Raw genomic sequence first — 117,954 nt, forward strand, 5'->3', positions numbered from 1 at the left:
GCAGTGGAACTAACTTACACATTTTAAAATAGGGATTTCTTTGAACAGCTTTCATTTTTTTTAATACAGTAAAAAAAAATAAATAAATAAATAAATTAGAATGATTTAACAAGAGAAGTATTCTTTAAGTTTAAAGATCACCAAAAGCCGATGAAGTCTGCTAATGTGAAGAGTGTTATCCAAAACAAACAGTATAAAGACCTGTCCAATGTCTAGATAATATAAAATAGCTACACATTCAAAGACTGTTGGCTTCAAGTATTTTAATATTGAATGCACAACTTTTAAAAACAAACTAGAAGCAACATAATAGATACAAAATATGAAGAGAAACAAAAGTATAACACAGATTGGTGTCTAACATTGACTGACACATTCAATGAGTGTAATAATAATTCTGTGCAATATGTCATCATTTATAGTTATAGCAAATTGTGTTTACATTACCGTCTTCAAGTCTTAATTGGTTGTAAGGGCCTATAACTCTCAGCTACAAGATGGCTGATTATTACCTGCTCTTGCTATCCTCAGAGACAACTGTGGTACATCAATAGACAATTTTATTTTGGATAATTGAGCAGTCACTTTATGGAATCAAGGTTCTAAATAAAAATATGGCGATCGTGTGACAAAGTGGAGACAAGCAACCTGTACACAAGTAGGCATCTAATCAAGCCTAGAGATAGCCACCAGAAGCTTCGGTTTCTTGATTGGATCTTCACAAAGCTTAGAAAATGAGTGCAGTGAGTGATTCAAAAGACTTTGCAAGCGCCCAAAAACTTCTAGTCAAAAGAGCAAAAAAACAATGAAATGGATGTTATGAAACCAAGTAGAAAACTTATGTCTTGGTGTCAACATGACCTCCTGACAGACATGAAGACAAAAACATACAGCCAGTGTAATGTCCCGGAATGTATCTCCATGGTTACATATCTAACAGTCCTTTTACTACAGGTAATCATGATGCCTAGTAGCATGGATCAAATTTTACGTCGTCTGTCTTGTCGCTCAAATCTTGACATTTCTTTCATTTATCAGTTATAAATACATTGACAATTATTGAAATTTAATTTAATATAAAAAAAAAAAAGCTGATAAGTAAAAATGTGTACAACAGTAAATAATGACTGACTTGTTAATATAAAAATCACTTAGTCTTAATAACTTTAACTTAAGAAATGTATAGCAAGCAAGAAGATAACTGTCTTAGTAAGACTATATTTCAGAACTAACATCCTGTCAAAATAGATTTTTCAGACTGTATCTTTCAAATTATAAAATACTATAAAATTAATCCAACATAATATCAAACGTCAAAATGCAAATAATTATAATAAAAAAATTTTTAAAAAGGGGGGTTTCTGTCTTTTTTTCCTCTAAGGTATACTCTGCAGGCAGGTTTTTATAAATTCTGGAGGATCGTTTATCTCATCCAACATACCTGCATAATATAAAAAAAAGAATATTACTAGATATACTCTACTCTGTTATGTTACAAACTAGATATACTCTACTATGTCATGTTACAAACTAGATATACTCTACTATGTCATGTTACAAACTAGATATACTCTACTATGTCATGTTACAAACAAGATATACTCTACTATGTTATGTTACAAACAAGATATACTCTACTATGTTATGTTACAAACTAGATATACTCTACTATGTCATGTTACAAACAAGATATACTCTACTATGTTATGTTACAAACTAGATATACTCTACTATGTCATGTTACAAACTAGATATACTCTACTCTGTTTTTATTGATACATTGACCAAATATTGCCATATTGACTTGTAGGTTTACAAACTTTCTCTATACCTTAAAACAGTCATCATTAGTTTTTGTCTAAACATAACTACTTTTAGGTTCTAAATTACAAAATAACAAATACATAAATTTATACCCTATTTCTACTAGCAATGTACCCTGACATTTTCCATAAATCTGTATCGTACTCCCACTAGCAATATACCCTGACATTTTCCATAAATCTGTATCCCTCTGCTACTAGCAATGTATTCTGACATTTGACATAAGAATAATTATTCAGTTCTAGAAATGCAGGTCTACACTAAGATAATGCAATCAACTTTCATTAACACCTGTACCAGATCAAAATGCACTTACCAATGACATCAATAAACTCTGCCAATGACTCACAGGTCAACAATTCCTCCTGGTAGACCCTTAGGACCTGGTCACAAAGATCCAAAATCTGCTTGTCATTGTGCCTGATAAACTCAAACAAAGCTTTGGTCCACAACACATTCTCTCCCTGCTGTACTTTCTGGAGGGCACAAAAGACATTTCATCATTTAAGCACATTGTATGCACAAATCAGAACTTCATTTTCAATTCTGATTAAAATCTCCCTATGACTAAAAATTCTTAGGGCAAGGGGATAGTTTAAAAGCAACAATATCAAAAGAAAACTTTATTTTTAAGCATATTGGAAAATCTGATCTATGGCTGATAATTATAAATATGTCAGGGTATATATTATGGTGTGAAAAGTTCGTAAACGCTGCTTGTGTATTTAAAAAATGTAAACAAATGTTGGTCCACTTTTTCCCAATGTAAAATCTAATTTCAAAACTTTTTTAAAAAATAGTATCACAAAGTAATTCAAGGTGGGATTCAACTCCAACATAGTTATGTTAGCTGGGCACCCAAATCAGCACAAACACCTTCTCCCACATACCCCCTCCTCCCAAAGAGATTGAATCAGAGTGCACTAAGCATGCTATAAATAAACATGCTGTTCCAATGCAATTTTCAATTATTTAGTTGGCAACAGGGATATTTCACTATGGCAGCCTTGCAATTGTTTAGTCTGTCTATTTAGTTCAAAATCATTCCAAATTTTTTTTTACCATTCTCACATTTCTTTATAACATTATTTCCTTTTTTTTTTATCATGTTACTGTATATTATTCAATTAAAGATTGTAAACCAATCTGAAGGATCAAAATGTAAACAAAGAGGAGATAACTGTGTTTAAAATGTATTGTGAAAATGCCAAATGTCATAATTGTTTTAGTTAAGTGAAATTAATGTTTATAAAGTCACCAGCTACTCTACTTCAGAAAAACATCACTGAGCTCATTTATGTATTCCACACAAAAACTCAGCAAGTTAGGATTTGTCTTTTTCAAGAACTATACACTCTTTTATATTGCTATCCATTCCTGAACTCATACCACTGGATGTCATGACTAGATGGACTGTGCATTGGACAGGAATTGTTAAGTCAATGTGCAAAAAATTGGTGACCAGTGTTTACAACTAAAACATTTTTTAGTCAATTTGCAGAATAGTCAACAATTATCATCCAAATAATGTGGTCTCAGCCAAATTGTATCACTTACAAAAGCCCAAAGTAGGAGGTGGCTGAGTGGGGTCATGGGTTTGAATCCTGGGATTTTAAATTTTGCTATCTTTAGGGCGCCTCTGAGTCCACCCAGCTCTAATGGGTACCTGACATTAGTTGGGGAAAAGTAAAGGCCCGGTTGGTCATTGTAAACCATGGACCACAGAAACAGATGACCTTTGCATCATCCACCCTATAGATCATTAGGTCTTAAGTGCATCAGCAGTTACCTCATTTGGATATTGGCTAAAATCTCCAGCTAAAAAAATGATAAAAAAGGTTTTACAGTTAGCCATATTAAGCTGTGACTAAAATTATGGCCTTGGTGGTCATTACTGGCTCATTCATTTTCAATGGAATTATTCTAAAGAAAAATATAAACAAGAGAGGTTAAACTGAAGAAAAGTCACACCAGTAGTTCAGCTAATATCTTTAAAACATGCGCACATATATACACCAAAAAAATACAACAAAACTTTGAGCCTACCACAAAAACTTTGTCAAAGAATGCATTGGCCAGACCAAAGTAGATGAGCAGCACTTTGTATGTGGAATAAGCTTGGACAGTTCTGTCAGTCAGTGGCGGGATGCTACATCACAGAACAGTTTGAAATAAATGTTACAAAGTTTGTTAACATAAACAACAAAAAAAAAGGTTCTATTAAAGCCTCAAGCTAATACAAGGATGATTTTTTTTTAATCTAAAGTGGAATTAACAACAAAGTACTGATAAAAAGAACATTTTCTTTTGGTTAACTCTTTCACTCCTAACTGACAATACCAATGTTGATTTGACCCGATTAAATTAAACTTTGGTTTTATAAACTTAAATTTGTGTTATATAAAAAGAGCTTGCATTCTTCTATAATTATATACGTTATATAACATTTTCTGATTGCATACAAAAAAGTTAATGAAGTTTAATCATAACAAGGTAGTGAACACACAAATGAGCAAAATGAATAATTCCATTGGAATGTGGAAACTAATTACGGAGAGAAAGAGTTAATATTGTATCCACATGGCTTTCCCTTACTTCTGCTGGGCATCTAATGGACACAGGGCCCTAATGTGACCAGTTATCAGGATCCTTTCCAAAATTTTCTTCCTGATTTCCTTCCATTTAGTTGGTGCCAGGATGTGCATGGAGAGAGCTGTGCTGTAGAGAACACCTTCCGCCTGATCAAAGATAAATGACATTATTTTTAAAAAATGGTTTACAAGCAAGTTGCATTTACAAGACACATATCTCACGCTGTCATGTGAACTATGTCTATATTGATACATTTGAACTTGTAACTCTATAAACTGCAGATATTATATTGTCCTTACATCTAACAGCAAGGTTTTAGATATCTACATGTGCACAATCTTTCCATAAATAAATGACACCCCCCCACTTATGATACATTTTCCTGTCTACATTGACTAAAAGTTGCCAAATAAACTTGACAGTTTACCTCTCCAGAATTTTCCACCCATTTTTGTGCAGGCATTTCTAGGAAGCTGGTCAAATTTTTCTCTTCTCTACTGGAGGCTCTTGTTCTATGTGAAAAGAAATAAAGACATTTAACAACAGAACTACTTTCTAGATTATTTGTTTTTAATTTTGATTTACAAAACAAGCCAGAAATCAGAAATCTTTTAGTCATCAGACCTAACCTAAATTTGTTTTTTGACTGAAATATTAACTATAATGAGAAAGATTACCACTAAAACAGATTTTAAAATCTATTTTACTTTTCATTTTCTTTCCTATAGCAAATTACATTTAAAAAAAAAACATGAATTTAAAAAAAAAAAATTATTAAATAAAGAAAAACAGTTACAAAAAGTACTAAAGAAAGACAACTAGTGGGTGGACCTACGTGTTGATAGCATACAGGACATTGTGCATGATGAAGGGTACAAGGTACATGTTGGACTGAGGTCCTCCACCACCACTGTCCTCACTGAAAGACTTTTCCTGGGCAAACCTCAGCAGCAGCAGCTTCAAATCATGAATGTTGTAGCTGTAATTCAAGTCTCTGATTCCTGTACACTCCTGGAGGTAGTTGTTGTGCCTGTCGGACAGTGAATGTTACTTTTGATTATCAACAGCACAAACAATTAAGTTGTTCAAAATGATAATGTCAACATTTTATAAAATATAGGAAATTAGGCCATTGTTTAAGCAACTTCTAACAGTCATCTACAGTAGGAACATGATGGTTTTGTTTGGGTATTAGGGTTAGTTTTTTTTTTTTTTATGTTTTAGATCATCATCAAACTCCATTTAAGTTACGAAATGAGAGGCTCAAATCCTCTCTCACAAAAGCTTTGGACAAAGGAAAAATGTTACAGCTGTCAGAATATGTATAAAATACCATATGGACCAAGAGCAAAAAGTTTCCCAGACCTGTTGAAAGTCTGGGATGGTCACAAAGAAAATGAGACATTGTTTCTTCTTCCTCCCTGCATTGGGTGAACCCTGTGTCAAAGTCTGGTCTAAACCATTGTAAGATAGAGGGGTCATTGAAATGAAAGTTGAGGACATGATTCTGTCATTTAGTAAAAACATAACATAAAGTATCAGAGAGCACTTATCACCAATGTGAGGACTTACCTGGCTAGACAACTAGCGAATGCACTTTCCTGTACCTGAGGTCCCCATAGTGGCAGCAAACCATTACATCTGGTATTGGCATTTTGTAGAGCAGCACTCTCCCATTCTTCTCTCCCTCTGGCATGTCTAACAACAAAACAAAACAGTTTTTAGGTTTATACTGTGTGGTTAAACTTTACAATGCTTTCTTCTGCCACATTTAAAAAGTGCTTTAGAATGAAACTTTCTTTTGGTAGTGAAATCTAGACAGACATTGATTGATTGTTAAAATGATATTGGACAATAATGCCAACTTTCACTTGACATTAAAACAATTAAAAGAATAATAATAAAAAGTGACTATCTATCAGACCAAATCAAGCCATTCTTATCAGGCCAAATCAAACAATTCTAACCTGACCGCAGCTGTGTGACAGTCCACATGAATGACATTAAAATGAGTGACTGTGGAGTAGCCCACAGATTTCCTGGCCTTGCTCTCATAGTCCTCCATATTGCTGCGTCTAGAAAAGGTGTAGATGGCCAGTACCTACAACATTACATCAAGAGTTTATTGTAGAGCATCATTTCGTATTCATCAATGGGATGTAATACAAAATAGAAACAAGAAAAAACATAATATATACTTTAAAAAACAAAGCCTACACTAAGTTTAATTGTATCAATCAATTTGGATCAGTCTTTAAATATTATGTATGATTGACCTAGACCTAATAAATCAGTGCAATTAGAAATATTTTATCAAATGTTTTTTGTTTAGATTTCAGCTTCCTCAATGTGCTATGATCCTATCACTGTCTGGACCAGTTGCGAAAGAGAGGGAAGAAGGGGGGTATCTTGATAAATGTTTACATGATCGTTTTTTAAATGCATACAAAAAATGTTCACTCAGGGCTCAAGAGTTCTCAAGGGGACTAATTCAACTTATAACACCACATCTGTCAAGCATGATTTCTTTAACTTATTCAAGATACCAAGCAAAATTATTTTAATTACCAATAGTTAATTAACTAACTAATTGGTTAATTTTCTTTATTGACTCTTGTGTTGTCAGGTAAAAGAAATAATTGAACAAAATTTCAACCTAATCCAAGAATGGGTGTGGGAGAAATAACGTATAATTGACCACACATAACAGTGTATCAAGAGGGATGTGCTTGTTAAGCAGCTAAAGGCAGCATTTCAACCTTGCACCAGATATCCCCCCCCCCCCCCCCCCCCCCAAAGAGATAGAGCTGAGCTTGTTATAGCATGAGAGACGTACAACACAAAAGCAATTTAAAAAAAAAGAAAATCAGAAATGAAATACTCTTACCTTCTGTGGCTGGTATCTATAACCTTCTCTACAGATACAACAGGTCAGACCTGTCTCCTCTTTCAGGTCCTCCATTTGTTTCAGCACTGATGACTTCACTGTCACCTGACCTTTCTCGTTGGTCTAAACAGAAGCAATAAAGAGAAGACACTAAAGTCTCAATAGTATAAAGAGATAAATTGACACTAGTGATCACAATGGAATGTTAGACTTACAGTCATGCCTAGTGCACCAAGTTGTTTCTTTCTGACAGCCATTGCTAAACGTTTCTTCTCTGTCTTTGTTTGTTGACGAACATCTTCAATCTGTACAAATGTTTATACAGCGTGAGAACATTTCAACATAAAAAAACAAACAAAAGCAAACTACAAACTCCAAAAGTTTTAGTAGAGAAGACAAATCTCAAATATTGTAATATATTGTTTCCTAGCGTCTATTAAAATACAACTATGTAACATTTTTTTTTATTACGACTGATCTCTAAACTCTTCTACCTTCTTAGCAGCCTGTTCATTCGACTTGAGAGCATCCAACAAGTTCTCTGCCAGAGTACCAACATGTTGATCAGAGGAGACTTGTTCCAGTTTGTGTAGTATTGGAATACAAGACTCGGAGATCACAGTCTGAAGAAAGACAAACACAACACATTTCAATCACTTCCATTGTTATTCACTAGCTTTTTTATGTTTCTGTTAAAATTGTAAAAACTTAGTCAACAAAACAAACTTGAGTTTTATCACTAACCTGTGTAGGAACATGTTTGGTACACAGTCCAGTCAACATCCTCAGAACATAGGACAGACTTGGCTTTGACAAAAACTCTTTCCACACATCCGAGTCAGTTCTGCAGAGACAGGACATGGCAATAGGCAATTTACAAGCAAGTTAGTCGTCATTGCAATTTATATAAATATAGAAAGCTTTTAAAATTATTACAATTGTGGAGGATCAAATCAAACTATTATGGTATAAGACACTGAGATAAATTTGATTAAGTTATGGAGGATTTAATATAAAAAAAAAAATGAAAGATGAAACATTGAGATACAAGCTTAAACTTACGCCAACATAGTCTTGATCTCAGGAGCATGTTTTAAAATGTACCCAACTGCTGTCTGGACAATACCATTCTCTAAAATAAGATTCTTCAAACGCATACCATTAGCATTGCTCTGGAGATTATAATAAAAACAGAAATCTTGAGTACAGAAACACAAACTAGTCAATTATAAAAGTGTGATCACAAAAAGGGAGGACTAGTGAACAGAAAAAAGGCAATGTCCTTGAATCTGAAGATAAAAGAAGGAAAGTGTTTTCTAACTAGGGGTTTCAGATGGAGATAGGAATTTGAATTAAACTGGCTGTTGCTAAAGTAAAATACAATATCCCTAAGAAGAAAATTATTTACCCTGATATTTAAACATTCTTTTTACATGCAAAAAATATTAGAACAGCAAAAAAAGTAAGTGTTAAAAATTTTTGAAACAAAACTCAAACTGGCATTGGTAAACTTTAAGCTACATCAATAAAAAAAAAAAAGATCATTTTAGATATTTTTTCTTTTCCCTCTATAGCATTTTTTTCAAAGACATTTGTGTAATTGTAATTCTTTCACCAAATTACAAATGAAATTATAAAATCATCTAATGAACAATTTTTAAAAAATGACATATTAATTTTATAATAAACATTTTGACAAAAAACAAAAACATTACATCTGGTTCAAGTCTTACCTCTATGGCACTGGCAATGGAACAGAAACAATCTAAATGAATTTCTTCATCTTGACTATGTTCCTCATCAAACCTAAAGACACACAACATTCAGTAGTTGAAGTAATAGAGATAAAACATGAGCATATTTATCTTTTTTAAATCAATCGCTAATAGCATGACATTTCCAAATGTTGATTGATGAAGGAAGCATATCTATCTATTGTAAATCAATTGCTAATAGCATGAGATGTCAAAGTGTTTATTGATGAAGGATCGGCTAGTAAAGAGATAGAGCTTGCTCCTCCTTTCTAAGTAATATTTGTTTCAAACCCTAAACTGCTAGGTGCAGATTTGTAATTCATTATAAGCCTCTTAGCATATTTCTTCACAAAAAAGTTGGCCAGTATAAGAAACTATTTGCCATGGACACTTTCTTCAAGAAACAATAAAGATACCTACCAAATTCATTCTGAATGAGAAAGAATTATATTCTAACAGCTTTCTCTATAACCATGAGGACTAACCCCACAGTTAGACAGGCCTTACATGTTGAGTTTTGTGCTAGTTTATACTGAAAGTTGCTTAATATCATTGTTTTTGTCTTCAGACTGCCTGAAAGCAATATCATTGTTGATTGCTTAAATCTATCAACTTACTTATCAAACTGAAGATACGGTTTGAAGTGGGACAGCAGAGCTTCCATCTTGTCATCCTCCCCAAAGGCTAAAAATGGAATCAACCTCATCAAGGCTTGTAGCACTGTTGGATTAGACCTGACAAAAGGGGAGTTAATTCTGTCCAGCATCATCAGGAGTTGTTCTTTGTCACCACACTGTTTGGAGAATTCCTGGAGAAGAATAACAATCAATACGAAATTAGATCTGGCATGAAAGACTCAACAGACAAGACATTAAACTTCAAATCAAAATTAAAAAATAGCAATATATTTAGCTTTCCCCCCCCCCCCCCCCATATAAAAATTATACTCACTAAGGAGCAAAAAATGCAACTTTCAACTATGTTTTTGTTTGTCTAGCAATCAGGAGGCTGCTTGTTTCTAATGGCTAACCTCTGACCTGTTCTCTGTTGCCAGAGGGAAAACCATTATGTTTACCTCCAACAGAATACTTCACCTGATACTTACAGTGTACTTCTCTGGTGGCTGTTCACTGGCCTCAAGGAGGACAACTTCCATTATGTGTAACATCTGCTCAGTGATTGTCTGCCCCTTGGTACTTGTGGCACCTTCTTGTTCTGACCATAAAGCCTGACCAAACAGAATAATACATTTACAGATGTCACATGACAAAATTGATTTTAAAATAAAAACATTGTTCACTTGAAATAAATGTCATACTTAGTATTTACAGGACAAATTTCAGATTCTGCTTGAGAGTTGATCTATGTTTATCAGAAACCCAAATGGATTGAAACAATAAAGAAACAACAATGATAATTACAGTATAGAGTGAAAAAATGTTAACAGTTTATACAATTAACTGACAGGAATTGGATTAAAACTCCACTAACTAGAGTGATACACATTCTAGTCTCGATTTTCTACTATTTATATAGGCTGTTTTAGAAGCAACAGTGAATTTCAAGCCTTTCTTTGAAGTTTGCTATGTCCTAGCCAGTCAAGACTTACTTTTGGACCAGATTGTGACCTGTCATGTTCCTGACTTTCACAATTTTCTTCTTCAACCTACTTAAGAAATTCTGCCCTCTTGTGACCTATTTCGACCAGTTTCTAGAAGCGAGGTCAAACCAGTGCAAGTGTCCAGCGTAAACAAGTTAATTTTAGGTATCCAATCAAAAAAAGAGGTTAAGGGAAAAAATAGCACACGTCAGCTTCTAGAAGGTCAAAGTTACTAAAATAATTAGGGGAGAAGTTTCCATGATTCTGGAATGTACCATTAAGAAAGGTATAAATTAAGGGAAAGTCAGTTAGACGGGGTCCTCGCTTAGTCCTTGCTTAGTCCTCGATATTAGCGGGTCCATTAATTAAAGTTTTATTAGTTGAAGTTATACTAAGTGAAGTTTCATGTATCTTTAAGATTTATTTAAGAAGTATCAAGTCAAGTTGTTGTTACATTGAGAAGTTAATTTTATGTGAAAGTTGAAGAAGTATTATTAAAGAAGTTTTAAGAAAATACAGAGAGATGTTTCTTTCTTCACTTCATTGAATTGTCAAGTTAGATAATATAATCCCCGGCAAGTGTGTTCGTCACACTCAAAGTGCAAACTACAATTTTTAGCTAGGTATCAAGTTAGTCATTCTTCAGTTTTAACTATAAATATAAATGTTTTTTTGTTGTTTTTTTTTAAGAAAATGAACTATAGACAAAAGTTCAACTTCTTGGTGAGTTTGAACTTTATTGCTTTTGACCTACCAGATTCAGAGCTACAAGCATAATGTTGATGCAGTTCAGCTCAGGGGTCGTCAGATGTTGTCTGTTGACCTTGACATTTACAGCATATGAAAACAGCTTTAGAAGAACCACCATGAGCTGCTTGCCAAGGACGAGATCTTTGATAGAGGCCAGCCTCTCCAGCATAATCTCTAGGCCACCGCATTCCTTCAGGACATTGGCCATCCTGTACACATCTTCTTTGTCTATATCATCTTCTGATGAACACACATTTACAACATACATTATATATCACTTTATAATATAGCTATACATTATTTACTAGTGTTAAAAAAAAATAATTTTCAGACAAGTATTTCCGTCCATGGACCACAACTATAACACTTAAGATTTAAATTAATTTAGTATTGCAATCACTAAGCAATTATTATAGAGAATTTTTCAATGTAAACAGAATACAATATTCTTAATTTGATTATATCACAAATGAATAAGTGAGAGTTTTGAATCTTTAAAATTGGTGTTTTTTTTTATTGCTAAAATATGAATCACTAACAGAAATACAAAGGGGTGTTGCCTGTCTTTATTGTAAAAGGTAAAACAAAACCAAGACAAGTAAAGTAAAAACTTTTTTTTTTAAATTAGGGCCACCAGGTGGTGTCAGGGCTCTAACCTATCCTAGAGCTGTGGCAATGATCTAAGGAATATTTAGACATGTTTTATCAAGAGTGGTTAAACAATGTTGACTTCTAAAAGCAACATACTGGACATATACACACAGATATATTACAATTTGCTTAATATGTTAGATGAACTATTTACCTGAACCTGAGTCTAAAGAATTGATCATATCTTCAGTGGCATCTCCCAGTAGACCTCTCATACGATATAATACAGGCATTGGTTCACCCTGATGATAAACATAATGAAAACCTTACATTTGTTTTTAATGAATGAGTGTGAGTCAATATTAAATTTTCAGATAAAGAAACAACCTTGAAAATAAAAAGTGTTTACATCAACCATTTGTTTTTCATGGAATAGAATTTACACCAATTTATGGTCATTACCTCCCCATGATCTGGTAGCCAAATCTTTTTGTAAACATCTTTCACAGCTAGATCCAAACTGATGATCTTTTTGTTGACTAGAAGCTGTTCAAGACAAATTGACAAGAGTTAATTTTCCTAGTGAAAGAAAGAGTTATCTATGACTAAAATCTAATTAGACATAAAAAAGTTTATGAATACTTTACTCACCTCCATTCCAGTATCATCGTCCAACAGAGCAACAAGCTCACAATCTGAACACACAAGAAAAAAAAAAGCCAAAGGTTTTCAAGTGATAAAATAATGACAAATAACAGTCAAGACAAAGTTCAAAATGTTTGGTTTAGCAGCCATGTTTGTTGGAAATGAAAACTGATCCAAACTAAACTGATCTATACTGTATGAAGCAAAGAATCAACAACTGGGTTGTGTGATCAATATGGGACAAAGAATCAACAACTGGGTTGTGTGATAAACAGCTACAAAGGATATCTTTGTTTTTATTTTTCAATGAATGAAATGAGTGGTTATAATGCCCTTTGTTCATAGTATTATCATATGTTTAATTTTTAAAAATTTCCTTGAAAAGGGAAATTCATATTAAAAAATGAATAGATTTCATAATAAAATGTTGTCAGTCCTGATGATCCAGAAGTCAATGATTAAGTTAGCTAGTTAAGCACAAAAGAGAACTACCAATGTCAGGCTACTAAAGTTATTGCTAATATCAGTACATATGGGGGCTTGGACATAATTTAGACCAGGGAACACTCTGGGATTCTTCCCATTCAGTTACCAGCCTGATATAGAATTTGTTCTTTACTTTTATAAAACACGAAACATTTTTTTTTATTTTACTGAATATGAATAAAAGAGATTTCAATCTTCAACTTTTCAATTTGTAATTATTCATGCACTGACCTGTACAGATTTTATTTTTGATATCTCTCATCAACGGTCCCATGCCAGGCTCCGATGAGCTGTAAGGATTGCCCAACATTCTGCCTTGAAGGAAATCTTCCTGCTGAGGATCTTTCTCTAAGATCAAGAAAAACTCTGTCACATCATTTTCTTCCTGTAAAACAAAATAAAGGATGGAGAAATGAAAGGCTTAGGATTCAAGTAATTTCTTATCTTATCTTATCTTATATAATACAGACGTTACTTCAAAAAAGAAGATGATTACGTCCTACGCGTCATGCATTTAGTCATGCATATTAACCAATGACTTAAATTCTGTCAAGTCACTGGTTTTCCTGGCTAGCTCAGGCAACCCATTCCATGCTCTAATAGCACTAGGGAAGAAGGAGTATTTGTACAAATTTGTCCTAGCATATGGGACGAGGAATGTGCCTTTATCTTTGTGTCTTTCAGAGTATTTTATTAAATTTTGTTTTTGTATTTGAAGATTATGGTTCAGTGTTTTATGTATTATTGCTACTTTACTTTTGAGCCTTCTGTCCTGAAGGCTTTCTAAATTTAGTGATTTTACTAAAGGTGTTACTCTAGTCAAATGTGAATATTCGTTTGTTATGAATCTAACTGCTCTATTTTGTGTCTGTTCCAGTTTCTTAATGTTTTCTTGAGTTGAGTGGTCCCAAACGGAGGATGCATATTCTATTATTGGCCTAACCAAGGTTAAATAACATTTTAGTTTTATGTTCTTATTTGATTTATAGAAATTTCTTTTAATAAATCCTAATGCTTTGTTTGATTTTTTTTTAGTTTCATCAATATGTGAATTCCATGATAGTATTTCATTTATTATAACACCTAGGTATTTTGCGTTTTTAGTCTGTGTTACTGGTTTGCCATGAATAAGATAAGTGGAATTAATTTGTTTTAGTTTTTTTGTTACTCTTAACAACTGACATTTTTCTGGGTGGAAAGACATGCTCCAATTTGATTCCCATTTCTGTAATTCATCTAATTCTCTTTGTAAAATATCTGTGTCTTGTGTTGTTTTTATTGTTCTATATATTATGCAATCGTCTGCAAATAATCTGACTTTTGTTCCTGAACTAATGCAATTTGGTAAATCATTTATGTAAATTAAAAATAGTAGTGGACCCAAGACTGTTCCTTGAGGTACACCTGAGTTTACTGTTATCGGTGTTGATTTAGAGCCATTTATTATTACAGTTTTTCTCTCCCTATCAGAAAATCTTTAATCCACTGATGCAGTGGACCATTAATGCCAAAATATTTTAATTTTTTAAGCAAACTATGGTGGTGAACTTTGTCAAAAGCCTTAGAAAAATCTAGTAAGATAGCATCTATTTGTTCAATTTTATCTAAACCTTTTAAACTCTATATGTGAAGGTGTTGGCTGGCCACATGACACCCTAGTTGACTGAAAGGAACAAAATTAGGTGCAGGCTACATCATCTTCCTTATAAATAAACTGTCTTAAAGGAAAACGTTTTAAAAAAAACAACTTAGTTACAATCATATATTGTAAAGATGTCAGCACTTACAGGATAGATGATACTACAGAGTCGTTCAAATATAAAAACAGGAGATCTATAGTCATCCAATGGATACTTCCTGACAGTCTGCACACATACTGACATAAACTCTTTGGTTTCAGACTCAGTGCCTGGTTGAAAGAAACATTAGATATTGTATTGTTAGCCTATAGATCTAGTAGTAATATTAAAGTGGACAAGATTACTGTAGTCAAACCAAATTTCTATCTATTTGGACCAATAAAGTAATCTTATCTTATCTTGACAACAGTGACTACATTGGCAATAAGACATAGAATGAAGGTAATAAGATCAAGTATAGTCACTATACATATAAATTTGTAAAAGTTCATGAGTAAGTTCACTAAATACTATCTGGTTTGTGATGTATCATACTATCTCCCTTTCCCCTGCTCCCAAGCTTTCACTAAATAAATGAACATCAAAAATACTGACCAGACGTAAGCTCCTCAAGCATGTGTAAAAGTTTCTCCTGTGTGTCATCTATGAGTTTGGTCCTCTGGACCACCAACTTTCTTAGAGATAGATAGCCATTCAGCACACAGCCCACTAGTCGGTTCTTGTACTGCTGTTTCAATTTTTCTTGTTCTATAAACATGGCCAGCAACTCTGAAACATTAAGAGGATGAGTTTATGGTAAATGTTTCATTGGAATTCTTTTCTGTCCATGATAACTTGCAGCAATTAATTCCCCTTACCAGTTAATGATTTCAATGCAAAACCTTGAGCTAAATCAGAACTGAGAGTTGTCTCCTCCAGATACTGCAGATGATCAACTTCCTGCAGAGAAAAATGGAACATTAAGACAGTGGGTGGTTTTTTTTTTTCCCTTCTATTTTTTTATAACAATGAGTGTAGCATCAAAGCAAATTCTTCTCCCCTTTGAGTTTAAAAAGAATAAATTGATCCAATCTATAATGTCAACAATCTCCTTTCCTTTCTTGCTTTACTGATTTATTCCTGTGAACCCCCAGGGAGGCATAGGGCCACAACCATACCTCTCCACCAAACTCTGAGTAGCTTTCTTCATATGCTTCCATGTCATTTCTTGTCTTAAACTATTGTAAATAGTTCTCTTAGCGCAAATGCTTATGATAAAATAACAGGTTGCTGATCACAAGTTAAGCTTGTTGGTTTTAATATAACTCCTTCGAAGTTCTCATGCATAATATGCATGAAATGATTTCCACCCCTAGATCTCCCAGTTAGTGAAGTAAGACTATATCAATCAAGCAAAGAAAAAATAATATCAGTTTCTAAAAAGTTACTAAAAGATTTAAATGAATACTTAGCACATTTAGTAATTTACAGGGTTTTCTATTTCCTTATTATAAAACATTTCTGCGCTAAACAATGAGTACTAATCACCTTTACACTATTACCTTTGAAATAAGCTCAGCTAGGTGAAGCATGACTCCCTTAATGGCCAGGTAATACTTCCACTTGTCCTGATTGATCAGCCTCTTGTACAAAGCCAAAAACTCAGTGGCACATTCACCGCTACGTCCCACATCATCTAGGCAGCTGTTTAAAGTGAGACCCCCAAAAAAAAGTGTTAAATAGCATAAACAAAGTTACCCCTTCCCACCTCAACATCTAGCTATACCAAAACAAAATAATGTTTTGAATATCCTAACTCTTGCTTTTATTCATAAGTTATGTCAGGTCTAACTCACTTACAAGATGAATTGATCATGTATACGGGTTTATACAAACTAACCTTGTGAGCATGTCAATAACTTCCTTACGTCTGCTAAATATTTGAGATATAGCTTCTATCACACTACAGGCTGTCTGTCTGGCTGACCTTGAACTTGGAGAAAACATTGCTTGCTGCAGAAGGAATGAGTCAAATTATTTCAAACAATTTTTATCTACAAGAAAATCTTTAGAAATATTACGTTGGTAAATCTTAATACATCTTTGTGGTAAATAACAGTATGAGAAAATGTAAAATAGGAGAAAAAGGTCAAGGTGAGAATGGAAAATCAAACCTGCAGCCATGTTGTCTGGGTCAGCTTCAAGGTGACTGCTGGGACTCTCCACATGTTCTGCTTCCACTTGGCCACATACTTCTCCATCAGATACTCTGCCCTGGAGTTGTGTTTTTTTTCTGTCTCAGGCTTGTAGGGCAGTTTCTTGGGTTCTGAGAGCAGCTCAGTGAAGAAAGCTTCAAGAATAGACATTTTCATCACTGAATTTTTGGGTGGCTAGCACTTAGCTCTTCAATAGTTAAAATTCATTTTATACAAAGAAAAAACTCAGGAAACTTCAGTCTGTCATGACTAGATATTTTGTTTCCTTTCCTTTTTGTTTGTATAAAATTAAAGTTAAATTTTTACATCATCAATAAGAATAAATTATAATAAAGTTATTTTTTAACTAAGTCAAATTAGGTCAAAAAAAAAAAGATACAACACTGAGGTATAGAAAATTTGCTTCTTTTTTTTTACACCATTTCAAAATATAATTTGTATCTTAAGTGTACAATTTATTTTAAGAAAAAACATTGAACATAAAATGTATTTTTATTATCAGTGTTTTGATTTTAAAAAAAGTGTATCAAATAAACTAGACAGTTGTACATGGTTTTGGTAAAAAAAAAGAAGCATATCAAATAAACTAGACAGTTGTACCTGGTTTTGGTAAACGACGCTTCCAGTTCTGGTAGGAGTATCTGGGATCACCAGCCAGCCATTTCTTCACATCCATGTGGAATTTGGCAGGCATGGAATCAGCAGACGTGTTCTTTTCTGCTTCCTGAAAATTTAAATAAAACATCATCTACAATTACTTTAACTTTGAAATAAGGAAAATTATGTATGCAACATATTGTTTACAAACCATGAGAGATTACTCATATGTGAGATGCTAAACTGAACTTAAGGTTTACAGAAATATTTTCTTTCTTTTAAAACTAAATTTGATCTTATGATTGTTTGACCAGGTATTTGAAAGCTGGCAAGTGTCTGAGATCTAGACTAGACAATCAAATTGTATACTTCTAAGATGTGTTTAAAAATACTGGGCAACTTTTAGGCAACATTGTACCAAATCAAGAATTTCAAGCTGATTTGTGTTTACAAGCAAGTCTATCACTAAGTTCAACAATTGGAATTGTCACTTTAGTGTCATTAAAAAATGTGCATGCCTTAGATGATGGCTGAGTGGTCAAGTGCTTGGCTTCAAAACCTGTGGTCCTGGTTCAAATCTCGGTGAAGACTAGGACTGACTTTAGTTTGGGAAAGTAAAGGCGGTTAGTCATTGTGCTGGCCACATGACACCCTGCTTATTAACCATTGGCCAAAGGGACAGATGACCGGTAACATCATCTGCCCTACAGATTGCAAAGTCTCCAAGGGGAACTTAGAATGCAGACAACTGTGCATGCCTTAGAATTGGTTAGAATGCAATCAACTGCTTAATCACAATTGTCATATAATGTCTGTAAAGCCCAAAATCAAGATGGATTTAAAGTAAGTTATTACTAATGTATATAGTTCTGTGGGTTGACAAGATCTCAAAATCTCACCTTTCTCTTTCCATTGATAAAACTGACCAGATCCTGTTTGACCAATCCTTGGAGTATCCGGAGACATGGCAGTGTGATGGACTCCATGATGACCGGGTTCACCATTCGTATCCCCATTAAGAACAGGCGCATGACTAAAGACAAGTTACAGAACAAAGAAATATAAGCAACGCATAGGAAGATCATTATGGTTTGGTATCAATTATTTAAATGAGTAGAAATGTGTGTGGACTCGGACATTTTGTTTTATTCACTGATAAAAATGGATATTTTGAAAACTCAAAAAAAAAAAAAGAAAAACCAGTTTTTGAAGATCAACATTTAATTTATCCCTAGATTTAAACTTGAAAAACTCTAGACGGAAAAAAAAAAACTTTTTTGAAAGTTTTGGTGTAACTGAATATTAATTTTGCCATAAACAGCAAAAGTGAACTAAGACAAGAAATCAAGGTTAAGATAACTGAAAACTAATTCTGAGAACCACTGATAGAAATTCTAGAAAAGAACTAATTTTACAATCTAAATATTATTTTTTCAAATAAAAAATGATAATCAACCCAGAAAGATTAACTGTAAAACTATTTTTTTTAATTCAATCTTTAGTTTTTCCTCCACACAAGAAAGAAAGGAGAAAGAGGAGGGGAGGACTATCTCCTGTCTTTAGATTGCATGCTGACATGAACTTACCACATCGAGTCCTTTGTTCCCAGCACGAGTCATCCTGGTGGAGGGAAGTAGCTAACAACATGATCTCATGCCTTACAGAGGAACCCTGCACAGACAAGCATCATATTAGCAATGAAAAAAAATGCTAATGGTAATGACTGTGTAAATATTACACTAAGTGATAAACTTAATAAATTTGATAAAAACCGAATGGCAGGCGACCCAAAGGCAGACACTGAATGCGATGGATTGATGATGTGGGGTACATTCGGGCATGGAGACCAAAGGTCCAAGAGAGATTGGAATGGAGGGATGCGTTGAAGCAGGCCAGAGCCCTCCATGGGCTGTAGTGCCACTTTTTCTTTCTTCTAAAACCTCTAATTAGGTATAGTTAATGATTGTGTTGTGTAAACATTAGGCTATTTAATAAATTTGTCTTCCAAGACCTTTTATGATTCAATAGATAGTGATAATGTCTGTATTAATACTAGTCTATTGTATCTAAAACATTTACAATGTTACAATTGCTAATGATGGTTTCTAGGTAACTCATAAGACATTTGTGCAACAATTTACCAAGTCTGGGTTGGACTGATGCCCTTTGATGGCCGAAGTAATTCTAGTCATGACAAGGTTGTTCATCTCTTCTGTGCCCTTTCGATTGTCCCGAGTTAAAAGACACAGCAATGTGCGCACCTCAGTACGTACAGAGAGAGAGCCAAGTCTAAGGTTGTAATCAATCAGCTGTTTGATCATACCCTGCAAACACACAGTGAAATGAAACTTTACAAAGAATGTAAGATGCTTGACACATTTAATCATTATAATAATAATTATAGCTTTCATATAGCGCTACTTTCATGCTTATAGCATGCTCAGAGAGTTATGGTCCAATCTCATTTGTGGACCAGTGGGGGGAGGAAGTATCTGGGAGGTTTTCCAAGCTGCCATTAGGCACTCAGTAAACACAACTCTGCTCGAGTAGGGTGTCGAACTTCGAGCCCACTTCATAGGTAACCAAGTTCAAGCATACTAAGCCTCTCAACCACGCTTCCCACATTTCAAATAATATTGATGCAATGAACATGACAGAAAAAAATGGAAGAAATGAATGGAAAGTTTTACAACTCCTACTTTGTCAGGTCTCATTAAAAACTAATCAACCTAACCTTGTCCTATTTGTTACAGAGTTCAGTCTTGCTGTCTAGAAACATTGCATGCCACAGAATGTCAACAAATAGATGACAGTCTATTAGACTCACCTGACTGCACAGAATTTGCCTCATGTCAGCATTGGTAACCAAAGCTCTGAGTAAAGTGATACAGTGTTCTACAGCAGCACTGGCACAACCAAAACAGTTGCCAGTCTTTAGGCTGAAACATAAACATTATGATCTTGATATAACATCAGTGAAACAAGTCAAGAACTATAAACTAGACCAAAGGTTTACAATTTGCTTTGCAATAAACTCAACTTTGACTTCTCAGAAATGTACCTACCATTCTTTTTTCTCTTTGCTGATGGAGGACTTTAAACATTTGGTTTCAGAAAGCCCAATCTTTGCCTTGGCCCCAGTTGGAATGGGCACCTGACCTCTTGCAGCTACAGCTTCTCTCTGTTGCTGGTCATACTCTACCAGCTCTCTACGACAGGCCATCACTTTCTGTTCATTGACAATGCAGATCAATAGTTAATGATTCTTTCTATTGTATAGTTAGAATATGTTTTATCAAATCTACGAAGTGGAGACATCTATACACCATGTTGGATATTAATGTTCTTACAATGGAGTACTGATTGCATTTATTATTTGTATTCCACATTCTGAATAGAACTGATTCAAGTATTGTAACTAATTGAATTGACTTTAGTTCGCACTATAAAAGTTATCAATAGGATTATTGTTTATTGTGAATAAAGATTTATTTATGTGCCATTCAAAAAACAAAGTTATTAAGTTTTTCTTTATGAAAGTAATTCCAGCCCTTAACATTTAACTGGCAAGTCCTTGGTTACACATAGATTGAGAGCCCAAGACAGATACAAAGCAAAGTAACTAACACTAAATACAGTACCTGAATAATTTTACTCAGTTCATCAAAAGCAGCTTTGCATTCCCCACAATATTTCTGTGCCAATAGCTGAATAGATTTGTTGACATTGTTTACAGGTACAGCTCCTGTAGCTCCATTCACTTCCTACACAGACATTAGATACATTAGACAAACATAAGATAGACTTTAGACAGACATAAGAAAGACATTAGACAGACCTTAGACAATGTAATATTAATTGTGATTACAAAACAATGCCAAACTTGAAATAATTATTATTACCTTTTTAAAAAAAGATACATATATTTCTATTAATCCTATTAGAAAAGAATTCACTCATAAGCTTGCAACTTCGACCAAGTAAATAAATGAATAAAAAGGCACATGTATAACAGACCTTGGCCCCAATTGTTGGTGGTCTGTCTGAGCCATGTTCCGCTACTTGGATCAACAAACTCTCCAGCACTGGCCTATGTAGTTGCAGCTGTTTGTAAATGCGATCAGCTTTCTCTAATAAGGAGTTGATGCTTGTAATAGCCTGCACAAAAGACATTGGGAACAAACGTATTGATCAACTAGCAACAGACAAGGAACTCTTGAACTGATTTAATTGGAGAACAAAGTCTCTACCTTCTTTCTGTCCTCTTCATTCTCTATGGGGTCCACAGCACAGCAAGGTTTGGCTGTCAGTGTCAGGTCAAACTTGGCATACTTACAGAAGCCACAGGAGTTACACAGGAAGGGATCTTTCTCATCATAATTGATTGACCTAAGAACATACAGTGAGACTGATAGCTATAGTCAAGAGTAAGCACATAAAACCTCAATGTCAATGATCAAAACGTTTAGAATGTACTTTTTTTTCTTTTGTTTTTAATTAAAATAATATCTGTTGCAGTACACACTTCTTAGTATGGATATAGTGTAACTTTTTATCTACTTAACATTTACAAGCTTCAATCCAATGATAGTTGTTTCTTTTGTAGCTTTTTTAAAGTTATTACCTAATTATTTTATTTCTTTCTTTTCAAACGAACTAACACTCACAAAAGAAAGACAAGAAAATGTCACAACTAAAACAGATTGTTCATACAACTTTTTGTCACTTTTTTAAATTTGTTGATTAAATTTGTTTTCACAATCAAACCTTTTCTAGGTAAAAATATGAACATTTCAATTTTTGTTGTTATATATATTTATTACTTTATATCTTAGCTGAGAAAAATGAGTAAATTGAGATGTGATTAGCTGCCTATTATGCCCCTGAACTGACCTGCACTTGTGACACTGATAAACATTCTCTCCACAGTTTCCACAGACGCCTGGTGATGCTGGGACACTGGCACTACAGCGTGGACACTGCAAAGTCTCAGCCGTGGCTTGAAGATTGTCATAGAAATCTGCATATTCTACCATCAGATTACAGGCTACTATAGGAATGGGAAACTCAATCTGTGGGACATATGGACAATGTATTGTTCTGATAAAATGTTTTATGATTATATTTAAAACAACCTGAGAACTAATGCAATATTACACAATTTTATAAAAAACTTAGTGAAATATGTTTAAAAAAAGGACAGATACTAACAAGGAGAAGGGTGTTTTGAAGTTTGCTTTATTAGACAAACAAATATCACACAGACTTTTGAGCGATTCTTAAATAATCAAAGATGGTTACCTTTACTTCAGTTTGGCCCGAGGTTAGTCTGACTTTCCTGGCTTTGTGCCAAAGTCCTGGTCTGTTCCGCAACTCTACCACAGCTTGAACTGATCTGTTGTTGTAATAGATGTTCATTGTCTGCACCTGGAAGCCCAAGTCAGCATTGTAAACCCATCAACATTTGGGCTTAAGTTTCATTAATGTATCTCATTTAAATATTTAAATTAACTAAATCAGTTTAACATTAAGTCAATGTCAGTTAATTTACCATTTTAGTTCTTTTAAGATCACTGATTCGTAAGGATATCTTAGAGATGATATGGCTGCCGACAAGTTTGACTATCTGGGTGGTAGTGGTGAACTTTGAATCAACTTTAACAGCAGAAAGCTTCAAAGTCTAGAGACAAACACAAAAACAGTAACCTTACTGACTATCATAGAATGTTACATGGATCAGATTAATGCACAGCCTACTCTTTAATGTTACATTGATCCTACTGATGCACAGAGTGAAAGTCATTCAGTAGGAGATCATAGTAAGACCAAAATGTTCATTGCTATCTTATTGTAATCACCTGGAATGGGACTTCAGGATTGTTGCACACAAGACATGGGTCACTCTCAAGATAGTAGCCATCAAAGTCCACAAGCCCTTGCAACATACTGTAACAGTAAACAAGCAACTAGGGTCAGGCTGAGACAAATGAAAACAAACACTAAGAGGTGATTAACATTTTCAGCAAATGCAGAGAGTTCAATCCATGAGTGACAAAGTACACTATTCTCTTGACTCATCAAACAATGAGTTGACAAGGTGTGGTAGACTTACTTGTAAATGGTAGCATTGGGATGATTGGCCAACAGTTGGTTCTCTTCTTTCAATAGAGTCACTGCTTTGTTCAGGTATTCAGTCACCTAAAAGACAAATAGTAAAAGGAAATCATTCATGAAAAGCTTTTTTATGACAACATAAGTTTTACCTTGAATCAATACAACATTTTTTAATTAGAGTAATAACATTCTGATACAAAATAAAATTCTACATTAAGTAAGATGATTATTAATATTGCTAGAGTAGAAATGATTCCATTTTTGTGTGTATAGCTAAATTTAGATGCTTGGTCGAGTGGTATGCGTGGACTGACGTCTCGATGGTCCCACATTCGAATCCTGCCCGCTGCAGGAGGTATGGGCTAGGAGGTACTATTCTTTTCTGAGGAAACATCCCAAACTTAAAAGTCAAAATGTTAATTATTATATAGCACAGTGTAATTGTCAAAAAGTTTCACTTCATTGACAATTTTTCAACCAAATGGATAATATAATCTGCCAAAATCCTATAATGTCTACTATGGTTAAAAACTAAATAACCTTTTTATCAGGTAGGCTTGGTGTCTTCAACAGGAAATATCCAAGTAGGTCTACAAACTGGGCAGCTTTTCTTCCAAACACAGGCACCTCATGCCACAATCCCCAGAGTAGATCCAAGACATTCTGTTGTTCCTCTTCATTGGAGTTTCTAGTTCAATACACAATCAGGACAATTACACAACAATCTGCATTAATTATCAACAACCCCTTTTACCTTATTAGATGCTTATGAAAGACTTATTAACGGCTTGAATATTTTAAAATATTTTATTGATCCAGTTTTCTAAAACCATAATATAGACAGTATGTACCTATATATTTGTAGGACAAGGCCATGTGCCATCCATCTGTTGCTGCTTGAGTTTGAATCCAGCAAGTATGTTCTGACAAACTTGATGAACAGATTCTTATCCAGGGTAGCAGTCAGCTGCCTGACCAGTTCCCGGCACAGATTCTCATCAAATGGTCTGGTCTCTTCACCCTCAGTTTTTTTGCCGGCACTGTCAAGCTCTGTGATATTAATGTTTAATGTTAATCAGTTACGGCACAGGACAATGTTCTACAATGTTCTATAAATATTAGCTCTGCTCTAACATACCAACAATAGTAAAAATTATTAATAATAATAATTATTATTTCACTTCTATGGAGCAATTTAAAAAAACACAATGCAGGCTCAAGGTGTGTTGAGAAGATAACAGCAGACATAAAACAGCTAAAGTAAGTAAGTAAAGTAAGTAAAGTTCCCCTTACAGACCGTGTGGTCTATAGGGCAGAGGATGTAAAGGTCATCTGTTTCTGTGGCCTACGGTTAACAAGGGTGTCATGTGGCCAGCACAACGACCAACCGCCTTTACTTTCCCCTAACTAATGTCAGGTACCCATTAGAGCTGGGTGGACTCAGAGGCGCCCGAAGATCCCGAAATTAAAAATCCCAGTCTTCACCAGGATTCGAACCCTGGTCCCTGGTTCGGAAGCCAAGCACTTTACCGCTCAGCCACCGCGCCTCCACAACAGCTAAAAAGGGGAACTAATCATTTTTTAAAAATTGTGAATAGGTAATGTGTAATGCAAAACAAAAAAATGTTAAGTACACAATGGTCTGTAGGTACTCACCATCTGTTAAGTACACAATGGTCTGTAGGTACTCACCATCTGTTAAGTACACAAAGTCTGTAGGTACTCACCATCTGTTTTGATTTTGACAGTCTCCTTTTCTTTTTTGCTTTTCACTTTGATCGGTGATGTGGAGGAACTGTTTGAGCCAGCTGTGTGGCCATGACCTTTGACCCCACAAAGTGCACACTGCAATAGTTGCAGAAGAGTTGGAGCCACACCTTCATCCAGAAGTATGCTTGCTTGAATCAAATAAGGGAGAGTATCTGCAGGAAACACAATAGAAATCACTTTAAACATGTTTGATTGAAGTGTTATTCCCTGTAGACTCTTTGACCATTCAAAACAAATGTCTCTAAAAAAACAAATATTCTTGTCTACAATGGTTCTCACCTTGTTTCAGTTTACAGTACATCTGCCAGTTGTAAGGTCGAGAGGTTGCTATGTCACACAGAATCTTCAAATGTTCAATCTGGCAATATTCAGGTACATATTATACATAAATTATTTATCTTTAATATAATCATTGATCTAAAACTAATCAAGCTCTCCTCTAAGCCCAGGAAACAAATATCGATAGCTAAAGACCATTATCAAGCTACTCTAAATAAAACTTTTGAAGCTACTCTAAATAAAACTTTTGAGTACTATCAAGAAAATGCTTATAAAGTAGTTAATATATTCATTTCTATATTACTAGATCTAGTTGTCAAGCCAGAAGAGAGAGTGCCCTAGCCCGGGGAGCAGGACTGACCAGGTTATTAGGTCAAATTGTGCATGTGTAAAAAAAAAAAACAACAGTTTACTGCTAACATTGAAATATCTCAAAGACCTTGGAGAGATATTGATGTCAACAAATATAATTTTGGAATATTTAGTAGGAGCTATAGAAGGTCAAGATACAAGTCTAAAAAGCTTGAAGAAAAGAGGTGAACAATCCAAAAAAGTCTTGGTGTGATACTATACAAAGGGACGTTAAACTAGCAATTGAGGTCATTGTTCCAAGTAGATTATTCAGTGTCGTTAGACAGCGATGAATAGTTATTAATTGTCGGTATCTTCACTGTGTTTTATTTATGCCACCATAATATTATTTATCAGTCAAGTTATTATTCTACTTTTACAAAAGAGTCATATTTTATGTTTGTTTTACAGAACTTATTTATCAGTCAAGTTATTATTCTACTTTTACAAAAGAGTCATATTTTATGTTTGTTTTACAGAACTTATTTATCAGTCAAGTTATTATTCTACTTTTACAAAAGAGTCATATTTTATGTTTGTTTTACAGAACTGAGTCAGAAAGCATTAAACTCAAGGAAAATATATTCTACACTAAGTTTCTTCAGTGTGTTTCCATAGAGGCACCTATGTAACTTGTGTGTCATGTAATTTGGGGAGACCCTACTACTCTCCAAAACAAGCCGTGACACTTGGAAATGCACTGTACCATAGTCAAGAGTGTATCATAGGGTAGAATGATGCTGTGTGGAGCCAAGTCAGCCCCTGTGTCCAGTCCACTCTTATTGCATGTCTGGGTCATCTGTAGAAGGTTGGACTGAATGGTGTAGTCATCTCTCAGCTGTCTGTATTTCTCTTTCGAGCCACAGATAAACAGCAGCAACTGAAACCCAAAATAAAGTGAAGATAGTATTAAGTTTTACTGAGCTAATAGTGAATAGAAAGTTGTTTACAAATACCCAAAATTTACTTTATATATTAGTAGATAATTATTAAGTGATATAATCAACTAGTAAATAAATAAAATTGTGGATCAAGTGCTATAAAATTTTTACCTTCCTAACTTGTCTCTTTACAAATGGAGTTTGTTGGGTCAACATGTACTGAAATAGAGAAACAAATCAACATGACAAGGCTGTTCAATCATTTTATATACACATTTACATTATAAAAATTTACTTTTATAACAGAACTCTAAACATTTCCTTACTGTACCCAGAGGCAGTCAGGACACTTGTTCAAACCACCCCTTTAAAATCTATAGAGGGCTGTGTGATCTAAATAATTCCTCTCATATAAACAAATATAGAAAGAAAACAACAAATCAATATTAAGAGGTACTATGGATACTAGGTATTTCATATCATTTTTTAAGTCATTTTTTCCTTCAGACAATTCAAATCTAAAACAAAATACTTGTAATAAAATCCAACATTTTCATTCATTGCAACATTAAACAAAAAGAGCAAATTAATTACTTAACTTCCATGCATTCTGTTGCCTACTGACATTTTATTTATCATCACCAAAAGTTTCTGTTACTTTATGTTAATGAAAACCAACCTCAGAAAGAAGTTCCTTCCATTTGGTATCAAACACTGCTCCTTGAATTTTCTGATCATCTGATATCTTCTTCAACTGATAGCAAAAGCATGGGATAAAATGATACATTGACCCACAGTGATATTTATTTGTATTATAAACAAGATGAACTATGGTGAATAGGCCTAATGAATGTAAAATGTTTTAACTTGAAAGAAATATTGAACTAGTAGTGTTGAAATACTATTAAAAAGAACTGTTTTTTTGAAAAATAACAAGACCAGAAAACGAAAACCTTTATTGTCATCATTAAGCTGATAGTAAATAGCTCTATCTACCTGATATGGAAGTCTCAACACCATCTCAGTCAACAGCTGAGGGTAGTCCTGGAATACATCTGAAGCATGACCTTTGACATACTGTCTTAAGAAGAAGGGGGACATGTCAGGAGGAGGATGTGAAGGGTAAGGTTTCAATAGCTGGCCAGGCAGATTCGCTGGATCATCCTAAACAGAAACCAACCATAACAGTTTGAATGGAGAAAAATGATTTGACAAAAAAAAAATAACTAGAATCAAATATATAGAAAACTATATACCATGTTATCTCAAAAAATTTATTGTTTACTTGTTTTATTAACTTTTATTTACAAATAAATTCACTAAGCTTTAATACAGAATCAATATCTTATTCAGTTTTTCATATATTATTAATATAAGGTTATTCAGCTGTGACATATTAATAATTTATTACAATGTAATAAATAAATTTTTAAGTAAAAAACAAAATTATACTAAACAAAGTCTTGGCTAGTCATGATGAATAGATCAGCACTGGTAATAGTTTTTATTTTTCAATCTGGATGCAAGATTCTGATTATATTAAAAAAATTACAAATAAAGTGAAACTTTAGTTTACCGCTGAAGTCCCAGGGTCAACCACACGGACATCTTCCAGATTGAAGTCCTTCCAGTAAGGCAACAAGTTGATCAAAACTTGAAGACAATAGTTGATTGTTCCAGATTGAAGGAGAGCATTGGCAGTTTTGTAGCTCACAAAAGAGGACTACAGGAAGAAAACAGATACAATTCTTTAGATACAACACAGTTTGGAGATAATTTAATAGAAGGACTACATGAAGAAAACAGATACAATTCTTTAGATAGCACACAGTTTGGAGATAATTTAATAGAAGGACTACATGAAGAAAACAGATAAAATTCTTTAGATACCACACAGTTGGGAGATAATTTAATAGAAGGACTACAGGAAGAAAACAGATACAATTCTTTAGATATCACACAGTTGGGAGATAATTTAATAGAAGGACTACAGGAAGAAAACAGATACAATTCTTTAGATATCACACAGTTGGGAGATACTTTAATAGAAGGACTACATGAAGAAAACAGATACAATTCTTTAGATAGCACACAGTTGGGAGATAATTTAATAGGAGGACTACAGGAAGAAAACATACAATTCTTTAGATACCACACAGTTGGGAGATACTTTAATAGAAGGACTACGGGAAGAAAACAGATACAATTCTTTAGATAGCACACAGCTGGGAGATACTTTAATAGAAGGACTACATGAAGAAAACAGATACAATTCTTTAGATAGCACACAGCTGGGAGATACTTTAATAGAAGGACTACGGGAAGAAAACAGATACAATTCTTTAGATAGCACACAGCTGGGAGATACTTTAATAGAAGGACTACATGAAGAAAACAGATACAATTCTTTAGATAGCACACAGCTGGGAGATCTTCTTATATAATACAGACGTTACTTCAAAAAAGAAGATGATTACGTCCTACGCGTCATGCATTTAGTCATGCATATTAACCAATGACTTAAATTCTGCCAAGTCACTGGTTTTCCTGGCTAGCTCAGGCAACCCATTCCATGCTCTAATAGCACTAGGGAAGAAGGAGTATTTGTACAAATTTGTCCTAGCATATGGGACAAGGAATGTGCCTTTATCTTTGTGTCTTTCTAAGACTAAGACTAAGACTAAGACTGCTTTATTGATCCTTACGGAAATTTGTTGTGATTACAAGGACTCGTTTCTCATATAAAGACAACACAACAGAAAAATACACATAAATACAACAGACAACATAAAGAGTTCATTCAGCGACTACACACAGGTATCTTGGTGCATTTCATGTTCCCTGATCAATGAGTGGCGGTGATAGAGTCTGACCGAGTGAGGTACGAACGAGTTTTTGTACCGCTCCGTTCTTGTTTTGATTGACAGCAGTCGCCCACTTCGCGACGACCTGGCGTAGTTCTGATGGAGCGGGTGGCCGTTGTCTTCCAAGATTTTTTCGATTTTTCTTAGGCACGTTTGTTCAAAAAGTTCCTTTAAATGTGGTAATGTTGTGAGTGTAATTTTTTATGCTTTTTTAATGATGTTTTCTAGACGTTGCAACAGTTTAGATGAGGCGTTGCCTTGCCAACAACTTATTCCGTATGTTAGCAGATTTTGTACTGTCGCGCCGTAAAATGTCTCAAGGATCTTCTTGTTTAATTTAAAACTGTTGAGTTTGTATAGAAAAAAGAGTCGCTGGGCTGTTTTCTTTGTCAGAGTTCCAAGGTGGTCTTCCCATGAAAGCTTGTTGTTGATGATAATGCCTAGATATTTATATGCCTTTACTTGTTCTATAGATGTAGTGTTTATTTGCAGTTCACGTATAGTTTGTTTTTTCTTTCTAAAATCTATTATAAGTTCTTTAGTTTTTGTTACATTCAGTTCTAGAAAGTTGTCGGTGCACCAGTTTGTAAACTCTTCTATCGAGCTTCGATACTGAGTTTCGTCTCCTGAAATAAGACCGACTATGGCAGTATCATCAGCGAATTTAATGAGTTTAACTGAGTCATAGATGCTTCTTATGTCATTAGTGTAAAGAGTGTATAGCACAGGAGAAAGTACACAACCTTGTGGAGCACCCGTACATAGTACTCGAGTTGACGATTTGGTGTTGTTGACTTTAACATGCTGGGGCCGTTGGGTTAAAAAGTTTAGAACCCATGCTTGCAAGTAAGGGCTTACATTTAAGTTACTCAGTTTGTTTATCATTAGATGTGGCTGTATGGTATTGAAAGCCGAGGAGAAATCTACGAAGAGGACTCGTGCATATGTTTTGGGTATATCAAGATGCTTATAAAGCTGGTCCAAAAGCAATAGAATGGCATCCTCAGTTCCTCTAGCTGCTTTGTATGCAAATTGGTGAGGGTCTAGGCTGTTATTGACTTTTGCTACAAGTTGTTTCAGAATATATTTTTCAAAACATTTCATAACAATAGGTGTTAGTGCTACTGGGCGGAAATCAGTTAAGCAATCTATTTTTGGTTTCTTAGGCACTGGTATGATTTCTGAAGTTTTCCAGATGTTTGGAATTACGCACGTTTGCAATGACTGGTTAAAGATATGACAGAAGATAGAAGAAATTTGCTCCGCACATAGCTTGATCAGCTTGCCACTAATTTTGTCCGGTCCACAAGCTTTTGTTACGTCTACTCTCTTAAATAACAATGTCACTTCATCCTCCGTTACAAAATTGACGTAGGGCTCTTGTTTTCCTTTGGACAGAGTGTTGAAAAGTTCTTTGTGTAGTTCAACAAAATCTTCTTTGTCAAAACGAGAATAGAAATAATTTAGTTCGTTGGCGAATTTCTCATCATCAGCCACTAAAATTTGTTTTCGTTTTGAGGCGCAGCCTGTTATTTTCTTTAATCCCTCCCAGCATTGTTTTGAGTTGTTCTTTGCAAAGAAATTCTCAATTTTTTCTTTGTATGTTTTTTTCCCTTCAATTATTGCTTTTCTCAGTTTATTTTTAGCATTTATAAACTCTTCGTTGCTAGCCTTATACTTTGTTTTCTTTTCAGTAATAAGGTGTTTGATTTTTTTGGTCATCCAGGGCTTATTGTTTCCATAGACTTGTATTGTTTTTGTTGGAATTGTTAACTCCTCGCAGAATGATAGATATGAGGTAACAGTTTCTGTTAGTTCGTTTATGTCTGGACAGTTCTCAATAAAGATTTCCCAGTTAGTTTTCTCAACGCATCCTCGTAGTTTTTCTACAGCCTCTTCAGACCACATCTTGACCGTTTTTATAACTCTCTTTGTAGTTTTAAGAGTAGGTTTGTAATTTGGTATAAGATGGAGTAATACATGGTCAGATTCTCCAAGTGGGAACAAACTTTTACATTTGTAAGCCTGCTTAATGTTTACGTAGCATTTGTCGAGCGTTCTGCCCTGCCTTGTGGGGAGGGAGACATACTGGCAATAGTTTGACAGTGTGTTGTCAATATTTAGGTTGTTGAAATCTCCAGTTACGATACAAACAGAGTCCGGGTGTTTTGATTGTACATTGTGTAACACATCAAAAATTATTTCCGACGCAGTCGCTGTGTCAGCCGTCGGTGGTATGTACACAACAACAACACACACCTGGGTGAATTCTCTAGGCAAGTAGTAGGGCCTAAGTGTGACACACATAAGTTCAATGTTAGGGTCACAAATTTTATTCCTGATGTTCACATTATTGGCGTTGCAGTATTCCTTGTTTATATAGATTGCGAGTCCTCCTCCTTTTGACTTTCCACTATTAATTGTTCTGTCTGCTCTATAAACGTAAAATTTATCGAGATCAACAGAAGAGTCGGGTATCGTATCATTGAGCCAGGTTTCAGTGAAACACATTAAGGAACACTCTCTGAATTGATACAAATGTTCACAGCAACCTGTTAATTCTTCCATCTTATTTTGTAAAGACCTAACATTGCCTGTTACGATGGGTGGTAGGAAGCCTCTTTGTCCTCTTCTTCTACACTTAACTCGTATTCCTCCTCACGTCCTCTCTTCTTACGTTTTGCGCTAGGGATTTGTTCGGTAAAAGCCTTGGGCTTAGGCTCGTTATTAGGTTCCAAGATGGCGGGTGTGTTGTCCATACTGTCAAGCGTCTTACCACAAAACTCCACTGAAATACACGTTTCCACACAAATTAAAATCCATACCAACATTAGAATCCAAAAGACACAGTGCACATCCATTATATTAAATTTAAATTTTGTTTTTGTATTTGAAGATTATGGTTCAGTGTTTTATGTATTATTGCTACTTTACTTTTGAGCCTTCTGTCCTGAAGGCTTTCTAAATTTAGTGATTTTACTAAAGGTGTTACTCTAGTCAAATGTGAATATTCGTTTGTTATGAATCGCACTGCTCTATTTTGTGTCTGTTCTAGTTTCTTAATGTTTTCTTGAGTTGAGGGGTCCCAAACAGAGGATGCATATTCTATTATCAGCCTAACCAAGGTTAAATAACATTTAACAAATAATTTAATGTACATCATAATTAACTCCTACTGACATACTTTGTATGCTCAAATATAAAATTTAAACTCCACAATATCATCTTTCAAAGTTTTTAACTAATATAAACCAAAAATTGGTACTATAGGACCCAAATTAAAGCACTGGAACAAATCTACAATTAAATGTACAACTGTTTTGCAGATGAAACTACATCTGAAGCTAGCATGTTCATTGATGGGTCCAATAAGTAATTGTAATGTTAGGGCATAGTTAAACAAGATGTTTTTAAAAAAGCAATAAATAGATTGACATTTTATTCATTTTTGGAAACAGTTTTGTTAGTTATACTAATAGCTGCATCAAATTAAATGTTTAAAAATATTTTTTATAACACATAAAATTTAACTTAGATTACGATAAGCTATCCATTTATATCATCAAGCTATAAATTTATATCATCATGCTAATATAATAAAAACAGATCACATTTATATGTAAAAAAAAATAAATAACAGTCACATCATATGTAATTTACATAGAAAGATGACCAACCTCACTAGAGTACTTGGATCCTGACCTTGACCTTGACAAGAGGACACTAATCAATCTCAATAAAATCAATTTGACCTCAAAGTGATCACTGCGATTAGAAATCTGTTGGAGATCCTGTAAAACAAACAAAAAAGTTTTTTTTTTCAAGTCTGAGACAAGTAACTCCAGATTATCAAAATTGTGAGGATGATTTCTAAAGACAAGACAAATGGGAGAATGAATGTACCTGTCCACTCAGGTCTAAAGACAAGACAAATGGGAGAATGAATGTACCTGTCCACTCAGGTCTAAAGACAAGACAAATGGGAGAATGAATGTACCTGTCCACTCAGGTCTAAAGACAAGAAAAATGGGAGAATGAATGTACCTGTCCACTCAGGTCCAGTTTCTGAATGATTGTTGTTAGGAAGAGATCCAGTGCGGCTCTGTCCCGGTCTTCCTCTGGCTCAAGGTCAGTGGTCAACATCAACAGCACCTAACAAGTTGTAAGTAAATTATAGTAAATAATCTTTCTAGTTTCCATAAATTACATTATCCATTGAATCTTCTCTAATGACCCTATACTTTCACAATAATAATGTGTTAGTTGTATAATAAATTTTGCTCACCATATGGAAGCAACGCTTAAGATTAGTACAGATACCTGCATGAAAGGAACAGATCTGACGCCACCAACTTTTTGTACTTCAGAGAAATATTGCAGCAAAGACTCCAAAAATTTCAGGCGAAGATTGTGAAGCCTGTGACAAAACAACACACATTTATACGGGAAATAAAATAAAACACTTATCTTATTTACTTCAAAGAATTTGTATCATAAGTAGTTAAGTAAAAAGTAAAGCATCGCTTTCAGATCATGTCTGGTCGTGCGGTCTGCACGCTGGACTGTCGTTTGGATTAATTGATGGTCCCAGGTTCAAACCCTGCCTGCTCCCATCCCCCCTCGTCCTGCGGGAGGTTTGGACTAGAAAGTAAACTATGTTCAACTCTCAAGGAACATCCGAAACATGTAAAACATTTTACAAATAAACAAACATGTAATGTAAAGGGCAGTTTCTTTGGCCAACAATTGATGAAGTTAGTATCTAAGATATTCCAATAAAATGTGTTTTCTCTGGGGTTCTCTCCCCCCCCAAAGGATGTGAAATATTAAGAAAGGGGAAGCCAGTCAGTAGCAAGGGAAGTAAGTACCTTTGTGTTGTGTCCGTATCCAACTCAGTGTTCTCACTATGTAACAGGTATCCACAAGAGACTCCCAGGTAGCTGGAAACATCCCCCCTGGTCCCTGCTGAGGGTGGGTTACTTTCACTGGTTTGGAATCCATAGCAGCTGCTCCTTCCACTGGTGGCTGAAAGAGCAGGTCAATAGATCAATAGTGGAGCATTGCATTAAACCATTCATTGTTTAACAGAAATACAAAATTGTAACAAAATTGACATTGATTTTTTTTTTTTTTCATTTCTCAATCTTCATGGCTCTTACTGTGACTCCATTTTTACTAGCTATAAACAAGTCTCTCAGTTATTGACTTCAGAAGCTTGATGGTGTCTAAGCATGATCTCAGAAATTCTAAAATAATACTTTTGTATGTGTTCAATGAAATAAGACATTAGTACTTATGTGGGTAATTGTAAACTTGCATTCAATATATTTCTTAATTCAGTGTAGGCAAGTAAGGCTGTCATTGCCAGAAGTGGTAATAGAAATAAGCACTTCACTACCAATGCTTCCAATGGCATGCGTCTCATACTCTCATGTGTCCAACTCCTGGCCTTCACATGTGGCTCAGATATTGGGCTAGGCAGAACTGTTTCACTAACAGGAGAAAGGGCAAATGAATTAAGCCAGTAAACTTCGGGCGGGGTGTTCGTTTGTCTTGGCTGGCTACCCACCTAGGAGAAAGAAAACTGAGAATTCAAACCTCTGCTGCCTTGCTGCTATACCCAAACATAAGAAAGGCTTGAGGAGTTAAGCCTGGGGAAAAATCAGGAGCCGGCAACCCTTAGGCACATTGCAGCACACAGTGCTATGCCCTGGAAGAGCCTGCGATGCCGCTGACCCCAAACATAGTCATTTGGTGACTGAAGGAGGCTATCAGTAATTTTATTTTTCCATCTTTAACAGAGATATACCTTTCAGTAAGGAGTGTACTATCCTAACCAGAGATTAGATTTGGTTTCTTGAAATTATAAGTGTACAATTGTTATTACCAGAGATTGAGTCCACAGCACTCCCACCACTTTCTGACCCTGCCCCAGAGCCACCGCCCTGCTCTGCTGGCGAGGTCCTCAGCGTTGACCCATCAGTAGCCGCTGTGCTCCCAATCTCATCATCACTAGCTGGGGCAGAGGCTGTTGTGTCGGACAGAGGCTGCTCTTCCAGTTCAAGATCATCATCTTCCTGGCCAGCAGGGGCCAACGCTAGGCCCTGGATCCCAAGGTTACCAGCAGCTTGACCTAAATTAATGCCCAGATTGTTAGCCAGTCGTCCAGCTAACACACTAGGTAACTGACCAACCTGACCTCCTTCCTGTAGACAAATTTAAAATAAAATTACCACAATGCATTAAAGATAGTACATTAAATACTTAAAATCAGGTAACTGCCTATTGATATAAAATAATGAAACAAAATAAAGAATTTTTCTTTTTCTTTTTATGTTAGCAAAAGAAATGCAAAATAAATTATTGAAGTAATTTATTTTTATCATGTATAAAATTATTCTTTGATAACCTTTTTAATACTATTCTATCAATTTGACATGAAGTTGAAAACACTAAGAAATTAGGACAAAGATATGCTCATATAAGAAAAAGAATCTTCTTTTGAATGCTTAATTTTTTGTTGTTTTAAATACAACACTTAATATTCTAACACTATCTAGAGAAAGGGCCTGTTAATAGGAATCAATTTACCTGCTCTTGTAAACTCAATGCAATGGCCAGTTCTACCATAGTTTCATCATCCGCATCAGCTGGTATCTCTACCATTGGGGGAAAGTTGGGCTCCATACCCCAGAGAGCTTCAAGTCCTTGCATTCCGTTGGCCTGCCCCATGCCATCATCCAGCAACATGTTGTTGTCCTACAAGTAGGCAAGAAATTGGATGCAGGAAAAACAAACAAACTAAATAATCTTGAATTCTGACATTCACAAAGTGTTCTAGAAACAAAGAAAACTGACCACAACTTCATAGAGTTCATCAGGCTCAGGCTCCAAGTCTTGTTCAAGTGGAGGCATGGCAGCTTGGTCCTCGACAGGCGGCAGGTTGATTTCAGGAGGTGTATCTGGCTGCTCACCTTTGTCATCTTCATTTTCATCCTCTTCATTATCATCAACACCTTGGAGAGATAATAAAAGTGTAATTACTTAATGAGCTGATTCTTACGACACATGTGAAGTTCATTACATTTCAATAACTAGAAAGAAGCAAATATTATAAGACAACTGAAAACCGTTTAGCTGTAATGATTGTTACATTTGTAATTTAGAATGCTGGCTTTAATGACTGAAAGATTTTTAATTTGAAAAGTCAGTGACAGTTGACAAGATTTGCTTGAAATGACTGCATGTGTGAGAAGTAAGAGTTAGATGAGAACTGGTTATGTTACATTATTTTCTGTAAAATGGCTCTGTACAATTAATACAATTGTAGAAAGAACAAATCCAGTTTTATGTGGTCTATAATTTTGCAACCTAAAACTTTATGGCCATATCACAAGGTCCTCAGGGCTGGCAAAGACCTTCCTTCAGGGAACAGTAAACGGAAAAAGAAGAAGAGGCAGACAGAGAAAGTGATGGGAAGACAACAAAAAAGAATGGATGGGGCTGTTACTGAAAGAGATTCTATCCAAGGCAAAAGACAGAGAAGAATGGAGAAAGACAGTTTGAAGATCATGTGATGCCCCCAACATGTTCAACAGACTATGGGATAGATGAAGGTGTGAAGGTAATAATTTTGGAACATTTGACAAAGATGAATACACAGATTTACAACTGTTTATACACAAAGACTATGCATAGAAAAATGCAATTGTGTAGAAATAAACATGTCTAAAATAATCATTATTAACATACACAAATATTGATAACATTCTAAAACAAAACAATTATATAAAAAATTAACAAAAGTATTCTTCACAATCAGATACTAAAGAAGACAAATTAATGACATTGCAAATAAAAAAAGACAAAAACTGTTAAGCCCCAACATACGATACAAAAATGTGTAAGGCAACACATCTATTTAGAACAGGTAAAGAATGAGTTAAACATATGAGCTCATACCTTGTGGAGTCAGCAGTGGAGGTGAGTGAACAAATACCCTCCTTCTCTTGTGTCTGGGTCTCAAAACACGAATCAAAGCCTGGCGACAGGAGAAACTTACAACAGGATCCTGAAACATTAAGACAATAGTGTAGGTTCTAAGTGATGAAACAAGCACAGACTTGTATCTGCCATTGTAAGAGACCAATAGTCTGACATAGTGTTTGGTAGCTATTGTAAGTGTAGTCTACCTGAGATAGTAGCCTTCTGACATAGTGTTTGGTAGCTATAAGTGTAGCCTATGTGAGATTGCAGCATTCTGACAAAGTGTTTGGTAGCTATCGTAAGTGTAGCCTACCTGAGATAGTAGCCTTCTGACATAGTGTTTGGTAGTCATTGTAAGTGTAGCCTACCTGAGATAATAGCCTTCTGACATAGTGTTTGGTAGCTATAAGTGTAGCCTATGTGAGATTGCATCATTCTGACATAGTGTTTGGTAGTCATTGTAAGTGTAGCCTACCTGAGATAGCAACATTCTGACATAGTGTTTGGTAGCCAACTGAACAAAGTCAGGGTCACAGAGAGTGAAGGCATGGATGACTTCAACAAGACAGCTGACTGTAATATCAATGTTGGTCAAGCCTGGATAAGATTAAAAAAAACATCAGTAAACTGTGGTCTAAAGCGTACAAGTCAATTTGACCAGCATTGTTCCTAAGATTTCATACTGTGAGTATGGCTGAGATTGAAAGAAAGTCTTGCATGGACCCAAGTGAAGGGAGTTCCCCCCCCCCCCTATCCAATAAAAATGAGGCGTGGATGCAACACTCAGACAATAGGGATTCAAACAGGATTTTAAGTAACAAACTAACCCATTCAATGGATCGCAATGGATTAAGTGCTAAAAATAAATATTTTGCTAAAAATAAATATTTTGCTAAAAATAAATGTTAGGAAAATGGCACGCCATTAAACAAAAATTGAGACTTATAAAATGGTATGTTAAACCAGAGATTGTGTTGAACCATGTTCTTGCTACAACTGGTCTGAATAGACTTTGAAATGAGACTACTGACTTACCAGGTAAGCAGACAGGTGCTAACATTGAGTTGGCTGGTTTGGCTGCATGGAGTCTCCAGAAAGCTTCCACCAGCCTGGAGGTAAAGTGCATCTTCTCATTGTCTGTCAGTGTGTACATGTTGGTCTTCACAGGCTGTGTGTCATCGGTAGACTCTTCAATATCTGTCACTTCCAGCACTAACAAATACAACACATTCCATTCTAAATAACTTTTAAAAAAATTGAAGCTTTCTGTTTGACATTCATTGTATTATATATCAAATTAGTGAATATGTGACCACCATTTCATAGTCATATTAAATTAGTGAATTGGTGAGTATAACTTTTAATGATCTTGTAAATTGAATGTTACGTTAAGCCATACGCATTATAAATTTATTTTGTTTTATTGTGATGTATTCTGTTTACATTTACTAAGCTAGAAAACTGAAAACTATTCATTTTAAGAGTATCTAGGAAATATATAGTTCTAAAACTATTCATTTTAAGAGTATCTAGGAAATATATAGTTCTAAAACTATTCATTTTAAGAGTATCTAGGAAATATATAGTTCTAAAACTATTCATTTTAAGAGTATCTAGGAAATATATAGTTCTAAAACTATTAATTTCAAGAGTATCTAGGAAAAAGAACACTATTAAAACAAGTCTGATTAGAGTCATGATCTAAGTGACTACATGTATATTATGTTATAATCTTTTTTTTTTGTTAGCTTAAAGGCTGTCTGTAATAGAGTTGCCTCCCAGAAATACTATGAAGATCAACTCATGTGCCAATGGACTCTAACTGGCAAACAGAAAAGCAGGTGGAAGAGACAGCTGAAGAGTTCTCATAAGGTCGAGGGACACACATTTGTAAATAAATAAAAGTCCTTGTCAAAGACTGGTGCAGATGACAAAAGCGGTCTACAGGTTTCTCTGCATCCAATATGGCAAAATATGCAGGTCGCCCGGGGTTTGCATGGTTATGTGAAATACTGCGCTCATCCTTAATCTTTGAAATCAAAGACAATGTCTTATTATTATTTATCTACAATATGTAGCCTTGACATTTATGCAACTGTTAACTATAAACACTGCTACAAGGACTAGTTAGGGTTGGTTTACAGACAGCAGTTGACTTAACTTCTTAACTACAAGACTAACCCTGACTGCTGTGGGATTCTGCAAATTTGACCAAGTTGAAGGGCCTGGAGACTGAGACAGATCTAGCAGTGACCAAGAGGTGTTGGAAGGCCTCCACATCCATGTCTGGTACATCTGGCGATGGGAGACACCTCATGACATGGTTCAGTAGAGCATGATCCTAAGGAGAGAAAGGCAGAAACATTGTTAGACAATAATTTCTCACTGCATCTAAACAAAAATGTCAAAATTCAATACATGAAATACTTCTTTGTAACAAAAACAAAACTTTAACTGTTACAACATAAAAATTAAATCAGTTATAACAAAAAAAACATATGATCAGTTCCTGTCAAAAGCAACTAGGTCACTCACTTTATGATTGTGATAAGCTGTTTTTGTGTTAAATAGTGAAGCCAGCAATGACTTGGTATGCAGCTGAACTAGTTCTGGGGTAGTCAATGTCAATAATGAAGTGGCCAGGGTTAGAGTCATCTCCCTTGCAGCATCCTCTTCAGCTTGAGGCATGATAGTGAAGGCTCCATCCAGTACTTCCAATGCACTGCTCAGCAATCTGGTAAACAATGTGACACAATGATTTAAATAGGATAACTCTTGAAGAACATCTTACTTTCAATTCAAAGGAGTTCATAATGTAAACTTAACTAAGTCAAGCACCTTGAACATGTCTTCAATTATTAAAAAAAACTTTAAATCTAAATAAATGTTGAGCATTTCAGAAAATAATTTAAATTTTGTGTTTTGTGTTACTTATAAAGAAGCACACCAAAGAAGGTTAAATACATATACGCCCATACAGAAATATATTTGAAAAAGGATTATGTACAAAAAAATAGTATATTGAGGAAATCCAATTGGTACAGATAAAAAAAAATTATTGCTTTTTAATAATTGAAGTATACATATTACTTGAACTATACTGTATCGGCACTGCCCTCCTTTGGATACATCAGCTGCATGGAGAGGGGGGAACTGATGTGTGGGTGACATTGTTTTGACCACAGCTAATGCCCAGGCATTCATCTCATTTACATGAGATGATCCATAGTCGCTTCGTGACTAAAGGAGGCCATAGATAGATACTTAGATAATACAATTTTAAGCTAAACCAACAGACCCATACCAGTGGTGCATGCATTTACCTGTCTGCTCCTGTTAGTGGTACTGCAGCCACTGGACTAGCATCCACCTCAGCACTGGTTGCATTGTTACAAGAAGGGGTTACTTTAGTGGGTGTAGGAGCACTGGGTTCTGGGAAGTCTTCAGGTTCTTCTGGCCAACCAAATGTTTCTTTAGTTTTCACATAGACTTTAACAGAGTCCACCATTGTGACTGAATTTGGGTCCTGGCTGCAGCCAACTAAATGGACAAAAATAATCATCAATAGAAAGTGACTTTTCTTATGATATGATGTTTTGTGAACTTTGACATAATAAATGCCATCAAGGTTTGTCAATGTGTACTTACAGAAAATGTCAAATTTCTTATCGGCGGTAAGTGATTCCTCTCTGGTAAATGGAATGTCAAACCATCTAGCTCTCATGTTCAGCTGAAACATTGCGATAAAAAAAAATGTTTGTTTCCATTTTTCACAAACAAAATAGTCAATGACAATGGATCAGGAGGGTTAAATATAAAGAAGATATTTAGTTACTTTCTAAATAATTTTTTTTTTAATGAAACAAATATATTTTCATAACACTTATTTCTTAGTCATGGCTGAAATAATTGTAATAGTCATAGGAATTTGCTCTAATGCATAGGGTTGTTCATAGAGTCCTTATACAACAGGATTACTTAAAAAAAAAAGTTTTGATACGATTTGTGGTATCAAGTGTTTCAAGTACACTGTCATTATTGAAACCTAATTATAAGAAACCTAATTAACCAATTGAATTAACAATTTTGTCAAGTTGTATAAGAAATTTGTGGACACCCTGCTTGTCAATATAAAAAGATATTTACTTGAAGTTGAATTTGTCTGCGGAAGACTTCAACATAGGAAGGGGCTCTCTCGACAGTTTGAGACCCAACAAAGATGCGAATGCCAACAGGAACAGTTGAATTGTTGGTATTAGTTATCTCCATGGTGAAGCCATTTGGCTGAAAAATATAAAGTCAAAAATGAACTGTGCCAATTAGATCTATTTATATCAATCGACAAATTGAAAAATAACATGAGTGTAAGTCTATTGAACAGTTCAATAGTTAATAAATTACAACAGAAAACTTTCTTATACCTTGGTACTAGCAATGTACAGACCACTTGTGTTGAGCCTATTTTTAACCTGCTGTGTATTATACACTTGAAGAATGTCATTACCTCCATACTGGGGGAAACATAAAACATCAAACTATTATGAAGTTTTCTTATTATTTAAAGACGTCATATTTATTTAGTCTAAAAAAATCTTTTAAAAGCATCAATTGCTAACACTAGTGGTTTAAAAAAAACGTGTTTAATATTGAAGCATTTCCATAAAATTAACAACTATAAAGGTCTAATATAGAAACATTTTTTTGAACATTAATCTTCATAAATTAATAGCTAAAAAATTTTAAATCCATTTATTTAGGATTAAATGAAAAAAACAAATGTTTTTACTGTCACTAAGAGACATAAGCTACATATTCACTGACTCACCTCCACATCATTAGAATGTTGGCAGTGTTCAAAGAAATCCACTGGAAATGATATAGAGCTGTTGGAGCGACCTACAATACACAAATATTTATACAAGTCAAAACTTTTAATTACAATTTTCTGGTACACATACGATTTAAAAAATGGCATTATGTGGTAAAAAGACTAATTTTTGAATTAATCTACGTTAAATGTGAGTGTTACCTGACTTGACAATTTTCTTCTTCTTGACAGGTTTCAATACAGAGATGGGGCTCTTGGGTTGTAAGTTAGGTGACATCCAGTAGTTAGTGGCCTCAACATTGGCCATATAAATTCTCAGGCTACCATCTTCACACAGCAGGATCATTGTGGTACGATGCTGAAAGTTAGAATCAATAAGTGATTCATATTTGTAGTACAATTTGTTTATGATCAAATGTTTATGAAGTTGTGATAGAGTGACCTATTGCAGCCATAGTGTAAGGAAATATGTGTGTTAATACAAAGTTAATGCCTTAAAATGCAGAATAAAAGTTAAAATCTTCTACAAAATGTTAATTTGATTCATATGGAATCACACTATTAAAGGCACACACAAGATTAGCAAATGTGTACAGTATAAGTAGATGTTTAATGTTACATTGATTAGTCTTTAACTAGTGATTTTGTTCTCACTAACCAAAACCATAACAAAAGAATAACAATCATGGTCTAGACTTATCACAAACCTGATCAGAATTGGATGCTGGATGTCTGATAGCAACAACATCTTGAATCTGAAATGTGGACACATTTATATGTAAGCGTCAAATAGTTTTTATTAGGATATATAGTTCTAAGCAAATTAATGAAGTTAACAAACATGCACTCAACCCAAACATCTACAACTAAGTGATCAAAAGCTACCAAAACTTAGAATAAGAACTAGCTGAATTTATCCCCAACCTTTGCTTTGGATGGCAGTACTTTGATTTCTTGCACAATGATCACTTCAGGTTTGATCATCAGGACTATGGGGTTGTTGGTGGTCTGAGCCATGCAGTACAAAAGGCCAGTGTGTCCAGGCACTTCTGACCAGGAGACTAGAGGCTGACTGTTGCTACTTTTACCTCCACCATTGGAACTGAAAGAGAAACAAGAATGTTTTGCCCTTCAACCACACTGTCTCAAGCAAATTTTTATTTGCGAATAAAGATGCATATCTGAACCTGTTCAAAACTCATATTAATTAAATAAACTAATAATAAGGATTGTCTTCAACAAGTCCAAAGATTAATGAGGAATGCAGTATTTCCTTTGGTTATGCAGCAACAGCTGTGACCTAGATATTTTGCCACATCCAGGAGAAGCATAACCATTGTCCACAGGGCAATGATTAAATAAACACTTAATATCAATGAAATGTATTAATATATTTCTAACATTAAGACTTGATAAGTTTAGATTAAGTTTGGTTATGTTAGTCAGAAAAATCATGATAACAGTCTCATGTGACCATTCCTACAATAAGCATGGAAAATTAAAAGCAGTAACTTGAAAGAGACAATAATTAACTATATAGCTGTAAGCTAGTGTTCAATGACATAACACAAAACTGGATTTGTTTCAAAAAGTCATCCAAAATATGCTTAAAACAAAATTAAGTAACCTTCAAGGTTCATGTTGCACTGTATAATTTTAATTAACAGGAAGTATAAGAAATATTGACATAGTTTTTAAAAGTTTCCATTTTTTGTTTATATTGACTCTTGCTTGGGTTATATTATGACCTACCTCTTGAATGTAATTGGAAATAGATTGGTCACAGTAGATAAATCTTTAGCTACAGGGGCTGCAAAACTTTTACCTATACGATTGAAGCAGATAATAAACAATAAACACATTCAATAACAAGACTTAGGATTCTATAGGTAATATTTGAAAGTGAATTTTATTTATATGAACATTTCTGTTGAAAAGTGAAGATGTTTCATGTGTAATCAGTTTCGGTGCGTAGGTTATGACATTCTAGAAGCAATGTGTATTAAGTGCACAATTTTTGAACGCACTTTCTTGGTTGCCTAGCTTGTAAGTTTATGGAGTGGTTTTGTTATTATGCTGGTGTAACGTGTGTTTGAGATTCTTCTGTGTTCCCCTGTTTAGGGTGAGTATTTAAGGCATTACTGCATTTCGCAGTTGTTTCGCTGCCTTAGTGCTTTGGGACTAGAACTTTCAATTTGTCTTTTCTTATGTCTCTACAGGGAGTTAGTTCTGGGATTGGAAGTCTACACTGGTGACTAGAGACAGCAATGTGTTGTGTTGTGGTTTTGAACATTAATGTGTACGTTGTGGGACAGCAAGGTGGAGAATTATTGTTTAATTAATAGATCCACAATATTAGAATGTTTTAAATTCAATGTCATTACTCCATCAGTTTGTCATCATAACTTATATTCATATCATTAAGCAATTACATTGTTAACAGTGAGTCACTTATTTATTGTGAGCACCAAGGTGCCTGTTGAATGTCAGGGGCCCGGGCAAACGAGCTAAGGCTTTAACACAACCCTGACAAACAGCACTGGGTAGTTTATTTGGAGTACAGTCTGAAGTCTTTTAGGAAATGACTTTATTAGTATTATGGAAAGTATTACAAGATATTTATTTAAAACAAAACTGTGCCTCCTTTATTTGTTTAAATACTGAGACAGTACAGAATGACTCACCTGATGCATAACTGAAAAAAACAAGCTGTAAGGCATGGGAGTAGTAGACAGAGACACCTCCACCTCCTGCCAACTGTCCAGTTGTATCCTGACCAAATATAGGACAACGTTTCAACTTTAAAAAGTGTACTTACAGATTTTATATAGTCACATCTAAGAAATGGTGATCAGACACTACTCATATGTATGTAAAAGTTCTTACAGAAGATGATATATTTTGATAGATAGAGGAGGTCTTACATGTGGCTAATATAGTTGAATACATAAGCTCTTTCTGTAACCATCTACTGAGACATTTAATAATCAATACTGTGACCCACATGTTTTAATTTCCATTTCCCTGCAAGCTACATATTTCTTTGCACCCCATTCAAAGAAGTTACTCATTATCTGTATGGGTAAGGTAGTGTTCTATGCAGCCTACATATTCTGATATAACTGATGAACTTCATTTCTGAGGCTTTTTGCTTCTATACTAAGCACAAGTGAGTTGTCATAGAAGCATCTAATATATGGATGGGGTTTTATATTTTTATATTTATATTATATTTTATATATACTGTTGAATGTCAAGTGTATTTCTGATTATATCAATTTTTTTGGTTTAGTTTCAAACTATAGTATCCAATAATTAAGCTAAAGACATCTTCTATTCAATAAACAATTAATCAATATTAAATAATAAAAAACAAATCAAACCTTCAGATCAGCATGCTTCACCTCCATGACGTTGGTGATGTAAAAAGGGCCATGTTTGGCCAGACTGGACTCGTCCAGTGTCTGTGTGTAGATGTAGCCAGTAGAAGCCATAAGCACCATGGCCCGACTCTCATCGCTGAAGATAAAGGTGACATCTTTCACTTTTCCACTGGGCAGCAAGAAGTAGTATTGTGGGCTGATAGCATCCACACCCAAGTCATAGATCTAATAGACCAACAAACATGTTAGTTCTATTCAAATTACATTTTAAGAGACATTGTGTACAGTTCATAGCTAAATTAACACTTCAACCACTTTAAACACATCAGTATTTATTTCGTTATTAGAAGAACTTGTTTTATTAAATGATATGAAATATGCACACTGTTTCCTTAGTGTCTTATTATATGCCTAAATAACGTTTTAAAATTATTTATGGCTCATTAATAATAATGTTTCAGGTGAATAATTTTTGTCACGTTAATATCCTAAAGTGACTTCCAATGCAAAACATATATTTACCTTGACAAAATCAGATGTAATTATGGCCAACTCTGTCTGAGAACCTGGAAGCCAGATCGCCTGAAATACAAATTTTAATGTTGATTTTAAAAGTATTTTAATGGTGTATTTTTATTGTATGAAGACAGGTAATATATCAATGTTTTTAACCAAATGTTCAATTGTTAACAGTAAAAAAAAAATGTTTATTATATGAACTTTACTGTGATAGTTTTTACCTTTATGATAAAGTTTCCAGTGGCCAGTGATGGGTGGAGAACCAGATGGTCAGCTACAGTGCCAGAGCTGGTGAAGGTCACCACATGACAATCCTAGAATATACAAATTTAATTTCATTCGTTTTATTTGTTGTTTTTTCCAGGCCCAATACAAAAGGGGGCAGTGGTGAGGGTGGGGAAGGGATGAGTCAACAAACTGGGCCAATAATAATCACTTGACAATAAAACAAAGAATACTAAACCTTTAAACCACAGACTGCCAGGTAATCTTCATTACAGGGATTTCCAGTTATAGACAACACAGTAAATGGAACAGGTGCTGATGACAGGCGCTGAAAAGGACAAACAAAAAGTCAGAACATTTTTATTTTCAATAAAACTTGTTTAAGATTTTTAAAATAATAATAATAAAGGGAGTTTGTGTAACAAACAAACTCAAAGGCAGTCACCAGCAGACAGTCACAGTCATACACATAACACTACTAAAAGCTTACAACTAAATCTAGTAGTGGAAAAATTTCTGTTGAACACACACAAACTGCTTTTAAATCTTATTTCAAAATCATTATATACCTATATACCTATACAATTTGTAGAAAACTATAATTAGCTGTTCTTAGTTTTTTGGAAAATCATAATTTGCTGTTGCAACTATTTTATAAAGTATTTCATAGAAGATGGAAGGCTATTGAGAGATGAGACAAGCTACTTTACATTATCGTTTTAAAGATGATATATATATGTATTAACAAAATATGCATAATTCATTTTTAATTATGCTTTAAATGGTCTATAAGCATTCTTTGCACCTATTTCAATCTAGCTACTCATTAGTTGTGTTGATATTGGAAATGTCCAATAGTTTTGAGTAAAATAATCCTTGTCTTTTGTTGGACTTAAACCCACAGTTAGATTGCACTGAGAAAATAATACTTTACTTACAGTGAGGGTCAACTTCTTCTTGCTGGAATCTGCCTGCTTCAGTAGGGCACTAAGCTGAAGGATTGTCATCTTGCCCTTCTCATGGCTAACTGCCAGGTGCTGCCTCCTGCCTTGAGGTGAAGACAGGACACACATGGCCACACGACGTATCATGTGAGCAGTGATTAGTTGCCTGATGGCCTGACCTTGGTCTCCACTATAGTTCATGCGGACATTCTCAAAGGCTCCTTCTTGGGATCCAAGTGTCACAGTCTAAATCAAAATCAAAGAATTGGTTTATTTCTTTTAGTCATAAAACACACTAGATATAAAAATATAAAGAACGGATAAATCCTCAAGCTGAAAAGGACTTCAATTTCCAACACTCAAAAGATTTATTTTTTTTTACATACACCTATTAAAACAAGATTCCACCATGTTGACAAAATTAGCACCTGAATAATTTTTACAACACAAGACTAATTAGATTTAAATACCATTTTTTATACTGGAATTTCCAGCTTAATTCTCATGTCCTATGATGTACTTAACAAACAAACAGATGTACTTAACAAACAAACAGATGTACTTAACAAACAAACAGATGTACTTAACAAACAAATAGATGCACTTAACAAAAAAACAGATGTACTTAACAAACAAACAGATGTACTTAACAAACAAACAGATGTACTTAACAAACAAACAAGTCTTTTTTTTTTCTAAAAACAAAAAAAAAAACAATTTAAAGCTAATGAAACAGGTTTAATGGAACTTTAATGAATGAAGCTCCACACCAACTGCAGTGAAATAGAAAAAACAAGTTCTTCAAAAAGTTGAAGATTGGTATTATAACAGCTAAGAACAATTCTGCAACAAGTTAATCCTGAATGAATTATGTAAGGACAATCTCCCTTCAATCATTCAATATGATGCTTCATTACCATGAGCTGATCTGTTGTGGTCTCTATTTCCTTAGGCAGCCTGTGGAGGTCTGCCAGAGTCTGCTGGGCCTTAGCACTGCTGCCAGCCATTGACACCGTCTGGTACCTCAGTGTCAGTGGTGGGATGATACCATTCAGGATATCTAAGACATTCTGTATTGTCTGAGACGCATTCTGGAAAAGTTAGGAAATAAAAGAAACTATACTGCAAATCAGTCTCACTGCAAAACAAATTATAAGTAGCATTAAAAAAAATATTTCTCTTTGGAGTTATTTAAATTACTCATCTATTGCTTCTCAAAACAAATTGTTTTCAATGAGTTAAACACATTTTTGATTTGATCTTAAAACTAATATTGAAAAGCTTAAATCTATTGCCGAGCTTGACCACTTGTTAAAACCTGACATTATAATTACAAAAGCGAGTGTTTCATAACATATATAACAGTCAGCACCAAAATTAAAACAACCCACAGTACATTGTTAAAAAAAATTTGTTACTTCAATCCAAAGCCCCATTTAATGCATGATACTTAGACAGTTCTTGATCCTCAGAAATAAAAGCAGTTTAGAAATTGAGAAAAAAATAATAAATAAAAAAAAAAAATGTTTCCTTACCAAAAGTGTCAACAAGTTTTCTTTTTGAGCCTAAAACAAATAAAAAATTGAAATAATTTGGTAAAGATTTGAAATAAATTTTTATTTCTAAACAATAAGTTATGAACATCCATTACAACTAGCTAGCACTTGCCTGTATTTGTCCACACACAGCTTCTTTGGTCTTAGTGAAGTATTCAAGGGCTCGCATTCCTTCTCCTGTCTTGCTAGATTCATTGTCAGGGAATGGAGGTAACCGCCGACGAAGTGAGCTGTGATGATGTTCAAATGGTGACTGCGACATAGGGGCTGTACTCTCTAACCCTCCTTGCGATGTTCTTCTTGTCAAAGCCTGAATAAACAAAGCAAGTGAGAAGAGAGCTGCTTAAAGAATGTATGTAAATGATTATGAAATGTCAAAGCATTTGAATTTCAAACCAAGGGTCCTGTGTTCAAGTCCTAGTGGAAAGTATAACTTTTATTCTACATTTAAAGATGTTATTGAGTCTCTCAGCTCTAATGGGTACCAGATGTCTGTAAGGAAAAATACAAGGGGTAGATGTGCTATAATGGGTACCAGATAACTTTTGAATGGCTGCCTGAGCATGCAGTATGCGCGCTGGACTGTCATTCAGACTTTTCAATGGGTTTATACCCTGCCTGCTGCCATCCCCCATCGTCCCAGAGGAGGTTTGGATTAGGAAGTAACTTATCTTCAACTCTGAAGGAACATCCAAAACATGTAAAACATTTTACAAACAAACATCAGATGTCTGTAAGGAAAAATACTAAGGGGTAGATGTGCTATACACATAACTTTCATTAACTGTTGGCTAAACAAAAGTGATGAACTCAATAAATCATTAGGAGAAACAATTGTTTGTGCATGTCACAGTTTTGTCACTATTATGAACAAGTCTCACCTTGCAACTGCCATCCTCTTTGGCTCCACAATCACAAAAGAAAGATCCAAATTTGGCATAAGTCAGGTCATGGTCTTTGTGGCACACCTTGGCACACATAGTGCAGACACCGACACCATCCACCATTTTACAAGTGTGACAGTGATACCTGGAGAGAAAGACAACACTTAATGCTGGAGCATACCGGATGAATAATTCAACAAGGTTAGTATGTTATTAGTGCAAACAAACATTACATTGGAGAATATAACTTCATGAAGTTCACACTAGTGAACTTTCTAGTAAAAGTAAAAGTAAAGTTCCCTTTTCAGACCTTGTTGTCTATGAACTTTGTGCTGGCACAGAATTAAAAAATAAAACAATGAAATGATGAACACTAGCTTTATAGCTTCACTACTGTGAAAAGTTTTAAATAGGAAGAAAACACATTTTACTCTTAAGGTTTTAACATAATTAAAAGTAGTGCAAAAATCATTGTATTGTGTTTACCAATGTTGGTTCATAAATTCCTTCTGTGTAATGGTGAATGTACACAGTTTATTGTTAAGTGTTTCTTCATCCTGAAATTACAATGTCAACATATTTTACTTTAGTGGCTCATCTAAATCAACATATTTAAAGTATATATTTTATTTTTGTTCAGTATTCTTATCAATTAAAATTTCAAAACTTTCATTGAGAGATTAAAATCATTTACCGAATCTTCTCCAGCAGATTCTTCTTCATCATGGACGTTGTCTTCCACCCACTCTCCCTCAGATTCCTGAATGTTCAGGGCCTCTTGCTCCAGGAAAGGTGAAAAAGACCTGGCTCTATCTGTTGACCGTTTCAGTGACCACAAAATGTGTCCAATATAAGACAGCAGACAACACAATGTTTCTACCATACCCTGCTGCAACACACACAGACACATTTAAAACATTGACTTACAAAATTAGAACCCATGTGTAAAAAGGTAAATAATTTTTGATTTCATGACTTTAATAGATTATAGTTTCATAAATATATCATTCAGAGCATTGAGCGGTTGTAAATTGTGCAGAATTCAGTCAATTTTTATGACATCAAAATGAAGTAGCAACATTTTTATATCCCACATGGTAATAATGTTTTTCTAAAAGTCCCCACTCAGATCTATAAAACTTAAGAATGGAATATGCTTTTTAATAAATTATCTAACACTGTATATTTCAAACAAAAAATGTGCTTTAGTTAAATATGGATAGCATTAATACTGTAGACTCACTTGTTCAGATTCATTTTTGATGGCTGCTTCCAAAGATTCTGTTTTGGTTAGACTGGATTTACTAAGAGGTATAGAAACACATATATGTCAATAAGAACATGTGTACTATATTAGTTGGAATACAGCTAAAGGAAATGCAAATGATTGATTTAATAAAACAGTGTAGTCATTACTGGTCATAGTTTGAATCCTTGGGCATATAGTGGGCTCAGCTTTAACACCCGCTCAAGATGATTTCAATTTACTTTTTGTAATGGACTGTTAGTGTAAAACTCGAAATAAATTTAACATAAATTCTAAAAATATGAGAAACAGAAAAGCTTTAAATAAATATGCATATGATGCATAAGATTTTCAATGCTTGGAAAGAGTGCATAACTGTATGATGTGGAAAAACTCACCAAAGTTCCAGCCAATGTATTGTGGACTGAAACAGGTGCACATGACCATTTCCTGTGCCAGCACTTGCAAGGGTCTGCATGATCAGCATCAAGTCAGGAAAAGCCAGAAGATCATTAGGCTTGCCAGACTCCAGCATCTTGGTGCCCATTGGTAGAATTGACAGTAAGATAGTGATTACACCATCTTCTCCAATAGGACTGGAAGCACAAAGTAAATAATACATTTGAGACTTATAGCAACAATTAAAATTATGTAAATATGTAGAACCAAAAAAAAAAAGTAGTACTATTTAAGTTACCTCTTCTCTTTGACAATGTGTTGAATTAATGTCTGGAATAGACCACAGTTCTCTTTCACTACTTGATCTGTTGCTTTCTCCTGAAAAAATTAGAACAAACTAAGATTGTAAAAAAAAAAATTTTTTTTATTTCTATTTAGGGCTTTTTTTTTACACTAATTCGTTTAAATTTCTTTTTCTTAATGATTATAATATTCAAAAAAGTTCAAAGCATACAGAGAAAACCAAACACATTGTCATACCTCAGATCCTTGTATGATTTTGACCAACAAGTTCTGTAAATCTTTTTGTTCCACACTGGCCAGACCAGATAAACCCTGACAAAGAGCCCGAAGGTTTTCATCATTGGTCTCTTTCTCAGCTGAAAAGTACAAGAAATGTATGCAACAAAAATTACTACATCCTGACATACAGTCTGTTTTTATGACATTCATTTTTAGATCAGTAGTTAATGTTTTTGCTAATGAAAAATGATCAAGTACCTAGCTGGAACAGCTTGATGAAAAATTTAAGAATTCTTGTTGTGTATGCATCGCTCAGATTGGATTTTGATACAGACAGCAATAAGGAAGTCATATCTGACAAGAAAGAGAAAACATATAAACACATAAGTTACGCTAACAGATTTCTATCTCACCAAGAATGAAATAGACTATGAAGTAACCAACAAGATGTATTATCATTTCTATCAACTTGATAGTTTCAACAAAAAAACCTATCCAGTGACCTACCAGATTTCCCAGTGTACACAGCTTTGAAGGCCTGCCTTGCAGCAGGTTTCTCCAGATTGGTCTCCATAAACTTAATACACTCATACAGAATTTTTTCATCCAGGCCACTAGAAAATAAAAATAGTAACTTCGTAATCCTAGTCCAAGTGAATATTTCTTTTAGATCCCAGAATGCTAAAATTGTAACAATGTAGTCATGGCAGAGAAACCAATTATTAAAAAAAAAGTTGAATAAAGCTTAGTTCAGTATTCTCTTACCTCTCAGCATCAGAGAAGTCAACAATGACTTGATCACAAGCCTGAATAGCATGTCTATAGGCTTTCTCTTCAAATCTAGCTTCATCCTGAGGATGTAGGAACTTCTCTTTCAATGTAGTCACCTAGATGGAAAGAAATGTGTTTTCACTTAATTAGAATAACTATAAATCCTATAGTTACAATCAGGGCTTTTTTTTTGTGACGGTAAGCACCAGGACGGCATACCGGCACCTTTTTGAAAAAATTATTACTTTTCTTGTATTTTAACATACATTATTAATTTTTAGTAGTTAAAAGTTAGGCAATCAACTACTGAGTACCGGCACCTAATCACAGAGTACTGGAACCTATTTTTTTTACAAAAAATGCACTGGTTAGAATATTAGCCTATAATCAATAATCAACATTCAGAAAATTATCTTGAAATCGTTAACTAAAACATAAAAAAAAAAAACACACTCTATGAACTTTATAATGGTTAATAACAACAAAAAATGCAGCCAAATGTTTCTTTTGAATAGAGTCAAATCTATTAGAGAAACATCCCAAGTTAGCAGCACACTTACAGGACAAATACAAAATGTAACTGTCAGCTCACCATGTCTCTGAGATATTCTGTAGTGACATCATAGATGAGTGGAAACATGAATTTGACTAGTTCAGTGTTACTGGCTTCACTAGGGCACCACCTAAATATGGATAATGAATTATAAATAGGCTTGTCTATTTAAACTATTTGTAAACAGTGCAATAAAAAACAATTACTTTTGTTTTAGACTAGTTATTTAGATTGACAACTATAGAAGTCTAGAAAGAGCTTTCTCTTCTGCTAAGAGGAAATATACATGAACTATGAACATTTATATTTTATTCAACTCTAGATTTGAGACATCAAGGTTATAATTTAATTTGTAAGAAATTACTAAACTGGCATTCTCCATACTCGTTATAATAATTATAATTAACAAGCAAAAAAAAAATTAGATTCTTTAAACAAATCACATAATTAACAAAAATACCATTGGAAAAAAAAAAGTCTAAAAAAGCATTTCTTTCAATCCTAAATAATTGTAAAAATCAATAAAGTGAAACTTACAAAATCAAGTCACTGCCAAAACGAACTAGAGAGTGAAGAACATGTCTCAGTGAAGCATTGATACAAAATGGGGATTGACCTAGAAAGATTGTTTTTAAAATAACACACTTCAGTTACACACTAAAGATTTTCTGGCTTATCTATTTTGATGACATTCATTAATCAAAACTAGACTAGACTAGTTGTTACCCAACAAAACAATGTTATGTACTTGACTCTACCTACCAGACAAAGTCACCATGTGTGCACTATGCACAGCATCAAGGTAGCTCTCACTTGGGATAGGGTCAGTGGCAAAAGCATTTCTCTGATTGAAAAATACAAACATAAAGTTATCATATTCCACAATAACATGTACAAATAGATGCAGTGACTGTGTCTAAGGTGGACTGATACTGTTCTTCCAGCTAGAGGACAGTATTAAAAAAAAAAAAAAAAAAGAAACATCTTTCAAGGGTAAAAATTTTTTTTTTTGATGATAAAACAAAAAAGGTAAGGATCTGTAAGGATCCACGTAGGAATTTCCAATGTTCCTTTTAGAAAGAATGTTTAAATCCTCTCTTGCAAAAGCCCAGGGACAGAGACTCTCTCAAGCAACAACCACATAATACCAGAACTAATAAAGTGTTTTACCCATGCTCCCATGGTGGGAAATTCATTTCCTCCACTGCTGTTCCATTTCTCCACTGCAGTTCTGACAGAGCTTGGCAACAGGGCAACAACTGCAGAGCCTAATCCCTTCACAGCACTAGGGTGACTGGAACCAACACTAAGAACTTGGCCAAAAGCTTTCAACCTCTGACTAGTCAATGTTTTGTCTTCAGGAGAGGCTACATTACTCAGGATGAAGGATCTGTAACAACAACCAGTTTAGTTTATTCATAAGATAAACCTCAAACTTATATATCTCCAGAAGATATTAATCTTTGGGAACAAATGAAAGAAATAGAATTTTAGTTCCAGAATTTCCTATTGCTGACTTCTGATATAGAAATTCTCAATGAATACAAGTTCAAAGAAAAGGGAAAAGTAAAATGTCATGAGTGTCAATAAGTCAAATTTGCAATTGATAAAACTTGGTGTATATATATATTTCAAGACAATTTATGGTAAAACTAAAAAAAAAACAACTAAATTCTAAAGTGGAACTAAAGTGTACTTACCTTGCAAATATACTAAAAGCTTCAATGAGATGAAAGACATCATGAATGAGGTCTTTAGTAAACTGCATGGCTTTACTTGGTTCTGGGTCAGACTGAAAAGTAATGCCCAAAAATTGGTTTCTATTTAACAGAGATATACGACCAAATAATGTTTAGTATTCAATTAGAATTATTTTTAAACTTCAATAATTAGTTCTATCAAGTTTGGAACTAGATCATATTTCATTAGACTTTAGGAGTTTGCAATTTGTTTACATTTCCTTGAGAAATCATTAGGAGCTGAGAACTTTCATATTTCCTTAGACAGAGTATTAGGAGTTAGCACTTTGTTCATAACTGTGTGAGAACTTAAATATTCAATAAACAATAATTCACTATATAAATAATAAAATATAAAGTAGTAAAATAAAGAGAGATAGAGAGATATTCGAACAGCTATGTGGGGTTTTTTTATATTTAGTTTTTGTAGTTTTGTTACGTCAATTATTTTTATATTATTGTATTGATTTTTTATTTATAAGAGAACATAGAAAGAAAAAATAAATTTCCATTTTTTCTTCTTCTAAAGTTTGTCAAAGATATGCCGAGTTATGCACAATCTAATTTTACCATAGATTTTGTGTACAAGTCATCTAATGAAACTTGGCATTTGGCAATCACAGCATCTAGAATAAGAATATCCGACATCCCTGGCAGGTCTTTAGCATTGACTTCACCAGTTGTAACTGATGGCAATTTTGACATCTACAAGGGACAGATATGAACTAATGTAAAAACTGCTAGTTAAAACACAGTAACATACAAACTATAACAAATGTCAAGTTAGCTAGTTAAAACACACTGGCACATAAACTCTAACAAATGTAAAGTTAACTCTATTCCTAAGCAGGATTTGCTTTAAAAGTCTTATAAATGATGTGACAACACTCTAAAAAAAACAACATTGGTTCTACTTGTATTTCACTAAGGCAAATAATAGTGGACCTTCTCCGCCTCTAGCTGCTAGAGGCGGAGAAGGTCCACTATTTGATGGAGGTCTGGATTGCACTACTCCAGGAGGAGGTCTATGTTTCATTACACTCTAATATAGGATGTAAAAACAGGTGAATGTGATAGCGTGAACGGGCCTGGATCCAGGATGTGAGGGTTCCACAGGTAATACCCAGGACACATTTTACTTTAAGTTTTCTACTGCAAAATAGTTTTATTTGGAATGCTCTGTGGATGGCAAAGAAAGGACCATAGGCCAACCTCACCATGTCCCATGGATATTCCAGACCCTGATGTTCTTGTTTTATGATGTTCTTTACATACATGACCGAAAACTTCCTTAAAATGCTGGGATTATATAAAAAAAAGCCTGAGGAAACACCTAGCCTACACTAAATGCCAGGCAAACATTGTTTCTAACAGAAAAAGGAGACATTAACTTCAACAGCACTCAAGGAATATCAATGATGAGTAGTCATTGTATTTACTGTGAAGTAATTTTTGTTTAGAGAGTATTCTATTTTCTTAGTATTAACAGTAACATTTTGAAGGACGGAAGTTTCAAGTTTACAAAGTAAATCATTACTGATAAATAAAAGGCATAGACAAAAAAATAACACAGCTTCCAACCTGCTCTTTGATATAATTCTTAGCCAGTTTGACATCATATCTACTGGTGTTACAGAGACTTGATGCAGCCTCCAAAAGCTCTTCTGCCTCTTTAGAAGTCAACCCTTGTTTCAGTAAACAGTCCTAGGGGGTGGCATGAAAACAAAATCATGACATACGAGTTCACCTGTATGCAGTTATTACAATTTTTACTCCAAGAATCCCTACACTTTAAAAGTTTTAAACTTGATAGATGAAATGAAAAGTAGTTGTTATTAACAGAGTTTTTGTAATTTCCAAGAAGTGCCATTGATTGACTTACCTGTATCCACATTGAATAAGATTTGTGTGCCAGCCTTGGAGCCCATCGAAGTGTGTGCAGTATGTAAGACCCCTCCATAGAAACATCATTGTTCTTCAAGAGCTGGAGGTACTCAACTGAAGGAGGGAGGCATGACAGCAGCCTCCACAGGAGCAGGAAGTGGTAGTGCATGGCAGAAGCATCCTGGGAGAAACATAACCAGTAGTAACAAATGGATTTTTTCAACAGTTAAAAAAATGGCATCTTTATTTAACTGCTACTGAAATCTTTAAGTAATTCAATGTTAATTTGATGCTTATCTTATAAGGATTAACATTGACAATAGGATTCAAAGCATCTAAATTGTTTTGTAATTTCAGAGTTTACAAGGACACATCATCCGATTCTATGGTATGACAACATGAATTAATGTGGGTGTAATTTGGATAATTATTTTGAGTTTCGACATTGAAGGGATTGTTATCCCTATGAAGTTACTAAATGATGAATAGACAAGATTTGTGGGGGAAAAAAAGAATATTTTTGAAAGTTTGTATTTTCTTTTCTTCGATGAAATATTCATTAGGAGCTTATGTTATTAGACTGAAGATGTGTATTTATTAAATTTTTATTAATTTATTAAATAATATTAAATATGTGCAGAAATTATTTTTACTTAGATGCGAGATGCTAAATTGTCAATGTAAAAAGGTTAAGCTAACAAAGTCACTTCATTCCAGATTTAAAATTGGTTTGAAAAATATTTATAAATATGTGCCAGTGGTTGCATGTGCTGCCTATCTTGATTTAACAAGTACCAAACATAAGAGGATTAAACAGCTCCACTTGTCTCTTCAGAACTTTTGGTTAGCACATTTCAAATAATAATTTTGAAAATCTACATTGTTCAACTACAGAGTAAGATCAATGCGTCTACACATATAACTTTCATCATTTTACTAGGCTCAACAAGCATAAAAACTAACAAACCAATAAAGTCAGGTTTTCTTTGGTTTTATCACACTGTGAGCCAGCCATCAGCAGTCTGATACATGATGAATAGAACTGGTTATAGTTGAGTTTGTAGTCTTTACTTAGAAGGACACTAACAGCCTGCAATACAACAGTAATCAATTTTTAAAATGCTGATATATTGAGACAGATGAGAGGTAATGAAATATTTTCTAATCACTTTTTTTATTCTTCTTTAAGTGCTCAAGTAAAGGTAGAAAGCTGTAAGAGTATTTCTAGCATGATATAAAAAGAACTTACCAGCCCATCAATTTTTCCCACTTCCTGGAGGTTTGGGTCAGGTGGACACAGGTGGTAGAATCGAGGTTTCATTGTACCTTTATAAATATAATTAGAGAGAGTATGATATAACAGTGAAATAAAACTAAGATATAGAAAATCTATATATAAAGAAATGTTTTAAACCAATTGTGTATAAAGCCACTTATGTTACTCACCTGCAGCACTGTCACAATTCTGCAGATTCTTGCCAAAGTTTTCCTCCACTTCCCTGCAAGCAAAGTACCTGGTCGACTTTGAGTTGGTTTCTTTCTCAGCCAGTAGAGTATGAGACGTGAACAGATTATGTTGAACCTACAGGAACATGACATAACATAGAATTTATACTCAAGAAAGTCAAAACTAGAAAATTTCATAAAGTATTTAAACTACAAGGTTAAATTATTACCAATAGTTATTGCAAGAAACAAAAAAACACATTTTAAAAACCTGCACAAAGACTTGGACAACTAAAATGATATAAAAATGTTGATAATTGTAACACTTACCTGTTCCATTAGTTGTGCTGGAGGATCATAAAAAAAATGAAGGAAATATTCCAGGATCAACACTAGACGACTCAAAGCAAGTGGTACTGTTCTTTCCATGCGGCTACATACAAAACAATGGATAAAAATGAAGATTTTTTTTTCCTATTGCTTTTACAAAATGTAATCATCACTATAATATGTATGAGATTTAAAAACTTACGCTCTGTCTGTCTGTGAGACATCCAAAATAATCTGACAAATTTTGACGACAATAAGTTTCTTCTGGGCCAAACGTAAGCCATGGAACAAGAACATCATCACCTGCATGTGTTCCACATTCACATCTGTACAAATTTTTAAAAAGTTACATTCGCTAAGATAAATAAACAAAAAATTGGTCTAGCAATCAATGCATTCCTTATCTAAACATGGTGCAAGATTTGTGATGGCTAACCCACTCAAAATGTCAAGCATAAAATCTTTACAGGGAGGATAAAAAAAAAGAAAAAACAATATTCTAGGATATTCATTTTATTTCATTTATGATGTCAGAAATGAATTTGATATAATTTCCCACCAATCAGACCAGAAACCATAGGATAGTCCCAAAGTTTTTTACCCCAGTGCAGCCTTTCCCAATTGATTGTTAAACAGAGAGAAGTGCTGTAGATTACACACTAGCAAACAATAGCATTATATGCCTTAGATGTGACAAAATATGTTGGTCACAACTAAATGTGCAAAGCCACATAAAAATACTGCACTCTTCCATGATCTTCAGACTCAAAGAAAATACCTTATTATTTGTAGTACAACAGAATGTACGAAGAATAAAGTTATCAATTTGACTAATGCACCACATGGGAAGGTTTACCCGGCATTCCCTTGATTCTTAACAAGAGTAGGAAAAGTAGAAAAAAATACAATAATGTGACATGACCAAATACTTTAAGGCCATGAACTGAAATAGTTAGTTACTACATATTCCTCTTTCAAAAAACAATTGTTCCATGCCTTCCATGATTTCTGTTTTTTCTTCACTACTTTCCACTGCAGTCTGCAGGCGTTTCAGAAACTTGTCCCAGGTAGCAATGACTGCATTGTCAGCTGTTCCAGCTTTGACCTCCTTGTCACCTCGCTCTTGTTGCTGTCTAAGCAACAGGATGCTGACCAGCACAGCTAAACACCTTGGGTGGACAGTGAGGGGCCAGGGTTCAGTGGTGAATGGACTTAAGCTCAAACAGGTTAAGTACCAGTCCTACAAAGGTAAATGACAAGACTCAGGGTACAATATGTTAGCATTACAACAATTTCGTCACTAAATTATCATTGCCCTACATTGAACAAGTTAGAAAATATTCTGTTTTCAAAACACTTCAACAAATGTTAGTTGAACTAAAAAATGATAGGGTATTTCATGTGTTACAAACAAAAAAATACACATTTATTCAATTACACAATAAAATACTACAAAGTGATGTCACTATAAATGCTAATATAAATCCTATCACTACCACATGGTAGATGTAACAGAATGTTTCACTATTCTTTGTGTTACTTTAAAAAAAAACCAGTTGCATGACTAAGATTCTTAAGCTATACATAACTTACTTGAAGTTGTTCTGAGAGACACTCTGTTGCAATGAGGTTGTGATTAAATCTGGCCAGTACAAGTGATATAGCCATGTAACCTTTATCTATCAAAAACAAGATATAGAAGAACAGGATGTAGAATAGTACAAAAGAATTCAACTAGAAATGTTTACACAAAATGAAAATGAACACAATGACCTTAAATTTCACTGAAATTTTTTTCAGATTAAAGATAAAATGCCCCCAGTTTCTATTATGGTTTCACTTGACATCCATGTAAATAGTTTAATTTTAATTTTTTTAGTTTCAATATTATATTATAGATAATGTAAAACAAATATATTGTACTGAATTAAAATAACAATTAAAGGACTAGTTGTTGTTTTTATTTAAACCTACCATAATCTATTCTGGCACATTCCTTGTCCAGTTCTTTAGTAAGCTGAGCCACCAATGAAATATGCTCCTGTGTTATAATGGATCTGTTAAAAAAAAAAGAAGAAATGAATAAATAATAATAAAATAATAAGCAAAAAAAATGTAAAAAAGGATATAATCTCATAAACTAACCTTGTTATAGCTTTAATGTTGTCATTACGTGATGTCAACAGGTACACATTGAAAAAGTTCATCACTGTACTCACTAAGGTTGAAAACTTAAAAGATGAACAAAACAGTACTGTTAATTGTGTCTTTTTTTTTAACTGTGAAGGATTAACACACCATCTTGTACACATGTAGCTAAACCAATGTCTATTTAAGATTTTTTAATTTTAATTTCCAAGAGTACTAATAAAACAAAAATGATGAATTTAAATTAAAAACAACACTTACTCCCTCTGGCTCCCTTTTGTCTGGGACAAAACTGGGACTCTTCTCTCCTACACTAGACTCTCTAAGCCTCTTCCCTTCATGGCTCAGTGCATCATTCCTGGGAGGTGGAGGTGGGGGAGGTGTTGTGTTGAACGCCTCATTGGGAGAGAGTGTTTCCTCCAGCCACTGACCCAAGATAGGCTCTGAATCATCATCTGCCAGAGTTAAACAAGGTTCAAATTGACTTTTATCTTGTATAGTACTCAAGTCTACTAACAAGGATGACAGGCTACATTGTCCAGTACACTAATAACATAACATAAAAGCTTAGCTTTTAATCATAATATGAAAAAAAAAATGAGTTACTCCAGTTTTGGCTTATTTTGCCTAAACTTTCCTTAATAAATAGGTAGGTACCCCTTTTAGACCATGCAATCAATGAGGGCACATAATTTAAAGGCTAATCTGTTTCTATAGCCAATAATTAACGAGAGTAGCATAATAATGCCTTTACTTCTCCAATGTATGTTGGGTACACTCAGGGGCAACCTTGAACCCCCAAAGTTCAAAATCTCAGTCTTCACCAGAAGCCGAACTACGACCCCTCAGTTTGGAAGCCTAGCAATTTATCCCTCTGACACCAAGCCCTTTTCAATAACTAGAAGCAAATTTCTTTAAAAAGTCAATAAAAATATTGCAACTATTTTCAAGGCTAAAAAAAATGAATGAATAAAAAGCACATTATTTTACCTTCACTGCTGTCCTCAGAAGTACTAAAATCATCTTCATAAAAAGTGTTCGAGTCTGAGGTACTGCTACTGCTGATGGTTTCCTGGGAATCAGAACCTTGTTTCTGTCGCTTCAAGTAAACAGCCTGTTAATTCAAACATAAAGTTGAGTCACAGACCAAGATAATTTAAACTAATCTTTGCTATTATTGCATTGTATTTTTAACAGTAGACCTGAAATTTTTTCCAGTGTGCATTTAAAGCCCAAGGAATTATTCTAATACAGTATTTCACAAGCCAGTAGCAATGTTAAGTCACCTTTTTAAATGCAGTGGACATAAGTTGTATCAAGAGATCTGGCAGTGAGACAGTTCTTAGTAGCTCTTTCACTCGCTCCCACGCTGAGGGAGTATCTTGTATGTTGATTTTAAGTCCAGTGTCATCCGATATAGGAATCTGGAATAGTATTTATTCAAAAACACATTTTAAAAACTGTTTCCTTAAAAATAAATGTGTACATAATGTTAGCTGCTTCTTGTCATTGAGCTTGTAAACCAGAGAACTCAATATTTCAATGCATCTAGTCTGTCATCACACTTAAGTACAATGCATGTCTGTTACACCTAAGATCAATGTATCTTTCTGTCACACTTATGTTCAATGTATCTGGTCTGTCACACCTAAAATTAATGTATCAGGTCTGTAACACCTAAGTTCAATATATTTGGTCTGTCACAATTAAGTTCAATGTACCTGGTCTGTTACAATTAAGATCAATGAATCTGCTTGTCACACCCAACTTCTAAGCATCTGTCACACTTAAGCGTGTGTCTGCCATAACCAAACTCAGATAAGAGTTTTTTAATTCATGGCATACTAAGCAATTTTGTTTTAAATCCAAATCATGACAACAAAAATATCTTTATTCATTTTCTTACTTAATTAAAATACAATTAACAAACAATCCAATCAAAATGATGAAGTCAATTCAACAAAAATTGTACCAATCAGAAGTGGTTGGACTTACAGATGTGAGTTTCTCTTCAGGACCTTCCATATTGAGATCTTCAAGCAGTGGGACCAGAAGCTGGATGGCATTGTTGGCTAGGGCTACAGCTGTAACACTCAAGAATGGTGGACCACTGTGTGAAGAGAGCAGTAACATTTTTATCAGCTGTCATTGACATGGCCACAAGACATAACTCAAATTTTTACTTTCTTTTTTTCAATACCATGGTTTACTAATTGCAATAAATGCAACTTTAAATTACACAACGCACGCTAATGTTTTTTGGTTGTTAACAAAAAAAAAAAAAGATCCCTAATTTAATAAAATAGAATCAACAATTGAACAATGTTAATGACAAAGATAACAACATAAATTTTGTTAAGGAAAACTATATTTAAACAACAATATAATGACTTGTTACTCTTGACCCTCAATCCAAGCCTCGAAATTTTAATCTCTTTTAGGAATTAATGTTCCTTTGGGTTTTTTTTTTTATATCAACTGTATAAGATATATATTTATATATGCCTTACTTTAACAGATGTTGGAAAAAAATTAACCTTTTGCCCGATCCTGGTCTAGTAGAAGTACTTGGTAGCTCCTTTTTTTGAGCTGTTTCTGGTACTTTAGCCTTGGTCTCTTTTCTCTCTAAAATGACAGCAGGCGTGAGGCTCAGGATGCCCTGCAAGCCTTTCAGTATTACCCAGGCTGCCATCAAGTTTAAGTTCTGAGCCACCTGGAAGAAAAACATAGAAACCTTGTTTCAGCACAAGCTTGCCCCCAGAGCTACAAGAGTTTGAGAACAAATGTTCAATGGTTTCTGAAGAAAGTTCAAGACCAATCTAGTCATTGAAATATTTTCATGTAACATAAAGAGCATAACTTACGCAGCCTCCTGCCCTTGTGGATGTTTTGATTGCTGCTGACACCCAGCTTAAGATTTCAAGCTAAAAAAAAATAAAATAAATAAATGATTAAAAAATACAACTAGAACAGTTTTACTAATTTTCAAAGATTTTCCCTTTCAGACCTTGCAATCTATAGGGCAAATGATGTAAAGGTCATTTTATATGGCCCACAGTTAACAAGGGTGTTAAATAGTCAAAACAAATATTAAGGATAAAAATATAATTAACTAAATGCTAAAGTTTATGTTTTAAATGCTACTCGAAGCAGCTCTGAAAGCCTTCAGCACTGTCACCTGGGAGACAGAAGCACATGATAGAGCATCTAAGCAAAAGTGGTCATCATCTAACCATGATGAGCAAACTATATATATAAATGTTACTGACAGAAGCCCAACATTTATTACATCTAAATAAACTCAATTTAAAAAAAAAAACTTTTTAAAACACAAACTTTAAAGAAACTTACACTTTTTTGGACTATACTATGTCCTTGACTGTCTAATTCCTCATCTTTAGGACCAGGTGCTTGGGAAGGACCAGAAGGTCTCACTGCATTAACAACTGTATCAGCCGTTGCCACAGAGACTGCTGCAAACAAACAGCCAATGGTGATGTCTACAATGGTACTGAGCCTTTTTGGTGACAGGGGTTCTAAAATTGGCAGTGAAAAAGCTCTCCACATATCAGAAACTTCAGTCAACAGAAACTGATACCTGAGAAGAAATGAAATATGATTATATCAAAAGTTCCAGCTACAGAATCTTTATTTTATTTAATTATCTGTCCAATAGAATTGCTCGTACATCTGCACCACCATATGCTCATTTCTTTTCTTCCTTGATAGCCAACACCATCAGACAAATAAAGGACTCATTGCCCCAACATCCTTTGTTTAAATTTTGTCCCAACAAAGTTTTATTTAGGCATGTCTATTTTATTTTTCAATTCAGTTACTAATACAATGCTTCTCACTTAGATAGTAACAAACTATTCAGTTTATCATTCATTTCGGTCAAGGGCGGTGAAAGTGCCCTGCAAAGGGAAAGTAACTCCAGCTCTAGATAGTACTTAATTCCTAGATTGGGTCTATGAAGTAATGTTTCTCATTCAGTCCAGAGCTTAAGTCTTACTATTTAAATAGCCAAAGACCAATCTAAGATTACAGCTACCTACCCATTTCTGGTAAATAACCAAAGATCAAACCTACCCATTTCTGGTAGTCAGAGCTTGAGAAAGTGTTCCTGGAAGAAGGAAGGCAGAGCCAGATTGGGCCTCTTTGAATCTCTGCATGTATTTACATAGAAATGCCAAGTGACTGCAGGAGTTCAACAAGATGTCAGCACCATTCAAGCTCAAAAGGAGCTCTGCATTCTTCTGAGTAAACAACAAGCTGGTATCTTCCTGTGTCTCTGTTCCTTGAGCTGATCAAGGCAAGCAATGCATTCCAATCACAAAAGAAAAAAAAAAGTTATAAAAATCATCTTTAATTGTTTTCCTAAGGATACCTCATAAGGATCTAAATGGAAGAACTCAAAGCAAATTTTCTTTTGTGAGCCATCTAATTATGTAAAAAGTCATTTTGGTTATTAAATATAATATTTAGTTATAACTGATGTTGTTACTTAAATTATATGAGTAATAAACTGAAAGCAATTTTCTTTGTATTATCTATTTTGGAAATGTAATATAATCTAATATTTCAAACATTTAAGTTAGTATTTTATGTAAATAAATTCAAATCAAACAGTTAAGTTAGTATTTTATGTAAATAAATTCAAACTACCATTGTCTAGTCAATGAACCAAACATTTATCATTACATTTTAATTTATATTATCTAGCACAAAAACAAAATAATGTCTTAACAAATTAAAGTATGCAGTAGCCAATTAAAATTATCAGTTTAAGTTTGTTTTTGTTGTGTCATTAACCAAGAGTTTCAGTTAACTTACGCAAAATTAATGTGGTGGCTTTTGGATCTCTCTCAGTAATCTCATTTGTCATATCTGTTTTGGATGTCGATGGTGTTGGAACATCAGAGAACACTGAAGTCATATGTGAGAACAAGTCTGTCTGTGTGTCTAGTCGAGGCAACTTCTTTTCTTTTGGTTTATCAACAGTTTCTTGAAAACAGAATGAAAGCTTTATTTATAGCTATGTTACAGTATAGCACACTTTGACAGCCAAACTTCTTATCTTAACAAATATGACATATATCTGCTTTTTTTAAAAATGTACCTTTACTTAGTTCTTTTCCACCAGGTGGTTCTACAGGTTTGAAAAGACAGGTAAAGGTTACAACATCAGATCTAGTTAAACAGTGACCACCACGACACAGACCACTGATAAGTATGATGATGTGTTTCTGAAAGTACATTGAAGGCCCATTTAAGTACTTTACAGGTACCAACAAATATATAGATCACATTATATTTCTAGAAAACAAAACGACAAAAAGAAATGAAATAATACTCACAGGAGTTAGCGCACAGCCTTTACTCTGTGTTTCCAGGCGACTGAGAAGAAATGAAAGCAGCACCCTACTAGCAGAGGTGACTTGAGGCAGGCTGGACTTGGATACTTCAAATAATAACAAATCAAACAGCAAAAAAAATACACTGAAGTAAAAAGTATTTAATATATATATAAGAGTTCTGTATCCAAAAAAAAATTCACTTACCTGATCCAGACACTGAGCACAGAGCATTGCTTGCCAAGGCGACAAATAAAGAATAAAAAGTTTCATATTCTTCACTGTGGCTTAGGATTTCCTTCTCTCTGTAAAGACAAGTTTGGTGTATCCAGATAAATATCTGAGAACATCGGGATTACTAAAGAAAATCACTTTATCTACTGGAGACATATTATATAATAATTTCATTTAGATAGTGCCACTAGCAAAAAAAATAATAATATTTAAAAAAAAACCAAAGCTTATTTATATGAGTGAAATTGCATCAATTATTTTAAATCAATCATGTAATAAATTTTTAATAGATCTAGACTAACAATAATAAATGTGTGCTTTTTATTGTTCAACTTTGATACTTAAATATCAAGCTCAGTTCTCAATGGTCTTTAATCTAATCACTTTTGTGGCATCTTTTTTTAGGGGGTGGGGGATCAGAGAGATGGTTTCTGTGCTGCTTTTTCAAAAGCAATTTAAAAAAAAAAAGTTGCTTGAATCTGAATTGGAACTTAAGCCTTCAGGACAGAAGGCCCATGTTTTAGCCACTATGCTGTCAAGTATAAAATTTATAAAAACAGAAACTTTATTATATTGTCTATGGTTAGTTTACATTTTAAACTAATGACCCCTAAATCTATACACACAAGGTTTATCCTCCCCTTAGGCCTTAGTACATTTTCTATATAAAAATAAATTAATTACGATTAATTGAAACTCAAACTGGATTCTTCGAGTCATGTTGTTAAGGTCCAGCCTGTGTTTCCAATATAGTCTTAAGTAGTCTTATAGATCATTTGATACCTTGAGCATATTATATTATAGCATAGATCTATATAATATATATATATATATATATAAATGATATATATAGATCTATATTCTATATATGACTGCTCAGTCACTGCTCTACTATTACAGTTAAATTTGCCACTGATCTAATTCTAGATTTTAATCAATGAATTCATTTATTCTGGATCTAGTCATCTAGTCTAGAAAATAGATATATTTTCTAGATCTAATGAAAATAAAAAATCATTAGAATTGTCAAATAAGTCAAATTTATTCTAGATCTATCAGTTGGGTAGGGCAGAGAGACTCTGAGCCTCACTCACTCAGCAACAAATAAAACAAATTAAAACATCAATGATTCAATTCAATCATTTCTTTCTCTTTCATACTTAGTTAACTTAGACTTAGCGGCACTTAGATATAGTTGACTTAGCAGGACTTAGCTTAGGCAGCCTTAGGCTTAAGTTAGGGCTTAGTCAACTTAGTCTTTATTTTTATTAGTAATATTATTATTATTAGAATCTAGTAGTATTAATTATTATTAGGAAAGGAAGGCAACTTGACTAGCCCACTTGAGTCTAGATAGTCTAAGTAAAAAAAAAAAAATACTAGCTGCTAAGGGATTTAGATCTACCTGTCAATGATTAGTTTAGTGAAATCTGGTAAGTCATTTTTATTGAAATTGGGATAAGACGAAGTCAATAAAGTTTTAGCTGAGGACCAACTTAGTCCACCGTCAGATGACATCGCCATTTTCATGAGTTATGTTATAATAATGTATACATACTTAGTCTTAGTCAATTTTTTGCTTTAAACGAGATAGTGATAAGTGTCACAAAACATTGACAAGGGAGATTATTTTTCTAATAAAAACTTTATTTGCCATGTTCAACTAAATAATTACTAGATCTAGTCTAGATCTATACAGTTTATTTTTATGAAATTGCGAATAAACTTAAATAAGTCAATTTTCTCTTTGCAAAATAAAGACTTCATTATTTTTTTGTTTCTTATAGCAGTACGTTTACGTATGTATAGATAAAACGGATAGAAATGTTTTCGATTAGTCTGTACGCCAGGGGAAAAAAATACGAAGAAACTTGATCTAATTATAGAATAATACACAGTCGTCACAGATGATTAGCAGATCTATAGATTCTAGATCTAGAGTAATCTAGTCTAACTAGATCTAGATTGTCCTAGGACGTAATCTGGATCTTTTTTGAAGTAACGTCTGTTACTCTGAGTCTCTGTATTATACTATTAATATTATAGTTATAGTATTATTATTAGTATTATAGTTATAGATGTCTAGTAGTAGTAGTGATAATCATAATGATATAATAAATTATAATAGTATTTAGTAATAGTAATAGTGACATAGTCTATTTTAGTATTTATACTATTATAGTATAGTCCGAGTCAGTATAGTCGATTATCTCTGACTATATACTTAGTATTTACTATAGTAATAATATATTATAGATAAGATTTTTTTAAAGATAATTTTTATTGATCCAATCTAATGGAAATTCAGTTTTACTACAATTGATAAGCTCAGCGAAACTACTGTACAAAAGCAATATTGATTAAAAATTCGAACAACATTCACACACGAAACACATACACATTCACAACCAATGCTTTATGAATTTGACTTCCATGTACTTCTCGATGACGACAGCTGATCTTGTAACACTCTGACCGAAAGTGGGATAAAGGAGTTTTTTAAATCTTTCAGTTGTTGATGGTCTATTTTGTTGATGATTATATATGTTAATGGTGCATGTGAGTCCATATGACACAACAACAGAATGAATAAAGAATATACTTAATAACGCAGGCTGATAACTTCAATAATTTAATTAACAATAAAAAGGGCACAGTCCTCTGTCGTCGCTAGCCTAGTGTCGTCCTCTAAGGCGTATTGTCCACAAGTCCGTTACACTTCTTGTTCCGCTCTCCTACTTTTTAATTACTCGTCATGTCACTATGGAAAAACCCGATTAACCTCAACTTCTACGCATCTTGTGTCATTACACAGTTTTAGTCCTAATGGAAAGGAGACGACCACTTCGTTCAGATCTTATGTAACAGTGGTTTAATGGGTGCAGGTTGTCTTTAAGAATCGTGAGGGATTTGGAAAGGCATCTTTTTTGAAAAAGCTCTTCAAGAGATGGTAGCTGTACTTGAGTGATATACAATGCTTTTTTAATTAGTCTATTTAATCTAAGTCTTTGTGCCAGTGAAGTATTACCATACCAGCAGGTGATGGAATAAGTTAATAAGACTGCTGATGGTTGCTGTGTAGAAAAGTTTTATTATTGTTTTGTCTATGTTGAATTTTCTTAGCTTTCTGAGATCATAGAAGAGTTGTTTGTGAATTTTCGTGTATAGTATAGATTTTGACAGTGTTTACTCCGTTTCAATTTGTTGTTGATAGTTGTGCCTAGATATTTATATTCTTGTACTTGTTCTATGGTTTGGTTGTATATCTGAATTTCTGCAATATGGTCTTTGTTTTTCCTAAAATCAATAATTAGAATCATTTCTTTAGTTTTCTGAACATTTAAAATTAGAAAGTTATCTATACACCATTCGTAAAAGGTGTTAATTGTTGAATGGTACATATTTTCGTCACCTGCAATAAGGCCAATAATTGCTGAGTCGTCAGCAAATTTTATGATGGGAGTGTCAGCTGATAAGCTCTGAATGTCATTTGTGTTTATGGTATACAAAACTGGTGACAGCACGCACCCCTGCGGCGCTCCAGTGGTAAGTTCTCTCGTGCCTGACACATGCCCGTTCTCTTTTACATATTGTGGGTGTTTGATGACAATGAGAAAGTTTAAAATCCAAGCTTGTATGCTTTTGCTAATATTCAATTTAGATAGTTTTTGTATCATGCGATGTGGTTGGATGGTGTTGAATGCAGATGAAAAATCTACGAATAATACTCTGGCGTAGTGTCTCTGAGTATCAAGATAATGTTATAGACAATTCAGCATATAAATAGTATTGCATCTTCTGTACTTCTTGACGGTTTGTAAGCAAACTGGTGTGGATCGACTTCTTTCAATAGATGTTTTAAAATCATTTTCTCCAGGCACTTCATTGGAATTGATGTAAGTGCTACGGGACGTAGATCGTTGTTGGAAGCAATGATCCTCTTTTTGGGTACTGGAATTATTTCAGATGTCTTCCAAATGGAAGGTATTTTGTGCTTGGTCACAATGCTGGCCATTGACACCTTCATTAACTGTTGTTGACCTTTGTATCAGTTATCATCTGCCCCATAGATAGCAAGGTCTGATAGGTACTTTTAAAACTTATTTGTTTGAATTCTGTAGTAACATAACTTTAAAAAATAAAACATTTAACTCTTTCAGCCTAAAGAAATATATCTCCATCTCACAAACTCAGCAGAGAAAATGTCTGCAGTGGAGCTGGACCCTGTTTTTGTTAAAGCTCTGAAGCTTCTACACTCTAGAGCTAAAGATAGTTCAGCCCAGTTAAAAGCAATGCTAGACGATGCCATAGCTCAGCGCAAAGGTTTGAAGGTATAACTCTGCTCACTTTTTTTTAAATCCATATTATTTAATTGTCTATGAGCTTTGATTAGTTAACACTGGCCTTTTTTTTTCAGTTACCATCCCAAAATGTTGATAGCCACAGCTCAAAGTCCAGTCCTAGTCGATCTAAAAGTGATGATGACACCAAGAAAAAAGATGCAGAAAAGCGACCGGCAGACAAAGTAGGGTTAGGTTAAATCCTATTTTATTTCAGTTTAATTGTTTATTAGAGTTGTTTGAGGTGCCCTATTGAGGTGGCTGAGTGGTTAAGCTCTTAGCTTCTAAGCCTGGGATCCTGGGTTTGAACTTGGTGAAGACTGGGATTTTGAATTTCAGGATTTTTTAGGACGTCTCTGAGTCCACTCAATTCTAATGACTTTTAGCTGGAGAAAGTAAAGGCGGTTGATCATTGTGCTGGCCACATGACATCCTGCTCTTTAACCGTTGGCCAAAGAAACAGATGACCTTAACATCATCTACTCTATAGATTGCAAGATCTTAAAGGATAACTTTACGACAAACAAATTGGAGACATAGAACTGAACATAGAACTGGATTCTCAGACCATAGACCAAGTAGATAGTTTTATATACCTTTGGGGTGTAGTCAGTGTATCAAGTCGAACAGATGAAGACATTAAATGTCATATAAATCTAGCGCGTCAGACATTTCATCATCATCATCACTCCTTTGGGTTCCTCATGGAACATAGGGCCTCGACAAAAACACGCCACTCTCCACGGTCTCTTGCTAGCTTTTTGATGGTGTCCCAGCTCTTCCCGGTCTTCTCTGCTTCTTCAAGTACACTGCGTCGCCATGTTCTTTTTGGTCTTCCTCTGCGTCTTGTTCCCTGGGGGTTCCACTCTAAGGCCTGCCTAGCTCTGTCAGACATTTACACAGCTAAAAACAAACTGGAAATCTCCTCATGAACAAGACATAAAATAAGAATCTTTAACTCTAATGTCAAGGCCGTCCTACTGTACGGTTCTGAAACATGGAGAACAACAGAAGCAACAACAAAAATAGTACAGACTTTCATCAACATATGTCTGAGAAATATCCTTAAAATACACTGGTACGACAAAGTAGAAAACATCAAAATGTGGGAGATGAGTGGGCATACAAATATAGAGGTGCAGATCTTAGAGAGGAAGTGGAGATGGTCACACCTTTAGAAAAGATACCAAAAACAGAGCTAGACAAGCCTTAGAGTGGAACCCCCCCAGGAAACAAGACAGAGGAAAACCAAAATGAACATGGTGACGCAGCATACTAGATAAAGCCGAGGGTACAGGAAAGAGCTGGGAAGCCATTAAAAAACTAGCAAAAGACTGGAGAGTGGCATGTTTTTACTGAGGCCTTATGTTCCATGAGGAACTCAAAGGAAAGATGATTTTTACTGAGACAAGTTATCTAAAAGGAAGTAGACAGATCACTGCTTATAGTTTTTTTCTACACCATGAATTATTTGTTGATCTCTGGATAGCTTGTAATATTCATCATTTTTCTCTAATTGCTGCAAATCAGTATTTGACATTGAAACAAAAAAGTAAATTTAACTTTTTCTTCTTTTTTTTTTTTTTAAAACAACTGATGAAATTTTAGCTGCTCTTCAATCAGGCCTTTTTGAAATACACTTTCCTTTTTTTTATTTTTTTTTTATTTTTACTGTTCTACATCTTGACACATTTTAGATGCACAAAGACCTCTCAGAACCAGATATCAAGAAACTCAAACTGGATTCTAAATCAAAGATTAGAGATGAGAAGGAAGCAAGAGAGAGAGAAAAAGAGAAAGAAAGGCAGAAAAGGGAGAAAGAGAAAAAAGCTAAAGAGGAAAGAGATGCCCAAAAGCAGAAGGAGAAGGCTGAAAAGGAAAGGAAAGAAAAAGAGTTGTCTACTAAACAAGAAACAGAAGTCATGATGATAAGTGATGAAGAGGAGCCTGCATCTCAGATGGAAACTGAAGACTTTGCCTTGGAAATGGGGATCGCATGTGTTGTGTGCAGGTAAACTTTTCTCTTGAATAGTTGTTTTTTTTTAAGTTATAAATTATTTTACATTAAATTCAGACTTACATGATAATTGATGAGATAAGGAATTTTTTTCATTTGGCCTCAGTTTTCTAATTATAATATTTGGAAGAACTCAGTAGTTATCTTCCCTGCTTGATTTTAGAACAATGTTTATACACACCATTCCTTGTTATTAATAGTAAAAATAAAGTTAATAAGATTTTTACTGGATTCTTATATTTTCAACTTCATTTTGACTGATTTGAAATTTTTCTTGAATTATTTTATTGTAACAGTATAATAATGTTTAAAAAAATGCCTACTCAATCAACAAAGAAATATTATTTTGTAACATTTGCAGAAATGTCCATAACTAAAAATCTCTTCATACATTCTTAACTTCTTTTCAACATGTTTAAAATCTATCTTGCATAATTTAAATGTGCCAGTACGTAGTAATGAGGTATTGTCTTGATTCCAAAGATTAAGGATGAATGCAGTATTTCACTTATTTTGTATGGGTTACCGAGATGGCTTGTACACAATTTTTAGATCAAGGTAGAACCATCATACTCTCTTAACTAAATTATGTTAGTATTATTGTGCAATATTTTGAGTTCATTTTTTCCTTACAGACAGTTTGAGGTCAGTTCAGGCAACCAGTTGGTAGAGTGTCAGGAGTGTCACACTCTCTACCATCAGGTGAGCGCAAGGCTTTAGTTTCCTATGTTATTTATGTTTTAGTAGTTATATACAAGAATTAAACAAACTTTTCACTCTGGACTTTGTGAGGACAAGGGTATGTAATTAACTCTTTCTCTCCTAACTGACGATACCAGCTTTGATTCCACCCGAATGTGGTAAATAATTACGGAGAGAAACGTTTATTTTGTCAGTGGGGTATTTTGGGACTTTTTTTTTTTTTTTTTTTTTGACCTTCTACCCACACACTCTCCAGTTCCCACTTCCATATTTAGGGAAGGGAAATGCGTTAGTTATATAGTTTCATACTTCACTTTCAGTATTGAATCATGTCTGTAATCAATAGCTTAATATTTTGACACTTTACCAACTTTTCCTATGAACTTGCTTCTTTAACCTAATGCTTTGCAGCTGTGTCAAGTGTTTCTATTCATTTGAAATTAGAATTAGATTTTTTAAAATTGTATTTTCTAGGAATGTCACAAGCCTCCTGTAACAGAGGAAGACGTCAGTGACCCCAGATTTGTTTGGTATTGTTCTCGATGTACCAAGAGTCTTAAAAAAATGGTAAGAAAGTCATTATTTTTTTCTTTATAGTCTTTTTTTTTCAAGCCAGCACTGTTCTCTTTAAAAAATCTAATGTAGGCTTAAGTTACTTTATCGATCCTAACATTGTGTTGATAAGCAAATGACATTTCAACTTATAGAGTAATATGGCTTTGTCCTATCTTAAACATTGTAAAACAAAAAGTGAAAGAAAACATGTTTATTATAAACAAAAACATTTTTTGCAATAATGTAACAATACAATAAAAAAATTAATGTGAATTTAAAAAAAGAAATATTTCAGAAGAACATATTCTAAATTCATTTTTAAAAATTCAATTCGTTGTATACACTTGTATTAATTATCTGCACACGAAAAAAGTTGTATTTAAGTAGATATATCCTGTGACCAGGTAACACAAAAGCCAGTGAAGCCAAAGCCACTTCCTCCAGTTTCTACCAGCTCAGGATCTTCAACATTGAAAGAATCCGTTAGTTCCTCAGCAAAATCTGGGAAAACAGAGACCAGTTCTAGCAGTAGTCAAGCTTTTAGAAGGATAGACCCAAAAGTAAGTTTAACAAAGTAAAAAGTAAAGGGACTAGTATGGGAGAAGATGATGTAGCACTCATCTGTTTCTATAACGACAGCTGACGATGGTGTTCTTTGGCAAGCACAACTACAAACCACCTTTACTTCCCCAATGTATGTCAAGTTCCAATGGTAGTTGGTCTGACTCAGGGGCATCCTAAAAAATCTGTTTTCACTGTGATTTAAACTCAAGACCACTCTGTTTGGAAGTTAAGCAAATTACCTCTCCTCTAGTTGCAAAGCCTAAAAGAACATCATAGCAAGCGACAATAAGTTTCCTCATCCTTTAAGAAGGTGTTTTGTTAAAAATCGTCATATCTTATGATTGCAAATGTCACTTATATAACCTCTAACAATTTAAACAAGGATTGTTTATTCCATAATAAAGTATTGGTATTGTAGTAAGTATTTATGATAGGATTCTGGATATGATATCACAATGGCCTGTTTATTCACTATGAACCAGTTTTCCTGAACAATACATTTCTATTACAGATTTGAGCTAACTGAACTTTAAAATCTCAGCCTTTACTAAGGCTTTAACTCAAGACAGTTTTCAAGATGAGGGATTTAAAACCTACTGTCATACTTTCCAAATACTTATTTACATAACATTTCTTGCCTGTGCACAATTTAAATGACTAGAATATTCAAATTTCAGTACCTAGATCTATGATGTAATTTTTTATCATCATATACACTGTAAATATATTTATTTTCCTTTAATACATGTCTCACCAGGCAATAGTTACACCAAAGGAAGCCCCCATTTTGTCCAGCACAACTTCCAAGCCAATGGTGGGGCTTGAAGGGCTGGCTGCCAATCTTGCCAAGCCTCGTGGGGAGTCCAAAGGTGGCTCCTCACGCAAGCCCGACCAGAAGGGGGAAGGTTCCAAGTCATCCAACAAAGCCGATGTGAAACCAAGTAGTGGGAATAAATCTGACAGCTCTTCGAAATCCTCCTCCTCTTCCTCTTCCTCAAGCAAAAATGACGAAAGAAAAACTGAAAGCAAGAGTTCTAACAAAGATGAAAAGGAGAAAAAATCTGGCAACAAAGGAGATGAGAAAAAATCGTCAGACGTTAAATCTGTTTCTACTCCCTCAACACCCGCATTTTCTCCTGCGTCCCAAACTTTGTCCAGCAAGGAGGACAAAAAGTTCGAATCAACACTGAGAAGTGAGCCAACAGAACAAACGAAACCTGCCAAATCTCCAGCCCATCTTAGCAAGCTGGAGATATCCTCAGCGAAAAGCCTGTCACCACAACCTTTGGCCAGTCCTGCTCCCGATTCCCCAACTTCCAGCAAAAGCAATAGTACAGCCATCAACAAGCAAGCAGTGGCCAACCTGTCCATGGTCACAGCTAATAAAAGAATGCAAATGATGAAAAAAAAAGCCCAAACAAAACCAGAAAAGAAAATTCACATCAAATAAAATGAACAATTTTATGTCATTTTGTATGTATTCCTGATGATGTCTTAGCTATGAAAGCTATGCAACAGTGATCATTCATGTTAATAGTAAAACATTTGTACATGTTCTCCTTGTTTCCTTCCATAATTTCCTTGTTTGAATTGATTGAAACTGCATCTCTAATGACTTTTGAAATCACACACATTGCTGTACCAGTATTTACTATGTTCAAGTACAGGGGTTCTCAACCTGTGGGTCGCGACCCCCTTGGGGGTCGATTGACGATTTGCCAGGGGTCGCCAGAGACCATCGAAAAAATGAATGGTTTTGTCTATTCTTCTATTGCTGTGTGTCTGAGCGGGGGGGGGGGGGGTCGCGGCAGAGTGTGGGATTGTAAAGAGGGTTCGCCGAGCTTAAAAGGTTGAAAACCGCTGTTCTAGTATCAGAAACATCTTAGAATAAACGTAGGGATTACTGTCAGGAGAAAGTTAAAATTAAGCAAGAGAAATGTCTTGATGGTGCTTATAAAATAGCTGGATGGGTACAATACGTTTTTTTAGTAATCCTAAATCTCTAAATTTGTGGAAGCATTGTAAGATATCCAGGGAAAGTGCATTCAACCATAAAGTCGTTTGATAAGCTGGCCCGGAGTTCAAGTGCGGACAATGCTTCCAAAAAGAAAGTTGTCTACTGAAGGATGCCAAAACAGCATGATAATTTAATGTGGAAGAGAGTTGTGAAGGATTCTTGACTTATACGCCCTTAGCACTGTTGTTGACAGTCGTTGACTTGTAGCACCAAACTGCTGGGAGAGAGCTTAACTGCTGTAGGCGTTTTATATCTTGTCTTAAAATTGAAATAAATAACTCCTATGTGAACAAAACTAAATAGAACTTTTTTTTTATAATATAGACAAAATCAACTTGAGATAAAATGAAATAAATGTAGTAGACTAGTAATAATATAGAATGGTATTTTGAACAAAATCTTTCCAAAGAATGCTGACGACAATGCCGTATATTGCATCATTCACACTGCATAGCGCTAACCCCTTACCACCGTCACCATAGAAACACACACTCAACAAGCCCACCCCCCTGTTGATACTAGACTCCTCCCACACTCAATATCCACATAGATCAGTCACAAATAACTTCTTCTCTTCCCAGCTAGTGCCTACTGATTTTAGGCCTTCTACGAAGGTGCGATACCATGTTAGACTTGGACTCTTTTCGGCTTTGTTAGACTCGGACGGGCCTTTCCTCTTTTGGGCCTTCATGTTATAGCTGTCTTTGGTGAACGTGTTTCGTCTTGTCCAAGAATAGATCCTGAAATCTCATAGAATGTTTGTATGGCACTTCGCTAAGGTGGGTGAGTGTCTTTGGGGGAGAATTCCTCGTAGCCATCGCTGACAAGGTCGGTTAGCATCTTATCAAACTTTACAAATGACTTTTAGGTCTTACAAATGTAGGTCGCTATTGTGACAACGGTTATATTGTGGAGGTCTCTGGGCTCATCGATTTGTTTTGCACGGATATTGTGAATGGCTTTCAGTGTTGTATGTTCCGATTTTATTGTGTAGGAACAGTGCTTTTGACCGCCAGATTGACTGTAGGGTGTTAAAAGTAGGCCTAGTCTTGTTGATCTGATTCTTGATATCTGCTCCCCCTTCTTTGTTTATGATGCTTCCATAGTAGACACAGTTATTATATACTTGAATGAAGTTTACTGAAAAGACCGCTGTCGAGTCTCTGTCTGTAATACGAAATTATCCCTTGAAGTCCTAACACCAACTGACAATAATCACATAAATAAACTTACTTACTTAGACTTAGGTCATCCCGAGCCGTTCGGCGCGTTGGGCGGCAAGCTGTCTCCATAAAGATCTGTCATTGGCAATGTCTGAAGCCTCCTCCCACCTGATGTCCACTGTTCTGAGGTCCTCCATGAAGGTGTTACGCCAAGTTATACGAGGACGTCCCTGTTTGCGCTTTCCTCGTATTGGCCTCCATGTCATCGCAACTCTTGGTATGCGTAGTTCATTTTGTCGTAGAACATGTCCCGCAAACCTCATGCGACGCTCTGTCACAAGTGTCACTAAATGTTCGACTCCCAGTTCGGCATAGGATTTCCTTGTTTGAGACCCGATCTGTGTAACTGACTCCCAAAATCCGTCTCAGCCATTTTTGTTGAGCCACATTTGTCTCTTCTCAATTTTGACAGATGACTTCCATGTCTCACATGCATATGTTGCAGTTGGAATGACGATTTGTTTTGAGAAGGTGTATTTTTGTCTCGAGTCCAATAGCTTGGCTTGTTCAAATAGGCTGCAGCCTTTGGAAAATGCTCCCTGCCTTTACTATTCGGCACGCTACATCATGGTAGGCATCCCCATCATTTGTTATGATGCTGCCAAGGTAAGTGAACATGTCCAACTCTTCAAGCTTTGACTCGCCAAGTCTGACGGGGACACCCTTTGCCTTATATCCCACTCGCATAATTTTAGTCTTATCCAAGTTTAGCCTATGCGGAGGCCAATTTTGGGTGCCTCTATCTAGGCTCTCCGTCATTTCTTGTATGCATTTATTTGTAGCCCCGAGTTGTGCAACGTCATCGGCGAAGTCCAAGTCCGTCATTCGGTTTTGTTCACGCCATGGAATACCAAAGGCAGTCTGGTTCATTGCTCTCCTCATTATGTAGTCGATGGCTAGGAGGAAAAGGAAGGGAGATAAGATGCACCCCTGTCTCACACCTGTCTCGATGCTAAAAAACTATGTTGTTCCCTCTTCTGTTTTAATGCAGCAACTACACTGACTGTATAGGTGTCGTAGGATCTGGACAAATTTTTCTGGGATGCCGTACTCTCTAGCTTTTTTCCATAGTGATTCTCGGTAGACACTATCAAACGCTTTCTTAAAGTCTACGAAACTGATCGTTAGCCGTTGTTGGTACTCAAGACTTTGTTTATGATATTTCGTAGAGCGAAGATCTGCTCTGCACATGATATGCCTCTTCGGAAGCCTGCTAGTTCTTCTCTGAGCCTCTCATCTACAGACTGTTGAAGCCGTCTCAACAAAACAGTGCTGAAAACTTTGCCCGGGACAGAGAAGAGAGTAATGCCCCTCCAGTTGTTGCAGACTGCAGTCATAAAAAAACTAGAACCCAGTAATCCTTGACACTAAATGTCGCATTCAAAGTCCGTCAAGTGGGAAGCGTGGTCGAGAGGCCAAGTTGAACTTGGCTTGGCTACCTAGAAGGGGGCTCGAGGTTCGACACCCGACTCGGGCAGAGTTGTGTTTACTGAGCGTCTAAAGGCAGCACGGAAAACCAACTCCTAGATACCCCCTCCCCCCACTGGTTCACAAATGAGATTGGACCAAAAGCGCTCTGAGCATGCTATAAGCATGAAAGTAGCGCTATATAAAAGCTATAATAATAATAATAATAACTATGCTGCGTCTCTATACCAACTGTCTAACAATATATGTACCCCTTCCGCGAAATTTGGACCCAAAAAGGTCAAGGGAGAACTGTAACTCCATTATTGTTAAAAAACGGGCGTAGCTAGTGGTTGAAAAATAAAGTTGTTAACCCTTTAAGGCTTAGGTACATTATCGCACCAAACAGTCCTACTTGCGGCAACGAGCGTTTTATACTTTATTACTTTGTTTGCTGTAGTGACATGCCTAGTTGACGATATTGCTACTGTGCTACATAACTGTTACGAAAGTAAGCAAACGTCGGTATGGAGCTTGTTTCTGCTTCAACAGATCAGGAATTCAACAAAGTCACCTTCTGCATTAGGTCTACATCTGTATTTAGACTAGATTTGATAAGGTATAACCCAGAAAACCCTAACCCAGTTTTGCAAACATATGCTGTTGGAAACGGATGGGAAAAGCTAAGAAAATTTCATAGCGAAAGGATGTGAATGTAAACACTTGAGCCAGAATTTCGGTACAGAGACCATTTTTCACTGAAACGCTGTTAATGAGTAAAAATAAACTTTTCCTGAGATGTTTTCCCAACATCTTCAACTTTGTCTTGAAATGGACTTCTGGCAAGTTCCATTGAGATATCATATAGATATCATATAGCATGTAGATTTCGTGTATGAAATTTCGTTCGCAAGCATGCGCGGATTTTCTTTCATTCCAGTCTGTTTGGCAGAGTTAATCAGATTCAATGCCGTTTTACAGTTGGCCAAATATAAATTAAAATATAAATGCTATTTTAGTTCATTTTTTCCCAAAAGGTGGAGTTTAATTAGAAAGAATGGTATCTTTTATATTCGTTTTTTTTTTATTTCCCAAAGCCGAAGTTTCATTAGAAAGAATCGGATTTTTCAGAAAAATCGATTTTATGTTGCATTTGTTACTTACAGTGATTAATTTAACTCATTCGAAATGGAAAAGATGTCAACCAAGCTATTTTCTTTAGTTCACTTTTATCACTATTAAGCTATTTTCTTTAGTTCACTTTTATCACTATTAAGTGCTTCAGACTGATGCTTTGCTTTCTGATTTTAAAAAAACACACTTTTTTTTTAACAATTCCTCTATCCAGCTAGCAAATTTTTCATTGACAAAACATGGACAGAACCTGGACAAGGATCTCGAAAATAGCCCTAACGATTTTCCTAGAAATTTTACTACTAGCTACTGGGCCACACAGGAAGACTCTGATTTGAGCGTTATGATAATTTTAGTATAATAATCTTTGAAATTAAATTTGGCGTGGAGATCAAGACATTCTATATCTTGAACACACACAAACGTAAATGGGTATTTCCGCTTGTATTCATGTTTAAAGCGTTTAATAAACCAGTTACGTAAAAAAAAAGTCTTTGAAAAAGACAATTCCTCCTTTAGGAAGAGCAACTACTTTTGTTCTTAATAACTAATGAATGATAGATTTTAAAAGAAGGAAAATTGTTCACCCCGCCGGTTCCCCTCCCCTTCTCGTTAGGCGCATGTAAATCTTACTCTAAGTACAACATTCTAATGGTAGATTTCAAGGCCTCTAGATCCAGACTTAGAAGGCGGTGCGCAAAATGTTCCTGAAAGTCTTTTTAATCACTTAACTCTGAATTTGTGCGAGAATACCCGCTGACGTATGTGTGTTCAAGATAGATCGTCTTAGACCTGAAGCCAAATTTAAATTCATTTTTATTACACTTTGAAAAATTATAACAGTCTTGACCCGAGTTTTTCCCTGTGTGGCCAATTAGCTAGTAATTAAACAGTGCAAAAATGTATCCACACAATAATAAATAAACAAATACAGTTTCATTCTCTCCGACTAGACTCACACACAAACGGACCAACGTAAGCCAACGTTACATAAGTTTAGAACCGCTCAGATATCCGAAAAACAGAATATGACTGTGGTTTTTAAAGATGTCTGCATTACTACGCAGAGGGAACGGAACAATTAGGTTTGATTTTTTTAATCTGTGAGTAAAGAAGTAAAGAATATCTTCTGAGGTAAGTTTTTATAAACACTAAATAGATTAACTTTAAGTATTGTGTGTCTCTGTGTGTTCACTGTATTCAGAAATACATTATGTAATACACATTGTCTTTGAGTCCGAAGAGGAGGAGTGCAGTCTTTTACGTGGATTTGGAGACTCAGTTGTGACCTAAATATTTTGTCACCTGTTATACTGACAAGTTGACTACAGGCTTGTTTTTAAATTCTGTTTTCTCCCTCTTTATGCAAATGTTACCGGGTCATCCAATTGCATATGGTTGTTTTTATTGAATCAATAACTCTTTGACATTATTACATTGTTCTGCATTTATCATATCAGTTATTTTTTTTTAAATAATCACTGCGTAAATGTGTGCATTGGTATTTGGTAAGGAGAAAGAAGAGAAGGGGTGGGTAGGAGGGACTACAGTGCAGACTAAATACGTTGGACCTAAACACAAGAAAAATGGGGTGGGGGGATGTTGTCACTCAATCTGGTGATTTAGTTGGTGTGTTGACCTGGCGTGTAGTTTGTTGTGATAGCACAATGCTAATGTCTTTCGTCTCACTCTCTCTCTCTCTCTCTCTTTATATCTTCTTCGTTCTCTCTTTCTCTACCTCTCTTTCCATCTCTCTCTTTCCCTCTCTTTCTCCATACCCACTCACCCCTCTCTCTCTCTCTACTTCCTCTCTTTCCGTCTCTCTCTCCTCTCTCTCTCTCTCTCTCTCTCTCTCTCTCTATCTCCTCCCTCTTTCCAAACCTTCGACTAGGACATGGCACCATCTGGACTTTATAGTGCACACACAAACACAACCTCACACGTACACACAAACATCACTCACACACACATACATACAGACATATGTACAAATTTAAAAAAAAAAAGGGAAAATGGCTACTGTTCACACCTGCTACAAGGATGCCCAGTATTATCAACACGACTACTCATACACATAGGAGACACACACCCACAAACAAACACACACACACGGATGTTCTTAACAGTTATCCAAAACATTCGTTAGGCCACGAAACAAAACAAATTTACAAGTAAGTAGTCTATCACAATTAAGTGAAAGCCTTGCCTTTTAATTGCTCTTTAATGGACCGCCATCATTTGTTTTTCTCTTAAAAACACATTACAACAAGCAAAAACTTCAACCTCAAAATAACGAGAACAAAAATAAAATGTATTACAGCATCTCACTAACAACTTGAGAACACCTCTAGCACTGGAAGTATTGTTGTTTTACTGTTGTTGTTCTTTTTAATTCCTCTGATGGGGCTGTGCCGGAAACGCTCTGAAAGATTTGTGGAGCGGTCTCGCAGAAGGCGCTTGATGCACAGTACGGGCCACAATGTCATTCCTATCAACATTGAAGGCAAACACTGGAAGTTTCTCTCAGACATCTACACCACTCTTATAGATATACAATGGAGGTAAGTGAGACATTTATAACAAATGTATTCACCTCATTTTCTTCACGTAGATTTCTATCTAGATCTAGATCTAATCCGCATTCTAATAAAGATCCAATTCACGTTTTGCCCCTTTAAAAAAAATTAATGGTTTGGTTTTATTATATTACTATTTCATAGTTAATTGTAATAATATAAAAAGACTAATAATGTGGTATAAAATAGTAAATACTTTGTTTATTGCAATACAAATGACATCTATTTGTCTATATGGCGGGATATTTCACATCTAGCCAAATTACACAACATATGTCTGCGTCACAATCATCGGTGCACACGTTCGTAAAGATGCAAATATTATATTCAGCTACTCAACCTGTGGTACTTGTGCCACTTGTGGTATTTAAAACCATGTCGGCTGGTACTCACGTGGTTCTGCATGTTTTACACGAATCAATTTACTAAACGAAATGTGTATATAGCCTATAGACGCATATCCCGTATGGCAACTTTTTTAGGTGAGCTGAAAGGTGGTCGGCGTTACAGAGATCCCCCCCCCCCCCCCCCCGGAAAAGACCAGCTTAGGCGCCAACCTGTTTTAACTGTTATAGAAGAGAACACCTGGCACTAGCTTTCCACAACTGGAGAGTTCTCACAAAGGTGATGAAATACACATTAGAGTCCAAACGAAAATCCACTGCCGAGGGCAGATGTTGACGACGAAAAGAGAACCTAAATCGACCACCCGGGGGACAAGGATTATGTCTGAGCTAAAAAAAAAAAAAAAAGTAAAGTTTCTCTTTCAGACCTTGTGATCAATAAATAAAAAGATGTAAAGGTCATCTGATTTTATGGCTCACTGTTAACGAGGGTATCATGTGGTCAGCGCAACGACCCATACCTTTCCTCAACTAATGTCAGGCACCCAAATAGAGCTGGTTGGATTCAGAGGCGCTCTGAAGATCTGGGAATCCAGATCTGGAAATTTGGGAAGCCCCCGTGCCTAGATGTGGCACTGTCTATAGATCGCAGCTGGGACTGCGTGGTCACGTGAAATACTGCACTCTTCATTCATCTTTGGATTCGAAGAAAAGCTTTAGTATAGGACAATTAAAGGCTATAACTTTAGTTAGTCACTGCACCCGAATTCCGAAACTCAGACCCTAATGATGTCTTGAGTCTTGGGTCAGAAATAGATGGCTCAAAAAATTCGATTAAATTCTAATTTAAATAAAAATTTATATCACAACAAAGGTACGTCATACGTCTCTGGTTCGTATCCCCCCCAACCTTCCCCCACGTGACTTATATTGACATGAATTATGACAGATCGTTTTGTGGTTTCACCCATAACTCTTCAGCCAAAGAAACAACCGCTAACCCAGGTGTTCTCAGCCTGTGGGTCAAAACCCCCTTGAGGTCGAATGACGATTTGCCAAGGGCCGCCTAAGATAATTGAAAAGCTTGATTTGCGGCACTGCATATGGTTTATGCTAAATATAGTTATCGCTAGGCTACTACTATTATTTTTTTTTAAATAGTCATACAAGTATGCAACATAAAAATGGTGAATAAGAAATAGAGTAGTAAATAAAATGCATGTCACGAAGATGCATTTTTATTTTTTGCAATTTAATTTAGGCGCGGTGGCTGAGCGGTAAATCGCTTAGCTTCCGAACCGGGGGACCCGGGTTCGAATCCTTCTGAAGACTGGGATTTTTAATTTCGGTATTATTGGGCGCTTCTGAGTCCACCCAGCTCTAATGGGTACCTGACACTACTTGGGGAAAATTAAAGTCGGTTGGTCGTTGTGCTGGCCACATGACACCCTCGTTAACCGTGGGCCACAGAAACATGATGTTTACTTCATCTGCCCTTTAGATCGCAAGGTCTGAAAGGGGAATTTTACTCTTTTTTTTTTTAAATAAATCATAAGGAGAAATATTTATTTCAAGACTATAATGACAATCGTTTCGTGTTGAAACCTAAAACTTTGTCAATGCATATCAAATATTTACATTTAGTGAACTGTTTTAGAACATTATGAAAGCACAGTTACTTAGGCTTAGGATTTTACGGTTGTGGGGTCACTGCATAGTGCAGAATCGTAAAAAGGGGTCGCCGACCTAAAAAGGTTGAGAATCGCTGCGCTAACCTTTCATCGTCGTTACCATGGAAACCCCCCCACACACACTCCACAACAATAAGAAACTCTCTCTTTGGCTGAATCTGATCGCAAATAAAATTTCTTGTAATAAGCGCGGTCTTGACCGTTTATACGTGGGAAGTATAGGACTTTTAAAACTAACCATATGAAAAAGAGACATTCGTAATTAGCATGACATTTTCCTGAGGTCGGGAAGCAACGTTCGAAAGTCCTGTCTAATCCGGAAAATAGTTTTGAGCGATACAATTTCCATCCAGCAGCGGAAGTTATTGATAAAGACTTCCAAGTCATGGAAAATCAAAGAACACAGGCAGAAATTAACAATTCTTTTAACAATGAGTGAGTACCACTCTTGTATATGTATACTTATGCCACAGCTTATAAGGCAATTCAATCATTATCTTAGTGGAAATATGTTGTTGCTGTTTAGATTTTGGTTGCGAGTTTATTGCATGTGTTGCATTTTTTAAAACTAGAAATACCTTACATTTGCCGTAAAATACGTTTTCGTACATTGAAATTTATTTGTTTATTTCTTTCCGGTTAATTTTGAAAATAAAGAGTTATAAAATACAAGGAAGAATTGACGAGAAACTAAGTGAGATAGGCTTCAAAATATATCAAAGCATCTCATCACTTCAATAGAACACAATGTGACATGACGATCAATAAACCAATTTCCACGATCCCCTTTTCTTTCGGATGATATACCCACCTTCACCATTTATCTATCACTTAGTGTGGTGAATCATTGTGGCACCACACAGGATCTGTCCATTTCTCTCCATCTTTTGCCCTGGGTAAAATCTCTTTCAATGACAGGCCCGTCCATTCTTTTATGTTGCCTTTCCACCACTCTCTGTCTGCCTCTTCTTCTTTTTTTTTCCTGGTACTGTTCCCTGAAGGAAGGTGTCTGCGAGCCCTGAGGACGTTGCGATATGGTCACAAGTTTAAGTTTGCATTTTTTGACAGTGGTTAATAGTAGGTCATCGTGGGGCCCAATCGCTGTTGTGATACTGTTTCTGACCTCCTCTTTGTATGTGATACCTAGGATCCTTCTAATATTGATAATATAAAATATATGTGGTGGGTTGGGCGCGGAAGAAGTAAATGACGAAGGCAACTCGTTGACCGATTTAGATCCGTTAATTGTACACCTTTGTTGTACCTGCACATGGCAAATACAATAACACACATTAAAATACAGTCTCAAATTACATATGGGTATAGGCTTAACATAACATGCTTAAATGGATAGACTAAGTTGTACACACAACATCGAAGTCTTAAATACTAGATCTAAAAAAAAACACGAAATCTTTGTGAGTGTAAATCAATCATCTCTTATAAGGACATAAGAGAAATATGGAACACCAGAAACATTATCAAAATGAATGACAAAGAAGTTCTCTAAAAATCAATTCGTTGTTCTGCATAAAACAAACAGACATTGTTTTAAGAGTTTCTCTCGTTTCTTATTCATACAAAAATTTCTAACAATCATATAGAAGTAGGATAGAACAAATCTATGCACTGATTTTTAAAAGCTATTATCTACACACTGGTTGTAAAAATATATTTACAAGATGGACAGTTAACATTCTATATAGGACGAATTTCGTAATGTTACACATCTTTCCATTGCTAGGTCTAAAACTCAGATTCAACTGTAAGATGTTATAACTTCTCTTCGCAAAGATAGTTTTATACTTTTACACATGAACATACTAATTATAGTCAAATCATTTCATATTTTAATCAAATTAACATTCAAATTTGTTTTTCTAAAGCATTTTTACATGAGTGTAACTCTATTCATAATATCGCGTGAAATCAGGTCAATTAGCTATTTTTAGCTCCATTCATAATATTTTTTTATTCATGAATTTATGCATTCGCTTTACTTATAACATTATTTTCTTTAATTGTTTCCAATGCACTATATCAGTGGCTACATCAGCAATACGCAAGTGAAGACCCGCGGGCAGCGGGTAATATCTGTCTAGTAGGCTATATAAGCGAATTTTTTTTAAAAAAAGTATTTGTATATTTTACTTGTTATTGGTACATTTGTTGATAGAAAAGTATATGGTCAAGAAACGAGCACAGCAAATTTTTAAAAATATTCTTTGTTTACTTTCCAGTTTCAGATCGTAGTCTAAAACATTTATTATTTCCTCGTCTGTGTAAGCTTTTTTTTTCTGTTTCTTAATAATTGACGGACTTGGAGAATCAATATCTTCAGTAGCTGTGGAATCTTTCAATAGTTGTATGAACCTGCACATGTGGTTAATCTAAATCTCTCGTCTTGAGGATATTGACATAAATATATTGGCTCTGACCTGCATATTTGTTTTTACTACTGACACAAAACCGTTATCTTGAAGGACTCATCTTCATTTTATATTTCGCCATCGGAACCTGTCTTCGGCGGTATTGTTTCTTCGGGGGTCTCAAAAGTGTCTACCAGTTGCTTCTGGGTTTTTCCCCTTACTAAAAGTAAGTTGAAGCCTCAGCTGGTAATGCCGTTTCCCCAAAAATGTTTATTAGTCATTAAACAAATTTCTTAGACACACAGTCATCCCTTAAACGTGTTAGATACGCACTCAGTTGTAGTTGTTTATCACGATGTTGTGTAGTCTGGCCATCTTAAGTCCGGAAAGATCTAGTTTATCATGATGTTGTGTATTCTTGCCATCGTAGGCTCATCACGATGTTGCGGAAATGATCCGTTCTTGGGGCTTTGAATAAGAAACTGACCCTTTACAAAACAATTCGATCATTATAAGACATCAGTTGGGCCAGGTTCTCTTCTAACTTCACATTCGCTTTCACCTATCCCTTGGTCTGCTGGACCTTTGGGGCACCACACAGGATCTGTCAACCTTATTTCTCCATTCTTCTCTGTCATTTGCCTTTGATAGAATTTCATTATGATATTCTTTCTGAAAATATTGATACCTGCCATTTTACCTGCCTGGGTGGACCACTTCTGATAGAATTTAATACCGATATTCTTCTGAAAATGTTGAAACCTGCTTCAGCGGTCGATTTTGAGTTTGTGTTTCAAGGCTTCCAAGGCCCCACCTCACTCTTCATGTCCAGGGCCCCACCTCACTCTTCATGTCCAAGGCCCCACCTCACTTTCCATGTCCAAGGCCCCACCTCACTCTTTATGTCCAAGGCCCCACTTCATCCTCCATGTCCAAGGCCCCACCTCACCCTCCATGTCCAAGGCCCCACCTCACTCTTTATGTCCAAGGCCCCACCTCACCCTCCATGTCCAAGGCCCCACCTCACCCTTCATGGAAATATGTATCAACTTACTTTGGTACATCCGACGACAGAAAGACCCATAGCATCACGTGATATCAAACCCTGTTAGTGCTGCCACCTGGATACTTAAATATACGTCATATAAGCTACCTACTGTTTTTATTTACTGTGTTTGGTTTAATTTTTTTTAAATTTTATTTCCATTTAGATGGAATATTTTAATCTTCATCAGTGGACTAGTCGTCACCTGGTTTCTATTCGCATGCCTCTTTTATTTGCTCTGCTATTTACACGGCGACATGGACGAGCAGCCGGAGAGCTTCAAGCCTTGCCTACAGAATGTTACAACCATCACGGCAGCCTACCTGTTCTCCATTGAGACCATGACTACCATAGGATACGGAAAGCGGTACCAGACAGAAGAGTGTCCGGAGATGTACATCCTGGTGATGCTGCAGTCCATCATTGGTGCCGGACTACAGTTTGCACTGGCTAGTCTTGTTGTCTCCAAAACGAGGCGCGCTAAAAGGTCAGTTAGATCTAGTTTTTTAAAAACTTTTTACAAAGCTAATATCAACTCACTATGTCTGTGTGGTGCAAATTTTGTACACGTTATTGCTCCTACCCAATTCTCGGAACAAGTTGAAACTTTGCTTAAACATTCATTGTCCCTAACAAAACATACATCAATAAACGAAAATTAACAAATTGATTAATTTATCAGTGGTGATTTTGTATATAGATAAAGGAAATAAATCTTACAATATTAAGAGATATGGCTGTAAATATGCAGTTCTTTCTCTTATACACGGAGCCCTCTCCCCACTGTCTCATTCTCTTTTTTTTTTTTTTTTTTTTTTTTTTTATAATTACTTTGCTTATTGTACCATTGTTAAGTGTTGATTCGACATTATTTAAGTAAGATTAACAGTCTTAATACTTTTGAAGCATTAAATATTTTTAACTTTAAATGGTAAACACAGCAGTCTGCCGTTTGATTTTCAAGAGCTTGGTTCCCCTACATTTAAGCAGTAACATACAGCAATACAGTAGAGTAAAAGAAGAAAAAAATGATATGGGGATTCGTGGGGAGAGGGGGGGGGGTGTCGATATATTGGAACCTAATGAAAAACAGAAGTAAATGGAACGAGGGAGTTTGAGAGTTGTTTTACAATGAACAAGTTCAAGAGTACCACATTGGAAACACCTTTGCTGCCGATCTAATATAGAGTAAAGTGCGAAGTTCGAAAAGCCCCGATTTATATAGAGGTTCGAAGGGTTCACTTTTTATTGCTAAAACTTTTTTATTTGAACGTTTACCAAATTTAACTATATTGCTACTGCGCATGCACCTTTTTTCTTCACTTCCGACACATACTATTTCCTTGTAGATGCGAAGCTAGATGCTGAGACAAATGATGATAGAAACAGATCAAACATAAATGAAAAGCAGCACCAGGGACCAGCTTTTATATGAGAGAAAGTAGTGAATTCAATCATTTGTTTCAGCACCTAGCTTCGCATCTATATTTACTTTCACAGCTTAGTTGCTCATACCCACTGAAGCTTCTATATGTAATGTATTTATGTTGTCCACTTGTCATTATGAGAGATACACAATTAAATAGAGCTGTTGTTTGTCTAATACATGACAAACGGCTGTCTGTGTCGGCTCTATTCAAGTTGTTGGTGAACACGGATGTGGCGAGGTGGGGGCGGGGCTAGCTAGGGCATGTGATCATTGACCACTGGGGTGGTAATTTGCATATGGGTGAATGACTCTGGACCAGAAGAATGTTGTTGTTTTTTTGGACATTCCGAAGGTCTAGAGTCTAGAGGTTAAGTTCGCTTAGTGCGTTATCGCTAGGCGGTGTTGTCGTTTCCAGGGTCACTGGTTCGAGTCTTGGTCAACGCAGTCCCTTATTTTCGTCGTATTTAATTCACAACTTTCATTTAAAAAACTGTTCATGTGCTGCTGTTCATTTATTTATTATGTTCAATATATTTGTCAAACTAATAAAAGGTGCATTGTTCTACACTCGACACAACTCGGAAATTCTATTCATAAGTGCTAAAAAAAAAGTACACACAATGTATTACATACTTTCTCAATTACATATCTAATCAACATTTCCAATAGTCTGTACTCCGGATACACCAAACCGTTGGCTATTTCTATTTATCCGCCATAATGAAAATCTTCAATTGAAAAAAAATAATAATGAAGTCACCGTGCCTATATTCATAACATTTACTTTTGAGTTTACGCTATCAATTTTCAAACAACATCTCCGGTGTGTCTTACACATGTTACATTAGCTTCTATGTATGAGAAAAGATAATGTGTCAGCACACTGACACCCAAACCACGGCCGGTGGGCCATATCCGAGCCGTGCTGCGGTACTATCTGGCCAATCAAAACCCATATTGCCCATAGTACAAAAATGAAGTTGCAGAGGTTGGGTTCTAATGGATTCCCCGAGTTTATGCGGGGATGGTGTCCATGACTCGTGTGGTGGAAATTTAAATTTCACCCAATTCCATGACGAGATAGGTTGGCCACCCTGTGAGAGGAATATCTGCCCTGAGCTGGTAGACATTAAACAGAACTACTGAAATAGCATTTTATCCATGTCATTAGCATTTCATTAGCCATGCAAGGCTGGTAAAAGCCGAGGTTCTTATAGCTTTGTGTATTCTAATTATTTTATATTCTTTGGCTTTATGACTATTTAAAGTTTTGACTTATCTTTTACACTTTAAAACCTCCAGTTAAAACATTTTACCATTTAAAGGGAATAATTTTTAGATTATAGCCAATAGTTCATCCTAATATAAGTTTTCTAAAAGTTCTTCCGATTTAAAAAAAAAAAAAGAAATTGGAATCGATTAACGAGGAAAGAAACGGTATCGAGTTTTAAAAGATTATAAGGAAATCGAATCTAATCGAATTTGTGATGTGAACACGTGGATTCGTCCATTTGAAATTATTGTATTTATCTGTAACAGGCGTTGCGAGACGATTATGTTCAGCAACCAGGTGTGTCTATATGAGCAGGACGCTCAGCTACACCTGTCTGTCAGGATCGGCGACATGAGAAGATCGGATATAACAGGGGCTCACGCTGAAGGCTTTCTTGTCATGAAACACGAGTCCAAAGAAGGTGAGATCCTTTTATACTATAGTTAAAGTTTTATACTATAGTTGTTGTCAGTGATGTAGCTAATGGCTTTGGAGCTTGACCTCTTTAGGGGCCTGTATTTTGACATTCGAGATGGCGTAATTTTTAATGTAAGAACAAATTTCGAATATTCATTTGGGTGACCCCTCAAGTGGGGGTTCGGGGGATTTACAAATTAGACTCCTCTTTCCCTCCCCCTACCTATGCCACTGGTTGTTGTGTATCTTCAAAATGTATCTTTTGTCATGCGTTGCTTGGTGAGCCTGGCATGTGTCCCGGTGAATCTAGCTAGCGTAACATGTCATCAGTAGTGAGTATATGAATGTGAGACAATACCTTGCTGACTACAAAAACTAAACCCAAACTCTGCCGGACCTGTGTGATGAGCACTCTGGTATACGATAGTGAAACATGGTCAACCTACTCTTGGCAGGGAAAAAAAAAGCTTAAAATCTTCCACCTCCGACGCTAAAGGCGTATTTTTAAAATAAGGCGGTAAGATAAAATAACCAACGAGGAAGAGCTGGGAAGAGCAGGGTGCCAGGACATCCGCTCCGTTATTAGCTGTAGACGCCTTGGCTGGTTTGGACATGTTCACAAAATGCCACAAGGTAGACTCCCACATTTGTTGGTAATCTAATAGAAGGCAAGAGAGCCGCAGGTCGCCCACTTTTAAAGGTATACTAATGCATGCAAACGCGACATGAAGCTCTTCAAAATCGTCACCAATAGTTGGGAAAAAGAGGCACTAGATAGATCCACATGGAGAGCAAAGCATTAAGGAAGGGTTCTGGATTGCTGATGGCGTACACACCAGAAGTAGAAAGAAGGGTGAAAGATACCGAAAGTGCTACAACATCTGCTGATTACAGATGCCCAACCTTTGACCTCAGCTGTGCATCAAGGATTGGCTTCTTTTAGTCACTTCATCTTTTTTTAAAAGAAGTTGCAAAAAATAAAAATCGTTTCTCGAGACGCAAGAGTGACACAGTCACGTAAACAAATATCACCATCGATTATTACATCTATGACTAATATGTTTTTCAACTTTTCAAACTATCTGGCGCTCTAAGGCATTATCTCTACACAACAAGATACGAATCTATAATACAAACGTTAAGTCTGTCTTTCTATACGGTTCAGAAACTTGGAAAGTCACTAAAACAAATATGGAAAAGCTCCAGACCTTTGTTAAAAGATACCTACGCCAGATATTAGGAATTAGGTGGCCAGAAAAGATAACTACTATTGATTTGTGGGAGAGAACTAGACAAAAGCCCATAGCCCAAGACATCACAAAACGAAAATGGAGCTGGATAGGACACACCCTGCGAAAACCAGCTACCAATGTTGCAAAGCAGGCACTTGACTGGAACCCACAAGGAAAGAGGAATGTGGGCAGACCCAAGCAAGCCTGGAAGAGGTCAGTCATCAGTGAATCTGAGGGTACTGGAATGACATGAGAGCAGGAAGAAAGCTGCTCAAAACCGAGTTCGGTAGAGAGGTGTGGTTGCGGCCCTATGCTCCCCTGGGAGTGCACAGGATTAAAGAAAAGAAGAAGATGACTAATATGTAATGTGGCGTCCCAGTGCCGGATCTTGGTTTATGTGAGCCTTATCCACTTTCCCATGATCTTATGAGGTGCTAGATTCAACTTTACTAAGATTTCTTCTATTTGTACATCCCTTCGAATTATTTTATCTTAAAGCACACAATGTTTACATCTAAAATCTAAAATATTAAATAAACTTTGTTTACTGGTCTCGTGATTGAAACACGATCTGAAGTCAGGTAACAGCGAGCAGATTTGAGAGTATATTTGTTTTGGTCTTGAAAATGATTGAATTAAGTTATAAGGTAAGCTCCAGCATCGGTTGTTATTGGTTCTACCACACTATAGTGTCGAACCGCCTCTCCACTCCCTACCACGTTTTGGCGGATAGAATACAAACTTTACCAGTAGACACAACAACAAATAAGAAATGTCCATTTGGTCAACGGTAGCATTTTCAAGGAGGGTGGTGTATCTCGCCTTACTAATCAGACCGCAGGTGAGTTGGGGGCAGGAGGGAGGTAACTCGTGTTGTTGTTTGATTTATTCCCCCTCGTAAAGTCAAGCTGTTGCCGGCAAGTCTCGTATATTGTCTGCCAGTTTATTCAGCTAATTACAACCAATCCTTAATCAGTAAACAAAGTAGATTAAGTTTAGGAGGAGGGCAGCTCGGGGGGTTCAAACAAAACAAAGTGCCGATTCTTTATAATCGTCGGTTACTGATATATTATACATATAATATACAATAATTTAGTTTATTTAAAGTCCTTATACTTAAGATTATACATGCAATATTTTGTTAGAATAAAGAAACGTAGACACAAATTGTATGTATTCTGACTGAGAGTTATATGAAGTAGTCATGTAAGCAATACACTTTGCCACTCATATAAAAGTGCCATCCACAATGTTGGAGGCGCGGTGGTTGAGTGGTAAAGCGCTTGGCCTCCGAACCGATGAGTTACGGGCTCGAATCCCAGTGAAGACTGAGATGTTATTAATTTCGGGATGCGTCTCTGAGTCCTCCCAGCTCTAGTTCTACCTGACATTAGTTGGGAAAACGTAACGGCAGTTGCTCATTGTGAGGCCACGTGACACCCTATTTAACCATGGGCCACAGAAACATCATCTGCCCCATACATCTGAAAGAGGGAACTATGCATGATAAAAAACAAAAGTTTCTCCGTTTAGACCTTGCGATCTATGGGGCAGATGATTTTAAGGTCATCGGTTAAAGAGCAGGGTGTCATGAGGCCAGCACAACGACCGACCGCCTTTACTTTCCCCAACTTAAGTCAGGTACCCATTAGAGTTGGGTGGACTCAGGGGCGCCCTAAAAATCCCGAAATTTAAAATCCAAGTCCTCACCGGCATTCGAACCCATGACTTCAGGTTCGGAAGCCAAGCGCTTAACCACTCGACCACCGCGCCCCTACTATGCATGATATTGGGCAGCAATGTGTTAGATTTGCACAACATGTCTACATAGCTCTAGCATGATTGGATCTTGAGCTGATTCCTGGTGTAGTAGACTAGGACTTCGTAGTTCCAGTATTGACGCTAATAACAGAGTTGTGTTTATTGAATGTTATGGAGTGTCTAAGCGTGTGTGTTTCTGATGTAACCATGACGTTAAGGATAAGTTTGTTTCTATTGGCTCAATACACTCTGATGTAATCACGAGGAAGTCTGTCGTAGTTAAGCTTATAAACAGATGGGTGAAAGTTGACATGCAGAGTGTAAGCAGGAGACGTCTACTAGAAAAAGGTGTGGCTTTTAGTAAGGATTGCATTTTGCTTAAATTGTTCAGTATATCATTATTTCATTAGTGTTTCTACATACACCTTTATTGAAATTGAAACTGTTTAAATCTATATGAAGCACAAAGTAAAGCGTTTGTACGTATGTATGTCCCGAACTCGTGGCAAAATTTAATAAAAAAATGTGAAAGGAACATTCTGCATGTTTGACATAGGCCTAGATCTGAACTCAATCTACTAGATCAATAATAATCATACTCAAACTAAAGCCCGCAGGCCGCGAATCATATCCAGCTAGTTTGTCAATAAAACTTGTATTCATTTTTGTTTTTATAAAAAAAAAGTTGGTTCAAGTTTTATTTAAGTTTGGCATTAAGAGATAAATACGTCTACAAAAGTTTGGTTGGACAGTTTTGGACTAGTGTTTTTGGGGGCTACAACCCAATGACTGCGTGTCAACATTGAATGACTTAAAACATCAGAACAAATTTCACACAGTTACCTCCCCTTTCTCACTATCCCACTTGTCTGCAAAAGAGCAGATCAAACATATTATCGGGGGCACGAAAGACGCGCTATGCAAACAGCAATTACAAATAGATAAATATATATTGTTTTAGCTAAGAGGTTTCTTACATAGACATGTCTTTCAAAGAACTGATGAAATCTTGAGATATCATTACTATTAGAGATCCAGTGTCTGTGGTGTGTAGACTTAAAAGACGTGTCACGTTGTCTGCGCATCAAGGTCTCAAGAGAAGTGTAAACAGGAATTTTTTTACACGTTGCCTTCTCGAAGATTCGAGTTTGTACACAGAATAGTTGGACTATAACTCTTTAGAAATTTAAAGTTTTTATTTTATTTTCGCAATGTTGCTATATATATTATTGAAATCTATATTTAATGGCAATGTTGTTCTATAGTCCCCTATACAGTCTTGAAATTCATATTTTGTAACAGTATTGCTATACTCAGGTTTGATATCTTTATTTAGTAGCAGTGCTGTTTCAACCATTCCTGACATCGTTATTTGTGATCTATTTCAGGCGGTTTTGTCCCAGTCAGGTCGTTCCGAGTCCATTTTATGTCAGAAAGTGGACGCAGTGAAATATTTTTCCCTTGGCCCACTCAGATTATACACGTAGTGGACAGTGAGTCTCCTCTGTGGTCATTGTCCAGGTTAGTGATTCATCTTGTTTGCGGGGAATGTATCTGGCATGCTTCCGACTGAATGTGGGTGCGAAATGACACTTTGGCTCATTGGCACTAAATACGCATCTTAACAAATTATTGTTAAATTCAAGTCAGTTTGTTATACACCGTCAAGAGCGACCACATTGCGACCCCTACCTCGTCGCCGCTACAGCTATAACAAGATATTATTCTATTATATTTATGAAAACCAATACCCCTTAAAGCAGACATTTTTCATGTTTATTTCATATGTGTTACTTGTTATCAAATGCCTGCTATATAAACACATTTCATCTGTATTTTTTTTTTCGTCAATTATTTCTGCTAGAGATGAGCTTCTCGATGGCCAGCACGAGCTAATTGTTGTCATTGATGCTGTCTGTGGTGCCACCTGTCGGCCATTTCAGGCTAGAAAGTCATATCAAACGTCGGAGATGATGTGGGGCTACAGGTCAGAGGTCATTAATGTGCACACTTATTCATGCCATATGTTATTTGCTCAATTCTAGTGTAGGTCATGAAATATTTAATTTTACCGTGTAGTCTTATAAATCTGGTTTTGAAGTATATCACAGTTAAAGCTTTTTACAAACGACGTGCTGTTAAACCTTAAAAAGCCTGTCAGTAGCAGCATAACAAGAGATTTCTAATCCAGTCCACTTTTTTAAAACACACGCTCAGTAAACACAATTTAGAGTGATTTAATTATTGAAGTTTCAAGGAACATAGGGCCTATATGCATGGAACTTTCATTTAAAGTCTAAGAAGTTTCTACTAGGCCTATATATCAGTGTTTCACAAACGGTGGGAAGCGTGATCGAGAGGCCAAGTGTACTTGAACTTGGCTTGGCTTGGCTACCTAGAAGGGGGCTCGAGGTTCGACACCCGACTCGGGCAGAGTTGTGTTTACTGAGCGCCTAAAGGCAGCACGGAAAACCAACTCCTAGATACCCCCTCCCCCCCCCCACCGGTCCACAAATGAGATTGGACCAAAAGCGCTCTGAGCATGCTATAAGCATGAAAGTAGCGCTATATAAAAGCTATAATAATAATAACTTTTTTATTTAATTAAATTTCTTAGATGTAATTCTTAGTGAGTTCGTGAAACTGAATGTTTCTAATAATTTCTACTTTCAATATTGTTAGGTTCTCAAATCTTGAGATGACATGCTCACAGGGAGATCATTACCTCATGGATTTGTCCAACTTTCACCAAACTACCCCGGTAGCCACATCAATACTCAGCGCTGAAAACAAAACGAATCTCCAGGTTATGTGCGACTCCAGAACCACCAAGGTAGTAGACACCATCTCATCTTCCTCACCAAATACTCCGGAATCATGCTCAAATCTCGCTGAGGCCACAGGTGTGCACTCTGCCTCAGACAAGGAACTCCCTGAACGCGCCAACAGCGCTGGGGACATGCTCCATTGCAAGCGACGGTATTCCCTAGGGGAGATGATCCGCGTAGCCCATGGCCAGAGAAGATTCGGCAGGAGAAGACAATCCATCGACGACGCTGTGAACTTTTACAAACACCGACCGAGCATAACAGACACTTACTTAGGGGAGGGGAATATTATGCACGATGCACCGGATGCAGAAAACAGCTTGGTTCTGACAGGGTTGGTCAGCAGAAGTTTGTCGTTAAAAGGTAAGGACCTGGCGGATGTAATCAAGAGAAAAAGCCACGGCACAGCACTGCTGTTCAAGTCTTTTGAAAGCTCAAGTTTCTCTGGCCAAGACGAAGACACGCCCGGAACTAAAAGTGCAGACCAATCCCCTCCTCCTCAAAAACCAAGCCTGGATGCCAGCCTCTAACTGTCATAATAACAAAGACTTTTTTCACATCAACAAACTTTCGCTAGAGCGCCATGTTTGCAAACGGTTTGTTTTGTATTTTGTTTTTAGTTCTGCAAACGTTTTTTCCCCCACAATAATACAAGCGTGTTAGGTTTTATATACATTGTACTTATCGTTGTATTTATCGTTGTTGTATTCATGGTGTTGCCCTTATTGTTGTTATCCTTTCGAAGCCCTAACACCAACTGAATATAATAACATAAAATAATCTAGAACCCAAGTAATCCGTGACGTCACTAAATGTAGCATTGAAAGTCTGTCAACTATGGTGCGTCTCTATACTAACTAAATGTCTAAGAATATTTAGTGTCTAACAATCCATTTACCAGAGTATTGAGATGGAACTGGAAAAAATGGCATCGTGGTAGTCTTTAACTACTTAATGCTTAGTGAAAATGGTAGAATCTTTGAGTATTTAGGGATGATGGTAGAATCTTTGACTATTTAGTGAAAATGGTAGAATCTTAGTATTTAGGGATAATGGTAGAATCTTTGACTTTAATGAAAAGGGTATCATCTTTGACTATTTAGTGAAAATGGTGGAATCTTTGACTATTAAGTGAAAATGGTAGAATCTTTGAGTATTTAGGGATAATGGTAGAATCTTAGACTTTAGTGAAAAGGGTAGAATCTTTGACTATTTAGTGAAAATGGTAGAATCTTTGAGTATTTAGAGATAATGGTAGAATCTTTGACTTTAATGAAAAGGGTATCATCTTTGACTATTTAGTGAAAATGGTAGAATCTTTGACTATTAAGTGAAAATGGTAGAATCTTTGAGTATTTAGGGATAATGGTAGAATCTTAGACTTTAGTGAAAAGGGTATAATCTTTGACTATTAAGTGAAAATGGTAGAATCTTTGAGTATTTAGAGATAATGGTAGAATCTTTGACTTTAATGAAAAGGGTAGAATCTTTGACTATTTAGTGAAAATGGTAGAATCTGTGACTATTTAGTGAAAATGGTAGAAACTTTGACTATTTAGAGAAAATGGTAGAATTTTTTACTATTTAGTGAAAAAGGTAGTGTCTTTGACTTCTTTGTGAAAATGGTAGAATCTGTGACTATTTAGGGAAAATGGTAGAATCTGTGACTATTTAGTGAAAATGGTAAAATCTTTGACTATTTAGTGAAAATGGTAGAATCTTTGACTTCTTTGTGAAAATGGTTGTGCGCTTAGTCTTTATACTAAGTTTGCCCTCGCTTTATTCTGCTCCTGTGATTCACTAAACAAATAAATGAATGATCTTTATTATCCATCTTATGAAACGTAGACGTTACTTCAAAATAAGAAGATGATTACGTTCTACGTCCTCCCGTTACTGTTAGCCGATTGGCTGTGGGGCAGGGACGGACTGGGTATCAAAATCGGCCCGGGCATTACCATATAAACCGGCCCACAAAATGGCATGTCATATCATGGGCGTAGCCAGGATTTTTTCGGTGGAGGGGATTTTTTTTTACCCCCCCCCCCTCTGCAATATATTTATAATTTTTCTTTGGTCGCGACCAGACCGGCCCATTTGGTACCAGCCCACCGGGCATTTGCCCGTTTGCCCCTAAAGCCAGTCCGCCTCTGGTGTGGGGTGCGAATACATCTACTGCCCTTCCCACCTAAACCCTTTCAGAGGAGGGTGCGGTCCTACTTTTATTTAGAAATCATAGTTTGTGAACAAAATTAGTTAAATTACTATATAATGTTTATAATATATCTATCGCTACACTTCTGGTATCTTAGCCGATTCGGTGAGGGGGGGGGGCGATTGCTTCTACTGCCCTCCCCCACTTTAGCCCTATAGTGGAGGCCTGTCCTATTTTTATGGAGAAATCATAGTTTGTAAACAAAATTTGTTGAATATCTAAATAATATAAGGTACATATTGATATTTTAGCCCATTTGTATATTATGTCACACACAAACTCTAATCTCAAATTTTATCATTAGTAAATATAAAATGAAAAAGGGTTGTACCAGGTGGGAGGGGCGATACATGCAATCGCTTTCCGCCCATCGGACAAATAAATACGTTTTTTTCTTTTTGTATTTTAGTTAAGAAATTACAAAATTTAAACAAATATGTCACTAATATAATTGATATATGCTATAAATTAAATATATCGAGTTACCCCCCCCCCCTATTCTTTTATTCCAAATGCAGACATTATAAAAAGGAGCCAGGATTAACCTTTTCACTTTACCGCCCTCTCCCCTTTCCAGACGAAAACATGAATTTTAAAACAGAATAGTCCAATATGGCGATAGAGTTTCTGTAATTATGGTGGGAAGCGTGGTCGAGAAGCCAAGTACGCTTGAACTTGGCTTGTCTTGGCTACCTAGAAGGGGGCTCGAGGTTCGACACCCGACTCGGGCAGAGTTGTGTTTACTGAGCGCCTAAAGGCACCATGGAAAGTCAAGTCCTAGATACCCCCACCGGTCCACAAATGAGATTGAACCAAAAGCGCTCTGAGCATGCTATAAGCATATATGCTATATAAAAGCTATAATAATAATTGCACACAAGTTCTGAACCCAAATATTCTTTTCCTAGTCACCTTTTCCCAACCTTTACTCAAACTGATATTTTTCTATTGTATAAAAAATTTTGAGATTATAACTATTGTGATACAAAGTAACGTCTGTGTTATATAAAATAAGATAATATAAGATGTATACTTGAATCCTAAAAATGCAAGAAAATTAGAATCTAATTGGCCCACTTAATTTCTCCTCCCACTTCCGAAATTTTTTATTTAGAGCTTTGAATTATAGTTTTGTTACAAACATGCCTATTGAACAAAATGTTCAATATTATTTTTCGAATATTTTTGTTTCGGCGGCTATCCTCAAAGTCTTAATCATAATATGTGGGTTATCTTATCTTTTCAAGGAACAAAATCGGTTGTATTTGCAATGTAGTAAGGGCCTGTAAATTCATATTAGAATATTTTTCAAGTAATACATTATTCAAAAGGTCCCTTTTCAATACTATGAATAATGAGTTGTAGATGTCAAGATAATGCGTTTCTGCAGTGAAGAATGCAAGAAAACGCTTTTGGCTTCGCCCCGGAACCAACTGGGATGGGGGAGCTTACAGTGCTCCCCCAGACCCCCTAGCTGTCAAGACAAAGGCCTCAACATGATTTTATTTTTCGCTAGAGGTCGAGAAACACTGCTTTTTTAAAAGAAAAATTCTAATATAAGTATATATATCGTTAATGCTTAGGGTTAAGGTTTACTGGGCGTTAGGGTTTGGAAAAAAATCGTCCCCCCCCCCTTTCCAAAGCTCTGGATTCGCTAGGGCTATGCCTGAGATAGTAATTGATGTTATATAAGTCTAGATTCAAATATTCTCAACACACAATAATGATTGTTTGAAAGTCGCTTGCCCAGTCTGCTTTAGCCTTTAAGACCTAATAGAAAAGGAGGAAACAGAAATACATAGAAACAAAATAATAAAAAGGATTTTATTGTCCAATTTAAAGTCATCCCCCCCCTCCTCGGGCTTAATCTCCCCGCTTCCTTTTTTTTTTAATGCTTAACACTCCAAGGAAATAAAACATTAGGCAAATATATTTGACGTACAATAAAACTGTGCCAGCTGTGAACTCGGACTCCAGGCTCTTGTTGATAGCAACGATTTTCTTTGTTAGTTTTGCTTTTTATTTTTAGCCTTTTTATTGGGCCTGCCTCCTTCACTCACCCAGCTAACTTGACGTTCCTTTCAAAATGTCCGTGCTCTTATATTAGCAGCAGTGGAATAAGACACTGGACTCATTCAGTAATGAAATGTGTCAACGCGGAAAAGATGATTTTATAGAGTGGAATATGCACGCTGTTTTGATCAATTATCAAAGAGACATAACTAGGAATTTTTTTTATCTCATTGCAGTAGGTTACGTTGGTTTCCCTTTACAACATTAACTCTTTCGAATAATAGAAATGTTTATATAGATTAATTTTGATATGGTTTCTAATTTCTTAATAAAAAAAAACAACAACACAATTTCCGTTGAGGACTTGTACAGGGCGGTCGCAGTGGGCCCCCGCACTTTCATAGGCCCCGTGTAAATTATTAAATTAAACCATTATAACTTATGTTTAATAACAGATTTCCGCGGTCTCTTGATTTTCTAGGGCCTCCTGGAAATCTCTTGTTATTGCAAAATATATATTTTAAAATGAAGTCCTGGAAATTATTAAAATCTCCTGAATAATAGATAGCATTGTCATTTTGGGGTATCAATCCTAAGCGCGATAAAAAAAAAACACGTCATTGTCAGCTTTCATTTAATAAAAATTTATTGCAAAGGCGAATGTACTTTCTAATACAAAATTTTTATTTTGACATTATGCTTACCTAAACTGGGCCCCGCGCATTCCTTTTCACATAGGGCCAGGCAATTGTTTGAGCCGGCCCTGACTCTGTAAATTAGCTCCTCACCTAAAGTTTAACGGGTAAGTTTTATTTTCAATAATCCAACTTTTATAAGAAATATTATCGCGTTTATAATTACTGAACCAGACAGTAAGACTCATTCTACTTTACTAAAGAAAAGTTCCTCTTTCAGAATATGTGGTATATAGGACAGATGATTTTAAGGTTATCTGTTTTTTTTTGGCCAACGGTTAACGAGCAGGGTGTCATGTGGCAGCATAATGGCCAACGCCTTTATTTTCCCAACTGAAGTCAGGTAGCCATTAGAGTTGGGTGACTCGGGGGCGCCCTAAAAATCCCGAAGTTCAAAATCCCTGTCTACACTGTGATTTGAACCCAAGACCTCAGGTTCGCAAGCCTAGCGCTTAACCACTCAGCCATCGCGCTCCCTACTTCTAATAAATACTTCCGGTAAATTCGTGAAATAATATGGTCAACATTTTACCATCGCTTCTTCTTCTTTCTCATTTTACATGTCGGGTAGTTCAGATCAGTAATCCTATATCTGAGATGAACTGCGCAGTGGTTTCCAGATCAGGTAGTTCAGATCAGAAATCCTATATCTGAGATGAACTGCGCAGTGGTTTCCAGATCAGGTAGTTCAGATCAGAAATCCTATATCTGAGATGAACTGCGCGGTGGTTTCCAGATCAGGCAGTTCTCCGTATAGTTTTTGTCCTATAGAAAGGTAACCAGAGTCTTGTTCGGGCCTCTTGATATAGTAAGCAGCTTTGAAAGACATGGTCAACATTCTCTGGTGATGCTCCACAAGGGCAGGTTTCACTCTTTCCGACTTTTACCTTCCCGAACAAATGTTGTCTCATTCTGTTGTATCCGGTTCTGAGTCGAAACATTTTGCGGTCATGTCGAGATTGCTTATAATAGGCGTCCTTTTTCTTGTCATTGAGATGTGAGCTGGCTCAATTCTCATTTATTCTACTCTCTATTATTTTCATCTGGGCTTGACGCCATTTAAACACATCAATGATCAAGGGATGTGTTTTCAGTTGACTCTTTTTCAACAACAGTAAAAAAATCAAGAACTATTTCTAGACAATTCGTTTTATTAAAATAATTAGATTTGAGTTTATATTCAAACACGGAGCGAAAAAATATTGTTCACAATAATGAATGTTTGTTTATGTGTAAATTATATGCTGAAATGCTGAAATATTTCAAAGGCCTCACACTATTGCACAAGATAAGTGATTTACCTAAATGCACTTTAAGTTGCAATTCTTTTTGTCAAGTGCCTCACACCTTCCAAGCTCCGGCTCTGATGTGTCAGGGCACTAGCCGTTATCAGCAGACTACTACCACAGCTGGCTTGCAAATCAATCGTCCTTGTGGATCTCTGCCTAACAGTGCTGCTCTCCGAATCAATTCGACAATTGTCGTGCACCAGGTGGATCCAGAACTCTCGAGGCTAAGCTCAATTCGCCTCAAGGCCATACATTCTGACCTACTTTAGACAAACATATAATGGCATGTTTTATTGTTTACTTTCAAAAAGTCAAAAGGGGGTGGGGGGAATGCTTCTTGTACGGAAACTACTGCATGGATGACATTTTCAAATCTTATCTTTTTAAAGCTGGAAGCTGGAATTCGTCAATCATCTTAGGTTAAGACGTAACTGTATTGTTTTTCTTGCGCCTCTTATCATAATATAAGAGAAAGAGAACAATTAGATCTTAATTGATTCTATTCTTTTTTACTTGATATTCTAAGTATAACCAAGGCGAATTTACGCTTGTGCGGCTTCCCAGGGATTCAGCTTATAATTAGTTGGGTCACCACATTTCAGAAATATATAATTTAATAAAATTACTGTACAAAAAAAAAATGCAAATAAGAAAATAAGGGAAAGATATTATATTTACAAGTAGGGCCTATAATATCTTTTTTTTAGTTTTGTTCAGAAATCTAAATAGTTGGATTTACCCGTAGGCAACATAAGCTCTAGCTTACGGCCCCGCTTGCTTAGCGACCCCCCCCCTAAATGTTAATAAGATATTTATAATCATTTTGAAGAAAAAGAAAATGAAAAGAACATGCCTTACAAAATAGACCCCATAATAGCACAGGGCCTTAATCCGGCCCTGGTAACACACCTCGATATTTATTGATATTATTAAGTGCATGTTAAGCTTAAAAACGGTAGTAGCCTCCCCCCAAAAACAAATTTCTACCCAGAGCCTCAACTTCTTTCAATCCGGCACTAAGTTTAACTCTATTAAACTAGATAGTGACATTTATAGAACATACAATTACAGTCCATGAACCTTTGATCGAGCTACCTTGGTAAGGCTGACCTATATAGGTAAGTGAAGATGTATTGAACCAGATGTGTAGCAAACATTGTTTTAAGGACAGGTAGCTATCTTATCTTATCTTATCTTATCTTATCTTATATAATACAGACGTTACTTCCAAGCCTATCTAGGGCCACCTGTTTGATGCTTTGGCCAGATGACACAATATCATTGATTTATGACAAGTGGTGATTGAGCCGATCACTAAACTTGCTGCAGAGGTGTTTTAAGCTTATTACTTGAAACTGTAAAATCAATGGTAACGCGAATGTACGTGGAAAAAATCTACTGTAGCTCAAATTTACGTGATAATGTCAGTTGTCACAATCAAATGTTACGCGAAAATATGAGAGACAGTAACAATTAAATTGTGTAACGTACAACAGCCTCGTCAATTGTCACGTGAAACTGTGACTATCAAGTGTTACTCGAAATTACGTGTAACTGTAACAATGCAGTACAACATCATGACATTACATTTTACTATTATAGCGAAATAAAAGTTTCCCCTTTCAGAGCATGCGGTTTATAGGGCAGATGATGTTAAGGCCGTCTGTTTCTTTGGCTAACGGTTAACAAGCAGGGTGTCATGTGGCCAGCACAGCGACCAACCGACTTTACTTTCCCAAATTAAAGTCAGGTACCCATTAGAGTTGGGTGGACTCAGGGGTGCCCTAAAAATCCCGAAGTTCAAAATCTCAGTCTTCACCGAGATTCGAACCTAGGACACCAGGTTTGGAGCTTTCACGTTTCGCCACTCATCCACCAGGCGTCAGGCAAATACAAAGCTCTAATTTATTGATCAGAATACGGTGAAAGACTTCACAAATAATGCCAGTTGGTCAAAAGACTAGAATATTAAATGGACTACCAACTTGCGAGCCACAACCACCAAGGAATCAAGGATACACTTCTTTCAGTGTTGTTTTTTTTATTAGGGAAAAACAATAAACGATTTTATACCGGAAGTATGTTCTCATGACAGGACGGAGACTATGCAAAACAACAATAGTGTCAAATTTCCTATTACGATTTTGCGTGATGGAGTATTAGTATCTCCATTGGCAGGAGTTAATACTGAATAATATAGAGAGAGGAATACACAGTCACATTGATTTTAGATCCCCCCGTCTCGTTCAGCCGAGACCTTTCGTCATAGAAAGCCTGAACACTAACCTGCAACGTCACAGCCCGTGGACAGTTTAGACCAATAGCTTGTTGCCACGTTGTACACACCTGCGACGCTATTGGTGTAAAATGCCCACCGAATAGCCTCGGTTCAACCAATCAAAATTCAGGACAAACTCGATGTCAATGCCAACTTCGACTCATACCTCTTGTAAACAAAACTTAGTTGAAAATGAGATCTTCTTGTTAGACTTGTCTTTTGTATTTTAATCATGTTTTAATGACCTATGTCATAGAAATAGTAAAGAGTTACACACGTTAGGCTTCCACCTCCTCCCCTGTTTCTATTGCATCTCCATTGTAAAAAAAAAACAACAGATGCTGCAAGCTAATAGTAACTCCCCCCTCCCCCTCCGTGTTTGCATTGAGGCAAATGAGAAGGCAAATAGAATAGGGCTATATAAACCTTAGGATCGTAAAACAAAAGAGGCACAAATCGATTTTTGTATATAGGTAAGTTAGGTGCTTGGAAACCATTACGCTTTCTACTGTGACATTTTTATTGCACTGACCCTTATAGCGAAGTAACAGCACCCTCATACCCCCTCCCCCTTTTTTTTTAAACAACATAGTCTGTTACCTTCCCATCAGCCTCCGTCGTTACTTAAAAAAACACAATGTTACGAAGATGTAACTATTGTTTATGTTTAACTTATAAATAACAGTTTTTTTAAAACTTGACGGAGTTTGTTTCTTTCGTGAAAGGACCTGGTGACCTGGTGTCAAAATTTCTTATCCCAAATTAACAAGAAAGGTCAGTACCTTATTATCGACATCCTTTTCTATTCGGCTCAAAATTGTCTAAAACTAAAAAAAATATTGAGAAAATTTAAAAACAAAATAAAACGTAAACATGTAAATTTTGTAAAACCAATTCTTAGTTTAAGTTCAAATAATTGATCAGCTAAACATTTATTGTTATTTTAGATTGTACAACAAGCTAGAATGTGATATTCGCCTCTATGTCTCGAGGCTCTCTCAATTTCGCCACTCTACTACATGCGGAAGTTTAGCTTGAAAAAAAAATGACCAAACTTTTCTGTTTCTGACCAACTCCCCAATTATTAACCTGGGGTCCTGGGCTCGAATCTCGGCGAAGACAGGTTTTTTTTTTAATTTTGTCATTTTTTAGGGCTCCCCTTAGTGTACCCAACTCTGATGGGTACCTGACATTAGTTGGGGAAAAGTAAAGGCGGTTGGTCGTTGTGCTGGCCACATGACACCCTGCTCGTTCACTGTTGGCCAAGATGCAACGCAAGCAAGGTCGACCAATCAAACATCGGCCCTTGGTGAGATGACTTCGCACCAAAAGAAAAACAAACAAACAAGCAAAACATACAAAGTACTATAAAAAAAAATATACTGAGTGAAATTATGCATCCATTATTTCGAATTAATTATTCTAATTAATTTTTAATAAACCTAGACTAACAATAATACATTTGTGCGATTGGAAATATTTTTATTAATGTTTTTGTTTAGAGCAACAATAATAATGATAGCATCTTCTGTTCATTATGGTCCAATCACTTTTTTGGACCATTTGGGGGAGGCGGGATATATAAACGAAGGTTTCTGTGCTGCTTTTTTGAACTTGAGGTATCCTGCCTCCATGATGGAAGGCCAACGTGCTAGCTACTGAACTATTCAATTACTTATAGAAAGTTGTATAGAATATTGTTAGTTTAAAATTTATATCGAACGACATAAGTCTCTGCGCGTGGGTTCTCTCCCCTAAGCTTAGTACGTTTTCTACAGAAACATTATTAATGAATTACGACTGATTGTTGTTGTTTTTTTAATTCATGTGTGGTCATCGATAATAAATAATTGTTCACAGTTTCAATTTGATATGACAATAGGAACTAGGACAAAAAAAAAAACGTGTAAAACATTCCACACAGACAGACAGACAGACAGACAGACGTAGTGAGGTGATGTAAGCTTTTTGATACCGAGAGGACTTTGTAGGGCCTTACAAAACTTAAACCCGACTCTGCGCATGTGTAAATTTAGTGGCTTCTTGATATAAGATTCAGATTGAGTAATTGTGTAATGTATTCGGTGTAATGTACTCTGATAATTTAGTTATTTAATACCTTTGATCTGTATTGTTATACATGCCGGCGATGTGCGATACAATGTCACATGTTACCCATTTCCATCAATTAACGCAGCAATGACATCGTGACACTTAATTAGATAGACTAGCGGGGGGTAATATGGAACAGGGGGGGGGCAGCCCCAGGAGTCTGGCTTCGTCAAAGTAGGGCAGGGTGGCGGCACATAGGAGGGAGAGAGAGAGACAGAGAGAGAATAAGGTGACACTGGGTGATTAGATAAACTAGCGGGGTAATGGGGAGGGGTAGTGAGTAGAGTGGTACAATCAGAAGGGCTTCCTCAAATAGGAATGGGGGGGGGGGGAGAATAAAAGAGAGAGAGAGAGAATAAGGTGATTGTGAGTGCAAAAGTAAGCCATACTTTCTTAATGAAACGCAACGCGCTTCGAGTGTGTGTGTGTGTGTGTCTGTGTGTGAGGGGGAAAGGTTTCAAATGTTAAATAGTATTATATTTTAATTGATTCGCCAGAGTCTGATAGGTATTAGATTTGCAGTAGAGATGTGGGTTGGAGAGTCTGATATTAGATTTGTAGTAGAGATGTGGGTTAGAGAGTCTGATATTAGATTTGCAGTAGAGATGTGGGTTGGAGAGTCTGATATTAGATTTGTAGTAGAGATGTGGGTTAGAGAGTCTGATACTAGATTTGCAGTAGAGATGTGGGTTGGAGAGTCTGATATTAGATTTGTAGTAGAGATGTGGGTTCGAGAGTCTGATATTAGATTTGCAGTAGAGATGTGGGTTAGAGAGTCTGATATTAGATTTGTAGTAGAGATGTGGGTTAGAGAGTCTGATATTAGATTTGTAGTAGAGATGTGGGTTAGAGAGTCTGATATTAGATTTGTAGTAGAGATGTGGGTTAGAGAGTCTGATATTAGATTAGCAGTAGAGACAAGGGTAGCTTGTGTGCTGTATGATGTGTAGGTAATATGCTCCAAGTAGTTTATTAGTGTAGCATTATGAGAATTATATAAAAAGGCATACATATATTGCATCTATACTATAAAGCAGAAAGTGCAGAGTTTGTATGTATGCGTGTATGTATGTATGTATGTATTTATGTCCCGAATACTAATCAAAAACGTATGACCAATCTTGATCAAACTTGACTTAAATGTTCCTTAGATCATGACGGAAACAGTAGTGTATGTTCAATGTCCCTTCCACAACCGGAGGACCCTTATAAAAATAGACAAAAAGTACCAAATTGTATCTCCATTACAGTACGAAACGTTTTAACCAATCGGGTAAACCCGTTTTCACAGTATTTTATATTGGATATGAATATGTTGGCTGAACGGGTAAACCCATTTTCACACTCTATTTTCGTGGCAAAATAAAAAAAAAATGTTAAGGGAACATTCTCCAAGTTTGACATAAATACAATCCAGTAGATCAGCAATATCTAAACTAATGCCCGCAGGCCGCGGGTCATATCCGGCTAGTGTATATATAAAATTCGCGTTCAATGCCCAATATTATACACTAGCGAGCTATCTAAGAAATCAATATTAAATTCACGAACCTAAGAAATAAAAGCATCACGGAGATAGGTGAAATGTATTGGTGAAATGTATTGGTGAAATGTATTGGTGAAATGTATTGTTATTATTAAACCTCGTGATGAGTTTTCTTTTGATCTACACCACAACGTACGGTGTTAACAGATTGAAATGGAATGAATTCAATCCATAAACAGGCGTTAGGACAAGGGGAGGGTAACAAATCTAGCTCGTTTTCAGGTTCAATTTTTTAATAAACTTTTCATGACGAAACAAAATTTAATGAAACGAAACCAGGAACAACGGTCTCTGTTTTTCATCAATGAAAAACAAAAACACGCAACTTTAAAAAAAGCAAAACAAAATTAAAACAAAAACAAAAAAACTCTTAGAAGTTTCTGTAATCTTCTTCATGTTTCCAGTGAGTGACGGTCTACTTCTGCTCTGTGGGTGAGTGCTTCCAACTTAACCCACCTGTTCATCGTTTGTTGTTTATCAGCTCGTCTACCCCCCAAGGTCTGACGCAAACGATCAATGGGCTTAGAACGCCAATTACTGGACAGCGTTGTGCTTTCTTTTGCCAGTTTACAAGAGGGGAGGTGGGGGGGGGGGCTCAAGTTTCACCTTTCCTCTTGTAGTGCTGTCTGGAGAGACTTTCGAAAAGCTGTTTTGGCTACAAATTGGTCGCTTTATCTGGCCACTTCTTAATTATGTTTTGATTATGTGTACAAGAGAAGAAAGCAATAAGTCATTTATTACAACTTTCTCCCCCCTCCCAATCTTACTTTTGCCTTTTAAAAATGTATTGAAAAATATTAGATAGAAACAACATGATAGTAATTGTTTTTTAGAGTTACCATTGATTTGTTTAAATGACTTGCTATAAATTTAGTGAATTATTAGTGTTTACAAGGCATAGTTTTGTGCACAAGATAGACACAGGGTTAGGGTTAGGGGTTTGTTGACAACAAAAACAAAATAATTCTACTGTGTCCAAATCGACAAAATGGGTAAGTTCTAGCAGCTGATGGTGTTACGGGTTCGATACCCGAATGGATCCAAAATTTTTAAAAATTATTTGATTATATTTGAAGTTTAATATTGGAGGTATTGTCTTTTTTTTTCTTTTTAAATATTTGTAAAATGTTAGTCTTGTATTTCCTCTGACTAAAGTTATGTCATGTATTTCGTCATTTAGAATGTACTGGGTTTTATACGTTATTGTAAAAAAATGTATATAAAAATAGAAGGATTAATTGAATATAAAGAGGAAGACCACACCAGAGTTGGATTAAAGGCTACACAATACACCATGTTCACTGCTGCCTGTCAGGGTTATGTTAAAGCCTTAGCTTGTGCACTTAATAAACATTGGTGCTATAATACCATAACCTACGCACCGACACTGCCAAAACCAGAAATCTATTGTCTGCTGGAGAAGTTCTTGATTTGTCCACCTAACACCAAGAGAATCAAACAGGAAATCCTGAATGATACCTAGGATGAAACGTTTATTTTAAATTACAATCTCTTGCTATCAGTTTAAATTCTTGTTTTTATCAGGTTAAAGACCTTGGCCTTGGCCTCTGGTGACTATATCCTCCAGTCTGCTTAAAATAATGCACCTCAACGCCCAGTCATGCAGTAACAAAACCCTTGAGCTTGCAGACACCATCACTGATGATAGCTACGACATCGTTTTCCTTAGTGAGACATGGTTTAAAGAAGTTGGTGATGAGCCAAGAACCATTGAGCTAACGCCCCCAGGCTTTATTTTAAAGAGTCTACCTCGAAAAACAGGCAGCGGAGGGGGCTTAGCAATACTGTACAGAGATAGTCTAGCCAAGTATGTAACAATAAGACCTGAAAGCTCACCGTACACGACCTTTGAGATGTGCGAGTTTCGCCTTTCCCACCACAGTAGAACACTGACTTTTATTTTCCTGTACCGCCCACCACCAAGCAAGAGAAATAAACTGACAACAAAAGTTTTCATCGAAGAATTTCAAGACCTCCTTGACAGTCACATATCAACAAAAGATCTATTTGTCATAGGCGATGTGAACTTGCATTTTGACAGTGAAAATGAGACATACGCGATGTCGCTGAAAAATGCGCTAAAGGATCGCAACTTAGACCAACTGATAAATGTCAAAGGCCATACTCTTGACTGGATTGTTACAAATGCAAGTGAGCTTGTAGCCAAACTCAATGTCTCAGACCGCGGCTTGTCAGATCATTTTCTCGTAAACTTTGAAATGCGCCTATCAAAAGCAAAAAGGCCAAAGAAAAACGTGACTTCCCGTAAACTTAAAGCCATAGATATTGCCTCCTTCAAAATGGACGTGACCTCTTTGCTGTTGCAACAGAGCAACACAGACGTTCTCAGCAATTACAATTCTTGCTTGAAAAAGTTGCTGGACAGCCATGCACCTCTTGTCACTCGTACAGTCTCAGTTAGGCCATCTGCACCCTGGTTGACGGAAGACATAAAGACTGCCAAACTTATTCGCCGACGTGCCGAACGTACATTTCAAAAGACAGGTCTGACGATACATCGACAAATATACATACGAGAAAAAAACAAGGTTAACCGTATGATTAGAGACGCAAAAGCTAGTCATATTCGACAAAAAATCGAAAATTCTGATTCTTCAAAGGAGCTATTCAGGATCACCGCTGAAATGTTAGGGGGAGCAAATAACGAACGTTTGCCGTCATCTATCCCATTATCTGAACTTCCTGATTCCTTCAATAGATTCTTCATTGGGCAGATTGAGCAGATTAGAAATGACATGCCATCCCTCTCATCACAGCTTGACCACTCTCCAATTTTTCAAAATACTCCTTTTTGCGAGTTTCAGCGTGTATCTGAAGATTATGTCAAAAGTACTATTTTGAAGATGCCAAATAAGTCATGTGACCTTGATCCCATTCCAACCTCCTTGCTCCTTGAATGTTTAGATGAGCTTGTACCTACAATTACCAACATTGTGAACTCTTCACTGACTTCAGGCATTGTGCCACAGCAATTTAAGCATGCACTTGTCAGGCCCTTATTAAAGAAATACAGTCTTGACCCGGAATGTCTAAAAAAACTATCGCCCGGTTTCAAATCTTCCCTTCCTGTCAAAGCTTCTGGAGCGCATCGTGTTAGTGCAAATTCTTTCTCATCTTGAACAGTACTGTCTCTTGGAAGAATTTCAATCTGCATATAGGAAGTGCCGTAGCACAGAGACAGCAGTGGTCAGGGTACTAAACGACTTACTTCACAATTCCGACAAAGGCCACATATCAATTCTTTCTATGCTGGACTTGTCCGCAGCCTTTGATACGCTAGACCATGAAATTATGATGGCCAGATTCTCTGCAACTTTTGGTTTAGCAGGAGTCGTCCTAAAGTGGCTTGGATCCTACCTGACGGAACGCACCCAAAGTGTCGTTGTTAGCGGGACGGAATCAACAAGCTTACTTTTGAAGTACGGAGTACCCCAAGGATCAGTTCTAGGCCCAGTACTGTTCACTATGTACACATATCCACTCAGCGGTGTCATACGGCCAACCGGCATCTTATACCATTTCTTTGCCGATGACTCACAGTTATACGATTCATCAGTACCCTCAGAGGTGTCCCATCTGGCAGAGAATATCAGTGGTACCGTTGCAGGGGTGAGCGATTGGATGGTTGAAAATAAACTCAAGATGAACGAAGACAAGACAGAAATAATTAAGATTGGCACTAGGAACAATGTCTCAAAAGTTGAAAGCACAGATTCTCTCTTTATCACGAACTGCCATGTTCCTTTTGTCCATGTAGTGCGGAATCTTGGAGTTTTCTTTGACTCAACACTATCTTTCGACCCACACATAAATCAGCTCTGCAAAGGTCTTTATCTGCAGCTGCGCAGATTAGGCCAGATCCGACCATATTTAACAACGGAGTCAACAAAAACGCTAGCTGTGGCATTCATACTCTCCCGCCTTGACTACTGCAACGCCGTGCTAGCAGGTATACCTGATGACAAAATAGCCAAGCTGCAACGTATACAGAACAACGCCGCTCGAATAGTCCTTAAAAAAACTAGACAAGATTCTGCTACTACGCTCTTGCGCACGCTCCATTGGCTTCCCGTGAAAGCGAGAATCGATTACAAGGTCGCCACACTTTGTCATCAGTGTATATATAACAATGAGATGCCCTTGTACCTTAGCGAACTGATTACTCCATATGTCCCCCAGAGAACCCTGCGCTCAATGGACTCAACGCTTTTAGTAGTGCCACGTTTCTCCCTCAAAAGCTACGGTCTGCGTGCTTTTTCAGTTCACGGACCAAAGGTTTGGAACTCACTCCCCATTGATCTCAGACAGACAACATGCTATACCACTTTTAAGAAGAACATTAAGACCTACTTGTTTAAAACTTTTTTAGATTAACTGTTATTTCGGCAGTTGTGTTTATGTTTGTAATGTTGTTACAGCGCCTTGAGCCTACATTTTGTTTGTTAACAGCGCTTTATAAATAAAATTATTATTATTATTACCAGAGTTGGATTAAAGGCTACACAATACACCATGTTCACTGCTGCCTGTCAGGGTTATGTTAAAGCCTTAGCTTGTGCACTTAATAAACATTGGTGCTATAATACCATAACCTACGCACCGACACTGCCAAAACCAGAAATCTATTGTCTGCTGGAGAAGTTCTTGATTTGTCCACCTAACACCAAGAGAATCAAACAGGAAATCCTGAATGATACCTAGGATGAAACGTTTATTTTAAATTACAATCTCTTGCTATCAGTTTAAATTCTTGTTTTTATCAGGTTAAAGACCTTGGCCTTAAATTCGTTTGGCATGAAAGACTAGCTAACAGCCAGGGCATGAAAGACTAGCTATCCTCTCTGAAACACCAACAATTTATCTAACCTAGCACAAAATCGGATTAGCTTCCTTGTCATACGTTCTACAGAAATTCTCATCGTTAAACTGTACCCCCATGGTATTCATCATGTATCGATTCCAAGGATCTCCCCCTTCTTGGTAATCACGTTTGTCTTCTAGACCATCTTAATCATATTAGAGTATCGCCGTGGAACGAGACGTCTAGAAACGTCGATGATTCCCTTCACTTTTGAAAGACCACTTTTGTTATCAGTTTCTAAATACCCCTCCCGTTTTTTCTTTCCCAAACCATCCCCCCCTCCTTTCTCCTTACACCTCCGCCAACACTAGTTTCCGCTGACATAGTTTTTTACTGAACTGTGGTTAAAATTTTGAAAGGTTACAGTGTCTTCTCCCTCAAGTACCTGGATCTGAACGTCTGCGTCACCAGACGAGATACTTCAAAGCTAACTCTATTCCACTTCCCAGAAAATTACTTTATAGAAACAGTTTTCAGAATATACAAATTGTTATTGTTGATACGCTACGAAACAGTTCAATAGTGTGGGTCTCGAGAGTCTGCAAGGAAACCTCTGACTGATGTCTCCACGTAGGACCACGACTGAGACTGGACTAGAGCACGCTGACAGTCTGTTGAGTGTCATGGAGACCAAAGTCCACTTAGTATGTAAAGTAGCAGGGCACATTAAGTTTCTAAAATAGCAGGAAGGTCAGGGCAGAGTTTTTAAAGGAAGACCAGGGCACACAGAGTTTCTAAAGGAAGACCAGGGCACACAGAGTTTCTAAAGGAAGACCAGGGCACACAGAGTTTCTAAAGGAACACCAGGGCACACAGAGTTTCTAAAGGAACACCAGGGCACACAGAGTTTCTAAAGGAACACCAGGAACCATGGGCGTAGCCAGGGGGGGTTCTTGGGGTTCAAACCCCCCCCCCCCCGAAATGAAATCCCCGAACGGAATTAAGTGACTGATTTTTGCTTTCATTTTGTTTATTTTAGGTGAGATTTTAATACTAAATCATCACTTACCACAGCACAGCCGAGGCAGTTTTGAGTTAAAAAACCCTCTACCAGGGGGTTTTGAGTTTAAATCCCCCTACCAGGGGGTTTCGAGATTTAAAAAACCCTTATCAGGGGGTTTTGAGATACAAATCCCTCTACCAGGGGGCTTTGAGTTTAAAACCCCCTACAGGGGGTTTTGAATTTTAAACTCCCTACTAGAGGTTTTTGAGGTTAAATCCCCCTCTTCTATAAAACAAAACAAAATAAAAAAGGAAACAACAATCCCCAAATTCCAACAGCACAGTTGAGGAAGATTTTCATTTTAACCCCCCCTCCAAAATTTAAGATAAACCCCATCTTCAAAATAAAAAAAGCAAATTACACACTCTATTCTATGAGCGTAGCCAACAGGGTTTTGAGTTTAAACCCCACCCCTCCAGTTGGGCTTTGAAGCTAAAAGGTACCTCTTCATTATTAAAAAAAAGCAAATTACACACTATAAAATCTATGAGCGTAGCCAAAGGGGTTTTGAGTGTAAATCCCCCTCCTCCAGATGGCTTTTTCTTTAAAGTTTAAAACCCCTCCAGATGGTTTTGAGTTTAAAATTCCCCTACAGAGCGTTTAGAGTTGAAAACCTCTCTCTTCAATATTATTTTAAAGCAAACTAGTCACCAAACTCTATGATCGTAGCTAAATGGGGTTTTGAATTAAAAACAAAACAAAAAAAACTCCAGAGATTTCTTAGTTTAAAATCCCTCAACAGATGATTTGACGAAAAAACTTTCCTTTTCGATATAAAATCTAAAGCGAAATACAGGCATGTAATTCCAAGAACGTAGTCAAGAAATGTTACAAATTTCTATCAGTGGCTTGGGCTCCATTAATAAAGTGTGAATAGTATTCTGCCGAAATTGAAAATCATTAAATGTATCTCAACAAAGATGGCTAAGACAGATTTTAGGAGTCAGTCATAGAGATCAGGTCTAAATCAAAGAAATCATATGCCGAACTGGGAGTCGAATCCTTAGTAAGGTTGTGACAGAGCGTCGCATGAGGTTTTGCGGGACATGTTCTCACACAAAATGAATTACGCAAAATAAGAGTTGCGGAAACAGCTTGCCGGAAAATGCGTCGAACGGCGCGAGAGAGTCTAAGTCAGTAAGAATAGCACATTAGGTTTTTAAAATAAAACTTTTTAATAGCAAGATAATGCACTGTAGATACCTTAGAAAATGCATTTTGTTGGCTTTCAATACCAGAAATAGTGCCCGGCGGCGGGGCTTCGCCCCGCGCAGGGGGAGCGCTGCGAACTCCCCCAGACCCTCTTGCTAGCAAGGACGGGGAGTCTACAATGAACAATAAACGTCTCCCGAAAGGGTCAGATGTAATAAAGATTAATTATGTACACACACACACTCATATATATATATATATATATATATATATATATATATATATGTATATATATATATAATTTTTTCCGCCGGGGGGGGGGGGACGGGGAGGGGGAATTCCCACCCCCCAAAACCCTGCCCGAAAAAAAATCCTGGCTACGTCCATGCCAGGAACACAGAGTTTCTAAAGTAGCAGCAAGACCATTGGTATATCCACTAGTTCCAAAATTACGAAAATCCTATCCTTAAACTCGATTTTATTGATACATGTTAAAGGAAAACCAGGGCACGCAGAGTTTCTAAAGGAAGACCAGGGCACACAGAGTTTCTAAAGGAAGACCAGGTCACACAGAGTTTCTAAAGGAAGACCAGGGCACACAGAGTTTCTAAAGGAAGAACAGGGCACACAGAGTTCCTAAAGTAGCAGCAAGACCAGTGGTATATCCACTAGTTTTAAAATTACGAAAATCCTATTCTTAACCTCCATGTTATTGACACATGTTAAACGTGTGAACATCTTTAGGTGAGTCAATCAAGAACATAATGGCAGCGTGTCCAGCTTTGCCAGGATATGCTTACCAAGTTTGTCATAACCAAATGGCGAAAATAATTCATCTGCTTCTGGTCATGATACATGACTAAAGGCCAAGTGACTATCTTTCTGGCCTATGCGCCTAAAGATGAACTCGCCTAGCTACAAGATTTTGTTTAAACCATTGCATATCAGAGGGCGCGGTGGCTGAGCGGTAAAGCGCTTGGCTTCCGTACTGAAGGTCCCGGGTTTGAATCCTGGTGAAGACTGGGATTTTTATTTCGGGATTATTGCATA

The 117,954-nt window shown here is 36.0% G+C and overlaps 3 protein-coding genes across 7 annotated transcripts; 2 read left to right on the top strand and 1 right to left on the bottom strand.

Moving 5' to 3' along the window:
* Positions 1-248: 248 nt before the first annotated feature.
* LOC106052774 (E3 ubiquitin-protein ligase UBR4-like) lies at positions 249-68,314 on the bottom strand. Of its 2 annotated transcripts, none has more exons than XM_056021610.1 (120): positions 68,180-68,314; positions 66,748-66,845; positions 66,544-66,647; positions 66,306-66,432; positions 66,020-66,190; positions 65,276-65,489; positions 64,535-64,781; positions 64,048-64,107; positions 63,721-63,896; positions 63,179-63,293; positions 62,470-62,607; positions 62,174-62,297; positions 61,445-61,638; positions 61,181-61,266; positions 61,010-61,092; positions 60,629-60,714; positions 60,032-60,275; positions 59,238-59,361; positions 59,036-59,138; positions 58,706-58,841; positions 58,509-58,585; positions 58,227-58,349; positions 57,258-57,440; positions 56,957-57,079; positions 55,946-56,080; positions 55,337-55,428; positions 54,807-55,026; positions 54,399-54,480; positions 54,174-54,252; positions 53,676-53,766; positions 53,078-53,199; positions 52,820-52,926; positions 52,571-52,666; positions 52,331-52,449; positions 52,089-52,168; positions 51,790-51,987; positions 51,389-51,449; positions 50,840-51,034; positions 50,632-50,702; positions 50,143-50,290; positions 49,374-49,571; positions 49,241-49,270; positions 48,623-48,796; positions 47,700-47,951; positions 47,000-47,089; positions 46,758-46,850; positions 46,540-46,599; positions 46,018-46,242; positions 45,319-45,406; positions 44,387-44,459; positions 43,559-43,736; positions 43,342-43,389; positions 42,836-42,992; positions 42,632-42,702; positions 42,228-42,317; positions 41,953-42,090; positions 41,455-41,536; positions 41,130-41,346; positions 40,342-40,540; positions 39,988-40,147; positions 38,842-39,018; positions 38,282-38,403; positions 37,783-37,891; positions 36,679-36,836; positions 36,412-36,579; positions 35,708-36,026; positions 34,689-34,845; positions 34,141-34,237; positions 33,865-33,972; positions 33,498-33,611; positions 28,533-28,679; positions 27,953-28,120; positions 27,636-27,710; positions 27,128-27,175; positions 26,782-26,955; positions 25,725-25,803; positions 25,403-25,597; positions 24,527-24,725; positions 24,216-24,363; positions 23,674-23,759; positions 23,420-23,507; positions 23,113-23,241; positions 22,863-22,988; positions 22,455-22,633; positions 21,812-21,950; positions 21,579-21,719; positions 21,203-21,325; positions 20,627-20,790; positions 20,389-20,500; positions 19,703-19,885; positions 19,148-19,232; positions 18,461-18,594; positions 17,565-17,688; positions 16,923-17,098; positions 16,649-16,761; positions 16,311-16,452; positions 15,627-15,708; positions 15,364-15,537; positions 14,917-15,038; positions 13,361-13,514; positions 12,650-12,693; positions 12,461-12,544; positions 12,213-12,300; positions 11,412-11,647; positions 10,163-10,285; positions 9,675-9,865; positions 9,037-9,109; positions 8,366-8,475; positions 8,048-8,147; positions 7,798-7,926; positions 7,519-7,608; positions 7,304-7,426; positions 6,384-6,517; positions 5,989-6,114; positions 5,252-5,446; positions 4,844-4,928; positions 4,420-4,562; positions 3,871-3,973; positions 2,141-2,300; positions 249-1,441 (listed from the first exon to the last, which is right to left on the bottom strand). In XM_056021610.1, exons 1-120 carry the CDS (start codon positions 68,302-68,304, stop codon positions 1,377-1,379), a joined length of 15,720 nt encoding a protein of 5,239 aa, XP_055877585.1. In that variant the 5' UTR covers positions 68,305-68,314; the 3' UTR covers positions 249-1,376. The 2 variants fall into 2 exon arrangements, with proteins under 2 accessions (XP_055877585.1, XP_055877586.1); XM_056021611.1 differs by having other exon boundaries at positions 50,840-51,031; positions 68,180-68,305.
* A 349-nt stretch (positions 68,315-68,663) lies between these two features.
* LOC106052784 (integrator complex subunit 12-like) lies at positions 68,664-76,508 on the top strand. Of its 3 annotated transcripts, none has more exons than XM_056021613.1 (8): positions 68,664-68,772; positions 70,935-71,105; positions 71,192-71,299; positions 72,812-73,125; positions 73,767-73,833; positions 74,308-74,400; positions 74,793-74,948; positions 75,710-76,508. In XM_056021613.1, the coding sequence occupies exons 2-8, from the start codon at positions 70,977-70,979 to the stop codon at positions 76,400-76,402; spliced, it is 1,560 nt and encodes a 519-aa protein (XP_055877588.1). In that variant the 5' UTR covers positions 68,664-68,772; positions 70,935-70,976; the 3' UTR covers positions 76,403-76,508. The 3 variants fall into 3 exon arrangements, with proteins under 3 accessions (XP_055877588.1, XP_055877589.1, XP_055877587.1); XM_056021614.1 differs by having other exon boundaries at positions 68,694-68,797; XM_056021612.1 differs by lacking the exon at positions 68,664-68,772 and adding an exon at positions 70,670-70,758.
* A 6,077-nt stretch (positions 76,509-82,585) lies between these two features.
* On the top strand, positions 82,586-98,369 carry LOC106052768 (inward rectifier potassium channel 2-like). 2 transcript variants are annotated; one of them, XM_056021616.1, is made up of 7 exons: positions 82,586-82,904; positions 83,054-83,294; positions 88,925-89,245; positions 91,727-91,881; positions 96,259-96,391; positions 96,735-96,857; positions 97,553-98,369. In XM_056021616.1, the coding sequence occupies exons 2-7, from the start codon at positions 83,134-83,136 to the stop codon at positions 98,226-98,228; spliced, it is 1,569 nt and encodes a 522-aa protein (XP_055877591.1). In that variant the 5' UTR covers positions 82,586-82,904; positions 83,054-83,133; the 3' UTR covers positions 98,229-98,369. The 2 variants fall into 2 exon arrangements, with proteins under 2 accessions (XP_055877591.1, XP_055877590.1); XM_056021615.1 differs by having other exon boundaries at positions 82,586-83,294.
* Positions 98,370-117,954: the final 19,585 nt, after the last annotated feature.

The sequence above is a fragment of the Biomphalaria glabrata genome, chromosome 2, assembly GCF_947242115.1.
Source record: "Biomphalaria glabrata chromosome 2, xgBioGlab47.1, whole genome shotgun sequence".
Taxonomy (NCBI): Eukaryota; Metazoa; Mollusca; class Gastropoda; family Planorbidae; genus Biomphalaria; species Biomphalaria glabrata.

What these genes read in the sequence shown, in the direction of transcription:
- LOC106052774 (XM_056021610.1), bottom strand. Translation starts at nt 68,304, where the DNA reads ATGAAAATGGCGATGTCATCTGACGGTGGACTAAGTTGGTCCTCAGCT. An exon ending in AAGGCTGTGCGCTAACTCCT is followed by an intron (nt 66,433 to 66,543) that starts GTGAGTATTATT and finishes ATGTACTTTCAG; the next exon opens with AAACACATCATCATACTTAT. An exon ending in AGACCAGGATCGGGCAAAAG is followed by an intron (nt 63,294 to 63,720) that starts GTTAATTTTTTT and finishes CTCTTCACACAG; the next exon opens with TGGTCCACCATTCTTGAGTG.
- LOC106052784 (XM_056021612.1), top strand. An exon ending in CTCAGCGCAAAGGTTTGAAG is followed by an intron (nt 71,106 to 71,191) that starts GTATAACTCTGC and finishes TTTTTTTTTCAG; the next exon opens with TTACCATCCCAAAATGTTGA. An exon ending in CCAAGAGTCTTAAAAAAATG is followed by an intron (nt 74,401 to 74,792) that starts GTAAGAAAGTCA and finishes TCCTGTGACCAG; the next exon opens with GTAACACAAAAGCCAGTGAA.
- LOC106052768 (XM_056021615.1), top strand. Translation starts at nt 83,134, where the DNA reads ATGGGGCTGTGCCGGAAACGCTCTGAAAGATTTGTGGAGCGGTCTCGC. An exon ending in AAAACGAGGCGCGCTAAAAG is followed by an intron (nt 89,246 to 91,726) that starts GTCAGTTAGATC and finishes TATCTGTAACAG; the next exon opens with GCGTTGCGAGACGATTATGT. An exon ending in GAAACACGAGTCCAAAGAAG is followed by an intron (nt 91,882 to 96,258) that starts GTGAGATCCTTT and finishes GATCTATTTCAG; the next exon opens with GCGGTTTTGTCCCAGTCAGG.